Raw genomic sequence first — 144,179 nt, forward strand, 5'->3', positions numbered from 1 at the left:
TTTGTGGCAAACGAGCGTCTCCAGGTTTGAGCTGCGGGCTCATTAACTCTAATCTCAACAGCTCAGTCCTAACTTGGCCCAAAGCGTAATATTTGCATGACACTTGTTATTACTTTATAAATATCTGTGTTTCCTACCTCACTGTAAACCTTATTTAGCAGAGATCACATCTCTTGCTTACTATTAACAGCATTTAGCAGAATGTCTGGCACATAGTAAGTGCTCAACACACAGGAAGGGAGGGGAGAAGACAAACTCAGTGTTAGGGGCTGAATTGTATCCTCCCAAAATTCGTATGTTGAATTCATAACCCCCAATACCTCAGGATGTGACTTTGGAGATAGGGTCTTTAAAGAGGTAATTAAATTGAAATGAGATCATTAAGGTGGGCCCTGATCCAATATGACTGGTGTCTTTATAAGTAAGCAGAGATTAGCACACAGCACAGAGGGGAGCACCGCATGAGTAAGAAGGCGGCCATCCTAGAAGCCCAGGAGAGAGACCTCAAAAGAAACTGACACTGCGGTCACCTTGATCTTAGATTGGTAGCCTTCAGAACTGTGAGAAAATAAATTTTTGTTGTTTAAGCCACCCAGTCTGTGGTACTTTGTTTATGGTAACTTCAGCAAACTAATACAGCTGACTATGCAGGATGAATAGCTTTATTTTTAAGTAAGCTTATTTTAAATAAATCACCTTTCTGAAAACATTAGCATTTCAACATTTTCTCTCTAAGGAGGTGGACATACCTAAGTGACAGAGAAGTAAAGTACAATTGTCAAACAAAGTGGTTCTCTACCAGGGACATTCGACAGTGTCTGGAGACACTTCTGGTTGTCACATCTGGGGAAGGACGGCCGTGTTGCTGGCATCTCGTGGGCAGAGGCCAGGGATTCTGCTAAACATCCTACAGTGCACAGCACAGGCCCCTCACCCCTAAACAAAGCATTATCCAGCCCAAAACATTATTAAGAGTTGAGGATGACAAACCAATGACAGATGCACTTCTTAGAGGAAATGGAAAGATCTGGGTTTCTCTTTCCATTTGCAGTATTTTGCAGTTTACACAATTGAGGATGAAAAGATATCTATAAAATTTATTTAAATTTTACTTCCAGGCCAAATAATTGTGAACTTGGGCTTTGGAGTTAGAGAGACCCGGTTCAAATTCAGCTCTGCAGCAACTTATTACTATATGATCTTGGACAAGTTATTTAACCTATTTATAAGGCTCAGTTTTTTTCATCTTTAAATAGGGTGTGGGAATAGAACTTACCATTTGGGGTTGTCGTGGGAATTAAATTGATATAATGCATTCAAGTGTTCAGTAATTGTGCCTAGCACGTGGCAAGTAATCAGATTCCAAATATTTGAAGTTTAAATATTTAAAAATCAAAAGTGTCTGTCAATTACTCAATATAAAACACCAAAGGAGAAAAAAAACCAGGCTTCATTTCTCTGTTACAGGATGGCTCCCAAACATGACTGATCATCAGAATCATTTGGAAGGAGGTGAGTCATGGGGACATCTGGGGGAAATGTGTTCTAGGCAGAGGGAACAGCAAGGACAAAGACCCTGAGTGGGAGCATGCTTGGCATATTCAAGAAACAGCAAGAAGGCCCATGTGGCTAGAAGGCAGTGAGCTAGGGGAGCTTGGGGAGATGAGATCAGAGAGGTAGGGAGACCAGATCACTTGTTATAATCCTTAGTAGGTTTTGAACAGATCATTTTTGCTTCTGTGTTAAGAAGAGACTGTAGAGGGGCAAGGGGGGAAACAGACACCATGCAGGAGGCTACCCGAAATAGTCCAAGCAAAAGACAGTGGTGGCTCCGACTAGGGTACAAAGTTTCTTTATGGGATGATGAGAATGTTCTAAAATTAGATCATGATAATAGTCACACAACTCTGTAAATATACTAAAAAACTTTAAATGGGGAAACTTTATGGTATGTAAATTGTATCTCAATAAAGCTGTTTAAAAAAAAGAAATGGGAAAATGGGTCTGTCCAAGGAAAAAACAAAGTAATTGACAAACAATACTGAGAGCTTAGCTGAGATTGGATAACATAAATCTGCAGTGGTATCCTTTTGCATAATTGTATGGTTTCTTCCAAAATAGTTACTGCTCAGTGGACGCAGTATAAAGGCAAGGATGTAAGGAAATTCAGGGTGTTTCTGAGATAGAAGTTCAGGTGATCAACCAAGAAGAGAGGCCTCAGAAGAACACAAGCCGGCCAGCACCTTGATCTTGGACTTTCAGACTCCAGAACAGTGAGAAAATAAGTTTCTGTTTTTTAAGCCACCCAGGCTGTGGTATTTTGCTGTGGTGGTCCTAACAGACTAATGCACCATCATAATATAAAACTACTAAAAATGTCAACTGTGAAGAAAAGGGCTAACCGCAGGCCTACAACCCATTCCCTCTCTACCAGGAATCAAGACCTCAATCAAATTTTCATTTTATTTCATTTTATTTATTTTGGCTGTGCCACGCAGCTTGCGGGGATCTTAGTTCCCTGACCAGGGATCAAAAACGGGTCCCCTGCAGTGGAAGCTTGGAGTCCTAACCACTGGACCTCCAGGGAATTCCCCTAATTTCCATTTTAAAAGTGCTAATAATATTTACTAGCGGAAAGAAAACGAAAACTTCTTCTCTCTCAAAAGCTTGTAGCAAGACGCACTTGGTCTATAGAGATGGCTTATTGTAAAACCTGGAAGTTATGGATTTATGAGGCATGGTTGGCTGGAGAATGGGGCTCATCATTTAAATTGTGTAATTAATGAGGTATAAAAAGAGGACGTTGCAAAACCAAATGACTCCCTTTGTTTATACAATGTCTCCGAAAACACTGCCCAGAAGGAAACTGTCCTTTAATTTTGAATTCAAAATGCACCGTAATGAGGGAGAAAAAGGGCATTGTGAAGCTAAGTCTGGTAATGTTGGACTTCTCCAAGAAAAGACTGTTTCACCTGTGCCTAGTGATCACCCTGTATCCTTTAAATCATTAATCAAATTTGGTATTGGCTAAGATCTATGACTGATATGAGTCTGATTTGACAAACTCTTTAGGTTAACCAAGACTTTGCATAGAAAAATTATTTTGCACTTCTTATTAACTCAGAAACATTCCTGTTTTAAGTTCTATCAATCCAATTTGATAAATGTATACTTTAGATAGAATAATTTGATAATATGAAGGATTAACAGTCATATAATTGAAATAATCTCATAAAGGGACATACATGAATTTATTTGAAACTTTATTATATAAATTTTCATTTCTTTTAAAGATTACAAAACCTGTTCTGTGACAGGAATACAAGCAATATTGTTCCAGGATTATTCATGGATACATCTGAAGGAGCTTTGATTATACATTAATAGTATGATTTGAAAACTTCCCAGATTAGACTCTTAAGTAAAACAATTTAAAGTATTCAGTGATATTTAATCCTTTACAAGCATTTCATAATTATGGCAGCAGGGCCAAGCATCTGATGCGATTTAACCACCAATAAAAGGTACAATACATATGAACTCATGATATGGTGCCTTGGGCTTCTGGCATGCCTTACTAGAGAGAAACTAGTATAAAGTAAAATCATATATAATAGTAGAAAAATATTTGTGATTTTTTTCTTTTTTAAAAACTGTTTAAGTAGATACCCATCCCTTTCCCACCCATGGCCAAAAATGCAAAATAATTACATCCCTTAGGTGTATACCTTCCCTTTTGCTTAGGGTAAGAGTTAAGATAAACATAATACAGGTATATAATTTTAAGAGTTAAAAACTCATCACTCATAATCATTAAGGATGCTAAGGAATGGCAATACCTTGAAGCTTTCTTTAAAAATTAAAAAACAAAGCCTTAGATGGTAAACTACACTTAGAGAAACGCAAACCAAAACCTTTATCCTTATGCCCTTGCTTTGTATTTAAAAGTTCTGTTTTAAGTACTTGTTTGAAAAACTCAGTATACAGTTCACTCAGTACTACAGTGATAATAGGAGTAAAGATTTTCACTTCCATTAGATATTGAACTAATCTACTTAGAGAGGACTATTATAGCGACTCTCTTCTCACATACGTTTACATACATTGTACTCAAATGATATGTGCTCTAAAGAGGTTTTCTTGAGGTTTGCACCTCTGAACTTAGTCTCTAAATTTTCCTTTCCACTAATCTCTATTCAATGTCATATACTTTGCTAGTTGCTCTGGGAGAAGTCATGGACATTTAAACAGCTTATCATGCACTTCAAGGTTATATGGCAAAATAATGAGGAAAGTGCCTTAAGAGGTAGGAAGTAGGCTCTCATCCCAACCCTTGGTATGCCCTGGTATGAACAGTTAAAAGACTGGAATCAAAGTGGTAAATGTGAGACTGATAGTAATACAAGGCTTAAGAAAATTAAGTCGACTTAGTTACTAGAATTCTTTGAAAACATTCAGTCACATTGGAACCAGTTACAAGTCACTCGATCACACAGAATACAGCAGTGTCAAAAATACATAAAGCGCACTGTAGATACAAATTCTTCTTGGCCATCCATATTTAGTTATTATCATTCTGTAGATTCTTCACTAGAAAAAGTGGTTAAGCGTGGCTCTGCAGAATACCACACTCCCAAGAAAGCGAGTTTCATTCCTTCATTAACTGGTCTCCACCAATGGTCACTTGGGGAGACCAGCAAAATGTAAGCAATCTGGAGGTGAAAAGAGGACTATTTTCATTAATTGAAATAAAAATGTTGAGTTAAGTCAACTTATCTGTGAATTAAATAAGGCTCAAAGTATACATCCAGTTTGTTAGTCACGTGGAGTTGGATCTTTCGGAGGGACAGAACTCTAGGACTGGATTGAAACCTCCTGGTTTAAGCACCAAGGTCAGCCATGGAACCCATCATATTTGTTAGTCACAGAAAGCAGACCTTTTCTGACCAGTTACATTCCTGAGATATCTGTCCTAATGCCTTCATAAATCTCAAATGCTGGATACCACCGTAAGAGAGAATTCTCTCAATAGTAAAGCAGCCTGAAAAATTTTAGCTCATTTATAAAGGCCAGGAAGTAGAGAAAATCAAAGCCATGTTGAAATGTGTATTGCTGACTTTCATGGTGATGCACATCTATACCAAGCCCCCAAATCTTGAATGCTTTTCTGCTCTCACCTGAGGCTGGACGTACCCCAGCCTCTTTCTTACCCAACCCATGCTGCCCATTCATGAAACCTTTCCTGGGCTGAGGGTACAGGGCACAGCTAACAGGCTAGCCCCACCTCCCATGATGTCCCCTGGTCCCAACAGCAACCAGTTCTTAAAAATAGATGGGAAATGGTTGGCCTGAACCTGCTCTTTGCAGCCCAGTGTGTGTGAAATGTAGAATCTCTACTGCATACACACCACACCCTCTCCAGATACTCACTAAGTGACTTTTCCCACACGTCAGTCTCCAGCCTCACAGCATCTTGATTCTGTGCCCTGTCAAAATTATTATATTTTTGGACTTTTGGGGTTGCTTGTGAATAAATGAATCCATATCAAATCTGTTAAAGTGAAGGGTCTATTGTACTTAGAAAGAAGACATATCTGTAAATTAGGAGCTGAAATGACTTACTTATACGACAGGTTAAAAGGACAAAAAACTTACCTTAATTTAGCATCATCACTTGAAAGGGAAGCTAGAAAACACATGGTAGTGTAATCCATATTTTCCAGTATATGCTTGGTAATGTTAAGTCTACCATTCTGGATATTATTTTGGATTATAAGCTAAGAGGAGGTTTGTAAAAGTGGCCTGATAGTTTAGTTCCTTCTTTCATATTGAAATATCTTTCAGATTGAAATAAAACCTCCTGGGAGAAGCCCTGGTAACCAGCAGCACTAACTGGGAAATCGCCTCACTACCACAACTATAGGGGCCAGGAGGAACTGGACTTGGAGAAATTAATGAAAAGGTTATCCCAGCACAAGCGTTACATTTAGAGCACATTGTTGGCCCAGTTTGTCTGCTCTGTCAAAGGCAATAGGAACACCAGAATCACAGATGAAATAAATTATACTCATGAACTGCTTTTTAGGCAGAAAGCCTTCAGTTTTGTGAACATGTAACTTGCTTTTCTCCAATAAAACTGGCAGCTGTACTAGGCAAAGAAGGCATTCATATACCAGTAGAGGACTGCCCCAAGAAATATATAGTTTTTGAACAGCTCAGTTTGTGGTCGAGTGATAATACGAGGGGAAGGCAGCACGGTGTTATGAGGGAAAAAAACTGAAAGGGAAGTTAAGGATTCTAGTCTTTGCTTTGGGTCTCAGGTTCTTTACCTGCAATATGAGAAAGTTGGACTAGATAATTTAAAAGCATTTACACATTTACGTCTGGTTCTAAAAGACGATGATGGGCAATACACCTAAGCACTTATGGAATAGTGTTAGTGTCAAAAATCTGAAAAATGTTATCTTTTTTCTGCCTAGAGTTACATTAACATTTTAAAAGTGACAAGAATTTGGGATGACCATAGATGGTTGGGAACACTTAATAGAGGAGAAAGAAAAACAAAGCTTTCTTTCCAGGCACTGGAAGCAGCTGTTAATAATTAGCATCCATATACTCAAGAATATTTAAAAACTTTCTCCATCTAGATCTTCTGAAATCCCTCCTCCTATACATTTTTTATTTAGAAGATAAACTTATATTTGCTTTCTATGCAATAATCATTTTGTGTCACTTGGGCAAAAGGCATGATAGATTTTCTCTTTTCCTTTAATTGCACAGAGGAGAAATTAAGGAATAACAAGTGGCTTCCAAGATATTTAGATAAACCATGCTTTCTTGGCTTTGCACTCTCAGGGGAAGATTTAAAGCTTCTGGCAGGAAAAAAGATTTCTGATGTAAATGGCTTAGTACATGACTAGGAAAGATCTGTTCAGGCACAATCTTGATGAGATAAGTTAAATCACCTTTTCCTTGCTCATATGTTTTTCATATTACATACTGATGTATGCTAGGTAGCTTGGCAAAGATACAGGTAATAATGGATGCAGAAGTTTCTTTAATGATATTGTGGAAACTAACAAATTAGATGTAGATAATGAATACTCTAACCTAAGCAGATCCAGTGACCATTATGAAAACTGATCATTTCTGAAGTTAAAGAAAGCATTATATGAAACTAAGACAACACTGTAAATCAACTATACTCCAATAAAAATTTAAAAAAAAGAAAAGAAAGCATTATATGGCTATAAATCATCAGGAGGAATTCAGAAAACACTCAATGCCGAACATTCACTTAGCCTACCTCAGCTATGATTGTTTGATCAAGAATGTTTTATTCCCTAGAATAAGAACGTTTAAATCCAATTTCATAGAGAGGCCTGTGGCCTTTATTACATTCAAATTAGTGTTTAATATAGAGCATCTTAATGGGATAGAATTCATTATGATTTATTTTCCCCCAAAAAGCATACTTTTCCTGCAGGTATACAAGAACAGGTATCCTGTTATTCATATGCTAAATTCTGCAATTTGATCTATTTAAACATGAAATATTCAATGGGACTTCAATGACCTGTTGCTAAATTTTCCTTCGCCAATCTCTTCACCATGCCTCTTAAAGGCCTTTGATGTATATTGGGAAAAATCCCAAATTTATGTCAACTACTAAGAATGGATACTATTTAAGATTAAAAGTGCAAGGACTACTTCCTTAATTAAGGAAAAAAGACCCTAAGGAGTTGCAAAGTATATGGACTAACTTCACAGGTGTACTCTTGATGTCATACCACACACATATGATAACTTTCTTTACCATAACAGCTCTCTAGGTTAGCCTGACAGAGCACCTCACTTTAAGAAACAAACGAACGAACCAGTGAAACAGACATGGGGAGAGATATGTACATTTTGGAAGTATTACATTCAACGGCTGTTCTACAATCTGGCCATTTTTAGGGCTGTCTAACAATACTGTTAATCCAGGTGAACTATTTAACCAGATTTAATAGTCAATTGATTAATAATAGATTCCAAGTTAAACAAGGCATGTATACATTAAAGAAAGCAGTACAGAAATGTACTGTATATGAACTGTTTACAAAAACATACAAAATGTTGGATGGCACAAGGGATACAGTGCTAATATAAACGGATTGTTTAAGCTAAGTGCTTAACATAAACTGTCCATCCCTATAACTAACAAAGAATATTTAAGGGACATGAAATATTTTCTATAAAAATAATGCTATGTGGTGTAGAGTACTTTATTCAGTGTATTTTTAGGTGGTATTCATATGTTCATTATTCTTCTTGTTGATTCAGTGAATATATCCTCATCATGTTTCCATTTGCAATTCATCCGAAGCTCCAGGAAAATCTAACTTGCTAACAATCATCTAAAGCGAGAAGAGACGGAAGCGGGAGCAGCAGCAGGAGCAGCAGCATTGTGGGTACCAGCTGGGACAGTGTGTGCTTGCAGGTGTCTCTCAGGTGTGTGCTACCTGTCGCCAGAACTTGTGCTATCAGCTTACACCATGGTACCAAATATCTCACTGAGGTCACTTCACAGGGCTGTAGAGGTGATTTTTTTAATACCTCTCCGCTGAGCAAGAGTAGAGCGGCCTACTGGTTCCAAAACTGGTGACTGATTACGGTTTAAAGCAGAGTATGTAGCTGCCATGGCACCCTGAAAACAGGAAAGAAAGGTCACAAATAATGACAATGGGTAGTCACCTGTACACAGAATATGAAATGATTTTTTCCCAGATATTTTCTTCATATGCAAATTTATATAGATTTTGTTAGGCTCATAATGAAAATAACCACACAGGTCAAATCCTCTGCTTTAACTAAAACTGAAGAGGCCAATGTGGGAGGTTGAAATTATCGATGAGAGAGGACAGGGGTGGGCTCATAACAAGCAGTCCTTACTTTTCTCAGGACTATTAAATTTGTTTTTCCTTTGCAATCCTTTACCATGAGAGTCAGCAAGGCATGCTGTTTTAGAATTTGTATTTTGCCACTGCTGACAACCTCAAGGAGTCTGCTTTGGGTTGTGCGTAAGAAAGACAAGTACAAAGAAAAGTTAGGCAATCCATAAAGTTTATCTGATTGATAAATTCAGAAGTCGTTCCTGAACTGGTTTTATTATGCTATTTTGGCATGCCTTGACCTTTTCTTTTCTAAATCACCCACTATAAGAGAATCCCACGCAAGAACTGGATGCAGGTTGAGAGGCAAAGTGAAAGGGCAAGGTGCTGTGGTACGGAGAGGGCGTCTCATAGTCTCTCCTGGAGGACACGTGGCACACAGTGCCCAAATGGTCCGCTCACCTTGACTAGATGCGGTGCGTCCTGTCTGTTTAGTTGGTATTGCGGCAGTTGGTCCCAGTGGACGATCCAAGGATGTCTGAGCACAAGGGCAGCAGTCAGTCTCTGATGAGGGTCCACATGAAGCATCTTTGACACCAGGTCCTATAATGGGAAAAAGAATAATAAAATAAACTTAAACCTTTGTTTTTCTATAGCACCTGATACTGTTGAGTATTCTGCCTTGGCTTCTATGACACTATTTTTTCCCACTAGCAGACCTTTGGGTGCAAAGCAATTTGGTCAATATGACAATTTGTTTTAAAAAAAAAAAAAAGCAGGGGCTTCCCTGGTGGCGCAGTGGTTGAGAATCTGCCTGCCAATGCAGGGGACACGGGTTCGAGCCCTGGTCTGGGAAGATCCCACATGCCGCGGAGCAACTGGGCCCGTGAGCCACAATTACTGAGCCTGCGCGTCTGGAGCCTGTGCTCCGCAACAAGAGAGGCCGCGATGGTGAGAGGCCCGCGCACCGCGATGAAGAGTGGTCCCCACTTGCCGCAACTAGAGAAAGCCCTCGCACAGAAACGAAGACTCAACACAGTCATAAATAAATAAATAAATAAATAAATAAAAGACCGTGAATTTCTAAAAAAAAAAAAAAGAAAAGCAAAAACTTAGGTCTTCGTTTTCTCCTCCCTGAGTAACAGTAATTTTGGTGTATTACAAAGGGTAAATTTACCACATTTTATGTATCTTTAAGGACTTTGGCTCTTTTTCCCCTCAGATATTCTGAGTTTTCTACATTTTTGTGGGTTTATTTCTAAGTAATTTTCAGCTACTTAAGACTTTTTTGTGCTATTGGTAATGCTGAAAAGCAGTACATAACTGTCCAAAATAACAGGAATTAACTGGAGGGCTCTAAATGCTCCCCTCAAAGATTACAGAGTTATTTTTATTTTTTTTCTACTTCCCAATTTTGTGGGTATTCACCGTATTACATTATACTTGTAATCACAGGTCTTAACTGGACAAATTAGCAAAAGTTATTAGTAATCACATGGCATTCATAAGATAGGCTACGAGTTGGATGCAATTTTTTGTGCTCTATTTGTATCTCATCCCCACCTGCCTTGCACTCAAAAAAGCATAATAACATGCAAGTGAATGAGAACCAAATTACAAAAATTATAGAGATAACCTCGACTTGCTTTAACTTACTAAAAAAAAAGCAGGCAGTGTGTAAACTCTGATACTTTCTACGGTAACATTACTTGATATGCCTGACAACCGATCGTGACAAAGTTTGTGGTGGACTCCAATGGATAAGAACTACTACTTCACAGAGTGACCTTGAAAAAGGAAAATCTGATCACTACAATGCTTAGTATTTTTCAACAGTTCCCCAATACTTAGAGTAAACCCCAAATCTTGAGCATGATCGACAAAGCCTTCCATAATTGGGGTTCATCGGCTACCCTCTCATGTGTACCCTGTACTAGTCATACCAAACTCCTTGAACTGCCCTGGAGGCATTCTGCCATTCCCATGCCATCAGGACCACGCATGGGCTGATCCCTCAGCCTGGGATGGACTACATCCTTCTGCTTCCCAAAGCTGCCTGGCGAATCCCTTCATTGCTTTTGGAAAGCTTTCCCTGAAATCTTTCTGATCAAGCATCATCTGTGAACTTCTTTAGCATAGAAAACAGAGCCTTGTAACAGCACATGTGACACTGTACTGTATATTTTTGGCTATCTCCCAACTAGACTGTGAGCTCTCTGAGATCAGGAATTCAATCTGAGTCACATTTTTATCCCTGGAGCCTTCACTTACTAAGCGCATTGTAGGTGCTCAATACATGAATTAAAAAGTAAACAAGTACCCAGAAAAATGAATTATCTGGTTTAAAAAATTTTATTGTTAAACAAGGGGAAAGGCTAACATATCATTTTAAATACAGTTACAAAACTAAATATTATCTACACAGACATTAAGCTGGTCAACTGAGGCTTCATCTCTATGCCAAAAGTATCTATAAAAATTTCTGACATACCCTATTTACTAATGCAATCACCTCAACTCAAGCATCCACCTCTAAGAAAAATGAGCAAGCACTTTTTACCAATATGTATCTTCCTCATCTCCTCTATGTTTTACTTATTTTGAAATGAAAAACTTTGCTCTTCTTTTTAAAAAATTTTCTCTAAATAAAGTGAAACTAGAGCAGAGTTAGAAAGCAAATCAGCGTTATTCAGGGGATGGCAGGTCTTCCAGCGAGAAAGGCTTTCCAAATAGATGTCAAGCAGACATATAAAACTAAATTACTGTCTACTGTGAGAAAGATTGACCCCTTTCTTCATAATATGGACCAAAAATAGAACATGGTGTAGTTATTCCAGGGAACAAGGGCTTTGGAATCAGCTATTTATTTTGGAGCATCCACATGTGCCTGGTGTATAACTGAGGATAAGTTCACACTAAAATTCTGGGCCTTGGTTTCCTACTGTGAAATGGTGATACTACCACCTATGTTACAGGGTTGTTAACAGGACTAAATGGGATAATTTAGGTAAAGTGCAGTGTGAGGCACAGAGGAGACACACAAATCATGAAGACCACCACCATTATTATTCATCATGTTCATCAGTAAAAAGTAGCTTGAGATATATAGATAATAAAGCCAAACCAATATATTCTGGGAAAGAAACAAAATTAGTGGTCAATTTTTGAGTTCGAGTTATTTGGTAACATCATTTCAATACAACTTTATAAACAGGTTTCTAACTGATATTATTTTTTCTCACTAGAGATTATGAAAAATTATCTTCTCAAAAGCTTTTAATAGGAAGCCATACTTACCTTTGCTGTGTCTGAAACAGAATTCCAGTAGCCACCACTGAGTGAGAATTTTCCACTTCCTATCCGTGCCAGTATTTCCTCTGGTGTATCATCAGGGCCATTTGCAAATGGAGTGTAACTAATTTATAATAGAATTAAAATGCTAATGAATAAAACTTCTTTTTTGGTTGGTAATTTTTATATTTATTTGCAGTATCCAAAAGTACTCTAAGTAGTTCATTTAATGTAATACTTTATTAAAACCTACTAAAGTAAAAAAATATCAATAACATGAAGCTTCATAAAGCACCAGGTCAAGATATAAGTTATGAAATATTAATTTAGATTTAAGATACAATAATATAAATGAGATATGACACATTATAGAATAAAAAATTTAAAACAGTATATGTTTATGACATAACTAGACCACAAAAAAGATATGGAAAAAAATCAACTTATGACCTCAAGACAGTAATAATAGTACACTATAGAAAACAGTAATGATACAGCTATAAATGTGAGAGAGAGAGAGAGAGAGAGAGAGAGAGAGAGAGAGATAGGATTGTATTATTAAACAAGATGAGAAAATATGGAAAGATATTACAACATAGAGATTAAAAAAATAAACCTAGATAATTTAAACAAAATATTGATAAATAAATGCTTACAACATATGGTACATACTCACCCAGTGAGCATTGTATAGAGGAGGACACCAAGACTCCATATATCACAAGCAGCATCATAGCCTTGTCGTTTTAAAACCTAGAAAAAGTAAAAATTAGTATTAACACATTGCTGTTTATTATATAGATTTGGATAGGCTGTGAACTGAATTATATCTCCTAAATCAATGCATACAAGAAAAACAGAACATGATTAACAAGGCAATACAGTAATCCTATTCTAGAACCTTCTACTACTAATAATTCATATATATAAATTTAAATTTTTTTTGGCATTTTAAATCTTTTTTTAAAATTAATTTATTTTATTTATTTTATTTTTGGCTGCATTGGGTCTTCGTTGCTGCAAGCAGGCTTTTCTCTGGTTGCAGCGAGTGGGGGCTACTCTTTGTTGAGGTGTGCAGACTTCTCATTGTGGTGGTTTCTCTTGTTGGGAGCACGGGCTCTAGGCGCACGGGCTTCAGTAGCTGTGGCACACGGGCTCAGTAGTTGTGGCTCGTGGGCTCTAGAGCTCAGGCTCAGCAGTTGTGGCGCACAGGCTTAGTTGCTCCGCGGCATGTGGGATCTTCCCGGACCAGGGCTCAAACCCGTGTCCCCTGCATTGGCAGGCGAATTCCTAGCCACTGTGCCACCAGGGAAGCCCCCGGCATTTTAAAGCTTATAACTTTCTTTCTTTCTTGGTGAACTAACAACTGCTTGGGACTCTGGCCATGGACCTATGTCAGACACGTTCATAGGTGAGAATTGTATAAACTTAAATTTTGATATTCAAATTAACTTACTGAATGCTGCTGTGGCACACAGTGGACCATAAAAATAAATTGAAGGTAAATTTCTTATTTAAATGTATTTATATTTTGTATGGGGCTGCAGAAACGATTAACATAAAACAATTAAGAAAACATATAACTAAGTATAAATGGTATAGTGCAAAACTGTTCTTTTATATATATATAATTTGATTTACTCAAGCATTTAATAATCACCGACTATTATCAGGCATAAACTGTGACAAATACATTGTGACCACCTAGAGGGGTGGGACAGGGAGGGTGGGAGGGAGACGCAAGAGGGAGGAGATATGGGGATATATGTATATGTATAGCTGATTCACTTTGTTATACAGCAGAAGCTAACACACCATTGTAAAGCAATTATACTCCAATAAAGAAAAAAAAAACTGTGACAAATACAAAACAACTGTTTTCCTTAAGAAAATCAGAATCTGGCAAAGGAAATAAACATATACGTAGTTAACAATTCAACATGATAAGTATTCTAACAAAACTATATGTCTAAAGGATATGAGTACAAAGATGAGGAAGCAATTCATTCTTGATATGGGGAGAGAGGGAAAGCTAGGAGGCAGCCTGCTTGTATTGGGCCTATAAGTAAGAATTCAGGAGGCAAAGTGAAGAGGTGGAGGAGGGCGGAGGACACTCAAAGGGCAGAGGCAAGAGAGCAGAGCCTGCTTAGCGCCAGGCAAGTTCAGTGTGGCCAGATTTCCAGACAGGGGATACTAGAGAGACTGAAGGGCTTTTTTTTTTTTTTTGCTGCCCCGTGCAGCATGTGGGATCCTAGTTCCCCGACCAGGGATCGAACCCACGCCCCCTGCATTGGAAGCGCGGACTGCTAACCACTGGACCGCCAGGGAAGTCCCTGAGGGGCTTTTTTAAAGGCTTTTAAAATTATTTATTTATTTGGCCGCACCACACGGCTTGCGGGATCTTAGTTCCCCGACTAGGGATCAAACCTGGGCCCCAGCAGTGAAAGCGCTGAGTCCTAACCACTGGACCGCTAGGGAATTCCCTGAAGAGCTTTTTATAAAAAACTTGTTAAGTAATCTAGATTTTTTCCCCTGCAGGCAATCAGATGTTATTGAAGCATTAAAGAGGAAAATAAAATAAGTGGATGTGTATACCAGAAAGATAACTCAAGGCATAGAGGAAATGCTGGCAAGAAGAGAGAATGGAGACAGGCCACCTCATAGGAGGCAATTTGTAGCAAACTAAGTGAAAGGCTGTGAGGATCTGTACTAAGGCAGGACATAAAGGGGAAAAGACACAAAGATAAAATGGGAAGGACTTAGTAAAGATTGGATGTATAGGGCTTCCCTGGTGGCGCAGTGGTTAAGAATCCGCCTGCCAACGCAGGGGACACAGGTTCGAGCCCTGGTCCGGGAAGATCCCACATGCCGCAGAGCAACTAAGCCCATGTGCCACAACTACTGAGCCTGCGCTCTAGAGCCCGCGAGCCACAACTACTGAGCCCGTGTGCCACAACTACTAAGCCTGCGCTCTAGAGCCCATGCTCCGCAACAAGAAGAGCCACCGCAATGAGAAGCTCGCGCACCGCAACGAAGCGTAGCCCCCGCTCTCCGCAACTAGAGAAAGCCCACGCACAGCAACAAAGGCCCAATGCAGCCAAAAATAAGTAAATAAAATAAATTTTTTAAAAAAGAAAAGCATTAAAAAAATATATCTTACTGTATGTTATATGGCAAAATAAAATTAAAAAAAAAAAGATTGGATGTATGGGGTAAGGGAAAAGGGGTCTAAAATATTTAGGAATCAGAGTGGAAAGGATTTGGCAACAGACTGAATGTGGAGAAATAACAGAGAAGGAAGATTTCAGGAGGACTTTAAAGTTTTAACCCAGATGACTAAACGGTAAAGAGGAGACAAAGAGTTAAGAGGTCAGTCTAAGGACAGTTTGATCACTGAAGATTTCCTGAAGGAGAATTTAGAGGCAGGGTCTAAAGCAAAAAACATTCCAAAAAAAAAAAACATTCCAATGTGCCAAGGCATAAAAGCTACATGGTGATTTCAAGAAGCAGACTGCTTATATGAAGCAGGAAACAATCATGAGGAAAAATTAGATGGCTGGATTAGGGGGCCACGCTTGGACACCAATGTGTGTCAGAGGCTGTGGATATGTGGACAAAGAAGGAAAAAATCTGTCCCTCATCAGTTCTAGTATCTCTGGGAGAACAGACTCAAATAATCTTTAAAAAATATTTTTCTATCTAAAAAGTAACAAAATTACAAAAAGTTTGGAAAACAGAGGGGGGAATCCAACTATCTTAACATTATCAACTATTACAATTTTTGTGAAATATCTAGCACATGGTAAAAGCACAGACTTTGCAGCCAGGTTGCTTGGGCTCAGATCTAGATCTGACCGCAGGCAAATGACATCACCCCCTCACTGTGCACCTGGTTTCCTATAAAATGCAAATAAAAGTACTCACCTCACATAAGTTATAATGAGAATGAATTATTATATATAAATCATATCTCTGAGGATGAAATCCGTTAATATATGTGCCTGGCACATAAGCCCTATATTAGGATTAACTATTGTAGTTACAATTTTTTACACAGTGATAATCAAAAGGCAAGAAATTCTGAGGGCAAAGCAGTGGATTTTACAGTTGCTACAGTGGGGAACTGCAATTTCTTAGGAAAAGAAGCAACCTGATCAAAGCAGTGCTTGAAGAAGACTTCAGCAGCTTTGTAGCTTCTTTGTGGACTGATCACAGAATGACAAAAGGAAGCAACGTGCACCTAGGCTGCGGCAGTCATCTGGGGGTGTGGTGAGGGAAGCAGGGGCTAGGATGGCAGTTCTGTGAACAGAAGAGCCCCGAACCGGTTGCAGGGGATAACAGAGGTGGTAACTGGTTATACAGCTAAAGACAAGAAGAGCCCATGATGTTTTAGCCTTAGAAATACAAGGAAGATGGTGACCAAACCAGGAAATTCGAAGGGTGTTAGGAAAGGGGAAGAATAAGCTAGTTTCCATTTAACTCCATGCACTGACAAGCATGAAAGTGTCAGCGATAGTAGTTAGCTACAGATGTGTGATTATGCAGCAAGACAGAAGTCAGAGCAGGAAAAGCATTATAGGTAGTACTGGATTGATGACAGGGTGAACTACCAACAGAAGAAAAAGGGCTGACATTTTATTCTAATTATTTGCTCAGTAACTCTTCAATTAAACAACTATTAACTATTCTATATTAAACACAGTAAATGAGTTTTCAAATATACTGAAATATTGCAAGCAAACTCTTTCACAATTACCTCTGGTGCAACAAAATTTGCAGTATAACAAGGAGTCATGAGAAGACCATTTTCTGCTCTTAGCTGTTTGGCAAAGCCAAAATCACAAATTCGAATAGATTCTGGATTGCCAGATTCATCCACATAAAGAATGTTGCTAGGTTTCAAGTCTCTGTGAACCACCTAATTGAAATACAAATTAAAGAGGTGCATTAACAATACATTTCCATTATGGAAAATTATTTATTCACAAACTGTCAAGCAATGCACTTAACAAGATGATGGGTACCAACCTTTACACTATCCCAACGTTATAAAATGCTGACAGTGTAATATAACTGCAACACAGAACTGGGGCAAGGAGAGGAGGAAGAAAGAACAGTACTTACCTTCCCCCTCTTTGTCCAATTAAGTAAGCGGATTAAGGAAAAATGCAAATAGCAGTAATATCTGTCTCCAGGTTATTCATCGTTCAACAAATATTTATGGAATGTGTATCATGTACCAGGGTATTATACAAGGAGCTGCAGATACTTTGGTGAACAAGACCTGTAAGATCCTTGCCTTTATATGCTAGGAACTTAGTAGTAAGGGAGGCAGAGAATAAATAGGTGAGAGATGGGGCATAACTCGGGCGGGTCAGGAAGGGTCTCTAGAGGAGGTAACAACTGATCCAAGATCTGAAGAACAGAATGAACAAGCCAGAAGAGTGGGGGTAGTCATTCTAAGTAGAGGGAATGGCATGTACAATGGATGAACACAACAAACATGTACAGACAGGCTCAATGAAACAGGCATGGGTTTTAGGAGTAAAAAGAAAAAAAACTCCCAGATTTACGTAAGTACTGCCTACTTGATATCCAAGTAACAATGTCACAAACACAAAAAGGTACCATTCCTTTAGAGTTTGTATTACTTTCCCCCTTTAATCACCTACTTGAATACTTCTTTTATCATAAGCCTCTCTGACACTCCTTATCAGACTTATATGTTTCCTCCATCACCAAATTCTGAGTCTATGTTCTAATCAATAACCTCAGTTTTAGGTCCTAACATCCGGAACACTACTTCTCCAGACCATTTTAATAACTAATTGCTGCTGAGGCACTGAGAAAAGAACATAGAAGAGTTAGATGACTGCAAACTCACAAATTCTTCAGTGAAAACTGAGTTCTACCAATTTCCAGTCCCAGTACTAGGCAAATCTTGAGCAGCTACAAGTCAAGAAGCTCTAGAATTAAATTAACACATTTCATTTGTTAGCTTCTAGGGGCAAAGAAAACGAGAATAACGTATTGAAAATAAACTCCTTAAGAAGAGATCTCTTATTCTTTTCTTGCTTCCCATTCCTCTTCATTCCTCTGCTGTTCTCCTTTCCTCCCTCCCCTCATCTCTCCTTTGTTCCCCTTCTCTCCCAGGCTTCTCTTCTTTTAAAAATATGATTTTTTTTTGCCATTTACTAAAAATCTATATGCAGGAAGAAAGGAGGAGAGCATCCACCATCCAGAAACCAGGTGGCTATTTGGCCTCATCCGTTTGAAGGATTTCCTTTTATAAGTGAATACAACCCATGACTCTCTGGTTCACTTCTAAACTCGAAATGGGCCCAGTTCTCAAAAGTACACAGTGGCCTAGCAAAAACGGTGCTACGTCTTCCAGGTCACAAAATCTCACTCACTTCTTGGGAAGCATAAAAATTTAATGTTTATAAACAAGCTAAAATTTCAAAGTAGAACTTCAAGCTCATGACATGTACACACTGCTATATTTAAAATGGATAACCAACAAGGACCTACTATATAACACAGGGAACTCTGCTCAATATTATGTAACAACCTAAATGGGAAAAAAATTTGAAAAAGAACAGATACATTTATATGTATAACTGAATCACTTTGCTGTACACCTGAAACTCTCACAACATTGTTAATCAACTATACTCCAATATAAAATAAAAAGTTAAAAAATTAAATTAAATTAAATTAAAAAAAGAAAGAAACAAAAAAGAATTTCAAGCTCAATGGGAGAAGTCTACATAGAGGAAGAACAGTAGGATAATTAAGCTAATATATTTTTCATTACATGCATAAATTAGCTTCTACCTTTGTAATTTCAGCTCAAACATTAAGAAAGAAAAGGTAAGAAAAAGGGTATTTGGTATTTTATACCAAATTTTATAAGATATTATATATATATGTGTGTGTGTGTATATATGTAAAACGTTAAAAAGACTTACCCCTTGTGCGTGAAGATATTCAACAGTTTTGGTTATAGTAAACAGGACAGCACTGGCCTCTCGTTCAGAGAAAAATTTCTGTCTAAGAATTTTATCCAGCAATTCACCCCCTTTCATAAGTTCTGTCACTACATACACATATTTTCCATCATCATATACCTGTAACATTTAACAGCAAAATGTAAAAAATTATGTGAATCTTTACATGTGCTCAGCACACAGTTTGGCATAGTAAAGAGAAATTAAAACTCACTTTATATTCAAGGAAAATTTTACTTATCACAACCAATGAAGGATATAAAATTTGCAAACAATTTTATACACATAAAGATATTAAAATAGGAATTGATGAGGCTGAATGTCAGAAAAATAACCTTTAATTTCCTTCCGTGAACCTTAACTCATGGCAATCAAAATAAGTATGGGTATGGTATCCGAAGGGGCACTGAACTTCTGCTCTTAGGGTGTGTTCCTCTTGATCTTTCTACCTACTAATGATGAGAGGGACTGGTAGAAAGACATGCTGCTGTGATTTTCCTGGAACTTCTGTATTTATACATACAGTACAAAGAATTATTCTGGTTTTGATTAAATCGAAAGACAAGCTGTGGCAAGAATTAAGTAGGAAGATTAAATAGCAAAGAGAAATTCCATTCAACCATGCAGAAGCATACCAATTTACTCCTAATGTAGAAAAAGAAAGCTCACTGTAATTTTGGATTTGTACTCTAGGCAATCCCGAACTGAAATAACCCTCTCCTTAAACTTCAGGCCCTTTTATTCCCCTCTTCTCATAGAGTTACTGCACACCTTTGCTTAGCTCCCTAAGAGGTACCATGTATTAGGGCCCCAAATATGGAGAAAACAAGGTACCTGCCCTCAAAGTTTTTATTCTAGTAGGGAGAAACAGACATAGAAATACGAGTTTACAAAAACGTTGGAGATGCTGTAACAAAAGTGGGGATAATTTTAGAGACTTTGGAATTTGAAATGAAGGAAGGAGCAAAGATGTAAAAAATAGCAACAGCTTAGGGAGTTCCCTAGGCAAGGCTGAGAGAAAGTGTTTTCTACATTCCCTTTTTAATTTACTTGGTTGGATTCTTGGAGGTTATATTAATTAAAGAGTCACTTAAGTGAAACATTTAATGGGACTAAGTTAACATTCTCCTCTAACAATGAACAGTGATAAATTATTCTGAGGAAATTAGAGTTTCAGTTAGGAAGGAGAAGGGAGGATAAACGTTGGAATTCACAGAACCTCAGAGGTGAAAGGTACCTTAGGAGTCCTCTGGCTTAGCTGGCCACATGCCACTTCTGGTCTACAATACCCAGACACGGCCTTTGAGCCTATGTGAGCACCACGAGCAAGAGAGGACTTAATGCTGCCTGAGGAGTTCGCACCCTTTGCCAACACCTCTGTTATGATGAAAGCTGTAACTAGCAGGGAAAGGAAACCTCACTTGTCTGGGGGGTGGTGATGGGCAGGGCAGGATTCCTGAAGGAAGTAATGCCTTAGCTAAGTCTTAGATGTGTGGTAGTTAGCCAGGCAAAAAAGGGCAATGGCATTCTCAACTGAGTGAATCATAAATTCAAAGACAGAGCAGCAGAAGAAAACGAGGCATGTTAAAAAAATTTGTACATACTTGAGCATGGCTGGAGCATAGGGTGTGTGAGGAAGTGTGAAAACTACTACAGACAGAGGAATGCAGGGACCAGAGGTGATGGGGAAGATGAACTGTAGGCAGGGAAGTAACACGGTTAGATATAAGGGACAGCTCTCTCTGGCAGTACTGTGGAAGACAGTTTGGGGAGCCTATGGAGCCTGAGACTAGTCAATCCTGAACATAATTAATACCCAAGTGTTCCAGTAAATACTGATATTAAAAGCAATAATGTAATACTTTTCTTCTTAAAGGCAGAAAAATTAACTATATAAACATTTTTCTCTATAACTGGAATTATGCTATATATGTTGGCCTCTAATTTATTTATTTTTTTACTCACTGTATCGAATTCTTTGTCTACCACATGATATTTGAAAACATTCCAAATATGAGTTAGACAACTGAGTCAAATGATCTACGTTAAAGAATCTACTTACATCCTTTAGAGTAATAATGTTTGGATGTTGTCCATAACGAAGAAGAATTTCAATTTCTTCTGTAGGGTCTCTCTTGCTTTTATCAATAATCTAAAAGGCAAATATTTATCATAAAATCTCATGAACTATACAGTATAAACGTTAAGTATTTACAGCTACAGACTTAGGTGTTATTTTGTGTAAACACTGTATTTATAAGCCATTTATCAACCATTTTTATTCAAGTATCTGGCCAGACTGTCTAATCAAAATTTGAAAGCCAGTCTTGATATAGATGGCAAGGCTGTAAAGTAAACTCTATGCCATGAGTCACATTCAAACCAGGTCTGTCTAGTTTAAGTTTTTAGCAAGTTTAGGATTTAATAAAAACTCAAAAGCCTCAAGAAAAGGTACCAAGAACACAGTTAACATATCTTTCTTCCAGCCTTCAATGTCTTACACCTTTGGGAACTCAGTTAACTTAAAAAAAAAAAAAAAAAAAAAAGATTTATTTATTTGTTTATTTTTGGCTGTGTTGGATCTTCGTTTTTGTGCAAGGGCTTTCTCTAGCTGCGGCAAGCGGGGGCCACTCTTCATCGCGGTGCATGGGCCTCTCACTATCGCGGCCTCTCTTGTTGGGAGCACAGGCTCCAGACGCGCAGGCTCAGTAGTTGTGGCTCACGGTCCCAGCTGCTCCGCGGCACGTGGGATCTTCCCAGGCCAGGGCTCGAACCCGTGTCCCCTGCATTGGCAGGCAGATTCTCAACCACTGCGCCACTAGGGAAGCCCCCTCAGTTAACTTCTAACCCGTATCAATACAGATAATTAAGAGCAAGATGTATTTATAATACCACCATTAGCATTTGTTTACTGAATTTACTTTCTTTAATAAAATGCTTCAATGGAATATCCCATCAGTTGTAAGCTACTTATAAAAATTAATAGTTAAGTAGAACAAATTTTATTTTTGAAGCTAGGCAGAAAGCTAAGCAGAATACCATACCTAGAATTCTACTTGGCTAGAATGAAGTTTAATTATTACAATAAAGCCCTTTAAAATACTAATTTAGCTTTCCAACTCTTTTATGTCAGCTGCTTCTTAAAAATACTTCTCTTAACGTTTTAATCTGTTAAAGTAACATTATATTTTTAAAAAGGCAACAAGGACTTCCCTGGTGGCACAGTGGTTAAGAATCCGCCTGCCAGTGCAGGGGACATGGGTTCGATCCCTGGTCCGGGAAGATCCCACATGCCGCGGAGCAACTAAGCCCGTGCGCCACAACTACTGAGACTGCACGCCACAACTACTGAAGCCCGCATGCTCTAGGGCCAGTGTGCCGCAACTGCTGAAGCCCGCACGCCTAGAGCCCATGCTCCGCAACAAGAGAAGCCACCGCATTGAGAAGCCCACACACTGCAACGAAGAGTAGCCCCCGCTCGCTGCAACTAGAGAAAGCCTGTGCAGCAATGAAGACCCAATGCAGCCAAAAAAAAAAAAACTGGAAAAAAAAAAAAAGAAAGAAAAGGCAACAAGTTTTGCTTTCATTTCATCCAAAAGGTAGTCTGAAATAAATTTTGTGACCTTCATACTTTCAGTTTTAAAACAGCTTAGTAATTATGTATGCAATAAATACCCAAACGCTTTAGCATCCTAGGAAAGAGCTTGCAACTCTCAATATGAGCCAAATCTGCTATCTGAAATGGATTTAGTTGTGAAAACAGTTCTTTATTTGGAGAACAGGGAAGTCAAACATACAGGCGTCCACTGTGATCAACTGCAAATGGTAGTGTAGAATCAGGCAAATGGATGATTAAGAGGAAAGGTACATGGAATAGACATGCTGACTCAAGGGAGATGATTTGGGGCTAGTCTTTTGAAAACCAGAACACATTGGGAGGTTTTATTTTATTTTTTAAATTTATTATTTACTTATTTTTTGGCCGCACCACGTGGCTTGTGGGATCTTAGTTCCTGGACCAGGGATTGAACCCGTGCTCCCTGCAGTGGAAGCGCAGAGTCCTAACCACTGGACCACCAGGGAATTGGGGAGGTTTTATTTTTGGCAACATTCTCTCTGATCTGCTAATCTTGAGCCCAGCTTACATTATATCCATAACTCTGCTTGTGAATCTTAGATATGTAGTAATTTCAGTAGAATCAAGTGCTGGGATTGGTTTTAGGGATCTAATTTAAGTCACAAGAATCCACATATAGCTGGAAGATGTTCTCAAGGTTGTGGTATACTGCTCCTGGTTTCTATAATTTGAAGGGGGCCTCAGGACATTTCTGCTTTTTTCTGATGTGTTTATGGAGGCAAGATACATTCTTAAATTGCCTACCAAGTACATTATTCACATTCTCTCCTTTCATGTGTGCAAGTTGAAAATTTCTATGTACCCCAGATTTCATTGAGTAGAAGAGCAAATTAAAATGTATTTCTATGGTTCATCCTTATAACTGACAGAATGCCTTACAGACACTGACGACTTTTTAAAACAATTACATCCAAGTTTAAAATAGCAGCAACAATTTTTGTGTGTGTCCTCCCAGATATTTGCTATGCATAAAGCACATTTATTTTTATTTTTACACAGTAAAATCATACTAGATCTAGATAAATGGACAGATCGGTGGAAGAATAGAAGTAATAATAAGTAATGCCACTCTCCCCACTAACTAAACACGAGCTACCCATAGTTACAGACTAGTTCTAAGGCTCAAGTTAAGTTGAAAGCTTTAGACATTACTTGAATTGCTTGTGATGGGAGAGCAGAGGCATCCATCTCAAGAGGTGAAAAGGCAGAAACTTGAATATAGTATTTGTTCACTTAAAACTAAAGGTTTGGACTCGAACTTTATCATAGAGGTATGTGCCTTGGTTTTTGGCTTAGAAAATCCTTACTGTCTTAGGATGCTTGACGAACTTAAAACAGCTAATGATAATATATTTTATGACAGTGGTTCTTATTCTTTCATTGGTTCACAGATCCTTTTAAATGTGAAGGACGGTATGAACATTTTTGCCATAAAAATGTAAACATACAAAATTTGGCATATAATTCCAAGGAACTCCCTGACATCTTGACCATAAACGGGGGACTTCTGAGAGTAAACGGGGTGCTATTAAAACCAGGTCAGGTGTAAAGTGGTATTGCCCTCCACAAACTGGATGTATGCTGCCTTACCTTTTGAGCTCATAGGAGGATCTATGGTTCCAGATTAAGATCCCTGAAGATCACTAGCCAGACATTTAAATTACCTTACCTTTTTATAACAAAAGGCACACTTACCAAAGAAGAGTGTAATTTTTAACTGGTACCAGCATGCAAGAATAAGAACTGTTAGAGGTGCATTTTAAATCTAAAAACACTTACCTTCACTGCAAACTCCATGTTTGTGGCTTTATGTATACATCTCTTGCAAACGGAGTAGGAGCCAACCCCAATATCTTCTTTTACTTCATATCCATCAGTAAACTGAATACTGTTCCTGTGTAACTGCTACAAACACAATTATAAATTGATGAAGAGCTCTGTAATGACTTTGGTACATTACATAATAGGGAAACATGTTACTCAGCATGCACTGTTGGCCTTAACTATAAATATAAATGAATTTAGTAAAAATAAAAATGAATCTTTCTGCATATATTCTTCTACAACTGTGCATTTCTGAAGTGTCTATGATACAATGCACAGCAAGAAATATGCCTTTTTAAAAAGCTTATGTTAAAAAGAAAAAACTGAATATGTACAATAAGAAACACAGAGCTACGTGATAAGGGGCCGACAGCCTTGCCAGTGGTTATGCCCCATTCTACTCCCCAAATGGCTATAGGTCTTTGAAATACCTTTGCAAACGGGGAGACATTTGAAACCTCTGGTATAGAAGAAAAGATTAGGAGGATTCAGAATTAGAACATCTGGATTCTTCTCTCCGATGCACCACATAGAAATCATAAACATACATTCTATAGAATTCATCACATGCTTGTCATAGTAAAAGGGACAGACTATTTCAACATGAACTTTGTTCAAAAAGCAGTGCTTAAATTGGTTTTCTAGAAAGTGGAAAGCAAGATAACTGACTTGTGAAAAGAACTTTAGCGCAAAAGCAACTTAATCATCAAGCAAATTCAAGCACTAAGTATACCCTAAAAACAATTCAATGCTTCAAAAGATATATCTAGTTCCCTCTATGATTAAGAAGATGAATTAAATTTATCTTTCCATGATACTACGATGGGAAGACATAAATCTAATGGTTTGTACTATTTGTGTTCCTCTAATAACATTTAATTTAGCAGTGCAGTCGCCTGCTACAAACACACACACTCAGAAACCTGCTTCTGTAGCTCCTTTTTCTCCCACTCTGATCAACAGATGGGATAAGGAGGGAGGTACCCTAAGGCAGTACCCATAACCATTTCTTCCTAATGACAATGGGGCTCCAAAAGAACAAGGACACAAAACTTGGAAAACTTAAAATTTAAGTTTATTTTTATTTCTTATATATTTCTATGGCAGAGGTTGGCAAACTATGGCCTGTGGGCCAAATCTGGTTCACTACCAGTTTTTTCTAAATAAAGTTTTATTGGCACATGTTCATTCATTTACATACATATCATTTACATACAATCTATGACTGCTTTTGTGCTACAACGGCAGAGTTGAGTAGTCGCAACAGAGATCCATATAGCCTACGAAGCCTCAAATATTTATTATCTGGTCCTTATAGAAGAAGTCTGCTGACCCCTGTTCTAAAGTATCAGTGAACTAGGAGACCTCAGCTCACCATAGCTGATCTAACAGAGACAGAGGATGAAACAAGTTAGGCCCAATAAACATTCTGAGGCACAGGAGACAAGAGAGACAACAAGATGGTGATATTTATCTCAACTCTCTTAGAATTCTACTTTCAAGTCAGATAGGTATCCAGGATTCTGGCGCATGCAACCTTTTCAAAGGTATATGAAAGGAGTTTCTAAGAGTAATGTCAATGATATAAAATGTATTTTAAGCTGCTCACTTAAGGTCAGCAGATCAAATCTAACATAATTATCCACACAATGAACTGTACCTTACAACATTTCAAATTTAAGATTACTTAGACATTCACTCACCTGAACAATTGAATGCACACCAACTGTCTGCATAGCTTGGCTTTCATCATCTGAGGTAATAGCAACAAAACTAAACCCCCGAAAAAGCTGATGTGCATTAGCACTAGGTGGAATGCCAGGTGAATCTGAAAAGAATAATAAATTACTAAGAAAGTAATTGCTTTGAAAGGTAATTAAGGGAAGAACTGTCTACATTATGACCGTTCTCACTTATTCTGGAATTCTACTTCTAAGGTATCCAGTGTTTCCAGGATAACTAAGTAAGGCACTGTATCAGATCTGTCCTGATGGCTTATTGCCATCAAAACTCTAACATCCTAGTCCCTCAGAGCTCAGAAAATTGCTAATTCATTCGAAGAATATACTAAATTAATGAATTACTGGGTTAATATTATTCTAAATTAGCACTGTCCCAAAGAATCTCCTGCAGTGATGGAAATTTTCTTTATCTGTGCTGCCCAATACAGTAGCCCCTAGCCACATGTAGCTGCTGAGAATTCGAGATGTGGTTAGTGTGACTGAGAAACAAAATTTTTAATTTTAATTAATTTAAATTTAAATAGCCACATATGGCTACTGCCTACCACATTGGACAGTGTAGCCCTAAATAATAACCTAACAATGCTATGGCTCCTGGTTAGGGGGAGATACAAGGTTGATCTGCAGATAATTTAGGAGAAAGGAATTTAGTCCAGTGGTCTCAATACATAATGTCAGAATCTAGAAATCAAAACTGAAGATAAAATTATTATACATATAAAAGATCAAATTTATATATATATGTAAAGTATTATATATATATATATACTAGGACAATCATGGTACGTAGTCCTTAAAATATGTTTTATGACATGACATGTATTGTTATTAAAATTATTTATGTGGAATCTAGTGGCATTAACAAAAACAGAAAAATACTTTCACAATATAGTTAATGCTCACTATAAAAAGAAATAATAAAAGTATAATAAATGTGTTATTCATAAATATAAACACATAATTAGGCATACTAACATTTATAAACATACTATAAAGGCTAAAGGCGAGCAAAAAACAGGTAAATCTACTTAAACATCAACTCCACATAAAGTTCTCTTTTAATATCAGCTTGATATTCTCAGCAATATATATTGTTTAGTGAATTCTACATCAATGTGACAGTATTATACTGAAGACTTCTGCTAAGAGAACCTATCTGGGCAGAATATAATATAGAACTGCTCTATTCTAAGATTTTTCCTCTATCAGGACAAATTGTATTGAGAAAGCAAAGTAAAACATTACCATATATCATCAGTTCTATGCATATCACTGTCTATACCTTTGATAAAATTCTGTTCATGTGTTAATCCAAATTTCTAAGGCTGCCTTATAAAAATAAACACCCGTCAATGCTTAATATAGATCGTTAGACTTTTGGCTGTAAAGCTTTATAGCAAGGTTTGAATGATACACTCTATGGGAAATACACGCAAGTACATTTTCTATTTATTTGCTTGTCAATGATAAACCTGGGATCTGATACACCTAAATGAGAGAATATTAGGGTGCAAAACACACCGTTATGTATAATACACACACTAATGAATGAAATACAACTTACCATTTCAAAGATCACTTCTCTATAATAGTCACTGTTTGTGCAATTTTAGGATAAAGCCTGATACAGGATATGAATCATTTTGAAGTTATCACACCTCACATAAAGTTTAAGTTATGTTTGGGATTTGAACTTTATAAGTACTTCCAGAATACCATATAAAATTAGAATTTTAAAGGGCACTATTTATGCTGTAGTATTTCATGTGAACATAGCTACAGGTAAATAAATGCACAACCAAATAATTTTTTCACACAAATTGTATCAAAGTTTAAGGCACAACATAATTTGCTAAAAGATTTAACAAGGACCTTAACTTCTATAAAATGCCATAAAGGATTTACTAATGATCTAGTTATTGCAGCAGGGGTAGTGTATGAAGGGAAGAAATGAGGACAGTATATAGAGTTATACTAGATAAGATTTTCTGATTGAACAAGAAAAAAATATATATTGTCTTATATTTGGTTTTCACGTTTTCTCCTTACCTTTGGGAGTTTTTGCAGTAAACTCAGGATCAAAATAGAAAGTATCTTCAGGCCTGCCAGTTGCAGGTTTAAAAGGTGGATGAATTTCTCTTCTATACAGTTTCTGGAGGAAAAAAAAGAGACTTAGACATGTGTTAATTATAAAAAAAAATTTCAAGCAAGTTTTCATTCTATACTTACATTCCAGTCTATTGTTGAGAAAAATGAATGTCTTTTAATTTCTTCAACTCCATCTGGTCCTGCGCCTATCAAAAATTGGCTAGTTTTGATTAAATGGTAATTTTATTTCAAGGATAAATATATATATTGTTTATTCAGTCTTCACTTTTAACATTTGTCCTACTATTTCATAATCCCACAACAAACACAAATATCCATCTCCCCCCTAGAAAACAAACACCAACAAACACACAAAAGAAACAAATTAATTAAAAATTTTACCTAATCTGTTTGCAGGATTTCGTTTGAAAAGCATTCGTAAAAGACTCTGGGCTTCAGGACTCAAAAACTGTGGCATCCCAAGTTTGGCTCTAAATAATAAATCCATATAATATTTTTATGTTTTGGAGGTATCTGTATTTTATTTTTAAAATAAACTTTTCATTTTAAGATAATTATAGATTCAAAATCAGAAATAATACAGAGAGAGCCTACGTACCCTTTACCCAGTTTCCCCCAGTGGTAGCATCTTACAAAACTATAGTGTGGGGCTTCCCTGGTGGCGCAGTGGTTGAGAATCCGCCTGCCAATGCAGGGGACATGGGTTCGAGCCCTGGTCCGGGAAGATCCCACATGCCGCGGAGCAACTAAGCCCGTGCGCCACAACTACTGAGCCCGCGTGCCGCAACTACTGAAGCCCGCGTGCCTAGAGCCCATGCTCTGCAACAAGAGAAGCCACCGCAATGAGAAGCCCGTGCACCGCAACGAAGAGTAGCCTCCGCTCGCCACAGCTAGAGGAAGCCCGTGCGCAGCAACGAAGACCCAACGCAGCCAAAAATAAATAAATTAAACAAATACATTTATTTAAAAAAAATAAATAAAACAAAAATGTGTGGCCCAGGATAAAGCCTTAATTCCCCAGAATGGCCCTGGGGAAACTTCACAGCTATTCCCAAAAAAAAAAAACAAAAAAACTATAGTGTGATATCACAACCAGGATACTGACATTGATACAATCCACTGATCTCATTCAGATATCTCCAATTTTCATTGCACTTATTTGTGTGTGTGTTTAGTTCTATGCCATCTTTTAAATTGAAGTATAGTTGATTTACAGTATTACATTAGTTTCAGGTGTACAGCATAGTGATTCAGTATTTTTGCAGATTATATTCCATTTTAGGTTATTATAAGACAACGGCCATAATTCCCTGTGTTATATTGTATATCCTTGTTGCTTATTGATTTTATACATAGTGGTTTGTATCTGTTAATCCCATGCCCCTAATTTGTCCCTCCCCCCCTTCCATCTCCCCTTCGGTAACCATTAGTTTGTCCTCTATATCTGTGAATGCTTCTGTTTTGCATATACATTCATTTGTATTATTCTTTGATTCCACATGTAAATGATATCATACAGTGTTTGTCTTTCTCTGTCTCACTTATCTCACTTAGCAAAATGCCCTCAAGGTCCATCCACATTGCTGTAAATGGCAGAATTTCATTCTGTTTTATGGCTGAGTAATATTCCATTGTGTGTGTGTGTGTGTGTGTGTGTGTATGCCAAATCTCCTTAATCCAATCATCTGTTAATGGGCACTTGGGTTGCTTCCATGTGCTGGCTATTGTAAATTGTGCTGCTATGAACACTGGGGTGCATATATCTTTCTGAATTAGTGTTTTCCCACCAACAGTGTACAAGGGTTCCCCTTTCTCCACATACTCTCCAACATGTGTGCTTTTTTTTTTTTTTTTTTGGCCACACCGCGCAGCTTGCGGGATCTTAGTTCCCTGACCAGGGATTGAACCCGGGCCCTCGCAGTGAAAGCACGGAGCCCTAACCACTGGACCGCCAGGGAATTCCCATCCAACATGTGTTATTTGTAGACTTTTTTTTTTAACATCTTTATTGGAATATAATTGCTTTACAATGTTGTGTTAGTTTCTGCTGTATAACAAAGTAAAAATATGGAATGCTTCACGAATTTGTGTGTCATCCTTGCGCAGGGGCCATGCTAATCTTCTCTGTATCATTCCAATTTTAGTATATGCGCTGCCAAAGCGACCACTATTTGTAGACTTTTTGATGATAGCCATCCTGACAGCTGTGAGGTGAAGTTCTATGCCATTTTATTACATTTCTAAGTTCCTGTATCCACCACCACAGTAAAGGTACTGAACAGTTCAACACCACCAGAATCCCTCAAGTGGCTCCTTTATAACCACACCCACCTCCCTCCCTCCCCAATTCCTAACCTCTGGTGACCACTAATCTATTCTCCATTTCTATAATTTTGTCATTTTAAGAATGCCATGTAAATGGAACCACACAGTATGTAACTTTTTTCACGCAGCATAATTCCCTTGAGATTCATCCAAGTTGTTGTATTAATAGTTCATTCCATTTATTTATTTATCTATCTATCTATCTATAATATCTATATTATTTATTTGGTTGCACCAGGTCTTAATTGCAGCACGTGGGCTCCTTAGTTGCTGCTCCAGGGCTCCTTAGTTGCAGCAGGTGGGGTCCTTAGTTGTGGCTCACGGGCTCCTTAGTTGTGGCTCGCCGGCTCCTTAGTTGCAGCACATGAACTCTTAGTTGCGGCATGCATGTGAGATCTAGTTGCCTGACCAGGGACTGAACCCGGGCCCCCTGCATTGGGAGCGTGGAGTCCTATCCACTGCACCACCAGGGAAGTCCCAATAGTTCATTCATGTTTATTGCTAAGTAGTATTCCATGACAAGGATATTCCACAGATTATCTATTTATCTGTTGAGGGACATTTGGATTGTGTCCAGTTTAGGGCTATTACGAATAAAACTGCTACGAACACTTGGGTCTAGGTTTTTGTGTGAACACAGAATGTTAGCCCCAAATCTTCTAATGAACTTTTTCATTTTTCAGAATTTTGTGAAAAGCACTACTGTAAAAGTAAGATCATCTGAGTCTTAGTTCTGGGTCTGTTACTAAGAACTTTGTGACCTTGGGAAAGCCAATCCCCTTGAGCCTGTTACCAGTTCTTCATGAGCAAGGGGATTGGATGTTAGATTAATGGCTGCCAAACTGTAGACTTGGAACCCTTTCTCAACAGGAATTTAAGAAATCCAACATTTAAAACATTTAAAAGAACATGTGCTTCATACACCTATTTTTTTCCTCCCGTTCCCTTTAATAGCCCTGCAGGGAAGAGGAGCTGGTGGGAAAGGGGTCTGTGGAACATCTAAGATGTCTGTGGCACACAGTCTGAAAACCACTGGCCTGGATGAGCTTGAAGGTCTGTTTCAGCTCTAATATATAATTTTACTCTTTTTCTCAACCTACAAATTAAGGAAACCAATGATCCTGTAAGTATGAAAATAATAACAGAGCTGGAGAAAATGGCTAGCAGAGAAATTTCTATTTCAGAAATAGATCCATTTATTATTCAGTGAGTTGTTATTGAAGCTACTATGTGCTAGACACTGCTTAGCGCTGAGGATACAGAGATAAAGACAGCCCCCCCACAATCAGTGGGGAAGACAGATATAGATAACGCTAGTACATTAAGAGACAAATTCAGAAGGACACATGTAAAGAGTGCTAAGGGAACAGTAGGGGATATCTATTTTAACATGGGAGATTGTAAAAGGCCTTAAATGCAATTTAAAGGTTGAGAATCTATTCGTTTGGCCAGTGTCCCCCAATATTTTACTAAATAATATTAATTTCTCTAGACACTTAGCAACAACAAAAAAATGTTTCATGATCCAGTGAGTTTGCGGAATGCTATCTATTATACCCCTTGTTAGAGACATAAAATAAAATACATTGCATATAAAAGGCTGATAAATTTAAAGTAATGAAATCAGTATTTTTCTAAACATTTGTTTTTAGCACCTCTTCTTCAGAGAATACCTATTAACATCTTATAGAATTAGCGTTCTGTTAAACAACAGAAACGAGGTGAAACACTGCCGTATTTGGTAACAGGAATATAGCAGAGGTCTTTAAACAGTGGACTAACGGACCAGATTTATTTTCAAGAAGGGAACTCCAAGGGAAGTATAGAATGATCTGGAGTGGGAAGCGGTGGTAGGCAATGGGCAATCTACTTAGAAGCTTGGCCCTATAGTATGGGTAGGAGATCTGAGAACTGTAAGCAGTGCAATGCAGAGGAAAGGCCGGGACAGTGAAATATTTTTGAGAGTGAATCTGGTGAATACCTTTGTATGCAAGAGAGGAAGAAATCAAGAATGATTTCTAGGTTTCTGGCTTAGGAAATAGGGTACATGGAAATGCTGCTAATTGGGAATACAAGAAGAGGAAACAGAACAGCGAACAAAGATAAATTTAGTTTAAAATGTTAAGTCATGCATGTCATATGTTTTGGGAGAAACATGCAGGTGAGTAAATGGAAATAAAGGTCTGGTGCCTGGTAAATTAAGGTAAGAAAGAGTGATTTGGGAGTAATTAAAATGTTCAATAGTTATTGGAAAGACTGATGTCAGTCAGGAAGATGAGTCCAGGTGGGGAGAAAAGCATATCAGAGATGGAACACTGGGTAACAAGAACATTTAAAAGGTGGTCAGAAAAAGAACAATTTGGGCATTAAAAATAATGAATGCAATTGGCTGAATCACACTGATTATTAAATCCCATTACTTCGTTATAGTGAAAAAGGAAAAAGAAAAAGTCAAAACTAACATAAAAACCCAACTCATTGGACATCACCCCCACTGGGGCTCATCTTGTTTGAGCCTTATTTCAAGGTAACTAAATAGCCCTAGTTGATGAGGAAAAGTTCATTGTTTTGGAAAATACCAGCTAATAAGTGAAGGAATAACAGTAATAGAAAATACACAATTTAAAATCCTTAATAAAATAACTGTTTCAAGTAATGATTATCAGTGGATGAAACTATTAGATGAAAGCCTGACAGGGAACTTTACAATGGAGGGATCAGCTGTAACCATGGGAATTCATCACTTAAAGTGGGGCAACATGGTGTTGTAAGCCTCCTGATGTGATGCGATAGGGTGCAAAAGCACGAGCTATGAAATAATGTTGCCAAAAAAGTTTAACCAAAAACAGGATAAAGTAACAAGTGAAAAAATATCACAAGGAGAATAAAAAAACTTCACACTCCTGGGAAAAGACTAATTATTACGTAACCATGGTAAGAGAGGCACCAGAACCATTCAATTGATCAAAGACAACTTGCCTAGGTGAACAGAGTTTTTTGTTTTTTGTTCTTGCAAACCAACGAATCAGTAACTGCTCTTCATCTGTGAAAATTAGCCAAATAAGAATGAACTGACGCCAATAACCACACCTGAGTGCCAAGAGTCCCACCCAAGTAACCACACTTACAGATGATGTCAATTCATTTTAGGCCCTGAAAACCTGCCAATTCTTGAACTCCACCCTTCCCCAAAACCCTATATAAGAACAGTGGTCTACTCTGCTTGGAGAGATTCTACTGGACCAGCACCGCTTTCCCTACTATAGTAAGCAATACAATCATCTTTATGCTTTTTGTTTCAGATATTAAGAAGTGGTCTCATCTTTTAACAAGATAAATTCAGAAAGTGAAATTCTATAAAAGTGACATGGTTTCTACAAATAAATGGCAGGGGAACAACAGGGATACACTGTTCTAGATGAACAGAAGCTGAAGAAATACAACCAAAGGATATGTGCAGACTTGATTTGGGATACAGTTTTGGAGAAAACCTGAAAAATCTGGTTAAGGATTGGTATTAGATGACTATTACCAGTTTACATAAGAAAATATCCATACTTTTGAGCAAGGCAAACTGCAGTAGGTGAGAAATGACATGTCTGGAATGCTTAAACTATTTCAGTAAAGAAGAAAAAAAGAAAGGAGGAATAGACAAAGCAAACGTGGCAAAATCTTGATGACTGTTGAATGTGGGTGATTGGTATACGTATGTTCACTGTATTATTCTATTTTTGCGAATTTACCCTTGAAATTTTTCATAATTAAAAAGAGAAAAGCAGGCAGAGAAGGAATGGTCAAGCAAAAGAGACCAAAAGAGGAATGGTTAGAGAGGTGGGAGAAGCAGATGAAAGTAGGAAAAACGAAGGGGGGAGGGGGTGGCCAGCAGTGTCAAATACTCCTCAGAGAGACCCTCCTTAACTGTCTCATCTAAAATGATTCCTGCCCCTGCCCTTCCCTCACACTTCAAGAGTACCCTGGTTTATTATCCCCACTGCTCCTATTACTACGGGAAATTATTATATTTATTTGTTTAAATATTAATTCCTTGTCTCCCCCACTAGAATGCAAGCTCAGTGACACCACAGAAGATCTTGTCAGTCTTGTTCACATTGCATCCTAAGTACATACAGAAAGACCTCAATCATCTGTTGAATGAATTGCGTGAACAAATCATACAAACAGTCACCTTTCTAACAATCTGCCACTAGTTTAAGCAACCAGGAAATTACTGATGACCATAGTGAGAGAAGTTTCAATGGAGCGGTAGAAATGAACGACAAACAGGCTATGGGATAAAAGCAGCCAAAAAAAAGTAACAGAAAGCACAGACCACTCTTTAAAGACGCTTTGTGTTGAAAGAATGCAGGAAGATGCTGCAGGAACTTGAAAGAAGGGCCAAGTCAAAGAAATGGTTTGTTTTTCTCAACACTAAAGTGTGTGTATTAGCTGAAAGGAAGGGGCCAGAGTAGATGGAGTGATGAAGGTTCAGTGAACATTCATTTGTATAGCAAATATTTTTCAATGTTTTTTATTGTGAAGAATAACATAAAGTGCAAAAAACAAAACCAAACCTCCCAAACCCAAAACCAAAGTACACAGCTCCATGATTGACCACAAAGTGAACAGTCATCTGGCCAAGAAATATAACATTGCCAGAACTCCTCATCCAATGTAACTACTTTCCTTATTTTGCCGCAGGCTTCTGCCATCTAAATAGGGACCCTAAAAACTATGCTTTAGTTTGTCTGCTTTTAAAACTTTATAAATAGGATCATCTATGTAGTATTCATTCTTTTGTGTCTGAATTGCTTTTGCTCAACAATCTTGTGAGATTTACCCCAGTCATTGTATGTAACTGTGGTTTGTTCATTTTCTTTCCTGTATAGCACACTACACCCACGGGCAAAAGGCTTCAGCCTATTTTTGTATGGCTTTTGAGCTACAAACGGTTTTTACATTTTAAAAGTGTTAGAAGCAAATAATAAACAATACAAATATGTGACAGAGACTGTGTGTGGCCTACAAAATCTAAAATATTTATAGTCAACCCCTGCTGTATTCCACTGTATGAATATACCACAATTTATTAGTCCATTCTTCTGTTAACAATCTAGTTTCTACCTTTTGGCTACTATAAGTAATGCTGCTATAAATATCTGGGCACTTGTTTCTTGATGTGCAAGTACCTTGATGCATAAAAACTGGGTGCATGCCTAGGAATAGGATTACTGGATGAGGTTATACATGTATTTGACTTTAGAAGAAATGCCAAAAACTGCTTTCCAAAGTGGTTATACGAGTATTTACATTCCTTCCAGCTATGTATGAAAGTTGCCACTGCTCCACAGCCCGTCAGCACTTTGTATTGTCAGTCTTTGTACCCTTAGCTACTCTGGTGGGTATGTAGTTGTAGCTCGCTGTGGTTTTAATTTGCATTTTCTGATTAATGAGGGCAAGCATCTTTTAATAAGCTTATTGGCCATAGGATATCCTCTTTTGTGAAGTCCCTACGTCTCCTCATGTTTCTACTGGGCTGTCTTTTTCTTATTGACTGACTGGAGTCCTTGACATATTCTGGAAACAAGTCCTTTGCTGGTTATATGTTATAAATTTCTTCTCTTTTTCAATGGAATATTTTGATGAGAAGTTATTAATTTTAATGTAGTAATAATTTATCAATCTTTTCCTTTATGGCTCATGCTTTTTGTGTTGAAAGACTACTTTTTCTACACCAAGTTCATGAAGATTCTTCCTATATTCTCTTCTAGAATCTTTCTTCCCTTTTCCCATATATATGTAAAACAAAAAATATGTATATATATATTTGTAATATACTTGGAAATGATTTGTGTATGGTGTGAGGTAGGAGTTGTTTTATCTTTTTCTGTATGAATACCATTTTTTCCAGCATGATTTATTAAAAAAGGCTGCGATTTCCCTACTGCTCTGCAATTTCCAATGGTTGTAAACCGAGTGTCCATATATGTATAGGTCTGCTACTGGCCTCTCTAGTCCATTGCACAAGTCTATTTTCTATACTTGTTTTAATGCCATATTGTCCTAATTATAGTTATAGCAAGGTTTGATACTTGGTAAAGCAAGTCCTCCTATCTTGATATTCTTCAAGAGTGTTTTAGCTATTCTTGGTCCTTTGTATTATCATATAAGAATCAGTTTATTAAGTTCCACACAAAAAAATTGTTAGGATTTAAATATGATTTGCATTGAAACTAGTTATGCTGTCCAATATGGTAGCCACTAGCCACATACAGCCACTGAGCACTTGAAATGTGGCTAGCCCAAACTGTAAGTGTAAAACCTGCAGTGAGTTTCAAATAAAATGTATCATATCTCGATCATTTTTTAATGCTGATCACATGTTGAAGTGATAATATCTTGGATATACTGGGTTAAATAAAATATATTACAATTAATTTTAGCTGTTTCTTTTTACTTTTTTAATGTTGCTACTAGAAAATTTAAAATTATGTATGGGGTTCACATTATATTTTTTTATTAGATAACACACATCCTTTATAACACTTGGGTCTGTCATAATGTGAATATGGTACAAACTTCCAAGTTACTTCGGTCTTTTAAAATTTCCTAACATTTTCTAAGTTCTCTGCATAGAGTTCTTACATAACTTCTGCTAGATTTATCCCTAGGTTTGATTTTTTTTATACTATTGTAAACAGTATCTTTAAAAAAATTCCATTTTCTGTTGCTAGTATACAGACATGAAATAGATTTTATTTACTGACCCTTTATCCAGCAACTTTGCCAAGCTCTCATTAATTCCAATGATTTATATGAAGATCTGGATTTTCTACGGACACAATCATGTTAACTAAATAATGACAATTTTTTTTGGCCGTGCCGTGGGGCTTGCGGGATCTTAGTTCCCTCACCAAGGATCGAACCCAGGCCCCTGGCAGTGGGAGCGTGGAGTCCTAACCACTGGACCACCAGAGAATTCCCAATAATGACAATTTTATTTCTTCTTTTTAAACCTTAAACTGCACTTCTTTTGGATGCCTTACTGTACTTGCTAGTACCTTCAGGACAATGTAAACAGAAGTAGAATAATGGGCATCTTTTTCATATTCCAAATCTCAAAGGTAAAGCTTTCAATAGTAACATGAAGATAATTACGAGTATTCTAGATCTATGGGGTTTGCTCGTATTTAAACCACATAATATTGATGTCATAATATCAATGAATTTCTTAGTTATTTCTTATACTATAGCTAACACTCTAAAAATCTCATTTTTTAGTTTGAAGCATTTATTTTTAAATCTCATCAAAACACATCCACTAGGGAGTACTTACTTAAGAATCATAGTCATTGTTTCTTTTCGATCTTTTCCCTGGAAAGGTAGTGTACCAGTGAGCATCTCAAACTATAAAAAGGCAAAATAATCAGAGGTATTAGTCAGTAGGTATAAAATCTCAAGGCTAGAAGATAAAAAGCATCATCTTAATTACAACCACATCTTCTAAAATTGCTATATAATAAAACAAGTGATTTATATTTCTACTATATTCACTAGTGAACTTCAAAAAAAAAAAAAAAACACCCCAAACCTTACCATTAACACACCGAAAGACCACCAGTCCGCACTCTGAGTATGACCTCGACGATTAACTACTTCTGGAGCCATGTATTCCACAGTTCCACAAAAAGAATACGCTTTCTTTTCATGGTCAATAGACTCTTTACTTAGGCCAAAATCTGCCAAAATAAATATCAAGTTCATAAATATCCTACGATAATTTGCACACGTGAAGTTTAAACTTTGAGTTCCAAAGTTTACATTAATAGTTCCAATATTTACATTAATTATTTAAAAATTCTAATTCAAGTTTTTAACACAATGTATTACTTAATATTTATACCATGATCAACCTTAAAGGAAATTAATTATATAGAGTAGGAGAGACTATTTTAATAAAATGAGGATTTTTACCTGTTAACTTGATGTGACCTTCTTCATCAAGAAGTATGCTGAAAGAAAACAAAGTTAGAAAATCTTTTCAAACCATTAAAGAGAGATTTTTTGAAGCTAAAACTGAAATTACTTTGTTAAGTATCAGATCATCACATTCATTCCAAAATATTGCTTTAGACTCTGAATAAAAAGGCGAAGGTAAAGGAGGAGAAAAATTATTTTTTTTGGACACACAAATATAATGAATCCCAAAGGCAAAGCCTTATAACTTGTATTAATGAGCCAGGGACACTTGAACACTATGAGGAAAGGAACCAAAACCTATATTCTAAGTTGCTCTTAGTGCCTTTCTGCAGAGGTGGCCTAACTAAACTCCCTAGTGCTTGCACAATAGACAGAGGTCTGGATAGTTAAGTCAAAAGTGTTAGAGCTGTCATTTTAAAGGCATCTGACTCAATCATTCTTTACTAGCTTTTTTTCTTTTTCTTTTCTTTTTTCTTTTTGGCTGTGCTGCGCAGCTTGCGGGATCTTAGTTCCCCAACCAGGGACTGAACCCAGACCCCGGCAGTGAAAGCGACGAGTCCTAACCACTGGACAGCCAGGGAATTCCCTCCTAGCTTTTTTTCTGACACAACTTACACAATCCTCTTCTCCTCAACACACCTTCCTCATACTCCTTGTTCTTCTTTGACCCATCACTACATTGTATATATTATCCAGTGTTTTCTCTCTTTTTCAGTAAACTGAGAGCTCCTTGAGACTTTGACCTTGTACATCTTGTAGCTCACTGTTTGGCAGAGCACAGATAAATAAGAAATGTATATTGCATGAATGGGGCCAGTCTACAAAGGGCCGATAGAGCATTCCAAAGAGTTTGGATTTCTTCTTAAGGGCAATGAAGATCATAAAAGGTTTACAGGCATGGAAGGTAAAGATAATCAGATCTGCAATTTTAGAAAACAATTTAGAAGGAAAAATAAAGAATATTTAGTGTGCTCTTAGGTATGAGTTATGATAAAGAACAACAACTGGAGAAGACACTCAAGTTTCTGGCTTTAGCAGATACTTGAGTGGAGAGTAAGGTCGTTAATTAAGGAGCTATAGAAAGGGGTAAGTACTAAGCTGTTAAGCCAGTTACTGCATTTCTGGATGGGTATTTTAGTATACTGACTTGAAAGGTCAAGTAATAAGGTCAACTATTTCACTCATATTCAAAACTATTCCATAGTATAGGCATTTCCTTACTTTTAAAACATTTAATTACTTTTAATTCCTTACTTTTATTTCCTTACTTTTAATTCTTTTAATTAACTAAAAAAATGTGCAAGCCAAATTTTGTTATAATAAAATTTTACTATGTCAAAAATACTACTAACCTTCCTATATCATCAGTTCAACTATGATTACAATAATGTTTACCAGTGAGGGTAATTCAGTAGGGACACAGTGTTCAAGTCTCTTTCAGTACAAGGGACTTGTTATGAAAAAAATACTGATCTTGATTATGCTTGACTAGAAAGCAGACCAACACATTTAGGGACTATAAAGGGAATTGTTAGGTATGGTGGGAATCATCCTCCCTTCTGTCTAATCAATACCTGGAAGACAGTTCTAAAAACAAAACAAAACAAACCTCAAATCATTCTTGGTAATTTTGAAAAAATTAAAAAAGAAAACATGGCTACAAGGGCATTACTTATACTTCCGATAGCAAGTGCATTCTAAGATAACCATGCCCGTCCTTTATCTTTGAAAGAAAAAGTCAACTGTATTACTCTCAATAAGCAAAGTTCCCTTTCAATTATTAATAATTATTTTTAGCCATATTTATTATAACAGAGTTCTAGTTTAAAAGAATCTGGAAAACCCCTTATAGTGCATAAAACAATTGGTCTAAAAATTTAAATTTCTCCTAAGCTCTACATGATGATATCAGTTGGATCATTTAACAATTAAATGTTGTTTCAGTTTAACAGTGTAGTCTAGACATTTACGTGAAAAATCTCACTATAAGCAATCTTACCCACATTAGATCTTATTTGATCTTTGAGACAGGATCCATGCTTTATATATAATTTTATAACCAACATTAATACAATGGTCTACAATAAATACATTCAATTAAATGATATAAAACACAAACACATTTTTATTATGAATGTTTAATCTTATGTTCACAGTAATTTTTTTCTTCTAAAGACTATATGCTTGAATATTCATTCTCACCAGGAATTATATTTTATGTTGTGATAGTTAGAAATTGGGAAAATGATGAGAAAAACTCAGTCATTATCTGGGGAATAAAATCAGAACCATATGAAACTTATCCGAAAACAAAATACCTGAAAAACAAATGTAAAATATGAAAGTATAACAATTTCTAAATGACCACTTAACAGGATTCCAAAGGAGTATTTCCTTTGTTTCCTATTGTAATATATAATTTAAATTTTGCATGTAACATTTTAATGTAAGTAATATCCAAATCCTTGATAAAGATGATAGTTACACAACTCTGTGAATATACTAAAAACCATCGACTTGTATACTTTATTTTTAATAGCTGGATATTTAATAATTTATAATATAGGTCCAAAGATCAGGACACAAAAATTTATGTACAGTATTTATTTAATAAAGTTTAAAACAAATGAAACCTATATTGTTTAAGAATGCATACTTAGGTGGTAGAACTATTTTTTTTAATTAAAAAAAATTTTTTTTAGTATAATTAAAGGTTACTTTCCATTTACAGTTCTTCCCAAATATTGGCTATATTCCCCGTGTTGTACAATACATCCTTGAGCTTATCTTACATCCAATACTTTGTACCTTACCGCTTCCCTACCTCTATATTCCCGCCCCACCCCCCAGCAGCCACTAATTTTGTTCTTTTTTATGGCTGAGAAATATTCCATTGTATATTTATAACACATCTTTATCCATTCATCTGTTGGTGGACAGCTGGGTTGCTTTCATATCTTGGCAACTGTAAATAATGCTGCTATGAACATTGGGGTATGTGGACTATATCTCAAAAAAGCTATTTTTAAAAATTCTTGATAGAACAAGGCTCTTGTTTATATCCTTAAAAAAGGAGAAAAGAAAACCTTTCTTTCTCAAAGTGGTAGATAGTAAACACCAACAAATTAAAACACAGAAGTGTGTACAATTTAAATAATATTAGCTTCTTGATAACCACTACTATAAAAGTAAAGGGAAATTTGCTTAACTCTCATTAAGAATTTGAAATCATGTGGAGAAGAAAATTGTCAATAAATGGTATTTGGAGGAAACAATTAGCTCCATGCCATCCCTCACACCAAGAAATTTCTAGATGGAGTTAAAAGTAAAAAAAAAGAAACCATAAAATTAGAAGAAAAAAATCTTATCATGAGAATTGAAAAAGCCCCTCTAAGAATAAAAGTCACAGAAGAAATCACAAAAGAAAAGATTGGTAGATCTGAGAAAAAAATACTTGTGTAGGTTAAAATAACACGAAATTAAAAGACAGGGTGGCGCAGTGGTTAAGAATCCGCCTGCCAACGCAGGGGACATGGGTTCAATCCCTGGTCCAGGAAGATCCCACAGGCCGCGAAGCAACTAAGTCTGTGTGCCACAACTACTGAGCCTGCACTGTAGAGCCTGTGAGCCACAACTACTGAGCCCGAGTGCCACAACTACTGAAGCCCACACGCCTAGAGCCTGTGCTCCACAACAAAGACAAGCCACTGCAATGAGAAGCCCGCACACCGCAACGAAGAGTAGCCCCCACTTGCCACAACTAGGGAAAGCCTGCGTGCAGCAACAAAGACCCAACACAGTGATACATACATACATAAAAAAATAAATAATAAAATTAAAAGATAAACTAGAAAAGTGTATTTGCAGCATATGTCAAACGGTTAAATTCTTAATTTGTATAGAAAGGTCTCTTACAAGTCAATGGGAAAAAAACAACACTCCAAAAGAAAAATGAGCAAAGGCCATGAACAGAAAAATCACACAAAAATACAACTGCCAATAAACCTATGACCATAGATTTCCACTTCATTAAAAATCAAAGAATGCAAATGAAAACAAGGTAACGTTAACAGATATTTTGATTAAAAGATATTTAAAAGTATGAGAACATAAAGGGTTAGCAGAAATGTGAAGCATAGGCATTCTAATCCAATGTTTGTGGTAGTTCTATGAAATAATATTATTTTGTATTACCCCCTAAATAATTATATTATACTGTATTCAACTTAGCAGCATGATTCCTTACTTTTCTGGTTTTAAGTCTCTATAGATTATTCCCAGGCTATGTAGATGGTCTAAAGCAAGCGCAAGTTCAGCCAAGTAGAATTTGACATCTTCTTCTGTGAACATGACCTAAAATAAAATAATAATTTTTCTGTCTTTACTTTCTTTTTGCATTTGTTATTTTTATTTAAAGTTCCATCCTACAGTTTAAATATCAAAAAACTATAAATATGCTAATTACACAATTCACTTATGAAAGGAATTTGCAAAAATGACTGAATCAGTCAACTAATGACTTACTAAATGCTAAATATGCACTGTGGGGAAAATAATTTTACATTTTGTTAAGTAACAACTATATTCAGATTGTGCCATTGTTGCTCCATCACAGTAACGTCTTAGAAATGAAAAATGATCTTTACAATGCAGGCTGAATTTCCACTACTGATTGTTTAAGGATATCTTGTTGTTATATTATTGCTTCTGAATAAACTATAACTAAAAGAAGCAGGACAAAAGACAGTTTATCAATTTAAAATCTACTTTCCGAATAAATTCAGAAGTTAGGAAAAAAACTCTTTTTGGCTCTGATTCGTCAATATAAGAATCTTGTGCCGCTTGACAAAATACGACAAGCATAATATTGAAATATAACAAAGCTTTAGTTGAAAAAGGATGCGTATAAATAGATTTAAAACAGAGATTAATTATATACCTCTTTGGATAAGCGTGTAAACAAATCTCCTCCCCTGAGAAAGTCCAATATAAGATACAACTTCCCTTCAGTTTGAAAAGCTGAATGAAGAAACGAAAATTTCCATTTAATTCATAGTTTAATTTGGGGGGCTTACATTAGGTCAACTCATTCACAAATGAATACTATTTTAGCAAATTAATGACTACATCATAGATCTAAACTGATTTTTATTTAGAAGTTAACCAATGATTCCTCTTAGTTTCCACGTAGAAATGTTAAATGCAGTGTTTCTTATTATGGAACCACTAAAACATTTGTTAGATTTTATTCAGGCAACAGTCTCTCAGGAATACAATAGTTCTAGAACATGGGGTCAATAAGAAAAATTCCCAACAGAAAGACTTACTTAACCATGAAACAAAACACAAAATACCATGTCACTTAACTACAAAAAAAGGTGGATTGGTTAGCTTTAATTACACAGAATAAGAACATCAGGACGTCGATATTAGGGCTCTTTCTTGCTTGTAAGTTAGGCTAACACATATAGACTATAAAATACTGGTACATTATTATTAATTATTATAATTTTAAAATGATTATTATTACCTGTTCCTATGGCTATCACTCAGAAACTATAATGTTTAAAAGAAACACGAAGCTAAATGCAATAAAAGCTTCTAAAATTTATCTAAGAAGTAACGGTTTAATTTCCATGACTTTACTATATGTATCTACTAGACACATACAAATATACACAAATAAATATTTATATACATTAGTATATCTGAATGCACTCAGGGAGTGGGAGAATGAGGTAAAGGGATGAGATGGGAGGTTGTTCATAACTTACCATAATGCAACTTGACAATAAAAGGATGGTTAACTTCTACCAAGATATCACGCTCCATTTTTGTCCGAACACGGTCTCGAACTATAAAATATTACACATATGGCTATACTGTAATAGCTTCCAGAGACAATCTTTAAAACAAAATCTCTTTGGTGACTATTTTAAATAAAATTTTGCTTATATGTATAAAAGTGTGAATTCACATATAAATAAAATTATTTATATGTATAAATAAAACTATTCATTACTCTTGAATTTTCAAAATTAATAACTATTTTTTACTAAATTATGCTACCAGAAGAAATTGTATATATTTATAAAATCTGTGCTTTACATTAAAAAAAATACAGGGAACATATCAGATGTTGGCTTTAACATCAGATTTCCAAGTATTTTGGTCAAAGTTATGAAAAATAGCCAAAAAAGGAGCAACTTTTAAAAACAAGGCATTCCAATGAAATGGTAAAACACACACAAAAAATGAAATAGGTTTTAACACTTCTCCCTACCAACCTTATCAACTCAATTCAACAAACATTCATTAAGCATCTAAAATATGGGGCAGACATGGCGAAGGATAGATATACCCCAAAAGGTGTATTTTGAGGGAGGCAGGAGAGGAGAGATACTGAGAGGAAGTACTGTGGTGCAGCTGAAAGAGCAAAGGCTTTTTGGAGTTAGAAACACCTGGATTTGGATCTGTGTCATCTTGAGCAAGTTACTTATTTAAACTCTCTGTGCCTCTATTACACCTCTCATCTATGAAATGGGGATAACACCACTGTATCTTTGGGGGCTATGTGACCATTTGAGATAAGGTTTGTACATCGAGAGCCTGGTATATAAGAGATATTCAATTAAACAGTAGTTATAGCACCATGAATATGATAAAGGGATAAAATGATGTATTGCCACCAATAAGTAGTACAAGAATTCAGAAAAGGGAAAGATCAGTTTTACTTGTATAGGAAGGCTAGAGCAAAGAGGTGGGGTTAGGGACTTTTAGAGTGGAATTTATACGGGCAAGAAGGACTGGACCGAGAGAAGAAAAGTCCAGGTATCGAGTACCAGTGCAAGCAAGGACATGGAGGCATGCATGATGAGCAAGAAGGAACCTAATCAGTGTGGAAACTGGGGGGGTGGGGGTGGGGTGGGGATGGGAGTGGGGGTGGGAGGGGTGGTGAAGTAGGGAGGATCCAGATTCCTGACAATTTGGAATGCCAGGATGAATTTACATTTGACCCAGTAGGCAAAGATCTCTTTTACCAACCAAATATTTCCTGAGCAAACTCTACATGCCAGGCACTGTGAGATACAAATAAAATAATCTTCAAGAAGCTAATAATCTGGTGGGAATGACAGACAAGTAAACTGATGATTAATCATCTGATAAGTACTCTCTTGGTAGCTCAATGGATTTAAGAGGTGAAAATGATCATTCATTCAAGTTTTTTTTTCTGTTGCATAATAAGGATAAATCACACAGAACTTCTATTTTTCAGGCCAGAGAGACTGAATGGTTCTGCCACAGATTAAACAGAAAGAATGGAAAGAGAGTCTTTTTTGGCAGTGGGGGCGGGGACAGAATGATGAGTCTTCTTGTCAATTTAAGGTGACCACTGATACCTAAAACTCAGAACTAAGCCCTCTGGGAAAAATAAACAAATAAACTTAAAAAAATCCTACGTTTCCCATTCTACCAGTTTTCCACTCCAACTGGGAGATTTTGGTGCCAGTGACTGAAAATAGGCAAAACAGGAAAAGGAATCAATTGCTCTTGATATCAACACAGCTCTGTCTTTTTATTGACTTGTTTTGTGGATGTATCAAATTCAGGATCAATCTCTGATTTCGTTATCTTGTCCTATCACTACCACTCCGGTGCCTTATGTCCAACAGGCCCTTTCTATTATTTGTGTGAATGAGGTTCATCACACAATTGTCAGGCCTGCTGACAATTCTAGTCTAGTCTAGCCCAAAACTGCCCTTTTTTCCATCGCTACCCATACAATCTTGGATTATGTTCCCATTACCTTAAAGCTAGATTCCAAATTTCTACCTCTTTCAATAATTATACAAAGCTTATTTAATAAGCAGCAAAAATATCCATCAGTATATTTACTGTATATCCCTCTTCTATTATTGTACCACTATGAAAAGAACAATTACTTGGGAGTCAAGAGCTATAGTTTAGTGGCCATGCTAATAACTAGATGAGTTACCTTGGTCAAATCCTTTCGTTGCTCAGGGGCTTCCTGCTTCCTTCTCTATAAAATGAGAGGCTAGAACCAGATGCTTTTCTTTCTATTATGATTATCTTGTGAGATAGTTTCCTTACATGCAACACTGATGAGACCTTGTTTAGTTCAAAACGAACAGTAAGATTCACTCACTAAAGAATTCCTTCCTGGGCTTCCCTGGTGGCACAGTGGTTGAGAGTCTGCCTGCCAATGCAGGGGACACGGGTTCGAGCCCTGGTCTGGGAGGATCCCACATGCCGCGGAGCAACTGGGCCCGTGAGCCACAACTACTGAGCCTGCGCGTCTGGAGCCTGTGCTCCGCAACAAGAGAGGCCGCGATAGTGAGAGGCCCGCGCACCGTGATGAAGAGTGGCCCCCGCCTGCCACAACTAGAGAAAGCCCTCGCACAGAAATGAAGACCCAACACAGCAATAAATAAATAAATAAATAAATAAACAAAGTAAACAATGCGTTTAAAAAAAAAAACATTAAAAAAAAAATTCCTTCCTTCTGTCTGAGATAGGACTGTGTAATAGTTCTAATCTGGTTTCTTTTATGTATATAAAGACCTAGTGACAAATATAAATCATCCTACAATCAGGAATTTTGATTAGGATATTAGTGGTTCAGAAGAAGGCATGTTTTACGTTGGTTAAACTCTAAACCCCTGAAATAGAATTTGTTAACACTGACTCATGTTGACAAAGCAACTACATTCCGCCGAAATAATTTTTATTACATACTAGTTATTACATTTTAAATTCTACTTGACTTGAACATGAGAGTGAATAAGAAGAAATGCTGTTTATGTTTCTAGAATTATGTATTAAGAAAATGCTTTAAGCAATAGTTTACAAAACCTTTTAGGCCCACAGACTACTTTATTAGGACAAAAGTCCCCATAAACTCAACTTAACACTTTTGACTTCTTTTTGACCCCATTTATTATATTAATAGAAACTTTAAACTGGAAAGAGACTTCTGGTTAAACATGGATGTTTTACTTTCTACTTTCTTCTAAAACCCTATTGAAATTACAATAATGGAAAAATTAGGCATAAACTCACAAGGACAAAAAAGAGAAGCAGTAGCAGAAGGTGACTAAGTGGTAACTCACACAGCAGATCAGAGAAAGCTAAAATCTAAGCTTAAAGAAAGGAGGCCAATGAGAAATAAGCAAATTCTTGCCATAGAACCCATTCTAATCAGCTTTTTGGTACCACACTTTTTTTTTTCTTTAAAAAAAATTTTATTTTATTGAAGTATAGTTGATTTACAATGTTGTGTTAATTTCGGCTGTACAGCAAAGTGATTCACTTATATATATATACACACACACACACACACATATATATATATATATATATATATATATATATATATATATATATATATGAATATAGGTACCTCACTCTTAAATGAGGAAAAGATAGCAAAGAATTCCCAGGAATTTAAGGAAAGACTCTAAACATGAAAAATAGCTATCAAAATAAATAGAAAAATATAGACCTTATGTAGATCCTGATTCAAACAAATTGCAAAAAGAAAAATGAATTATAACAATAGGGACAACTGGAAACTTGAGCACTGATCAGATATCTGTATATTAATTTTTCAGGTATAATCATAGAATTGTATTATTTCTTTTAAGAGTCTTTATCTTTTAGAGATACATACTAAAATATTTATGGAAGAAATTATACAATATCTGGGATTTGCTTCAAAATATCAAAAGAGGGGAAGGGAGAGAACACAGATAAAAAAAGATTGATTATGAGTTGATAAATGTTGAAGGAAAAAGAAGGGTATACGGGGCTTCTCTATATTTTCTGTTTCTTTCTGTAGATGTTTGACACTTTCCATAATAAAAAGTTTTAAAAAATGGAATAATTAGAGAACAAGGAAAATCTAGGAAATTAAAAATAATGGTAGAAACAAGAAGTTAATAGAAGGGTTGGAAGATAGATGATAAAATTTCCTAGGAAACAGGAAAAAAAGACAAAAATGGAAAATAGGATGGAAAAAAAATTAAAATTAAGCAACGACCCAGGAGGTTCAAAATATCCAAAGAGTAGCAGTTATAAAATGGAGAAGAAATGACAAAATACTTCCCCAGAACTGAAGAAATGAGTTTCTAGATTGAATGAGACCACCCCATATCTGGTATGATGAATTTTAAAAATCCACACTAAAGAAATACCATTATACAAATTTCAGAACAACAGGGATAAAGAGTAGCTTGATTCTAAAGACTTCTAAGGAGGAAAAGCAGCTTATACACAAAGGACTGGGAACCATAACAGTAATAAATTTCATAACTGCAACACAGGAAACTGGAAGACAATGGAAACAATGCCTTCAAATATCTGAGGGAAAATTATTTCTGATCTAGAATTTTACGTCCAGTCAAATTATAAATTAAGTGAGGGGCAGAATAAAGGCATTTTCAGACATGTAAAGTTACAAAAAATTTACCATCCATCCAGCCTTTCTAAAGTAGCTACTAGAAGATGTGTTTCACCAAAACTAGAAAGTAAACTGAGAAAAAGGTAGGTACAGAATTTAGGAAAGGAGATCTAATACAGCAAAGATGTGAAGGATATGTGACTTCAGTACAGGAACAATCTGTATAAAGCATTATGAAAACATTACTAGGAGGACATGAAAAGGGAAACTGTGTGTGAGAGAACTAAATCCTAATCTTCCATGGTAGGAAGTCAAAAGATTATGTCTCCAAATGAAAACAATCAAAGAATTACAATATAAAAATACTGAATGTGGAGGTAAAAGGCAGAAGCAGCAGCTAAAGAGATGGAAGTCACTGTCTCTGGGGGCCAAGAACTGGGATAGGGAGAAGGGTAGGAAAAGCACTGCTATTTTATAAGACTCTATACACATATTACTTTGATAAAAATAAAAATAAAATTTAAGAACACACCAGCAGTCTATAATTCCAATATGTCAAGTAGCTTCACTTTTCTATGGTCTCTTATATCGCTAACATCTATATAATTTTACATACTTGTGGTAGCCAAATTCGTTATAATGTTCACTTACAAATTTTTATTACATTCATTTTTGTGATTATATTTGAAATATTTCATTTAAATAATACTCTATTAAGTGGTATACCATACTTTTCTAAACATTCAATAGTTATAAGATTTCTAAATTCTCGATATTGTAAATAATGTTGCAATGAAAATTTTCAAGTGCACAAAATCCTTCTTCGAGATTATTTCCTTAGGTTACTTTAGCAGCAATAATGGCTCATTGTACTTATTGCAAAACCGCTTTCTAACTTATGTTGCCATTATATGAAATAACTCATTATTTTATATGCATTTATCAGAAAACTGGAACATTTTCCCAAATGTTATTTATTTTATCCCCTTGCATAAAATGTATTCTAAAACCCTTTAGGTGGAGGTTGTAAAGTTATTTCTTAGGAACTCCTAACTCAATCATTCCTTTTACAGTTATTAGTTGGAATTCCATTGTAAGGAAGAGCTTTCCCTTGTTCTCCATTAATTTATGGATTAACTCATGGATTCTTTATTCAGTGGGTTGTAATCGATCACTGTCATTATTTATTGCAATGTTTAAACTGTCCTAGATTTGGCCAGTAGGAGCCTTTTAATAAATTCCTTATATATTAATATTTTGTAATATTTGAGGTAAATAATTTCCTGATTTCCTATTTATACCATTTTTCATTGTATAAAAGGCCAAAATTTTTTGTACTGTCAATTTGTTTGTAATTTGTGCTTTGCTCAATATCTCTTCACAAGTTTCCTAGGATGTGTTAAGTTGTAAAATTCAGTTAGATTGTTTATTATGGTATATGGTTTAAGAGAAGACTCTAGTTTTTTTGCAGGTTGTTCATGAGTATTTCAAACAAAATTTATAAAATCAGTATTTAATTTCCCATTGTTCTAGACACCTGCTTTGTCGTACAGCACAGCACTTACTCAATATTTTTGTAACAAATACATGAAACTTTAATATATAATACTTTTGTACTGTTTTGTTCCACTGGTTTATATGCCTGTATTATTTTCCCCCAAAACACAATGAATTATTACTGCTTTTAATAAGCCTTAAACCTGATAAAACTTGTTCCTTTCTCATTCTTCTTTTTTAGAATACTCTTTGAGGCGTATGTTTTCAAGTGAAATTTTCAATATTTCAAGGAAAATGCAACAGGAATCTTGAGGATATGGAGCTAACTGGATGACTAGAGGAATACTAAGAGTCTTAACAACCTTCTCTAAAAGGAACTGGGCATGTATTTCCTTTCCCAATATCTTTTAGGTTCCTCAGAGTTCATAGTTTCCTTTACATATACTATGCACAACACAAATCCTGTTATATACATGAAAAAAACTACTTTTGTTGCTTTTGTAAATGAACTCTCTTAAATAAGTTCCATCTATGCAGCTTTATAACATGGAATTCATGAGTATAAAATTATAAAAGTAGTGATGTAGAGTAGGGCACTGAGGATATAATTTAATTTCCTGGCCCTAGCAAGAATCAAGTAAGTAGTATGCCAGGGGGTGGAGACTGGATAGGAAAGAAAATACATTCAGGAAGGGAGCAAGAGAACAGAAGCAAAGGATGGTGTTTATAGAGGGAGGTGAAATTTCTTGAAACGATGATAATATCCAGTACGAGTTACTAATTGGGAAAAATAACATCAGAAATAATAAGTGATCATCACAGATATTCCTTCCAGAATATTTTAAAACCTTTAGAAAATACAGGTAAGTTGAAGAGGAAAAAAAGAGATGTCAGGAATCAACACACAAAATAATTAGAGGTTATGTGGTAAAATAACTGATACTACTTTAAAAAAGGAAGATCTAAGTATTTAAAAATCTATGTACAATTTTTTCTAAGTGACTGTTTACCTATAAGAGCCAAATCTGACATTAGATTTTTCAAAATCAGAGGCTTAGAATAAAAACTTATTTGGAGACCAGAAGTCAAAATGATAAAGTCCTTAGAATAAAAGCTATTTTGCATCATAAATCAGTAAGTTTTCAAAACATTAAAATAATAATATGAACTGGAAGATGCATCAAACCTAGTTTTAAAATTCTAAACTTCTACTTGCCTAAAGCCCAAGAAGAATTTATAATACTTCTTTTAAGGCATGGCAACTCCCATTCTCACTAGTCATATGATTCCTAGCCTCGTAGGAAAAATCCACTAAAAGAAAGTCTAAATTTAAAGACAGTAACGGGAACAGATTCTGAATTTAAGTGACTGGCCTAGGAGTCACATGAGACCTATTCAGATTTTTCAGTTTGTTCATACTACGCGAACACTACAAATAACAGTAGCACTTACCTTTCAATGTGGCCTTCTTCAATACTTTCATGGCGTAAAGCTGTCTAGCATCAGAGCCTGAGATTTTTTTGACTAAGAAAACCTGTATTTAAATAAGAGAAAATAAGTCTTACAAAGTATCAGAAACTAAACTATTGCTCAAATAAGACCCCCTACTGTAATATAGCTTATTATTAGAAAGATTCTGATACATTAACTATTCTCCTTAAAATATTACCAATTATAAATACAGTGAGTTGTAAACACTGGTTATAACTTTGGGTGTCAATATAAGTGAATACATTTTTTGTTGTTGTTTGCCAATTCCCAAAGACCATGTAACATGTAAGACAGAAACAAAAATCTTTAAATCATGAAGCAATTAGAGAAAAGTCTAACATGTTTAAAGTATAACACAGGTGGTGATTGCTCTGCTTCTAACAAAACAAAAATTGTGATTCCATAAAAATTGTTATACAGAAGTTCCCCTTGACCACAATTTTCTGTTGATTCAATTCTGTTGACGAATAGTCTTTTCTATGTATGAAAACTCCACAATTTCTCATTGCTGGGCAGAACAATTTATTTTTATTTTTTAATTGAAGTATAGATGATTTACAATGTTGTGTTAGTTTCTGGTGTACAGCAAAGTGATTCAGTTATATATATAAATATATATATATTCTTTTTCATTATGGTTTATTACAGGATTTTGAATATAGTTCCCTATACAGTAGGACCTTGTTGTTTATCTATTTTATATACAGCAGTTTGTATCTGCTAATCCCAAACTCCTAATCTATCCCTCCTTCATCCTCTTTCCCCTTTCGTAACCACAAGTCTGTTCTCTACATCTGTGAGTCTGTTTTTGTTTTGTAGATATGTTGATTTGTGTCATATTTTAGATTCCACATACAAGTGATATCATAAGGTATTTGTCTTTGTCTTTCTGACTTCACTCAGTGTGACAATCTCTAGGTCCATCCATGTTGCTGCAAATGGCGTTATTTTATTCTTTTTTATGGCTGAGTAGTATTCCATTGTATATATGCACCACACCTTCTTTATCCATTCATCTCTTAATGGACATTTAGGTTGCTTCCATGTCTTGGCTATTGTAAATAGTGCTATGAACACTGGGGTGCATGTATCTTTTCGAATTAGAGTTTTCTCCAGATATATGCCCAGGAGTGAGATTGCTGGGTCATATGGTAGTTCTATTTTTAATTTTTTAAGGAACTGCCATACTGTTCTCCATAGTGGCTGTATCAGTTTACATTCCCACCAACAGTGCAGGAGGGTTCCCTTTTCTCCACACCCTCTCCAGCATTTGTTATTTGTAGGCTTTTTAATGATGGCCATTCTGACTGGTGAGAGGTGATACCTCATTGTAGTTTTGATTTGGGCAAAACAATTTAAAACACATATACTGAAGAAGTTTACTCACAACTATTTAATGTAAATTAAGTCAGAACCCTGCCTCCCCATCTTTCAAAAATCAAATATACACATATACCTAAATATTAAGAATACAATTCCCAGGGGAATTCCCTGGCGTTCCAGTGGTAGGACGCTGCTGCACTTCCACTGCAGGAGGGGTGTGGGTTCGATCCCTGGTTGGGGAACTAAGACCCCGCAGGCCGTGTGGTGTGGCCAAAAAAAAAAAAAAAAAAAAAAAGCAAGCAATCCCCAGGTATGTTACTGAGTATCTTGATTTTCCAAATATTTTTGGCTCTTTTCAAAATATAGTGTGGGATTTATGCAAAATGAATAAAGTCTGCTCTAAATAACTCACGGTCATGCTATAACTTGTCTAATACAATACAAAACTATCAATAAATCCCCTCTACTCATTTTGACCATTAGTTTCATGATCTTTTCCAGCAAACCTTTACACAGACTTGCTAAATTGACCTGAATTTCCACTTTTTTTGTCCTACCCATTCTTTCCTAGCAGTGCTATTGAGCTGCCACAGATGGTAAGAAGAGACTCTATTACAATCAAGAATTAACTCTAGGGTCAGCTCTCTATTACCTGCACTAGCACACTAGGCTATTAGCACAAAATAAAAAAATGATTCATTCAACTGATTCTAGGGCAAGGCAGAGTTCCTCACTTCGAGAAATTGTGCCAAAGACAATGGTCAATGACCTCAAGTCCAGTGAAAAGTGCCACAATGTGCACAGAAACCCTGATGCAGGGTGTGTTTCTCTCCCTAAATCACCCCCATTGTCCCCCTTCACCGTGGCCCACGGTGAAACTTCCTTTTAGCCAGTTAGCAGTGAGCCAACCTAGGGAGCGAAAAGTGTATTCTCAATCAGGGTTGTTCCTAAGATGGAATGATGTTTAAAAATTAAAGGCAATCAGAGATTATGAATATTTTTGAACTGAAATAAATTCTAACTAGGTGGGGATAATTAGGATTTATCTGATATTTATTATTCATTCTTAAGATCCCTAATCAAGCTTCTTCGTACTATTCTACAAGAAAAATTCTCCTCATGGGTTCAAACTTTCTTCACCCTACTTTGAAAGCACCCTCTTGATACTTTTCAGCACATCTTAGCTTTTGCAAAGGACCTTCACAAGCATTTGTAACGCATCATCATGATAATTTTGGGAGGCAGGCCTACTAAGCAATGCCTATTTTATAGCTAGGGCTTTGAGATGTTAAATAATTAACTTAGTGTCACAGTGGAGGTATTGGGATAAGAATCGGGCCAGCCACCCAGTTCTGTGCTTCTGCTCAGGGCACTCAATCTGTTGCCTCTGGCTGGTCACCAGTCATGTGCAGCAGGAGCAGCAGCAGTCCCAGATGCCATCAGGTCTTCCCCCACCAGCATTTCTGACTTTTCGAATCCCCCATGAAGCTATTCTAGGCTGTGACAGGTCATCCCTGTTTCCTTGGCTGAGACTGGCTTCTGAGGATGAGTAAGAAAGGAGACGCCCTATTTTTAACGTTTGCTATTTATAGTAAGGTATTTAAGTTACTTTTAAAGAAATAAAGGGAGAAGCATGCTAACTCCTGGAAACTTCAATATTATGTTCCCTGAAAATATAATGTGTAGAAATAAATCCATCTATTTTGGTTTATCCATAATAAATTGCATGATAATACAATCTCATAGCAGATATTATGTGCTTGGCCTTATATCATTTAATTCTTACTACTACCCTATGAGGGCAGGACTATTATTTACTCATTAATTCTTTCCAGAACTATATGTTAGGTACCGTGCTATTGGTTCCATGCTGAGACATGGTTCAAGGCATACATGGCCCCTACACTCATGGAACATACAGTCTAGTGGGGGAGATGGCCAATAAACAAATAATTACACAAACAAAAAGCTGCAATTGTGGTTAGTGCTGTGAAGATGAGGTATGTAATTTCTGAGAGGGTAAAAATAGACGAATATGACCTAGGTCAGGATGGCTGGGAAGACTTCTTTGAGATCCTAAGCTTGAGAGGAGCCAACCAGAGGAGGAAGGGATGGGGGTGGGGCAGTGTTTTTCAGGCAGAGGGAACAGCATGTGCAAAAGGCTTTTGCTTACGGATTAAAAAAGAAGGCCAATGTGGCCAGAACACAGGCAGTGAAAAGTATATAAAGTGATGTTGATGAGGTAGCTAGGGGGCAGACTGAGGGGCTCCTCAGCCATCTTAAGGATTTGTCTTTCTCCTAAAAGCAAAGGGAGGCCTCTAAAGGGTTAAGCGGATGGAGTATAAGACTAGCTCTTGTTGGCTGTCATGTATTGATAAATAATGGCTTGAGGCAAGAATAAATTTGGGAAGCCCAAGGTAGGAGCCTCCTTCAATAGGCCAGGGAGAAATGGTGGTGGCACAGACGGGAGAAGTGGCAGGGAGAAGGAGAGAACAGGCACGATTTGAGAAATCTTCACTAAATCAAGAGAACTTGTGAATGGATCAGATTGGTGGGGGTGGGGGGAGAGCGAAGGGCGGGGACTAGAAGGATATGTCAAGAATGCCTCTCAAGTTTCTGGCTTGCTTAACCGGAAGTCATTCATAGTGATAGAGAAAAATGAAATAGAGGTTTGGGGGTTAGGGGAAAATCATGAGTTTGGTCTTAGATACGTTGAGTTTAAACTGACTTTGGGGCATGCAAAGAGAAAAAAATAAGTAGCTGTACATACAGTTCAGAGCTTAGAGTCACAATCTAGATTGGAGATATAAATCTGTTACATCAGCTGTATGTGGGTTTTATTAAGATAGTGGGCATAAAGAAATTAATTAGTAGGGAGTATAGAGTGAGAAGGGAGCCTAGAATGGAACCTTGAGAACTTCAATACCTAATGACTGCCTAGAAGAGGAAAATGGGGCCCCAAGAGGTTAAGTAACTTGCTCAAGTGCTCATAGCAATTAAGTAGGAAGAAAAACCAAAACTAGAATCCACGTCTGGCTGACCTAGAGCTCAAACTTGCAACCATTATCTTCTTTTGGCTACTTTATCTATATCTGGATTAAAAATATCACTTTGGGCTTGAAAGAGGTTAACAGCTGTAACAGATTACCTATGTTAGCCAAGAATTGCTAAATAATCCCATTAAAATACACAAGAGAGCAAAACTGGTGTTGTTTTGAAGCTTGCAAAGCATATCTTCAAATGCTTCCTCACAGAGAGGTGGCAAGGAAGCACTGCACTGTGAAAGCTGAATGCAATCTCAGAACGTTCCTCTTGCTGAGAAATGGACTAGATAGATCAAGTAGTAGTGATTATAATGCTGTACTTCTCAAAATGGAGTACAGGAAGCACTCCTGAGGTATGCAGCAGGGGGACAAGGAATACTTGAAAAATGATAAAGATGTTGCAATTTTAGTTGGTGGATTTGGGAAATAGTTGAGAAATATTTTTGGATATTAAAAACAGACACAGATATCATTGAACAGAATGCAGCCTTTGAGTTCATTTTAAAGACAAGCTATAAGTCCCCCAAATTTCGTACGTGTAGTGGTAACCCCCCACCCTATTTCCTTGGGAGGACCTATTCGCTTTCTGCTGGTATTAGGGGTACTCTGGAGGAAAAGATTGAGATGCACTGTTATAATGTACTGTAAGATCACCTTCCGATTCTACATGAAGACTCAAAAAGAGGCCAGTGTATCATGGGAACATTTTGTGATTTTTTAATCATTCAAGAAGTGCAATCAGGGAGGTCATACAGTCTTGAAGATAAAATGAATATGTAGTGAACACTGCCAAGTTATGAAAGTTCCCATTGTACTTCTGAATGACTTTATTCACTTTGTCAGACTTATTGATAGTGAGAATTGTAAAAACACAGGAAATACCGCATTGTAGGAACATCAGTAGTATTTCATAAAATATTTCTGTTCCCCATTTGTATGAAATATACATGAATTCCAAAAAGCAACTTTTTAAAAAGCACATATTCATGACTTACCTTTCCAAATGATCCCTGCCCTAATACTTTTAAAAGTTCAAATTGGGAAGGATCTGCCTTTTCATGTCCTTCCTTTACATGATGTGTGATTGCAATTTCTTTGATACTGCCTTCTTCCTGTTGATGCAAATATAAGGGGATAAAACAGAGTTAGAGCTACTTCCTCTGGCTATAAATCAAACAATGTAAATTTATTGTATCATATTAGAAATCCTCAAATTAACATACACAAACCACCTTTACTGACCCACCAAGTAAAAAGAGAACACATGCCAAGCAAATATACTTTCAAGTTAAATGTCAGAGAAAGAATAATACCAGCCAACCACATAGGCCAGTTTAACATCTACATAACATTAGTTCTGAATATTTTCAAGTTTTCACTCTTCCTACTGGAGATAATCAGAATGATTAGTTTCATGGGGTGAGGGCAGAGGGTGCAAAGAAGTCTGAAAACAGATCAGAGTAATCTGGTGTGCTCTGATATGTGATTGTATTAGGTAGAACCAACACTATACACAACAAAACCTGATTACTGGGGAGAGGGGTTGAAAAATATTCCAGGGTCAACGTGGAGATTTCTATCCTCAGCAAGGCCGTTTGAATTAGCCTGCTGAAGTTTACTGTGTTTGAAATATCTAAGTTACTTTCTGTTTCTAGGACTACCTGAGATCTGAGATGGGAGAGAGGAATAACTCTAAAACACAAAATCAAAAAAGATTTAACATTTGGATGGAGGATTAGACAGAAAAAAAATGTTCAGCATGATGGAACAGTAGAAGGTCTTAGAGTTAAGAGAAGGATACTTAAAGAAGGTGGATGCTTTACTATACCTGAGAGAAGGTGTCAGAAGAGAAAGGTTGAAAATACATGTAAGTATACATAGAATTTCAATTACTTAATTACCCTGAGATCAGCAGATTAAGTACACCTTATTTATTCAATAATCAAGACATGTACTTTATCAGCCCAAAACTACAACAATAAAACAAAACCCAACAAAACAAGAAACATAAGCCTGTCAAAGACTATCTTCTCTTTTTTTTTTGCCTATAATGTTTTTTCTAGTGCATACGTACTATTAGTAGAATCTAAATGTGTTATACAAACATAAATAATTCATTATTTTTATTACCATTGTATTCCATATAAATGCTGAACTCAACATTCTCTGAGACACTCACAGAAGGCTGGCAATATAAGGAATTACAAAGAATTCTCAAAAGATATACCAAGGATATCCTAATGTGGTAGCTTTTGAAAATGAGTAGTAAAAGGAAAAAAAGCTCCTATAAGAGGACAAAAAAGAAATCCAGGCCCACCAATTTACTCTGTAAGACAGAAGCTGTAGTTGGTAGCATGTTCTACTACTAAGGCAGCTTAATCATTTTGGACTTTCTTGGAACTCTGGCAACAATAATAAAACAATCCCCTAATATGGTTTAGTCTTTTATTTTGTAATTCCATATGTATTATCTCATTTAATTCTCACAACGATCCTGTGCAATAGGCATTAGGGTAGAATCAAACATTAGCTCACTCCTTCCTGGGCACCCCTTCTCTCCAAATGAGACCAATGTGTACAAGGGCTTGAGAGTGATAGCTGTTCCTAGGCGCATTAGGAAAGAAAGGAAGCAAATTACCAAATTCTTTAAAAAAAAAATAAAATAAAAAACTTTCAAAGAACAATGTATATGTGGGATTGATTAAGTAAGAAAGATTTAGATTAAAATCCAGCAAATATTTATTAAACACCTAACATGTATCAAGCCCGGGTTAGGTGTTTTTTCACCTTTTCTATTAATGCTCCATGCAAACCTTTTGACTACATATCAGTATTAGAGAGGGCTGATGATAACACAGAGTATACCCCAAAGCAAGCAAAAACATTTCAGAACTCTCTACAGACCCCCCCATTCACCATTAGAAATTTTAAAGGTAAAATAGTCTGAATATTCTACAGTCTGAAGTTTAAAGAGATCAAGTAAAGATCACAAGCTAGTAGCTGGCAGATTTAGGGCCCAATTCCAGGTTTTCTGACTTCTAACAACTTCTAAAACAAGGATCTTAGCTTTACACCACATTGAGACTGTCACAGGCTCTTGGTGGTTCCCCATCCAAGATCAATGACAGGAACATACAGACTTATTCCCCTGGTCTTTGTAACTGGTCTGTATCTCTTAGGTCAGTTAGCTAAACTGATTAGTGAAGTGGTCTCTGAACTTTTGGTAGTACACCATTATTAATTAAAAAAAGATAGCATATACCCAATATTTGTATACTTATTGGCTTATATATACTTTTTGTATTACTAAATTATATATATTATACATGGAAATGAAACTATAAAGAAGTTCTCCTCTTTCTTTTCTGTACCCTAAAGTGCTGTCTCATCAAACTGTGAAGACTAATGGATAACAGACTTGAACTCATGAGGCTAAGTTCATGGGTTGGATTCCAGCATGTGCCAGTGTGCCTCCTGTGGGAAAAAACGAACTGTTCAAGAGCCTAACTGAAATCTAACGGCTATTTATGCCCTTATATCATGACGCTGTGAAGAACTATACCCTGTAATGTTCTATATATTTTACCACTTCTCTTTCTTGGGTTAAGTGGGATGTAATTTATTAGGCTGCAACATTATTTCATCTTATATTTCATAGCAAATACCTACTACAATTGTCTGTCACAAATAAAGATGCAACACAGGCAAGGAAGGACTACTGAATTATAACCGTTCTGCATTTTGTCACAGGCATACAGCATCAAGCCTTACTCTCACAGTGTGAGCTACAATCAGGCCATGGATCTCAAAATAAACAGCAGTTACTATTCAAGAAAGATTTCATCTTTGATGACTATCCTTCCTTTCATGTCAAAAAATTACTAAAAAATGTAGAGTCTCCCTTTGATCCCTTCATTCAGTAAACACACTTAAGCACCTATTATGTATCAAGCATGGTGCTGGGAATACCTTTCATTCTATTTCCAGTAACATCATCCTGCTGTAATCCTTCATTACCTTTCCTGTAGGAAACTGAAACTAGCTTGGTCACTCCTAATGCCCCTTTCTGCCACCGCCACTCCAATCCATCCTCCTGACAAATTCATTTTCTGAAAGTAGACAGCTCCAGTTACATGACCAGACTGCTCAAAAACTCCTCCAAGTTTTTCCAAATTAAATGCACTGCTTTACCTTGGCATTGGAGGCCTTCTACAATATGGCCTCAACCTGCTTTTCTGGTATTATTTCCCAACATTCCCTTACACGTAGCCTTCTGTCAACTTGGGTTATTTCCTGTTCCCTAAATTTTTTGTTTTTAAAATCAAAGTAATACATGCACATGGGTAACAAATCAAATAGTGGTAGAATAGCTTATGGTGAAAAGCAAGTCTCTCCTCACCCCCATACCTAAGCTTTAAAAAAAATTTAATTCTTTCTGCACTTACTTTGATCATTTCTTAGTTTATTAACTTTAAGACAATACCTATTGATTTAAAAATAAGATGAGGGACTTACTTATATTATGCCCCTTCCATCCATCACCTTCCTCCCCACTGTTTGATAATTATATTAATTTCACAGAAACCTCTTGTTTTTTCTATAAGTTTTAGACAGAATCCTAACTCTTCACTTTGTAAAAGGAGGGTAATAGTGCCCATACATTCTTTCCCTCAAACTTCCCCCCACCTGCTAATAGCTTATTTTTATTAATATTTAAGGTTATTAATATTAAGAAAATTAACATTCTCTCCTGTAACCACAACCAAATCCTTCATGCTCTCCCTACAGCTTGATTCTAAAAGCTGAAAGCCTATATAAGCAGCAGCATTTTCATGACAATATATTGCTCAAACGCAGGCTAGGAAGTATATTAAATTTCCTTTCATATGGGCCCCTAACAGTGACTTCTGGGACAATCCAAGGGGACTTTAAATCTTAGATTTTTTACCATACTTTCCATTCTTCTGAGAGCTCTCTCTTACCCTCCCATTAGGATGGGTTGTTCTCTAGGCCTTGCTGCGTAGATATTATCTCGGGATATATCTTCAGTGCTTTCCTGGTTGAATCCACTATTTTCAGTTTCCCATGTCTCTCTCTTTCTTAGACTACTCCCTTGTAACTTCCTAAGAAAGGTGATGTGGAAGAAAACTTTCTGGATCTTGCACATCTGAAAATGTCTCTATTTTGTCTTCACATTTGTATAATTTGGCTTGCTACCAAATTCTAGAATAAAAATAATCTTGCTCAAGAATGTTGGCGCCATTCGTCCACTGTCTTCTAGCAGTCAGCACTGCTGATGAGCTGGATGATGCTAGCCTGATATACACTTTTTGGTACGTGACCTGGTTTTTCTTTCTGGAAGCTTTAAGAATTTTCTGTCCTTGTATTTCTTAAATTCCACACTAAGTGAGATAAATATGGTCTCCTTTCCTTCAGAATGCTAGATGCTTGGTTAACCTTTATAATCTAAAGACGTGAATTCTTTACCTCTGGGGGAATTCTGACATTTCTTTGATAATTTCCTTCCAGCCACTCTTCAGGGTTTCTCTTTTTGCAACAACTCTATTAGCTGGATAGTGTATGTCTGGAATTTAATTTTCATCTTTTTTCCTCCTATTTTCTGTCTCTTTTCTGAGAGACGTCCTTGACTTTATTTTCCCACCCCCATACTGAATTTTTTATCCTGGCAAATCTTATTTTAAAATAAATCTTCAAGTGCTTCTTTTCTCAATATTTCTTTCTTTTTTTAAATAGCACCTTCCTCCACTCCCTACCTCTTCCTCCCCAAAATGGATGCAATCATTCCAAACCTCCTTGAGGATAGTAACTAGACTTTTAAAAATCTTTTTTCTAAATTGGGATGCAGAGGATACAAAAAATGTTCTCGGAGGTGGAGAGAAAAGATCAATGCCTATGGCCCAAGTTGCAAAAACTTGCAAAAACTATCCCCAACACATTTTTCTGCTCCTTCCCAGTTGAAATTTTTACTAATCATATCAGCAAACCATTTTCTATCTACTTTTATGTATATGTGAAGTCACAGTAGCATAATAGGCACAATATCCTTGATTGGTATCTTGATCCCCAAATTGTGCTTTATGTCACCAGTCTTTCCAAGTTATGGGACCATGAATATTTTAGAAATGAATTTGAGGTTCAATTAGGACATAATACTAATGCTTGGGCAATCTTGGACAACAGATAGGAAAGCAACAATGTGCTCTTCTAGCTCATACCTGGAATCCAATGAGATGGATGCAGAGAGGGATATCGAATTTCTGAAGACATTGATAACCAAGGACAGATTAATATTTGCATGTGACAAACCTACCTTAGGTCACTAAATCACCTGTTACTGAAATAAATCTGTCACATTACAACACAGAACTACAGTTTGATAGTTTGTAAAGTTGTGTTTTTGCCTGTAAGTACACAGTGAAGCAACTGTAATTTTATGGAAAAAGAATTTTATCAATGAAGTAGAGCAGAGATGTAAGTTATATCCATTATAATTACTCTGTGAGGCTCACATTTTTACATTTTCTGGCACAACTGTACTTTAACTGATACATGGATACCTGCCCAGTCATTACCACAAAAACTTACTTTGTGTATTTTAAAAAGTTATAAAAAATTCCATATTTTTATTTTTACAAAGTCTACGTTTATTTGCTAGATAAAGGTCTACCTGTAGGCAAAATTGTGAGGCTGCCAGCTGGTCTACATCACAACCCTGTATCCGTCATCTACACTCCCAGCACTTTCAGACATTTGGTACTCACAGTTGCCAAACTCAGAGGTGTTCAATACTCTCAAGCTATGAATGGGAATTCATTCGTTCATCCATTTAAACATATATTTATTGAACACCTAATACATGCCAGGCACTCTTCTAGCTGTCTGAGATATACAATAAATGAAACAGACCAAAATCTTTGCTGTTTTGGGGAGAGACCTAATAATAATAATAGTAATATGGCTCTTGTACTTTTGCTTCTTCCTGACTGCCTGGTCCTGATGGAAGTGTTTCTGATCTATGACATATTCTCTTAGGCTCTTTCCTCTTTGTTAGAAGGCAATTCAGATTATGGGCCAGGTACTTGCACTAGGTATTAGCAAAACTGCGATACAGAAGAGTATCTGCTCTCTAGGAATTTACCTAGGGTTTCAAAGATGTACTATTGGGTAAATACTTGTTGAGATATGACCCTGATAGATAAAACAAGGTCAGTTCAGTTAAAAAAAAATCTATGGGACTTCCCTGGTGGTGCAGTGGTTAAGAATCCGCCTGCCAATGCAGGGGACACGGGTTCAATCCCTGCTCCGGGAAGATACCACATGCCACGGAGCAACTAAGCCCATGCACCACAACTACTGAGCCTGCGCTCTAGACCCCGCAAGCCACAACTACTGAGCCCGCGTGCCACAACTACTGAAGCCCGCGCACCTAGAGCCCATGCTCCGCAACAAAAGAAGCCACCGCAATGAGAAGCCCGTACACCGCAACGAAGAGTAGCCCCCACTCGCCGCAACTACAGAAAGCCCGCGTGCAGCAACGAAGACCCAACACAGCCAAAAATTAAAAAACAAAAAAAACAAAAAAACAACTATAATTTTAGGAATTTGTAAGGAGTATCATTTTAGACATCACAGAACAATGGCAGAAGAAAATTCATGGACAGGTGGATCTGTCGTTGTTCCTCCAGTCACAGAGAAAGCCACCTCATTTGTTTCCCAGGACCAACAAAAGGTCGATAGGTTCCATCTTAAATGGTCTTTGAGGTTCACCCCTTACTGGGAAAAAATTAACTCAATGTTTCCTTTTCAAGTTGAAAGGGAAAAAATAAAATTTTGTTCTTAAAATGTTTTTAAAAAGGATTAAAGAAAAGGAACTGAAACAGACACTGCTTACCAGAGTTATATAAAACCTAATACTGTAACATGCAAATATCAAGAAAACAAACTGGGTGACATTAATTGATTTTAAAGAATGATTCAACATTTGGCATTATGCCCTGCCTTGTATACATAATTTCCTTTTTCCTCCCCTCCCTTGAGTCAGGAAGTGTGTTCTTAAGGCATTTGTATTTTTTAAATTGTTTTTAATGTCAGAAAATATTGTTGAAGCTCAAAATAAAATATTTAAATATTCCTTAGTAAAAGCCAATAAATAAGTATTTTCTACTCATGGATATGTAACCATCTTTTGGCCTATCATAAAAAAAAAAGACCTGACAAATGAAATTATAAGATTTTATTTACCTCTTAAATATAATCCAAAAGTAAAGTAAATAAAGCATCGCTTTCTATATAGATAATTATAGTTCAATAATATACTTTTTAATTTTAAAAAGATATGTTAATTTTTTTTGATGATCAAGATACATAAAAATTATTTGGCTGTGACACATAATTAGTCTTGTTATTCAAGCTGTGGTGAGAAACCACATTTTAATTTATTCTAGATTACAATTTGACCAAATCCAATTTACTTGATTTGCTAATGAATAATACGTTCAGAATTTTTCATTTAGCCAAATTCTTTAAGAGAGTATTCTAGGCCAGCTTCTTCTTTTTTTTTTTTTCTAGGCCAGCTTCTTGAATCTATGTTTGAGAAAACAGCTTTGCTGGTTCTCCATACTAATATTTTCAATAACTGCTGGAAAGAGCACTGAGTTTTCTCCCAATTGGGAATCCCGATCAACAAATTTAATTCCCTTTAAAGAGCAACAGGATAGCACAATTCTCATGGCAAAATATCAAGTAGATTTTGGCAGGATTTTAGATTAAATACAATGCAAATTATCATTCACTAAGCACATTTTAACAAAGTTACGCTTTGAAAACTGTGCCTACTGTAAGATAAAATTACTTGCTTAAAGCTAAATATAATTGATTAAAAACTTCAAATTTTTAAAAGAACCAATTTCAACAAAAATCAGTTTTTAAGTTCTTGACTGTTTAATATAACACATTCTCCTACTCATCAAAATGTTGCTTACATTATTATTACATAGTAATCTCCTAAATATTAGTAAGTTCACAATTTTGTTCACGCCTAGTTCAATACTGAGAGTTACAGTCATCTGTTTTATTATACAAAATTACAAACACTAACAAGATTAAAAATTACTTTAGCACTAAAAAGGCAATGTAAAATAAGTTTACAAAATACACAGAGTTGAAATAGATAATATAAATAGCTGGCTTACTTTTAGTAGATAGAAATATTATTCTTTAAATGTTCTATAAGAACTGGTTTTGAATTTTGAAAAGCTTCTTAAAAGAACATATAAAGTGAAATAATTGTTTAATTAGTATAATTATACTTAGCTCTAATCGAAACATTTTAGTCTTTAAAGAAGTTGAACAAAGCTTACCTGTATAGAGCGAACACGAAAAGACAGAAATTTAAACATGGCTATGAAACCATGATGGTGATAAAGAATTTCTAACGGTAAAACTTAAGTTAGAAAGGGAAGGCCAAGCCCCTGCAAAGTTTTCCCCTACCAGCTGTTCCGGCAATTAGAAAATTTCCTGTCAGGCGGGTCCTGAAATGCTAGAGAAAGAGGCATGACAATTTTCCTGTGGTAAAAGAAAGGAGAAACGTAATGGCGAGGGCACTAATGTAGCTGATAGGTAGAGAGGCCAGAACAGGAAACCAAAACAGATTTGCTGATAGCAAAATCCTGTTGAAATGTTCGTACTCCTGGTTCCCAGAAATCCAGACAATTTTCACAACCCGTGAAACGAACATTATTTTATTTCAGAATCCTGAGATATGCTGGTATTTCTTAACTATACGACACTTTAAAAGCAACTGAAACTAGTCAGCACAATTAAAATAACAAGTCATCAATTCACATGTGAAATTTTACCCTTCGTAATGTTTATACACACACTCCAAAGGGCAGTTTCAAGACTATTTTAAGGTTATATATAGACATGTCATGGGTGTTCCCTGTCAATGAGGAAGAGTTTCCGAACTACGGGAAGAAAATGACCACATTCAAGAAGCTTTTTGATTGTGATGTAAGGACAAATTCTTCCTGTCTTCAATGAAAGTGAATTGCATTTAAATTCACATTGGTTATAAACATCAATTATCAACCAGGTTAAAGACATCAAAGCCCACAAGTAAAACTCACATTCCTAGCTGATAAAATCTAAATTAAAAAAAGTCCACTCCCTGGGCTATTAGTGAGCAAAAGGAACATTTACTGAAGAAGTCAACCTGGAAAAGAAGGAGGGGTCAAGCTACCAGACAATCCCTTACTCCATTTCATCCTCTAATAGCTTCCAGAAGTTATTCTAAGGTATTTTTGCTTTGGGAAATATTTTTGAAAGTATGCCAATATTCAGAACATGATCACTGAGATAGCGGCATTTAAACAAAACCAAAGGACAGAAGCATCGAGAGCTGTGGGAAAACACTTTATTTAACGTACACAATCTATGTGGAACCAATAAAAACCTCAAATGTTAATCTACATACCCTATACGAATTTAATAAAATCACTGAATTTTCAAAACCTGAAGAGCCTCTAAAAATCACCAAGCTTGCTCCAAGCTTGAAGAACTATGATCAAGGCAGGCACGTATTTGATGACAGAGCTATCTATCATGGGAGCTCAGTGCTGCTGTCCTGTATTGAGCAAACATTAGAGGGTCCATTAGGTGCTACAGGTACCATGTGAAAGGCCAGGGCTCTTCCTGCTAGATCAAATTTTTATGGCAATGTTCTATAAATGACCTAATGCAAGTTGAAGAATAAAAAAAAAACCTGCTTGGGACGTCCCTGGTGGCGCAGTGGTTAAGAATCCACCTGCCAATGCAGGGGACACGGGTTCGAGCCCTGGTCCGGGAAGATCCCACATGCCGTGGAGCAACTAAGCCCGTGCGCCACAACTACTGAGCCTGCGCTCTAGAGCCTGTGAGCCACAAATGCTGAGCCGACGTGCCACAACTACGGAAGCCCGTGCGCCTACAGCCCGTGCTCCGCAACAAGAGAAGCCACCGCAATGAGAAGCCCGCACACCGCAAGGAAGAGTAGCTCCCGCTCGCCGCAACTAGAGAAAGCCTGCACACAGCTACGAAAACCCAATGCAGCCAATAAATAAATAAACAAACAAACAAATAAATAAATTTATTCAAAAAAAAAGACTGTCAAGAAGAGGCAAACATCATGGTTACTACAGAACCAATTAAGGGGTACAAAATAAAACAGGAGTGTCTCTGTACAGAGTAGTCATCAATTTTACTCAAGTAATACTTAAGAACAGAAGCAACCAAATAACCTTTTTTGAATTTGAAGGATTAGTCTAAATTGGCTTTAATGACTAGTGATGCTCAGGTTAACAATTCACATTTTACTGTGAGTTATGCTTTTTAATATTACCCCTAAAAAATGAAGCAATATTTCAGATACCAAAATCTGAACTAAGTCTCCCTCAGATGAAATGATACCTTAATTAAAACAGCATGGTACTGCTGTATAAAAGATAAGCAGAGTGACAGAAAAGAATGTGACACTTTACATCTGAGGGAGATGTTAGGATATTTGGCTACCTGTTTAGCAAATGCAAGCCATAAAGGAAAACACTGATATAGGTTTGATTATAAAATTCAAAAACTCCTCTACGTCAAAAAGCACCATAAACAAAGTTAAAAGACTAGCTCACATGATTAGAATCCCTTATATACAAGATATCACTGAGCAACTGCTTTACTTGGGTGTCAGCTATCTCCGAACCAGAACGAACCCGTATCTCATTATAAGCAGTTGAAACACTGAAAAATGCCTCAGTGTTCCTTTTGTGTGTGCTCAAATATCCATACCATGTCTAAGTATCAGAGGTATCCCAGGAGTCTTGTCAGGCTTAGAAATATTTTGGCAGTAAACCCCAGTGTCTATGAGAAATGTTTGGATGTTTTGTCAATTTTGTATGAGTACAGAAGGGATATTGCTTATGGCATTTATTAGTATTTAAGCACAACCCACTGTCCCTATCAGATTAAGCTTCAGAACAGGCAAACAGCACATAGGAGGAACTCAAATAATGGCTGCCCAATTAAGTATCATATACTGAAATCTGAAATGGACACTACTTGTGTGGTTGTGCACATGAAACCAGATATTATTGTTGATATTTTCCTGCCTCTAACCTTTTTCCTGCCTCTAACTTTTAACTATCTTTAAATTTCTCTTATTAAATTTTCAGCTAGTTTTTCATTTTTGTCTTATTGGTTTTATCATTTGCCTTACTATTTGAAAAGTAATTTTATTATAAAAACTATGCATGTCCAGTATAGAAAACTTAAATAATAAAGATAAACAAAAAGGAGAAAAACAAAAGAGGGAAAAAATCCACTATGTTGGTGCTTTCTAGTCTTTTTCTGTATATACACACATATACACATGGACCATAGCACACATATTATCACTTTTTTCTCTGTAGAGGGCCAGAAAGTAAATGTTTTTGACTTTGCAGGCCATGTTGGTCTCTGTCAACACTGCCACTGCAGCGTGAAGAGGAATGGGTGAGGTTGTGTTCCAATAAAACTTCATTTACAAAAATATGGGGCAGGTCTCAGGTACAGTTTGCTGATCCCTACTTTCTATTATTAAATCATCCTCAATGCATTATTAATGACTGCAGAGCATTCTACTATACTAATCCCCTATTGTTGGGTATTTGATCTTCTATATCACTGGGATGTCCCCATCTTTTGTGCACATTCACAATTTATTAGAAATAATTTCTGGAAGTGGCACTGTATTTCTAGAGGTAGAGTATGCAGCATTTTAATGTTTCTTGATCCTAACGTATTTGCCAAGTTGTCCTCCGGGAAGAACCTAAAAAATAATGAGAGAACCACACCAAGACCTCAGGCAGGGGTAAACTACAGCCAGGCAGGGCCAGTCAAGGGCTAAATCTGGTCATGCCCATGTCTATTTACATAAGAGCTCCTGCTGGTTTTTTCCCTACATAATGGCTACAGCTGACTTGAGTAGCTGCCACAGAGCCTAAAATATTTACTACCCAGCCCTTTATAAACAAAGTTTGCTGACTCATGGTCTTGAGTCCTCCAACAGAATGAGCAGCAAATGCAAAAGCCCTGAGATTAGGAATCGGCTTAATGAATTCAAAGCACAAAGGAAAGACCTTGGTGGCTAGAATGTGGTGAACACCGAGGAAAGAGAAGGAAATGGGGAAGTAGGTTCAGGCCACATTAAGCAGGGCCTTACAGACTATCAAGAAGTTTGGATTTGGATTTGATTTCAAGTGTAATGGGAAGCTAACCTTCCTCATTTTAGGCAGCGGCATCAATACCAATCTCCCAAACCTGTAAGTCCTTTCGGGCTTTTTCCTTTCTAATCTAACTTCCTTCCCTTCATATTTAATCCATCAATAAATTCTACTGATTTTATCTCTGAAATAAATCTCAAATCTGTCTATTTCTATTTTCTCTGACACTGTCAGTACAAACCATTATCATCTAGTGCCATCTAACTGGTTTTCCTCCTTCCAAATTTTTCCTGTGCAATCCTTTCTCTTCACGGCAGCCAGAATAATTTTAAAACAGAAATCAGGCTTGGTCGTACCCCTACCTCACATTCTTCAATGGCTTCCCATCCCAGAATAAAACTCAAATTTCTCATAGTCTATGGAACATAAAGCAAACACTAATAAATGCTACCTTGATCCTGACTTGGGAATATATTCAGTAAATCATTCAAATATGATATCAATATTTGGTTTTAGACATATTTTAATCATTAATATCAGACTACTTCCTCTTCACTAAAAGAAGAATGAATATTCAATATTATAAAATGTCTTTTTATTATCTATTAATATAAACTTAGTTTCTCTCCTTTGACCTACTGATTTGATAGATCAATAGATGTCCTAATATGCTTGTATTCCTAGGAAAATTCCATAGTTTTAATATGTCTGTATTTGATTTGTAAATTTTTAAAAGGATTTTTGTATCTGTATTCATAAAGTGGCACAGTTTCCTTTTCTGTGTTAACTTTCATTTTCAGGGCTATGCTAACTTTATAAAACGGACTAGAAGGCGATACAATTTTTTCCTATGCTTTAGGATAATCTATTTCTTGAAAGTTTCCAAGATTTCTCCTACTGGGGCCTGGGGCCTGGCACTGTAGTGGTGGGGGACGAGGGGATGTTTGTGGCGGTACGTGTTCTTTAATAACTTAAATTTCTCCCTTGCTATTGGTAAAGTCATAGTTTTTCTATTCCTTCCTAAATGATATCGTTTAGATTTTCTTAGAAAACCACATATTTCAGCAAGACTTACATATCAGTATAGAGATATATTTAGTATACTGTTATTTATTTATTTATTTATTTATTTATGGCTGTGTTGGGTCTTCGTTTCTGTGTGAGGGCTTTCTCTAGTTGCGGCAAGTGGGGACCACTCTTCATCGCGGTGCGCAGGCCTCTCACTATCGTGGCCTCTCCCGTTGCGGAGCACAGGCTCCAGACACGCAGGCTCAGCAATTGTGGCTCACGGGCTTAGTTGCTCTGCGGCATGTGGGATCTTCCCAGACCAGGGATGGAACCCGTGTCCCCTGCATTGGCAGGCAGACTCTCAACCACTGCGTCACCAGGGAAGCCCAACTATTATGTTTTTTAAATCAAATTTAAGGAAAATTTCTAGCGTATCTAAAAGTAGACTGAATAGTATAACAAACCCTCATGAACCCACCACTCAACTATAACAATTATCAACTCATGGCCAATCTTGCTTCATATACTCACTTCCCCCCACTCTCATAATTACTTTGAAGCAAATCCTAGACATTATATCATTTCATCTGTAAATATTTCAGTTATTATGATATTTTAATCTCCTTCCTATCTGTGGTTATATACTGTTTTGCTTTCCTAATGTTGTGCATTTGCTTTTTTTATTTTTCCTGTTTTCTAGTTCACTGATTTTGGAATTTAAATTTAAATCCTTTCTCTTGCTATTTATGGGTTTACTTTGTAGTTCTTTTTCTAGCTTCTTTCACTGAATCCTTAGTTCCTTTATTTGAATTCTCATTTATTAATAAATTTTTCTTTCAAGTATAATTCTGACAATATCATATAAGATACTACTATATGCTAAGAACCATGCTTTACATGAAATTACTTCAGTTAATTCTCACCACAATGAGATTAAGTAAATACTATTATCCACACTACAGATGAAGAAACTAAGGCTTAGAAAGAAGTTAAGGAACCTGCTGCCCAAGTTCCCACAGTTTGGAAGTGGGAATGGCTGTGACGCTGGTGGGAGCATAGACAGGCAATTCTATCTGGGGAAGGAGCATGTATATGTATGGCCAGTGGCTGACTTAGGTCAGAAGCCAGGAGGTGTTAAACCTTTTGATAAGACCCTGAAGGAAGACAGCTCAATAGAGGGTCCATAGCAGAGTTTCTGAACACTTTTTCTACACCATACGTTATATTTGTCTGGCGAAACCCAAACCTTGGTCAAACCCAATTATCAACCATCTTCATGACTCCATGATGGCTGAACCCTGCTGGAGAAAAATAAACTGCTATAATAAAAACTTAAAATTAACATGTTCTTAACCAATTCCTTCAGATACAGTTTTTTTGTATGAATCAATTTTTCAGACACTAAAGGGTTTAATATCTAAGGATTTCCACTTAAGTACAGGAGAATTATTCTGTAGCACACATCCATCAGTAGATAATGTTATAAAGTGCTATGGTTCTAAGGTTTTAAATCAGAGATGGGAAATAAGTTTTATGATCATCAACCTGAAACAAATGGTAGTGGCTTCCTAGAGCGCTGAGAGGGGTTGCTTCTAAGGCCCTGTGTCAATGGAAAGCACGCTATATTCCACTCACAATATCTCCCCTGAGCATGACGAGAGGGCGAGGGGGCAGCACCGCCGATGTCCCAGCTGGAATCTTGCAGTAAGCAGCAATACACCCTAGGTGGTATTGCTGGTCACCCTATTCACACATTTTTTTTCCTGCTTAGCCTGGAGTTCTTTTTTTTTTTTTTAAATAATTTTTTTTCCTCTCTTTCTATTTATTTATTTATTTTTGGCTGCGTTGGGTCTTCGTTGCTGCATGCAGGCTTTTTCTAGTTGCAGCGAGCGGGGGCTACTCTTTGTTGCAGTGTGCGGGCTTCTCATTGTGGTGGCTTCTCTTGTTGAGGAGCACGGGCTCTAGGCACGCAGGTTTCAGTAGTTGTGGCACGCGGGCTTCAGTAGTTGTGGCTCACGGGCTCTAGAGTGCAGGCTCAGTAGTTGTGGCGCACGGGCTTAGTTGCTCCATGGCATGTGGGATCTTCCCGGCCCAGGGCTCGAACCCGTGTCCCCTGCACTGGCAGGTGGATTCTTAACCACTGTGCCACCAGGGAAGCCCTGGAGTTCTTTTTACTTAGTCATTTTTGTCTAAAATGGTTAAATTAAGAGACTCATTTAAGTACAGGAGTTACAACTTTCAATACACCAGTATTTCAGGTTGACTCAATAAACTATTCATACTTCAAGAGAACTTAGATGAATTTTCTTTCTTTCCAATTATGGTTTAGATCAGTCAAATGGAAAAAATGGGTACTGTGATAAGTAGACTAGAGCAGAGGAGAAGCAAATTTGGATCACAGGGATCATATGAGTTAGGCAAGCCACGATTTTTTTTAAAAAGGGGGTATTTTTTTTTAAAAGCTCTCAGGGGTGGAGAAAAGGGACACTAGAAATAAAAAATAGCCCTGAAAGAGGGCCAAAAATGTAGTAAAGGAAAACTTACATGCTTGGAAATTTTGCCTATTATACACACACTCTATTTAATGCCACCATGCAGTGCTAATTATAATGCTATTTAATCTCGGAAATATTTTCCTAAGTGGTATATACTTAAATCTACTAGAGCATATCTTCCCCATGCTCTAAGTGCTAAAATATACTTTCAGCTAATGAGAGTTAGAAAAACAGACAATACTCTACATAATTAGTCAGTAAGTGTCATTAGTGTATCACTCCACAAATGTTCCCTGCCAATGAGCAAGCACTCTACTGTACTTTCCTGTTTTGAGTGGGTTCTTCGCTGTCTATTGTCTACTCCTCTAGGATTTCTCGTTTTCTTTTTTAAATTTATTTATTAATTTTACTTATTCTTGGCTGCCTTGGGTCTTTGCTGCTGCACACGGGCTTTCTCTAGTTGTGGCGAGCGGGGGATACTCTTCGTTGCAGTGAGCGGGCTTCTCGTTGCGGTAGCTTCTCTTGTTGTGGAGCACAGCCTCTAGGTGCGCGGGCTTCAGTAGTTGGAGCTCACAGGCTCAGTAGTTGCAGCACACAGGCCCTAGAGCATGCGGGCTTCAGGAGTTGCAGTGCGTGGGCTCAGTAGTTGCAGCACGTGGGCTCTAGAGCGCAGGCTCAGTAGTTGTGGCGCACGGGCTTAGTTGCTCTGCGGCATGTGGGATCTTCCCAGACCAGGGATTGAACCCACGTCCCCTGCATTGGCAGGCGGATTCTCAACCAGTGCGCTACCAGGGAAGTCCAGGGCTTCTCTTTCTGTAGTTTATTTTGTGTTTAACCCGTGATGACTGCAAGAGTTATGCAAGTGTGTGCTGGACTCACAGCTATGAGTATCATTTTGGATGTTCAAATGCAAGTTTTAAGGGAGCTTGAGGGAACCTTGAAAGAAATGGAGGAAACCAGCAGACAACAGGGAACTGGTGAAATTCCCTGGATATTGTGAAGGCTGTCATACAAATCACTGCTGCCTTAGGGTTACTATATGAACAGTAGCTACGGCATGCGTAGCAGTTGGAAGAAACTACTGCTAAAGGCCCATCAGGAGATTTGAAAAGAATGGGGCACTGCTGGTGTACTCCTGCCTGTGACCTTTATAGGGGTGCTGCTCTTTAACTTGGCATCCAAGGTCATCTACGAGCTATCTCCATTTTATCTTTTTAAACCGCTACTACTTTTAACAAGCTTTCTCCAATTCCTTGTTTTTTAATTAATTAATTAATTAATTTTTTTTTTTGGCCGCATTGGGTCTTTGTTGCTGCGTGCGGCCCTCTCTAGTTTGCGGCGAGCAGGGTCTACTCTTCATCACGTTGCGCGGGCTTCTCATTGCAGTGGCTTCTCTTGTTGCGGAGCTCAGGCTCTAGGCGAGTGGGCTTCAGTAGTTGTGGCTCGCGGGCTCTAGAGCACAGGCTCAGTAGTTGTGGCGCACGGGCTTAGTTGCTCCGCGGCATGTGGGATCTTCCCGGACCAGGGCTTGAACCCGTGTCCCCTGCATTGGCAGGCGGATTCTTAACCACTGTGCCACCAGGGAAGCCCAAGTTTTCTCCAATTCTTGACAACTGGATGTGACTCTGATACAAGAGCTACAAAGACTGCATTGATAAATATAGTGTTTAGGACTGTAGTAATATAATATTCACAAAGTTAATGTTATGAGTGATTAATGTATGCATGGTCATTAGAAATAAACAGTAAGAGGAACAGAAGGGTCAAAGGACCAAATTAAGAGAAAGTCAATTCACAGTTTTGTCCGAGGCCAGGCCTACTGTCAGCCAGAAAATTACTGGATACCACCCTAGTTCCTAAGAGGAACTAGGTGAATAGTCTGAGAGAGGAAGATCAGCATCTGGGAGGAAGAGGACAGGAAAATTAACACTTACTGGGCTCTTCCTTTGTGCTAGGTACTTATTTATGTCCTTTAATTCTCAAGCCTCAGAAGAACCTTTGCCTGCTACTGTAAGAACCATGAAGAGAATTATTTCCCCACTAAGCAAGAAACTGCTTTAATGATTCTTGGATGATTATGGAGACCTAAACAGCCCAGACTCCCTATTTCCTCTGCATGGATCATCAGAGCATGGAGTCCTCTGGCCAGCTGAGAAAGGATAGAAAATTCTGGAGTCCAGGAAGGTATCTTGGCTTGAGGCGCTATACAGCACCCTACCTTCTGCTATGAAGGCAGTCTCTCTCCCAGCCCTACCGGAATAACGGATAAAAATAATCAAGTCTCTCCAGCAGGGAAGGGAGAAAACAAAATACACTGGCTGGAGCAAGTTAACTGGTGAGAAATTCAACTAATTATACATAAATATGAATTAACACGCAAACATTCCTGGGGAGGGAGATGGTGGAAGGTGATGACTAACTGTTATATTCTGGTATGGATCAATTTAATTAGATAAATTTCGTATACTTCACGAGTGGAAGAAATAAAAATTTTACTTCAGGTGCATAAAGACAAGAAAGGATTGCGCTTTCAGAAAGCCAGAAGAAAGGAAAACAGCATTAAATTCTAGAAGATGAAAGAAAAGCAGATCTAGGATATAGGAAGGAGGCAGATGGGAGGGCAAAGAACAAAGGGAAGAGAGGAAGAGATGAGGTGTGAAAAAGGGAGAAAAATCCAGACAGAATGAAATGGCTCTACCACAACTAGAAACCAGGAGACATGTTCAAGAGAAATCACAGGGTCAGCTCCATATGTCAAGAAGGTCTGAGTGAAGATTAAAGGGTCAAGTAACGATGCAAGGCTTATATAACAAAAAAGTTGCAGTACCCAGTGTTCTCGATACCCTTTCAGCTCTATTCATTGTTCCCTCTGGTATTTATATGATAGCTAATAACCTTATACTATTTTCTCCTGACTCAACAATTTCAGATATTACCTTTAGACATCCTATTATAGTTGACTTAACACTCATACCACACATTTTAGTTAAATCAATATTGAGTCTTTACAAATATTATGACTATGTAAACACTGTTCACTGCTTGAAGTAATATACTCCAGTTACATTTCTTGTGTACAATGTTTCTATTTTTGTTAAATTTATAGTTGCTTTGTTTTAAAACTTGCTTTCTTTTCCTTGCACCTATCTCAAATTCTTCTCACTCTGACTCTCAAGTGGATTTTCAATACTCAAACCTACTGGACAATTCATAACTTCTTTTTTTTTCCCTGAAGACAGCCCTCCTGGAATCATCTGTCTGCTTCAATCTGGACTGAGTACTCTCTAAGCCTACTGAATGAACTAGTCTTCTGAAGCATCCTTTATTCATCATAATGGGAAGGAACTTTCTTCACTGTGCTTGTAAATGTTGGGTCTTTTGTTTCCTGAATCTCATGTCTTTCCTTTAGTTAATAACCTTCTACTGTTGGCAGAAGAAGGTATTCTTCTTCCAAAGAATAGGTACATGTCTGAAAATACCTTCGTTGAAAATCATTTTCACTAAGCATTTCAAAGGCACTGCTCCTTGACTTTTAACTTTCAATGTTGAAATGTCGTATATTATTCTTATACCCAGGTCTTTATTTTATAAATTTCTTTATTTTTTATTTTTGGCTGTGTTGGGTTTTCGTTGCTGTGCTTGGGCTCTCTAGTTGCGGCGAGCGGGGTCTACTCTTTGTTGCGGTGCGCGGGCTTCTCATTGTGGTGGCTTCTCTTGTGGCGGAGCATGGGCTCTAGGCACGCGGGCTTCAGTAGTTGTGGCACAAGGGCTCAGTAGTTGCGGCGCGCGGGCTCTACAGCGCAGGCTCAGTAGCTGGGGCGCACGGGCTTAGTTGCTCCGTGGCATGTGGTATCTTCCCGGACCAGGGATCGAACCTGTGTGCCCTGCATTGGCAGGTGGATTCTTAACCACTGCGCCACCAGGGAAGTCCCCCAGGCCTTTATATATGGTATAAAAAAAATTTCTAAATGTTTGTCTTAGTGTGTTTGGGCTGCTAGAACAGAATACCATAGACTGAGTTGCTTATAACAAACAGAAATTTATTTCTCACAATTCTATAGCCTGGGAAGTACAAGTCCAAGTTGCCAGCAGATTTGGTGTCTGGCGAGGATCTGTTTCCTTGTTCATAGATAGCCGTCTTCTTGCTGTGTCTTCACAGGGCAGAAGGGGTGAGGGAGCTCTCTGGGGTCCATTTTATAAGGGCACTAATCCCATTTATGAGGGCTCTGCCCTTCTGACCTAACCACCTCCCAAAGGCCCCACTTTTAAACTTCATCACATTGGGGGTTGGGCTTCAACATACAAATTTTGAGGGAACACATCCAGCCCACAGCAAAACTTTTAGGATCTTCTCTTTATCCCTGGTGTTTTGATATTTCATAATAACAATCCTTCTTGAGTAGGGTGGTTCCTCTTCTTTTTATTTTATTTTATTTTTTTGGTTATTATTAACAGGCTTTCAGTAGGCTGCTTTAATCCGGAGACTTGTGGTCCTCATGTTGGGGGAAAAAAATTTTTTTTTTTGGTATTTTAGTATTCTACCTAATCTAAGAGCACAATTAGCACTGTACCATTAAGAAAGAGAAAGTGCTCCCAATTAAAATGTGTCACACCTTCGATTATAACAAACATTCTGATTTCAGAGATATTAAGATGTTGGGGGGGGAAACATGTATCTTATGGTATCTCTTTCCTAATTTCTTCCCCTCCATTTCCCCATTGTCTTTTTCTGGAATTCCTATTATGTAAATGTTAAATTGCTTCTCTTTCTTTTTCTCTCTTACTTTCTATTTGTCTTGTTCTATTTTGGGGGAAGTTTCCTCAATTTTAGCTTCTAAATATTCTACTAAAATATAAAATATTACTATCACATTTTTAAGTTCTAAGAGTTTCTTCTTTTTCTGTTTTCTAAAAAGTAGCATTCTGGGCTTCCCTGGTGGCACAGAGGTTAAGAATCTGCCTGCCAATGCAGGGGATACGGGTTCGGGCTCTGGTCCGGGAAGATCCCATATGCTGCAGAGCAACTAAGCCCGTGCACCACAACTACTGAGCCTGCACTCTAAAGCCTGTGAGCCACAACTACTGAGTCCGCGTGCCACAACTACTGAAGCCTGCACGCCTAGGGCCCGTGCTCCGCAACAAGAGAAGCCACCGCAATGAGAAGCCCACGCACCACAACAAAGAGTAGCCCCTGCTTGCCGCAATTAGAGAAAGCCCGCGCGCAGCAACGAAGACCCAATGCAGCCAAAAATAAATAAATAAATAAGAGTAGACTTAAAAAATAGCATTCTACTCTTGTTTTAGGAAATCAATTTCACCTCTTAGCACTCAAAGGATATTAATTTATTTTTTCTTTTTCCTGCATTGTCCGTTTCCCCCAAGATCTTATTCTTTCATGTTGGAATCCTTTCTCAAGTGTCTGGTGATATTTGGCTTTTAACTCATTTTTAAGAGTGAGGCACTATGAAGTGGACCAGATGTTGTGGAGCTTGTCAACTGGTAGGCTTTCCTGTAGGTTAAATGGCCAAGTAGCCAGCCTTTACATTGAAGAGCTCCCAAATGTCAGTATCTGAAGGTCTTTTATCAGGGATCATTCAGTTTCTTCAGGAAAGACGACTCCACTCTCCTGTCTGGAGGATATGGTCCTGGTTGGTGAAACGGGGAGGGGAAGGGGATCATTTCACCATTGAGGAGTAGGCTTTCACTTGATCTCCCTGTTTCCAGCCCCGTGTCTCACCCCACTTCCTACTATACCTGGGGTTCCCCATGTATGGAGCCTCTCTGGTTCATTTTTCTCTATAAAATACTTTCTGTCTCTTCCAGGGGTAGAAGAGGGGTTAGAGTAACGGCTTTTCATATCGACATTCAACCAATCTCTATTTTCAGCCTGTGCCATACCTCCACTTTCCACAATACTTGGTGACCTCATTCTTGAGCTCTTCTGGGGCTTTGGGGCCCTAAATAAGGCTTGCTTCTTGATGATATACTCCTCACCAGCACTTAGGTCCTATAACTTCATCTTGTTATGACTCTTTTATCTGCTTTTCATATTTATATATTGTGGTTCAAATAACAGAAGTCTTCTAATTTCAAAGACCGTGTTTCCGTTTCTTATTGTCCTTGTTGTTTTGGGTGGTAATTTCCCAGAGGAGAAGAGGACAAAAACAGCTTTATTTTGCCATTTTAAAACTGCAAGTTTCCCTTATGTGTTTCTGTGTCTCTAACAAGTTAGCAGAGTTCTTGGCACCAAATAGACAGACATTCATTAACTACTTCGTTAATGAATGATTAGATGTAGTCAGAGTACAGACTAAGCTGCTCTAACAAAAAAATCCCAAAATGCAAAGTCTCGAGCAAGGTAAGTGCCTATTTTTCTCTCTTGGAGCATTCCATAGGCACGAGGCTAGGTTAGAGTGAAGAGGTGTCGCTAGATCCTTAGGTCACTAAGGATCCAGGTTTATTCTCTCTTGTTATTCTCTATCTGCCCTATAGTCTTGTTGAGGCCAAAACTGGCTAATCATCACACTCTGCATTCTAGCCCATAGAAAAGGGGTCAATCAGCCTACAAGAAAGCCTACCAGTCGACGACCTCCATACATACAGTTAGCATCTCACAGTTTCTATGGGTCAGGAATCTGGGCCAACAAACATGTGAGCTTGGAAGCAGATCCTTCTCCAGTCAAGGTTCAGATGAGACTCTAGCCCTGGCAAACTCCTTGACTGTAGTCTGTGAGAGACTCTGAACCAAAGAAAGCCGTGCCCAGATTCCTGGCCCACAGAACCTGTGAGATAATAAATGTATGTTGTTTTAAGCTACTAAGCTTGGGGTAATTTGTTATGCATAAAATAACTACTGCGACATCTCAACTTTCACTATTTAAATGATGAGTAATTGACAAAAACTTTTAACTGTACATTAGAGGCAAATACAATTTAAAAGTATAAGGCTAATACATATTTGACAATCTTTTGGATTTAATACCATTAAAGAAATATTAAATATTAGGTTTTTATCTTATACTCAATTCCTATAATGTGGAATGATCTCAACAACTTTACCCACATTGCTGGTAGTATCTTAGTCCTGCACCTTTTCAACCTACCTCTAGAATGCAGTTCACTTCCAGATGTAAATGTTGCTAATGCTGTGAGTACTCAGAGGGAAAGTATGAACCATGTATGTAGAATACCACAATGGAAAATTATTTGATTTTAGACTTCAGAGAATAAAAAATTTAGAGGTTTTCCTTCCAAAGGAATTGTTGCATAAAGAAAAAAGGTGGCTGATGGCAAAAAAAATCAATATTAATACTTACTGATTGTTTTTACATTTGCTTAAATGCTAATAAATATATACCATAGACCAATGAAGTAAAATGACCCAAATGGTTTGGGAGATGCAGAAATGTAGACCAAATCTGAAGGCAGCCTCGGGCACTAGGCCCCATGCTAGCCAAGACTTAATTCACATGTTCCTTTAATTAACAAGCACTGATGGAATACCTACTGGGTACTGGGAGCCAGATACATGGATGTAAAACAAGGAGTAAGTCAGACATGGTCACTGCCTCATGTAGCTCACAGTTTAGTAGGAAATACAGACAAGTAAATAAGCAATGGAATCTAGTGTGGTGTTGTCACGTAGGGTACACATAGGCTGCTAGGGCAGCACAAAGGAAAAATACTCAATTCAAGGTGGAAATGAAAGTGGTAGCTGTGTCAGGAAGACACCTCAGTTGAAGTGACAGCAAAACTTGGACCTAAAGGATGATCAGGACTTCACTGGAGGGGAGTGGTAATGGAAAAGAATTCTGGGAGAGGGACTATCACCTATGAAGGCTCAGGAGTAAAAGAGAACCCGAAACATACGAGTGATTGGACTTTCAGTAGAGGGTGGAAGTGTGCAAAGGTTTCATTACGCAGGGTTTGTTAGGTCACATTGCAGAGTTTGGACTTTATTTAAAGGAAGCATAAAACGTATGAAGGGTTTTGAGAAGAAGAGTACAATGATCTCACTCTTCCATAACTGATGTTAAAAAGCACATAGAAACATCTAATTTTTTTTTACATACTAGCAATAACTAGATGGAAGACACAGCAGATAAGAATTCCCACTTACAATAGAACAAAAACTATTAAATGTCTATGAATTATCTTAATAAGAAATGTACAAAACCATATTAAGAAACCATAAAATTTTGATAAAGGATATAAAAGAATATCAGAATAAATGAATGTTCTTGGAAGTGAAGACCCAATATTTATTAAAATAATTTTCCTCATGTTAATTTATAAATTTAATGCTATTTGGATAAAAGTCTCAATAAAATTTTCGGGAGTGTTTGATAAACTGATTCTAAAGTTCATCTAGTAGATGTATAAGACTACAACTTTGAAAGGTAAAAAAGATAGGAAGGCTTGTCTTGCCACATATAAAAAACATATAATAAAAGTACAGTAATTGAAAAGGTATGTAAGGTCAAAACATTCAGGGATGTGGTGGGTTGAACTGTGTCCTCCAAAAAGGTATGTTCAAGTTCTAATCCCCGGTACCCGTGAATGTGATCTTATTTGAAAATAGGGTCTTTGCAGGTGTGATAAGGTTAAGATGAAGTCATACTGGAATAAGGTGGGCCCTAATCCAATGACTGGTGTCCTTATAAGAAGAGGGAAATTTGGACACAGACCCACAGGGAGAATGCCATGTGACAATGGAGGTAGAGATTGGAGTGATGTGTCTACAAGCCAAGGAATGCCAAGGACTGCCAGCAGACAACAGAAGCTGGAACAGGCAAGGAAGGATCCTCCCCCAGAACTTTCAGAGAGAACATGGATCTGTCGACACCTTGATTTCAAACTTCTAGTCTTACAAACTGAGAGAATAAATTTCTGTTATTTAAGCCACCCAGTTGTGGTATTTTGTTAGGGCAGTCCTAGGAAACTAATACTAGGAGTATATGGCTATTTTACATCTGGTAAAAGAGGGATCTCAAATGAGTGGGAATGAATGGGTTTTATTTATTCAATAAGTAGAGATTAGGACAACAGGCTATCCATTTGGAAAGAAAAGTTATATTTCTGCATCATAACAGGTACTAAAATTCCAAGTAGACCACAAATCTAAATGCAAAAAACAAAACCATAAAAGTGGTAGATAAAAATGTGAGAGGATATTTTTATAAACTTGATTCAGGGAAGGATTTTCTAACTAAAACATGAAACCCAGAAGCCAGAGCTGACCATTTAAAAATGAAAACTTCTGTACACATACAATGAAAGACAACATAATCAATGTTAAAAAAAGTAGGGGGAAAATATTTGCAAGATATATTATAGACATGGAGTTAACATCCAGAATATATACAGAGATCATACAGACCATAATGAGACAGTAAGTAACCCAAAAGAAAATTGGGCAAATACAAAGGCCAATAATGCACGGACACTTCACTAATAATCACATGAGATGCAAACTGAAAAGAGAAAGTATGATTTACTTAGTGTGGCTCAAATTAAAAATAATTTCTGATAATATCTAGTGTTGAATAGGGTATGGTCAAACAAACACTCACATATAGTGAAGTTTTTACAACTTTTTGGTTTGGATGGCAATCTGGCAATGCTTATTGAGATTTAAATGTTCATATCCTTTGTTCCAGCACATCCTTTTCTAAGACTATGTCCTACTGAAACACAAGTTCACAAAAATAAATAGGGGAAAATTACATTAAGTACAGGACATGCACAAAACAGAATACTATGCAACCATTTAAAATGAGGCAGATCTACATGTATTGTCATAAAAAGATGTTCAAGACATATTAAGTGAAAACAGCAAGTGGCAGAGTATATATATTTTGTAAATATCAATAATAATTGTCTTATATACAGAACAAAATGATGATAGTAACTGAGCTGCTAACAATGGTTTTCTTGCAAGAGGAGACAATTTATTAATTCATTTATTTAATATTTAATGAGTGCCTATTACGTGCCAGGCACTGGTCTAGGTGCTGGGGATTCAGGACTGAACCAAAAACACAAGATGAGGAAACGGTGAACAATCATTTTCAACGTTAAATATCTCCAAAAAATAATGACCTTTATATTTATTTCACTAATAAATCTATGGTTAGTTTGCTTTTTTTTTTAAGCTTTTTTTTTAAAATGAAAAACCTTCAACAATGTAAAGTAGTTTGTCTTGTCTTTCTCTTAAAATCAGTCTCATCAAACAGTTTTTTAAAATGTCACTGGCACGTTCAAGAATGTATTTTGGTAAAATTAATGCGAAAGCATCAACAAGTTTCTAACACTGTAAAATCATTACTTTGCTCAGTTTAAAAATAAGAATACTTAAATTTTATGGTATCTGATTTATCCATATCCCTTATGATACAATATTTTACTTACAGTTTGTGGATTAATCTCCTCCTCTCCCATAGGTTCATCCATAATTTGCTGTCCATTCTGTGAAAAGTATAGCAAGTAGAAAGTTACCAAAACAGATCTCAGATCAGTTTAAGTCAAATGAAGACAGATAAAACCGTATAGGAATATTTTCACCCCTAAAGGGTTCTAATGAAGTACAGAACCACCATTTAAGTATGCAGTTGCCAATTTGCAACAGGTTGTGCTTCAAAGATTAATGTGTAAATTGATTATTTAAAACTATAAAAATATTTTTTCCATGGAAATGATATAATAAATGATGGTTACCTTTCCAGGTAAGCCCTTGAGTTTAATAGTTAAATGCACTACAGTGGTCTTATTTAAACCTCACCAAACATTGTTTACAATACATTCTGTGTCAAAACACATTCTAAATCCCAACTCCATTGATAATCAGGGCAAATGATTGATTATTTGGGGGAAAATTAAGCTAGGTCTCTACATCAAAGAGATTCCAGATGGATTAAACGTTTAAACGTCAAAAAGTAAAATTATACAAGTATTAGAAGAAAATATAGGTGAGTACTACTTATGAGGTAAGGAGGCAGAAATCATAAAGGAAAAAAAAATGACATTTGAATCCATAAAAGTTTAAAACGTCTTCTGCCGGACATCAAAAAGATAAAGACAAATTGATTACAAAAAAAATAAAAGCAACATATGACAAAGGGTTGGTATCCTCAATACATAAAGAACTTCATTTTACAAACCTGTAAGAAAAAACAATGAACCTCAACAGAAATGAGCAATAAGGGAAAAAAAGAGTTCAGCCTTAATACTAATCAAAGAAATGCATTTAACCAAAAGATACCTTTGCCTTTCAAATTGCTAACAATTTACAGAAAAAATAACACCCAGTGCTAAAACGGATATGGGGAAAAGAGCACTCCTGATAGACTGCTGGAGAAAGTGTAAATCAGCACAACCCTTCAAGAAGGCAATCTAAGTCTGTATTTAAAAAACAAAAAGAGACACATAAAACTTTGAAATGTCCCATCATTTCAACTTAAAAAAAAAAAAGGACAAGTGTGCAAAGATGTACATATAAGAATGCTCACCATAACTTTTTCCAAAAAGAACTCCAAATTGGAAACCTAAATTCCTAACAATAGAGAACTAGTTAAATATATCATGGTACATCCATATAATGGAATACTATGCAGTCACTAAAAATGATGATAAAGATGTAAATTTATTGACATGGAAAGACAGTCACATGTAATAAGTGAAAAAAGCAGTTTACAAAACAATATGAATTGTAATGATCCCATTTTAAATAAATATATACATGTTTTAATGTATATATTTGTATGGGAAAAACTCTGGAAGGATATACACCAAAATGTTAACAGTGGCTATCTCTGAGTGGTAGAATTTTAGACAATTTAAATTGTTTGTTTTGCTTATTTGGATTTTCTAATGTGTCTACAATGTCTATGATGAATACGTATTATTTGTGTAATTAAAAACAAAACAAAACAAAACCAAAAGTCAGGTATACGTAATGTCTTCTCTAGTCCCCTCACTGGGAAAAGGAGTAAATGCCCCTGACCACTTGTTAATTCAGCAAATGTACAAGGATCTAAGCTAACCATCTTTGGAGAATTATCAACTGGAAAATAAAAGGTAGCCCACCCATTACCTCACACTGCACAGGAGACAGCTGCTCTGAAGTTGAACTCCTCTCTCTACTCTCCCTATCTCTATTTATTCACCCAACCATACATCCATCCATTTCATTTCATTCATGCTATGTTCTAGGCACCAAGCTGGAGATGAAAGGTTAATGAAACATGCCCCTATCCTAAAGATCCATCTTACAGGAGCTCACAGGTCTACTGACCCTTAAAAAGGGCAACTTTCATTTTCAAACACTCAGAGTACGTTCCTAGGTTAGGGAATGCCCACACAATATTACAAAGCACAGAAATGGTGCCAAAATGCAGAAAAGGGGGAGGCAGGTATAAAATCTTTATTTTCCAAAGACACTTTCAGAGGCTATGTATTGCCCACTTCTTTGGTAAGGACTCAAATAACTCCAGGATACATCCTCCTCTTAAAAGCCACAACCATTTATTCAACTGAACACTGATCGTTTTTATCCAAACATTCCAGACAAACCTTAAACTAGCTCTTAAGATCATTGGTTTTGGAGTCAGACACCTAGATTCAAATTTCTGCTCTTACACTAATTATGAAGCCTTGAACAAGTTATTTAAACTATCTAAGCTCTACTTTCTTCATATGGAAAGTGGAGATTGAAAAGTCTTATCTTCAGAGAGTTGTGAAGACTAAATGAGATAATGACATAAGACCTGTCACATAGTAAACAATCAAAGTTAGCTGTTTTAATTATAGCCAAAATTCAATCACTCCCTCTGTGGCCCAGCAATCTGCTACTTCTCCTGCACTTGCTCTTAGTAAATGGTATCATCATTAATCTAGTAGACCAAAGTAGATTTTCTCATTAATTATACACAGTGTTCTCTTCCGATTGACACAGATCTACTCAATGGCTCCCCATTATTTGGCTTTTAGAACCCTTGGTTTAACTTGAGCTACATTTATATTTTCCATGGGAATATAATTTGAGAATCATCTGCTCCTTGTAATTTTCAATGCAAAGTAAGAATCACAGCTTATAACTTACTTTTTGGTGTGGTAAAAACAGCACTAAAATCAGAATTGGTAGACCAGGGGTAGAGTCCTAGGTCTGCCACTTAAAAGCTTTATGATTTGGGGCAATTCAGACTTTCTCCTAACCTATTACTTACTTGATCTGTTCAAAATGGGGATATTTGCCCTGTCTACTCAAAGGGTTGTTGTTAAGCTCAAAACTGAGATAACTCCTAAGGAAATACATTATAAACTGTAAGAAGCTGTGCCAACGCAAATTACTATTATTAAGGTAAGGTAGCTTCATGAGGATAAAATAATACTGCATAAAGACCTTTTGATCTTAGAATCAAAAAAAGTTTAGAATCGGTAAGGGACCTTGAAAGTTTTCTGTTCCAAATATACAAATATACTCATATCATATGCTTAAGTTCTTTCTATCCCATTCTGACCTATATTTGAACACTATTGGGACAAGAAAGAAGTATCTCACCAGGCAGCTTACTATACTGTCTCAGAAAAAGCACTGGCTGCTCGATAATGCTCTTCTTCATACAGTAACTTTCTTCAAATGCAAATTCCTTTTAAGAGGATTACTAATACATGATGACTAACTTGCCTGTACTCTATCTACAAAGTCACAGAAGTAAATCTACAGCTATGACTATAAACTACCCCAAGTCTGTTCTTTTCTAGATAACTCGAGGTCCTTCAAACACTCCTTTTAGAAGATGAGACCACTTTCTTTTCTGAGCATGCATCCAATTCATCTGAAAGGGTAGTAAAGAGAATTGTGTGCAATTAACATTGCAACCTTGATATGACCAATGCAGAGTAAAGTAAAGGGCATATCACCTCCCTTGTCCTACATAATAAACTTATATTAATGCAGTTCACATATGCATTATTTTTGGAATGTCCACAACACATTGCTCGGTCATACTATTTTGTTTTTCCTGTTTTCTGTCTGTTACATTCTTGTTTTCTTCACTTACACTGCAACTAAGCCCTCTATCCTCTATTCTGTACTTAGTCTCATGAATAAAGCCTTACTTTAAATTTTTGATTCATCTTTTTCCAGTTCTGATTCATTGCTACAACCTCTATAGATTAGACTCCAAATCTGCCAATCAGCTACTTCACTATTTTCAGCTTCATGTAATCCATAAATTGTACAACGTATTTTCTTTTCTGAACTTTTCACCCAGCTAACTAACAGCGATATACTAACAAAACAATCTAAGAAAAAAGTTAAGTGAAACATGATCTAAAGGTATTTTATGCTCTACTTTTTGCAAAAACATCTACTTCCTTTCTGAGTTTACCAAAGGTTTAAAATTTTGAACAATTTAATTTTTAAAGCAGGAAAATATAAAAGCTAATGTTATCCTACATACCAGTGAAGCTTTACCAAAACCAACCCAAAAAAGCACCTTTATTTCAACAAACCTTTTCTATCACTTTGCCAAAACAAGGATTCAAATGCTATCTAATAGAAATGAGTATAAAGTTACCTATGCAGCTAAGAATTTTCACTTTTGAAAAACGACTCTCGACTTCACTAGAGATTAGGTTACATGGACCACCAGTCTGACTCAATATTGTAATACTTATAGTTCCAAAAGTTCAAGGAATAATACCAATTAAACAAGAAAATGTATTTCTCTAATTTTAAGAAACACATAGAAAAAAACATGTGGTCTGAATCTGGCTAGTACCAGGTTTAAACCCCAGTTCTGTCACTTACTACTGCAGTTACCTGACCTTGGGTAAGTTACTTAACATTTTGAGCCTCAGTTTCTTCATTTGTAAGATGCATATAATATCTAATTCACAGGGATGCTGTAATTAAAAGGACCCACCAAGGGACAGTAGATGCTCAGTAAATGCTACATCCTGTCCCCTCTTTGGCCTCAATTGTGTAATATTTACATTTCTACAGTTAGCTTCCAAAGTGCAATGCAATAAAGAAGTACAAGAGAGTGTTGAGATACCTGTTTCACCACTTACTACAGCCAATTTCCTGCCAAGCAGGGTGGAAGAGATCATTCATATGTGTGATATATTTTTATACAATGTGGCTAAAGAGTGAGTACAAATGAAAAAGAATAGTTTAAACGTGAGGCAAATGTATTTATCCTCTCTCATCCCACCATAATGCCTTCCAGCCAAAAAATCGCAGATCTTGGCAGACTGTACATATGCAAATATTATGTGAAATACTAGAAAAGGTTAGGAAATGCTAATCAAGCTTTACTCTGGTAGTCTGAAATGTGTAAAAGTCAAAAAATTAGAATAACGTACAATATGGGCCTCATCAGAACAAATCAGAAAAAGGAGACTGTTAGCTTGAGTTTCAGCAGGTATTGTTTTCAACATTAACTTCTAATGTTGTGGTATAAAATTATCACTTAAGATAATTTTCCTGCTCTTAAGGGGATAAACAATTCAAGTCAGTAATTCTGAACGAAGGTTTCAGGACTTCTAGAATATCCCAAAGTATTTTAAGGAAAATTTTGCAATGTTAAAAATAAGAGTATTTTTCTAAATAAAAAAAATTTTATTTTAAGCAACCCTATTAAACAGATTGTTTTGCTGTAATGGCATGTTACAACCACGCACATTTCCAGGCTGTTTGGCTGTTTGATACCTCTGAAAAAATGCACTGAGTCCAGCAGGAGATTGTCTTGTATAAGTCCACTAGGACTAAAAAAGTGATCTGTGATTCAAAAATGCTACCTTGAACTTAGTAGGACATATCATCTACTGACATCCTACTACCTGGAAATGAAATGTATATACGAACACTGGGAGAAAAGAATTCCTCACAGAGAACAGCCTAAAGTAACAGGAAGGGAGGAGGAAAAGAATGGGGCCAGAGCCCTAGTGTACTAATTTGGAGACCCAGGTTGTAGATATGAGCAAGAATCATGCCTTTTTTTTTTTTTTTTTTAACTGTCCTCAAGTTTCCACAAGTGTATCTGCCTTCCGAACTCCCTGATATCAGCAGTGGTTTTCCTGTCCAAAGTGTATGCCATAGGACTTCCGTGAAGGTGCTGAGGATGAGGCATGAGAAACCTCTCTAAAACTTCAGTTAAGATACCATCAAATTGTTCAGAATCCAAAGAATCTTCTATGCAATCACATTGAAACAATAAGAAACAAGCATTTTATATTCTTAATAAGGAATGTATATAATCCTTACCAATGTGACAGGATTAAGAATCAGCTCCTCATTTATCCTAAGGAAATATCAGAGATGTGCATAAAGACTTATGTACAGTGATATTCATCATACTCATTATACTGAAAAATAGAAAACAATCTAAATGACCAACAGGGGACTGGTTAAATAAATCATAATACATCTATTCATATGTAGGAATACTATGCAATGGTTAAAATCAGGGCCTCAAAGAAAAATTAATGATGCAAAAATATGATTGCAATATATTAAGTTAAAAAGGATACAAAACTAAATAGTATGATCCCAATTTTGCATACCCCCCTCCCAACATGTGTGCATGTAACTGGCAAAACATATATAAAATCTTATCAGTAGTTACCTGGGTCATAGGATTTTCTTCTTTGTACTGTATTTTCAAAATTATAGGCATTTATTATATATTATTTTATAAAGAGAAAAACAATCAATGTAATTAGAAAAATCCATTTATTTCTAGTTAAGGTGCCCTTACATGTGCTTTGCTATTCCTCTAGCAACTAAAGGTCTGCTAGTACTCAAGACTATTCTATTTTCTAGACTAGGGTAGGAATGACCACTGGTTATATTTACATTATTAAGTTTTAGAGGAAACTTTCAGAAGCTTTTTTTTTTTCCTCTCTGATGGTTTCCTGTGGTTGTGGCCTCAGAAAAGAGATACGTTTTTAGGCCTGAATCCATCTCATTTTTTTGGAGTGTACCCCTAAGGGGAATTCTGCTTATGAAACAAGAGTATGTTGAGATAAGAATTAAGAAACGAAAACACGGTAGCCAAAATTAAATCTGCATTGTGAATAGCAAGTATTGGAACTGACACTGCAGAAAACAGAATCCATGCCAAGGAGGACAAACTTGAGTAAATGAAAAAAAAAATGAAAGAAAAGATTAAAAAACGATGGAGGACAGACGTAGAAATAATCTATGAATAACAGATGCTCCTAAAGAAAAAAACCCAGCAGTTTAATCAATCAAAAGTATAAGAAAACTTTCCAGTTCCGGAAAAAAATACCTGAGACTGGAGACTGAGAAGGTTCAACAGAGATCATCAACACCAAGACATGTCCTGGCAAATGTTTTTAAATTTCAAGGATAAAGATATAATCCTACAAGCATACAAGCAGAAAAAAATAGGTTATTTTCAAAGAAACTAAAATCAGATTGACCTCAGATTTCTCCTCTGCAACAATAAAATGCCAGAAGACAATGAAGTAATGACTTACAGAGAGTTAAAAGGGAAAAGTTATGATCTAAGAATTTTATACCTTGTCCTACTTTTTCATGTACAAAGATCACAGGGAATTCTTCTTAGTTCTCCAAAGTCTTATAAAATTTCACCATCCTGGTAGTACCTTTTTTCATAAACTGTTCAAAGGTATGTCTTAGACCATTGAAAGAGAATCAAAATAAGAACTCAAGAATACTGAGGTAGGAAAGAATTGGTGAAGTATATTGATACCAACTTAATATCTAGAAATCACTGAATAAAATAATTAACCCCAATAGAGGAGAAAGGGTCAATAATGAAGAATAAATAACTGATATAAGTATACAAACAATATAAACCTTTAGAAAGTTAAAGGTAAGATTTGTAACCTCAGGATAAATTAATGTGGACTCAAATTAAAAGAGGCAGTGGAAGAAGGGAGAAACTAAGATTCTAAATTCTCTGTCTTTCCTAAAAAGATATTTTAAAACCACTACTTTTAGTAACTACCTAATAAATATAAATTTTGGAATGCTTTGAAAAAGCATACAACAACCGAGAATTATACTTATTTATTGCAGTCCAAATCAGTGGAGAATATAATAACTGGCAAAGACTGTGAATAGTACTTTATGCAGGCATCACATTCAACCCTAAGCACGGAGGTAGGTATAATCACCCCTATTTTACAGATGAGGAAACCAAGGCTCAGCAAAGTTAATTTGTGAATGGCAGAAGCAAGATTCAAAGCCAAGTCTTTCCAGCTCCATAATTCTTTCTTCAATATTTCATAACCTCTTCAAACAAACGAATCCATAAGGCAGAAGAGAAAAAACAAACCATAAGGAAAAGAATAAAATACTTAAAATAAGATGACAGAACTAATTCCAAAAGTAATAATGTAAGAAATGTAAAGTATCTAATTAAAACAAAGTGTCTTACTGGATATTGGATACTATTACAGAATTATTGTTTTTATAAGTGATGATGGTATGTTCGATGTTTTAAAGTCTTTATCTTTTAAGAAATATAAATGTAAATATTTATGTCTGAATTGATGTATCTAGGAGTAGCTTCAAAATAATCCACTGGAGCCAGGGAGGGGAAGAGAGAAAGTAGTGTGTGTGATGGGGAGTACAGATGAAACAAGACTGGCCATGAGTTGATAATCTTTGAGGCTGGGCTATGGAAATATGGTGGTTCATTATACTATTCTCTCTACTCTGGTATGTGTTTGAAATGCTTGATAATAAAAATTTTAATAGTCTTAGGTTATATTTTTAAGAAGCTTAAAAAATCCACACCAGTATTTACTGCTTTAAAGAGAAAGCCAAGCAAAAACAGATAAGAATAGAAAAGCATAAAGAAAAAGAAGAAAGCAAGTGTATGTATTATTAAGGCCAAAAGTAAAATGTGAAGCAAAAACCTTACGCTGATTAAATAAAAAGGTGATTTGATTTGGACTAAAAATATAATTAGTACTTAATACATACAGTAATAATAATTGCTATCATTTACTGAGCAATTACTGCACACCAGGCAACTACATCTTTGATGCTTCTAAGAACTCTGTGAGGCATTATCACTAATTTACAAATGAGGACATTAAGCCAAGGTGGGTATGTCAATCTTTTAAAGCACTGTATCCTCAGCCCCTAGCAAAATGCCTGGCTGGCATACAGTAAGTGCTCAATAAATATTTGTTGAATAAATGAAAAAGTCTAATATCCTGACTAAAGCAAATAAGTAGAGCTTAAATTCAAACCTAAATCTGATTCTAAAACCCCTACTCTTAATCACATTTAAATCTTTTCATAATATACATAGTAAGAATGAAGATGTTTATTTCCTTCTGTGTATGTTTCTGTTTGTCAGATTTTCTACAATCAGCCTGTGTTACTTTTTTCAAACAAGTCATTAAAAATAATATATGCAAAATAGTACTGAACACTTAATCACCGACTAACCTAACCACAAAACACAAAAGGAGATGTTCTGGGGACTAAAACATGAAATAAGTGGACACAAGTGGAAGGGGAAATTTTAGCACACTAACATCAACTAGCATAATGAATAAAACAGGACAAAGCACTTGATGTAACTTACATTAGAATAGGTAGATATTGAATTTTAGAATGTAAAAAGAATATGGGTTCAAGTTATCTATGAAAAGTTATAAAAGACTGACCATATGTTCTAGGTCATGAAGTAAATCCAAAATTCTTAAAAACAGGAACTGTACAGATATTTTCTGATTATGATAAAAAACTGAATAAGGAAATAAATCACTCATTCAGAAATCAATATTATTCTAAATGACTACTGGCTCAAGGAAATAAATAATAACAGCTATCATTTATGCAATGCTTATTTTGTTCAAAGTACAGTGTTGGCTATGTTGCATATATTCTCTCATTTAATCCCAATTAATCATTAATAAACCATGAGGGATGTTATTATATAGAGAAGAAAAAACTTAGGTTGAGAATTAGTAACTTGTCCAAGATCACAGAGGTATTAAGTTTGCGGATAAGACAACTGGACCCAGGTCTGAAATCCAAAGCTCACACTACTACACAGAAATGATGTCATATTACTGTTAGAATTCAAGTATAGGCATCTAGCTGTGCTCATTTTTCTCTATTTATAAAATAAAATTTTGTAATAAAAAGTGAAGGAAACTACAACTTTCCTTAACACATGTTCTGAAAATGTCTGTTTGTTAAATACACTACACTAAGAAGGTAATGGTTCGTTTTTCTAACGTATCATTGATCCGACATAATATTTCAAATTGCATAATCTCCTAAAAGAGACTCCTTTGAATATATTCATATTCTCGAGAGGGCAATTAAAAAGGAAGAAACCAGAAAATCAGTTAAAGTAGGGAATATAAGGTAAACGTGATTGCCACTAAATTTATTTCTAAAAAGTCACTATTTTCTGGTACTTATCTGCAATCCATAAGAGTTCAATGGAATCTTAGCCAGCACGGATTTGAATCCACCACTAACTGTGGGCAAGCCCTTAAAGCCTCTCTGATTTGTGGTTCCTTCATGCATAAAATATGTGGATATCTAAGGGCTCTTCCAGCTTGAAAATGTTATAATCCTGTGACTTTAAGGATTAAAAGTATTTAAAATTTTGTGGAGTTTTTACACCTGAGGAAATTACTAATTCTGTATTTAAAGCTGTTTTGTACGTTATTTCTAACTCTAATTCCTTCTTTCTTTTCTCCACCTAAAAATACAGTTTTATCTATATCCTTCAGTGGTACCTTTGTATTCAAGTGTAAACAAGGATAATACCAAAGAATGGATTGTAACAAATGCTGTCACCTGAAAGAGAAGTACTAACAAAGAGAAAATAAATGAAACATTGTTTTTCTGTGCAGATTAAGGAACCTAAAGCAATTTTATAATTTCCACAATCCAATCTTACTAGTCTTATTTTACTAGTAAAGTGTCAACTTATTTTTTAAGCTCCTCTGTGTACTCCCAGTGCTATTTCTGCCTTCCTAACACCTTCAAACCCCACCTCTTAGTACCACATGGAGTTGGCAGTGTTTCCCAAACCTGTGTGATGATCAGAATCACCTAAGATTCCTGTTAATAATACACTACCTGGCCTTACCTCAAACTGAAACTGAATCAGAAGTTCCAGAAGCCCCATGGCTCGGTATTTCATTTTTTAAACAGGCACCTTAGATGACTCCTGTGATTAGTTAAGTCTGGGAAATCACAGTGTAGAGAAAAGATCATGGGCTTTGGAGCCTGACACACCAAGTTTCAGAACCTGGCTTTGCCCTTTATTATAGGTGTGACTTTGGGCAAGCTACTTAACATGAGTCTCAGTTTTCTAATCTACAAGATTTGAATACCAGTTATGCCGGAGGTTGTAATAAAGTTTAGTACGCTTAGCCATGCTGGGTGCCCAGTAAGTGTTAGCTTCTCCTTCCTCCTGCTCATCTTGCCAGAGGAATTGACAACTGCAAATACTTGAGAGTATTCTGATGAGTCCCTTACCCTAATGGATCCACTTCCATTTCTAGGGCTAAAAATCTGAGTACTAGATAATTCATTAATGCATTACTTGGTTTGGCTAATTTAAGTCTTAGGAAAAAGTCTAATAATTTCTTCTGGTTTCCAGAGGCTTAGTGAAGTCCTTCTATCTAAAACAGATACACCATGATGCTGAGCTTCAAAGCCCAAGCTTTATTTGCTATGTGACTGTGGCAAAATTACCTGAACCTCTGTTTCCTCATCGGCAAAACAAGTGGTGCTTAAATGTTTGATGAACTGAACCCAACATGTGTTACTGATAACATAACTGTTAACTAAAGGTCACTTTAATTAAACTTACACACAGTCTTACAAACATTCTTATGAACAAAACGACAGCAATAATAGCTTGCCAGTAAGTGAAACGAGACAGAATAGGACTTGCTCAAATACACAATAAAAAAGAGCTTAACAGCCAAGCAATATCAACTGTACCTTAACACAAAGTGTATTAGACAAGTTTGGAACTGAACTTACTTAGGAAAAAACTATCCAAATTACTCACTCATTAAATATATATACATATATATATTTAAAAGTACCATAGGTATAAACACAACCAGGCAGCAAGGTTTATTTTTGGAAAAATGAGAAATATAGTTTATAATTACAGCTCCATAATGAATTCTAGCTGTATATGTATTAAGCATAAACACTATTAATAAGAGCATTCTACTAAAAATTGATAGTATTAACTGTCCAGATAAGCTACAAAATAAAAGAAACCTAAAGAAATTAGAAAAAAACTAAAAATCTGGGAACATTCATTCAAGACAGAGGAAAAGCTACCCTCAATTTTTAAAAAATAAACAAGAAAATAACAAACCTCAAATCCTACTGAAAGTAATTTAAAGAACCATAGCTTTTCTCACAACTTATTTATTCTTTAATACAACTTTTTTCTTTCATTTAGTTCCTGCCCTTTGCTTATGTTTATTTCCAGACATTTAATATTTTTACTGCTATTTTGAATGAGATCTTTTTTCCCATTATCATTTCTAACAAGGAAAACTATTAATTTTTAAATATATATTCTGTTTAATACCACCTTATTAGACCATCACTAGTTTTCACAAACCTTTTTAGTGGTTTCCTTAGATTACCTAAGTAGATGATTATATCATCTATGAATAGTTATCTTTCATCCTTTTTTTGAATACTTTTTGATTTTCTTGTCTAACTTCACTAGCAAACTCTTCTAGAATGTAAAAGAGAGGTGAAAACAGCAGGCACAGTTTTAATGAGATTGCCCATAGTATGTCTCCATCAAGCATGATGCTGGCTACTGGTCTGAGACTATTTTTTAATAATGTTAAGGACACACCCTTTTATTCCTATTTTACTGTTTTTAATTGAGAATAGACACTGAATTTTATCTAATGCTTTCTCAACTTTTCCCCTAACTTTTAAATTAGAAATGATTATATATTCACAGGAAGTTGCAAAAATAATAGAGAGGTCCCATATACCTTTAACCCAGTGGTTACATCTTACACAACTTCCTGTCAAGACCAGGAAATTTATACTGGTACAATGCCCAGACCTTACTCAGATATCACTGGTTTTACAGGTTCTCGCGTGTGTGTGCGCGTGCGTGCTCATTGTTACACATTTTATCACATGTATAGGCTCCTGTATCTACCACCAGAGTAAAGATACCAGTTCTTCGCCATCAGGATCCTGCGTGTTGCCCCTTTACATCCACCTCTCTCCCACCCTTCTTCCTAACCCTGGCAATCACTAATCTAGTCTCCAATTTTGTCATTTCAAGAATGTTATATAAATGGAATCATATGGTATGTAACTTTTTTCCACTCAGCACGAATTCCCTGAAGATTCGTCCAAGTTGTTGTGTGTACAATAATTCATTCCTTTTAGTTTAGTAGTATTCCAGTATTCCATGGGGTGAACATACCACAGCTTGTTTAACTAGTCACCTGTTGAAGGACATTTGGTGTCTAACTTTTGGATATTACAAATAAAGCTGCTATGAACATTTGTGAACAGACTTCTGTGTGGACATACATTTTCATTTCTCTGGGATAAATGCCCAGGAGTGCAACTGCTGGGTTACATAATAAGTGTATGCTTAGTTTTTAAAGAGATGACCAAACTATTTTCCAGAAAGGCTGTATCATTTCACTTTCCCATCAGCAATGTATGAAAGATCCAGTTTGTCCACATCCTCACCAACACTAGGTACTGTCACTATTTTTCATTTTGGGTATCCTAAAAGGCATGTAGAGATATCTCATTGTGGTTTTAATTTTCATTTCTCTGATAGCTAACCATGTTGACGTCTTCTCATATGCTTATTTGCTATCCATATATCCCCTTTAATGCAATGTCTGTTTATCTCTTTTGTCCAGTTTCTAACTGGACTATTTGCCTTTGTTACTGTTAAGTTTTGAGAGTTCTTTATATATATTCTAGATACAAGTCCTGTCTCAGATATAGGTGTGCAAATACTTTCACCCAACCTGTGGCTTGTCTTTTCATCCCCTTAACAGGTTCTTTTTCATAGAGCAAACATTTTGAATTTTGATCAAGTCCAATTTATTATTTTTTTCTTTTATGGATTGTGCTTTTGGTGTCTAGTCTATGAACCCTTCACTCAGCCCACAGTCCCGAAGATTTTCTCTTGTATCTAAGTTCTAAATGTTTTAGAGTTTCCACGATCCATTTTGGATTAATTTTTGTATAAGGTGTGAGGTTTAGGTTGAGGTTCACTGTTTTACCTATGGGTGTGTAATTGCTCCAAGCACCACTGTTGAAAAGGCTATCTATCTTTCCTTCATTGAATTGCATTTGCACCTTTGAAAAAAATCAGTTGGCCGTACTTGTTTGGGTCTATTTCTGGGTTCTCCATTCTGTTCCACTGATCTATGTATTTATCCCTTCACCAATACCACAGAATTTTGATTACTGAAACTACTTAGTAAGTCTAAAAGTTGGGTAAAGTGATTCCTCCCACTTTATTTTTATCCTGTTTTGGATACTTTAGTTCCTCTACCTTTGCATATAACTTTTAGAATACGGTTGTGTTAAACCTATAGAAGAATTTGGGGAGGACTGACATCTTTACTATGTTGTGTCTTCTAATGTATGAACATGGTAGACCTCTCCATTTATTTAGACCTTTGATTTCATTTAACAACATTTTTTAGTTTTCAGCACACAAGCCCTACACATGTTTTGTTAGATTTATACCAAAGAATTTTTTTAAAGCAATTACAAATGGCACTATGTTTTTCATTTTGGTTTCCACACATTCATTGCTAGTATATAGAAACGCTATTTTTGTATGCTGATCTTGTATCTTACAACTTTGCTGAACTCACTTATCAGTTCTAGATTTACGTAGATTCCTTGGGATTTTCATTGGAGACCTCATGTCACTTGCAAATAGAGACATTTTTATTTCTTCCTTTCCAATCTGTATGTCTTTAATCATGTGTTTTGCACACTATTAATATTTTTCTTCAACTTTAATATGGTGGACTACATCAATTGATTTTTTGAATACTGAACCAGTCTTACACCCCTGGAATACAACCCACTTGGTCATGCTGTATACTTCTTTTTATATGTTGCTGGATTTGTTTTGCTAATATTTTGTTGAGGATTCTGTGTCTATGTTCTTAAGGGATACTGATCTGGAGTTTTCTTTTCTGTACTGTCTTTAGGTTTTGGTATCAGGATGATACTGGCCTCAAAAAATGAGTAGTGATATGCTTCCTCTTCTATTTTCTGGAACAGAATGTGTAGAATTCATGTTATTCTTGATGTTCCAGATCCTTCTTTTATCATTTCCTTTCTGCTTGAAGAACTACCTGTAGTCATTCCTTCACGGTCTGTTACACATTCTCTTAGCTTCCCTTCACCAGAGACTGCTTTGATTGCACCTTCACGCTAGAAGGATATTTTCACTGGGTATAGAATTCTGGGTTGCCAGATCTTTTCTTTCAGCACTTAAAAAACAGTGTGCTATTTCCTTCTGGCTTCCATGGTTTCTAGTGTGGGATCTACTGTCATTTGACTTATTATTCCCCTATAGGTAATAGTTCAGTTCTAACTGCTTTTAAGATTCTTTGTCTTTTAGTTTGATTTAGAAACAAATTTTAACTGTGGTAAAATACACCTAACATGAAATTTACCATCTTAACTGTTTTTTAGTATAAAGTTCAGTATGTTAAGTATATTCACATTGTTGTGCAACCAATCTCCAGAATTTTTCATCTTGCAAAATTAAAATTCTATACCCATTTAACAATTTCACATTTCCAAAGGTTTGATTTTGAGGTGTCTAGGTGTGGATTACTTTAGTTTAGCTTATTTGGAGTTCAATCAGCTTCTTGAATCTGTAGGTTTACATCTTTTGCCAAACTGGGGAAATGTCAGGCATTATTTCTTCAAGTCCACCTTTTTTCTCTGCTTCTCAAACTGTGGTGACATGAATATTAAATCTTCTGTTAATGTTCCCAGGCCCCTGAGACACTCTTCATTTATTTTTCAGTTTATTTTTACTCTGCTATTCAGATTGAGTAATTTCTATTGCTCTATCTTCAATGTTATTGATTCTTTCCAGTCACCTCCATTTTTTTTTTTTTTTTTTGGCTGCACCACATGTGGGATCTTAGTTCCCTGACCAGGGATCGGACCCGCACCCCTTGCAGTGGAAGCACAGAGTCTTAACCACTGGACTGCCAGGGAAGTCCCTCCATTCTTCTATTGAGCCCATGTAGTAAGTTTATTTCAGTTATTGCATTTTTTGGTTCTAAAGTGTCCATTTTCTGCTTTATTTCTTTTCTGAGACTAATTTTTCATTTGTTTCAAATGTGTTTGTGGTTGCTCACTGAAGTATTTTTACGATGGCTGTTTTAAAATCCTTGTCAGACAATTCCAATATCTGAAGCATCTCCGTGCTGGTATCTGGTGCCTTTTTTCTCATTCATGATGCAATTTTCTTGGTTCTTAGTATAAGTGAACTTCAGCTGTATAATGGACATTTTGGAGATTTTAAGACTCTGGATCCTATTTAATCTTTTTTGGCAGGCAGTCTACCGGTTGAGGTGTAGTGTGAGGGCAGGGTGAGTGTGTATGTTCAGCTTCCTGCTGGGCTCCGCCAACACCACCCTGGCAAAAGTGGAGCAATGACTCACACTACTTTTTTGCAGATGGGTGGGATGGAAGTTCAGCTTCACTCTTGTTCCCAGTGAAAGTGGGGCACCAACCCATACCACCTCATCGCCTCTGAGTAGGGGTGCAAGCTCAGCTCCCTGACAGACCCCACTGACAATAGGGAGAGGGGAAGTGGAGGGCTGACTCACACTGCTTCATTGCTGCAGGGTAGAGTGGAGTTCAGCAGAGTTCAGCGGAGTTCAAGGTAGACTTCAGCTCCCTGAAAGGCCCAGCTGACAACAGGAGAGGGGAGAGGGAGAAGCGGGGTGCCAATCAGCCCCGCCATCCACCACTCTGTTCCACCTTGTAGATGCCAGATGGGGGTGGCATCTGGGCCCTACTGCATCAGCGGAGGGGGGAAGCAGCGTCGACCAGGCCACCTCCAACCATCTTGTTCTGCCTTGTTGATGCTGGGTGAGGGTGGACCTCACCGACACAGGGCGGGGGGAGGCTTAGTGGGGACTAGTCCTGCCTCACACCACCTTGTTATGTCTCATTGCTTCCAGGCTGGAGTGGAGGTTCAATTGGCTGCTGGACCTCACTGACACTACCCTAGTGAGAACACCACCTCCTTCTGTAGGAAGTGGGACAGGGGTGGTGGTGAGGGAATATCAGGTCCCTGCACAACCTGCCAAAGCCACCGAGCAGGGGGAATCAAAGTGCTGTTTGTTTTTGCTAGGCGGCGAAGGGGAGAAGGGGAGAAGGGGAGATTAGGTCCCTGATCTGCCCAGCCAACACCAATGGGTGGAGGAATCCAAGCGCTGCCACTTGCTTCCTAGAAGTAGGGTGGGGTTTTTCTGTTGGTGTTTGGCTACAGTAGGGTGGGTACTGCCAAAAGGGTTTACTGTTGTTAGCCCACCCTTTCTTTAGTCACCTGGCTAAAGAGAACAGGCTTTTCTTGGAACCCTTTTTGTCTGCGCCTGTTGGTGGTTCCAGGTTGGAGGCTTTTACAACACCCTGTCCAGGATATATGGGAGGCAATAAGAACACCCAGGGAACTCACTATTTGTGTCATTCCTTTAATCCCAAAGTCTGTAGGCAGTCTGCTTTCTAATTTCCACCTTTCAGAGTGTTCCTGTACTTGTTTGTTGTGATGTCTTAGGTGTTTTAGTTGTAAAGGAAGACCTAGGAGGAAAAGGACTCCACCATCTTGGCAGAACCAGAAGTCTCCGCCAAGTGATTAATTTTTATGTTGAAAGTAACATTTTCTGTGTGTGTGTGTGTGTGTGTGTGTGTGTGTGTTAAAAGAAACTTTATTGGGTGTTTGGGGTAATGACATTTATTTTCTAGGTTTCCACATTATGGTTAAAAATGCACTGTGGAAAACTGCTATAACATCATAGATCAGAACTTTCCCCTAAAGTTCCAATTATGTTTCTATCATTCCTGGCTAATTTAGCTTGCTTCATGTTATTCAACTGCCTGTCCACCTCAGTACTTTCACACTATAATATTCCAAAGGAAAGAATTCTATCTCATTCATTATCACCTAGTACTATACCACACAAATTCAGAACAGCCAGGGGGAAAAGATCACTTTAAAACTCATTTTGAGCTCCTCTTTTTAATAATCCAAGGCAAATCTTACTTTTAACTTGCCTGTGACATTTCTCTCTTTAAGTAACCCCCCTTACTGCTATCAACATCCACTGTGATAGTTATTCTTCTTGAATTATACCAAGAGCCAGCAGGAACTTGAAGGAAAGAAGGCCAACAGGGGTTTTGCTTTGCATTTTCACTTCTTTAAATGAAACACCTGTATATCTCACTTTAAGAGATGGATCCTTGAAAATTCATTTATTTGTTGACTTATAATTAATTTCAGAGATTCTAGACTTTTTGTTTTGACTGACCTTCAATTAATTCCTGTACTCTTGCTTTAAATAAGAAACTATACAATAGTATAACAAGACTGAGGAGACTGTTAGGAAAAATATCACTGCCTCAATTTTTGCTTTCTTTGTATAATTTTTTTTATAATTAATCTTTTAACTCTTTGTTGTGTTCCTCTAGAAACTCTGCTCTGGCTGGGAGAAGGTGTGGCCCAGGTGAAGTAGGGCTCTATTCACCCAACTGGAAAGCCATTGTTCTAGAAAAAGCTTTTTATTTATCACATCTAAAAATAAAGGAAATCTTTTAAAAGTACAAACTGAAACTAAGTTTTCTGAGAACTATGTATATAACATGACACAGATAAGGATCTTCTATATCAGCATTAGAGCGAAACTCCATTTAAGTCCCTAAATCAGCAGCAAAATAAGCACGAGAACTATGGATTCAAGCAGACAATAAGCACATTAAAACATCCTTCACATTCCCAGTCATTAGAGAAATGTAAATCAAAACCACAATGAGATACCACTTTCAAACACACTAGGGTGGTTATAATGAAAAAAACAATAACAAGTGTTGGTGAGGATGTGGAGAAACTGAAACCCTCATGCATTGCTGGTGTGAATGTAAAATGATACAAACAAGTTGGAAAACAATTTGGCAGTTCTTCAAAATATTAAATATAGACTTACCATATGACACAGCAATTCCACTCCTAGGCAAACACCCAAGAGAACTGAAAACATGTTCACATAAAAACTTGTATACAAATGTTCATAGCAGCATTATTTATAATTGCCAAAAAATGGAAACAATCCAAATGTCCACCAACAGATAAGTGGATAAACAAAACCGCTATAACCACACAACAGATTACTCAGCCATAAAAATGAAGCATTGACACATGCTACAACATTGATGAACCCTGAAAACATTATGTTAAGTGAATGATGTCGACACAAAGGCCACATATCATATGATTCCATTAACATGAAATGTCCAGAATAGGCTAATCTACAGAGACAGAAATTAGATTATTAGTTGCCAGGGGCTGGGGGAAGGAGGGAATAGGGAGTAACTGCTAATGAGTATGGGATTTTGAGGGTCATGAAAATGTTCTGGCATTAGATAGTGGTGATGGTTGCACAACTTTGTGAATATACTAAAGACCACTGAATTGTATACTTTACAAGGGTACAATTTTGTGGTATATAAATCATATCTCAATTTTTAAAAAGATTAACTAGGGCTATTTAACCTAAGAATTAAAAAACCCAAAGCGGGAAAAAAAGTCATCAATGATCAACGTTTAAATTTCCTTTTCTTTTACTGTAGCAAGGTAATTGGCAACTTTTTCAGGTTGTGCCAGATCCTGTTTTCTGGCACTCTGAGGGAAAGTCAAATAGATTTTTCTGAAAAGAAGATGCAAATATAAAGAGGTAATGATTTAATAAGCTGCAATTAAAAAACAGAGCAGTTACTCAAGCACACACCTAGGGGCTTCTGTATGGAGAGGTGTTAAGTTACATCTGGGCAAACCCCCTTTTTCAAGTACAGTAGTTTTTGTTTCAAATTCTCACTTGTAAGATAGTTGTTTAGAAATCTCAAAAAAATTTCCCATACGATGTCACATACGATGCTGTTTCTCAGGCCAGCTCACAAAAGCTTATTTTACCCATGCTGTATTTGGAGAGTAATATCAATTTTGCTTTTCTAAGTCTCCCTATACGTTCCCATGAAAACATCTGCTCAATACAAACCACCTGGGCCCTTTCGCCCTTAGGAGGAGATGTCAAATAGACGGAGTCACTCACCTCTATGCTGTTTTCAACCAGAGCAGGACAGTCTAGTGGAAAATCAGTGGGATTGCAATCTGCGAGACTTGGTGTTTGAACCCTGCCTCCTCCACTTAATAGCTGTGCAACCATGAACAAGTTACTTAACCTCTCTAGGCTTCAGTTTCCTCACCTGTAAGTTGAGGTTAATTACATCTACCTCATTCAAGTAGATATACACAAAGCGTCTAGTCAGAGAGAGCATTCAGTATATGTTAATCTCCAAGATGAACCAATCTACTTTCCCAGTATTAATTAGCACAGTATAGTGAACAAAATGCACCATTTCTGATAGCTAAATTTCCCCAATGCTTCGATGTTATCACTTGAATGAGAAATGTCATTGCAAAGTTAGTAAAGTTGTAGAAAGTGCAGAATGGTTATTTGAGGGGCATGTACCACTTAGGAGGGCTTATCAAAATCTTCAGGGTAGAAGAGAGACAAGACGAAGCTGACTAAACATAATTTGAAAAAGCATATTAAATATATTTTTCATTTAGAAAAAGCTTTAGCCTATTAATTTCAAACTACAAGTAATAAAAGGTAGAGGTGAAAAACACTGGTGTAGAAAAAAAGGGTTCAGTATGTGCTAATTCTATAATCTAGAACTGTGCTGTTCAATGTGGTAGCCAACAGCCACAGATGACTAATAAAATTTAAATTAATTAAAGTTAATTTAAAAATTCAGTTTCTCAGCCATACTGGCCACATTTCAAGTGCTCAGTAGCCACACATGTGGCTGGCTAGTGGCTACTGAATGGTACCCATCTAGAAGCTGGGTTTTTTTTAAGTGAATCTTTCCTATTATTTTATATTCTTTTCAGGTAGACTCCTCTGCTCCTAAACGTGAAGAAGTGAAATAACATCCTGGGTAACTGAGGTTTTTAGTGGAGATTCTACAAGATTTCTGGAGTAAAGATTTCTCCCAAAACACTGCACTTGAGGTGCACTTCAATCTATTAATGTCAAAATGAACTTTTGTTTCAGGCTATCATTTGCCATCTGCTTCTAACACATATCAAATGACTGAACCAAGTTTCCTATAACAAGCTTTGTGGGCCAAAGGATTAGAGGCAAGCTCACAGAAATCTAGATGACCAGGTCAGACATGAAGATGAGACCATCATCGTATGTAAGATTATAAAAATCAATTAACATGGTGGATAAAGCAATTAATTTTTAAGGTATGTAAGAAACCATGGATAGAGTATCAGTTAAGATGAGCAAATCTGATTTAAGTTATGCTACTGCTGTAATTCTATTTATACTAATAGAGGGGAAGACTGATACGAAGTATAAAAGCGCTTTTGGATTTACACATAAGTGTAGGGTTATCTAATATTCAGGAAACTAGCACTATTTCATGAAAAAGCAAAACAAAACACAAAAATACCCTCCAAAAGACAATGTGGAGAGCTGACTCCAGGTGGGGCAGTAGGCTAGCTTCCTGATCTTTAGTTCGTTCACATTCCTTTCTAGCTGACACCTTCAAGAGAAGAAGGTAAATATTCAGAGTAGGTAATGCCAGTAATTGAGCTATTCTGTTATGGTATGCTGAAGCATAAAATCACTGTTTGTTAGTAGGTAATACGCCCCTCAAATACCCCTGACTCCAGAGGTATGTGTATATGATGGGCAGAGATCAGAAAAAGGGTGAGGAAGTCATTTTACATTATTGGTAAGCTGTAAGTGTAAATTTTTTTTTAAAGATGAAGTAACAATGTTCCCAAGTTAAAAACAGCTGCAACAAAATATCATTAACCCTAGCTGTTTTCTAGTAACTTCAAGTTTGAAGCAATTAATTAAAAAAGAATGGGAGAAGTAGACAGATTGACAGCAGCATAAAATAGCAAATGATAAGAGTTTTTAAAAACTATGAATATTAAAAATAAATTACAGAGTAAGTCCATGAGGGGGCCGTTTAGTAGGGGCAATTAGCTTGATATTAAGGTAGAATATGACCATTACCTTTCAAAACACTGAATTTTAAAAGTTTAAATTATTTAAAACTTTTATTTAAACTACTGCATTTAAATTTTTAGTCCACTATTAAGATGGAAAATTGTTACACAAATTAATTTAGAAAGACTCCAATTCAAAATGAAACAAAAACTCTTGACAGTTACAGAAAAAAAGCTTTGATACAGTCAATTAAACATAACAGCTTGTTTCCAGGCAATACTGGATCATGTTACTGTAGTTATCAGACTTTCCAAAACTGTGTTCTGCAAAGCACTTGTGTCCTTTGAGACTTCAATAGATGGTTCATGAAAAAGGGGTGCTGACATCAAGTCTCAAATGCTGTGAGCTATTTCCTTTTTGCAGATTCATCATGTACATCATCATCTTAAAAGTCCTAAGATGTTATGCAGTAAAGACATTGGTCAGATCTCATTTAATTCCACAATCCCCAAATTTATTTGATTATGTCACGCTCCTTTGGTTTTTCTGGAGGGAGAAGATGGTTGTTGGGGCACAGACACATTTTGAAAATTTTCAGAGACTTCTCAGTTGAAAATACCATGTGTACTATTGAAAGTTCCTTAAGTACCAGTATCACATAACAGAACAAAATCCAAAGGATTGTATTTCTAGACAGGAAAAGCCAGTCACTCATGGCATATTCAAATAAGCAAAATAAATGTGTTTATAGTAATGGGGAGGGAAGTATGCCATATTAATTTCTGTCCCTAAAAAAATGAAATTAACAGAACTGATCCTAAAATATAAAAAGGTGTGCACATTTTGTTTTGGTACTTTTTAGAAAGTAAGTTAAAATTCTACCTATTGGTGCTATATATTGACTTTATTTCTTCAGAGACACACTTCCTTCAAGAGGTTGACATATAGGGTATATCATATTTCAACAATTATAAGACACCATCGTGTGTGAGATATACTATTATCTTATATATCACTAAGGGAAAAAAGCCACTGCTGATTAAACAACGACATGCCGTGGACTGTGAGAGGGCTTCCAATTTGAGCAACGTTGAAATATGAACATGCTTTCTTTTCTTCCTTCTTCCACACATATTCTTCAAAATGTTTTTTATGTGTTTCCCCCCTCTAAAGACAATATTGAAGAGGGGAACAATATAAAAAAGGATAAGATTCAAGAGATTTCTGTTCACCTTACCCTTACAGTTATATTCAGATATTATAAAGGCTCTCTTTAAACAGATCAATCAAACAAACCATTTTTAATTGTTCTGTTTGATTCTGGAAAAATTACCCTAGAGGAGAAACAGAGAACTTCCTAAGACAGTGCTGTTTGAGAGATGATTCATTATAATTATTATTTATTAAACACAAACCATGTACTGACCCAAGTGCTTTACATATATTATCATTCAATTCTCACCACAACCCCATGAGGTAGATATTATTTTCATGCCTATTTTACAGATTAGGACGTTGAAGCGTAGAGACATTAAATAACTTGCATAAGATTACAAAGATATTAAGTGGCAGAGACAGGGCTCAAACCCAGGTCTTCATGGCTCCAAAGTTTATGTTCTTTAACACTTTGCCATACATCCAAATTATCCCACAAAGTAGAATAAGTAAAATTGAAATATTTAATTGCTAGTAACTAATGTATTTGCTTAAAATAGCCAAATGTATTAAATGATAGTTATGTTCTATATAGATACATTTTATCCTGTTTTATACAAAGAATATAGTATATTTGTATTTGTTTTGTTAACTTGACACATTTTACTTAACAATTAAAATTTACAGTTGTTTTATCTTTGCTTCTATGCTATTTGGTATTAAATTGAAAAACCAGAGTATCTGAGATTTGATAACTGTTCCAGATTAACGAAAGACACAGGAAACTGTATCAACTCCTAAAGATGGGGGGGGGGGGCGCGATAAATTTAATGCCAAGTATTAAAATGCAACTGCTTGTTTTTTCTTTCTATTACATGAAATGGGGAACGGGATGTGTAAAATATACATCTGCTCGATTGTATTCCAATGCTTTAAAACTTGTCATCCACCAAAACACATAAACAACTGAGCACTATCACACTCATGCATTACCAAGAGACCACCAAGATGTCACTGTTGTACACTGTAATCTGAACCACTGGGTCTAAAGCATCCAGTCTGCACTGGACAAACTGGGCCACTTGACGTCATCCATCATTCACAGCCTGGAAGATCATATGTCCCTGAACATGGAACTCTAGAGCAAATCTTGTCAATGATCACAATGGTATAAATTTTTTAGTGGATGATAAATTAAAAAAAAATCTTTAGAACAACTCTTCTGCAATTCAGACTTCTGATAAATGATCTGCTATATTTTTGATCATTCTATAATTTACTGAATGTCATGTCCTTGGTCAAGAGTGCACATCCCAATTATGCCACTCTTCTTATATAAAAATAAGATATACTCATTGTGATTTCCAGAAACATACTAATGAAAAGGCAAAGTCTGCCTATACTTGTTTCTTTAATTGGATAAGTTTCTCTCTTTATCTTGAAATTTAAATGTATCAAAGAAGTATCTCATTTTGGATTAACCCCATCAGTATAGGATCAAGCTGCCAAAATAATGCAAACCTTCCTAAATTCTAGTTTAACAAAAACTGATATTATAATCACTGAAAACAACAAAGTGTTCAATAATGTGTCACAGTTACTCGACAGTTGACATGTAACAATACCTGTCCTCTCCTCAGATCTTCACTTGGGGGAAAGAAAAAAACCTGAAAGGTGGTAAAAATGAAACAGGAAAAGGAAAAGAAACTTAATAAAACATTTTTTTTCAAAATCAAAGATCACACTTTAATAGAATGTTTTTCCCTACAGATGAAACATAAGAAACCTAATATTGATACAGTGGAAATATTACAGAATCCAATAAAATCTTTGAGGTTAAAAATGGTTGCACACCCACTGAAGATGGTTTCCAAAACAAGGGTCTCGTTTTCTATAAATAAAATATTTATACAGTTAATATTTTTCAATGCGCTATGGAACTTGTCATCTAAAGGAATTCGAGGTAGCTATTTTTATATAACACATTTCTATAAAGCAAAAAGAACCTCCTTAATTTTATTATTTTTGAAAATTGTTCATATTTACGTTTACTATAATTTATCTTTACTAAAAATGAGAAAAAGGTGTCACTTTATTTAGGTCAGGTTTATGATCCAGTAAATGTCCCTAACAGCAGTGGCAAGAGTTTGTAGAAAAGAATAGCCACAATCCCTTGATATCCATCTCCTAAACAGTCAAATATTCAAAAACACACTAGCGTCTTTAACTCATTAAAGAGTTCTGAATTCACCTGGACTATTTAGGAAGCTACTTTGTTTTTAATCTTGTACCAACTTTGACTTTGCTTACATAGTACTTCCTTTATTATTCTAAATTTGCTTCTTTAAACATGTGGCATAGTTCTAGCCTATCATGTTCTGACCCATGTTTGAGTTCAACCACAAGGGTTTTTTTGTTTTGAGCACCATGAGACCCGTGTGAGGTCAAGAAGACATGTAAAGGAATGAAGAAACTGCCTGTACTTTTAGTGAGGTACTCAGTTCTTTTAAGATTGCTCATATTTCAATGTAAGATTAAAATGCTAAGAACAGAGATAAAATTGATAATTACCCTATTCCTGACCTTCATAATTAATTCATCAGTCATCTAGGGGGCCTATACTATGTATGCGCCAGGCACTGCGTTAAGAGCTGAGGATACAGAGAAAAAAAAGAAGTCTCAGCTTTGAAGAATTCACAGTCTCCTAGGGAAGAGACCATAAATGCAAATTTCTATAGAGATCAACCCTGAAATCTTTTAGCCTGAAGAGAAACAATCTGGTGTTTTTACTCAAATGACTATTTTTTAAAAATAGTAAAATACAACTATTCACTGATAAGAACTTACTGGGGAGGAGATGGCATAATGCTAAGCATAATATTAAGTCCAATATCAGACTTCCGAATGAAAATTTTCAACCTTTTCCTGACTGGCTTCAGTATTTCCAAATTTGCATCAGAAGTAATTTACTTGAAAGAGCTGAACAACCAAAGGCAATAAATATCTAAAGGCAATTTGTTAAAATCTAATTTTAATAAATCTAGGCAACACTGGCTCTGATTGACATACCTTATGCCAGAGTATCAAGAAAATTACTTGAAAATGGCAAATTGTGGGAACCTATCTTCCAGGTTCTGGAAACCATGACAGTAACTGAAATAACTAGGCTTTAACAAATGAGACATCTTATAATACCATAATTGTTTTTGAAAAATACTTGGCCTCTAACTACCGGTTTACTTATTTATACTCTGATTTTTTTCCACAAAAGATTTGAAACAGCTACCCTGGCATAAAGCAAAGCACATGAATTATATCCACCTGGCTCTGAATTATGGCTCCACCATTTACTACTTATAATCTTTGTGCCCTTAACTTTTGAGATCAGTTTCTTAATCTGTAACAATGGGGACCATAATCCTACTCTGTTGGGTCATAGGAAGGATAAAATGAAATAGCACGAGCACAGTAAGCACAGTATCTGGCATATAGTAAGTGCTAAATAAACATTAGCTTTGTGCTTTCTTTATCCAATTGTATGCTACATAGAAAAAGGATCAGGTGGAATTTTAAATGACTTTTTTTTTTACACACTGATGCGTGCCAAGCAGAAATGTGGACTGATTACGAGTTGCAAATGTTAACGTTTGCATCTAAAAATCAGGCTCAAAGCAAATTCAATTTCTTTCCACAAGGTCGGCACTCTGAGGACACATTTTAGCTATATTACTTAATATAACCTTTTAGCTATATTACTTAATGCAAAAATTTTTCTGAAGGAAAAAAATGAATGGAAAGAGCCCGGGGAGCACTACGTTTCATACTATCCAATTCCAAAGATGATTAAACATTCTAAATTTGATTTTCTTACCAAAAATTCACAGTATTAGACTGGCTAACAATTTTAAATGAAATTCTCGTAGATTTCCTTTAAAAGTCTTTTTTTCAGGAAACATCTATTAATGTGTTTTCAAAGAGCAGCGTTTCGTTTAGGTTTTAAAAATATGATCCAAGTCGCAAAATACTAAGCACCAACCGTAAGCACTATTACAATTCTGCTTGCGATAAAGAGAGAGCAAGTAAACATTTTATAAAGCAGCGGAGGTGACTAGGGAAAAAGTGCAAAGTGATCTGAACTGATCTCCGTCCGCCTCCCCCTCTATTCTACCCGAGAATGCAAGTGTCCCGCATCTCAGATCAAACTGAGCCTCGGTCTTACTGACGTAACCAGTAACCCTATCCACCTCTCACACTGCGGAGGCCGGCAGGGCAGCGGCTGCCGCCAAGTACACCACTCATCAGAGCCTGCCCCATTCCACCCCCGCGCTTCAGTCATGCTTTCCAGAAATGGGGTCACTCACTCAGTAACTATTACACACACGCAGCCTATCATCCTGTAATCCCCCAAAGTCCGCTGTGGGAAATAGAAGACAGCAAAAAGTCAAGAAGGAAGAATCACAGACGCGCCACCATCAGGAACTGATTTTCCGCTCCGGAGAGGAGCGCTGATGCCCTGGAATGGGTCTTGTCTGGATTATTTTCGCAGACCCCGAGTTGGTTCTGGGACAGGGGCGGCTGCGAAGAGCCGGGGGAATTCTGTTTAACCCTGTTTAGGTATAGTGTTTGGGTTTGGGTCACTCGGGTGGGTATCTCAGGGACGGTCACCAGATCGCGGACAAGGAAAACCAGAAACCCCTTTACTGCGGCCGCTGATCTCCTTGAATAACACCCTCTCACCTCCATGGACAGGAAACTCAAGTTAAACTCGCAGGGACGGGGTCCTCGAGATCAGGGACCTCAGAAACGGGGCGGGGGGGGGGATGGAGAACCTTAGGCTTCCACTCTCTCCTTTACAGCAGCAGAAACCGCTGCGGCAGATGCGGGGGGGGGCAAAAATCCTTGGCTGTCCCGCACCCCTTACCCGAAACCCTCACAGGTCGCCACCCCTGCCCTGGGCCGTTCCTGCCCCCGCGCGCCCGGCTCCCCGGGGCAACCCTCTCCCCCGGCCGGACTCGAGAGTCCCCTCTCCCCAGCGAACGCAATCCACACCCCTCCCGCATCCCCCAAAGTCACCGGGGTCCAGGGAAGCCCCCGACCAGGCAGGGCCAAACTTCCCAACTCCTCGCCAGCCCCCGCTCCGCCTCCCGCTCCCCCCACGCAAAGTTGATGAAAATCGGCTTCTTGCAGAGCCCCGGCGCCCACTCCAAACCCCACGCGCCACCACACCACAGCCCCCCCCAGCGAGGGAAGGGAGGGGAGAGTGCGGGTGGGAGGAACAGAAGGGCAAACAGATCAACCCCAACTATCCAAACCGGCATCCCGAACCGAGGGGAGACGCGAGCGGCAGAGGAAGGGGCCGAGTGGTCGGCTCCCGGGTGGGGAGCGAACTGGCGGGGGCGCGGGGAGGGGGCGCGCCGGCCCCGGCCGCCGGGCTGCACTCACCTCAGCGCTGTCGGACGGGCTCTCCACAGCCATCTTCTGCCACGGGTCCGCCAGCTGCGCCAGCGGCATCTTCCCCCCCGGCCCGCCGCCTTCACCGCCTCCTCCCTCCCCGCCCGCCCCGCGGCCGGCCCCGCTCCGTCGCCGCCCGAGCCACACGGCAGCAGTGGCGGCAGCAGCTGCAGCAGTAGCGGCGGCTGCCCGGGAGAGGGCTCGGCGCCGACACCGACCCTCGAACGCCGCGCGCCCGGCTGGAGACGCCCGCGCGCCGAGCGAGAGCCTCGCGCCGCTGCCGGGCACCGGGTCTCGCCCCTTTCTTCCTCTCCTCCTTCCGCCGCCGGGACTACAGCTCCGCCCCCCCGCCGGTTCCCGCGCCCGCTCCCAGCAGAACAGCAGCCCCCGCGCGCTCCCCTACTTCCGCTCACAACATGGCGCCTAAGCGATACCTGTCTCTCAGAGCGAGGCTCGGCCGCCGCCGCCGCCACCGCCGCGCGCACCCGGGGGCGGGGCCTGGGAAGACACGCCCCTGGCCGCGGCGCTCCGCTAGTCCCTCCTTCCTCGCCCCAGCCTCTGCTTCTGGGCCTCGCCTTCTTTCTGGAAGGGCGAGCGGGAGAGATCTGGGGGCGTCGGCGGGAGGTGGGGGAAAGAGGGAAAAGGGAGGAGGTGCGAAAGGCTGGGAGTTTCTAAGTGCCGCGAGTCCGAGCAGGTTGAAGGCTCCTCGGGGATGCAGAGGAGTGGTCCCCGCCCAGCTGGGGAGAGAGATGGGCGAGGCGCAGGGGGCGCAGTACAGTGCCGAGGACCCGGGGAGGGGGCGTCGGGTGTCTTTTCGGCGCGATTCTTCCATGGGTGCACGTGGGCGCGCCGAGTCTATGGGCACATCCCGTAGTAGCCCAGGACCCGCCCTCTCCCAGGGTCACACGATGGGCATTCACCTGCCCCTCCACCCCCCACGACGGAGACACGGAAGGGTATGTGTCCCGGAGCCGCCTGGGGGTTCGGCTCTCGGTTTGAGTCAAGGCTCTCCAAATTGACGCTCTTGTGTTATATTTTTAATATTTGGAATTAGTTTGTCTTGCATGAGTCGACCCCCCGCCCCAAGTCCGCAGAGCCCTCGGGCTTCAGGCCCGACCCTCCAAGCGCGCCCCCTCCCCGGCTCTCCGCTGCCTAAATCCCTCACGAAGGAGAAAACAAGGAGGTTCTTTAAGGCTGCCCCTCTCGGCAGAGGTTGGGGAATTATTTATAAATATCTTGTTGGCAGGAGCCCGGGGTTCCTGCTCTTCTGTTGACTTTAAATAAAAGATTAGATTAAAAATCAGGCTGGCGGTGGGTGGAGGAGGGGGGAGAGGGAGGGCTTCTAACTCCTCCCGCCCGAGATAGGGAAGCCCTAGGTTAAGGAAACCCAACCCCCAGAAGGCAACGGAGGGCCGAGGACGGAGAGAACTTGAGGAGAGAAGCCTGGGCGTCTGGAGTGGGTTGGGGGGAGGGGGCGGAGGGTTCGACCCCCTGTTCCCCGCGCCAGGTGCCGCGGCGAGCTCAGTGCGTCCGGGCAGAATTGTGTAAAAGTCCCCAGGCTGAGTGGAAAGCTACCGCAGCCATCGGCTAACCGCCCTACAAGGAGAAGAAAAAAAGTAAAGGGAAATCTCCAGGCCGGCCAGTGCCTCCATCCCCTCAGGCCTCGGCCCAGGCGTCCCGGTCCTCCCACGCCGGGCGCCCACAGCGCGACCCCCGCTGCGCTCCTGGTGCACGCCTTTTAACAGCTTCCTTTCATCCTCGCGGGACCCGCACACCTGGAGAGCCCTGGCCTTCCTCCCTAACGCAGGTGTGAGGATGAGATTAGAGCCCCACACCTAGCCGGCCAGGTCTGCGCGGGCGGTGCAAGGTTTCTCTCTGGGCCGAGAGAGGCAGGTGTTAGGCTCTCTCTGCTGCCTTCGCCTGCGCGCCCCTGGGCACAGGCTCGAGGCCCGGGCTGGAGCCTCGCGGCCACCTGAAGAGGCTCCATCTGTTCAGGGAGCCTGAGGAGGCGGCCGGAAATACTCGCTGCGCGCCCTCTCCCGCAGCCTTGGACTCAGGGGGACAGCTCAGGGTTGAGCAACATCTGGGCAGGCTCAGCGTGGTCTGTTGGGTGGGGGTGGGGAGGACTGAGCTCGTGATTTTGTCACCTCCCCCAACATGCTGATTCAAGTGCTGCAAATCCAATCTGGACCCAAAACTCAGCTAATTTGGCAGCCACCGTCTCTGTAACTCCTGACGGTAAAACCAGCTTGCAGAAGTTTGAAGATAAGGAGTTGTGTATTATTTTTCATTTATGTACAAAGTGTCTAATTTATCTTTCATTTATATTGCAAAGCCACGTTACCATGCCTTACAGCGAAAAGAAGTTGGTCAATTTGGTTAGTTTAAGGTAAATTAGCCCCCCAACGGTGATCAATTATTCCAATTAACATTCTTTCTTTAGTAAAAACATACATAGTTGAAAAGAGTTACTGTGTCTAACACTGTCCAGCGCTAAATACGCCGCTCAAAGGGTGAACTTACCTTTTAAAAATAAATCAAACTGTATACTGAAAAGTTGATTTCGGTATCAATTTTTATTCATTTCCTTTTACCTTGAGAACTAGAGGAATAACTTTTAAAACAGCGAATTGATCTGTAAAAGTAGTGTGAACAGTGGTCACATTGCAGGAGTTAAGCATTAAATGAACTTAATAATGGGCTAAAGTACCACTAGCACAGCTGTCTCGCACATAGGATCAACTTGTTAAGTATGTGAATTGATTTGGGAAAACACTATCCTCCTTCCTTTTGCCCAAAAAGAAAAGAAAGCAAATTTTTTTCCTTTTGGTTAACAATAAACTTTTTTCGTTTTTTCATTTATTAAATCCAAGAGTGGTGCAACCACTCACTCTGGCTGGGAGAATTTGGGAAAATCAAATGAGGCTGGGGGATTTTTCTTGCAGGTGGCAACAAAAAGAGTTATTTGAACATAGAAGGTGATATTGCCCTGAGCAGGATTACTCCCCCCCCCCCGCCCCCCGTTTAAGAAAGGAAAACTCTTAGGTATTCAAAGAATAGCTGCCTCTAGAGAGCACCTGTGCAGGGTAATATGGGAGCCACTAGCCACATCGTGGCTCTTGAGCACTTAAAATAAGGTTGGCTGGTCGCTACCGAGATGTGCTGTAAGTGTAAAGTTCACACCAGATTTCAAAGACTTAGTACCAAAAAAAGAATGTAAAGTATCTCATTAATAATTTTATAATGACTATGAGTTGAAATATTTTCAATATATTGAGTTAAATAAAATATCTTGTTAAAATTAATTTCCTGTTTCTTTTCACTTTTTTTTTAATGTGGCTACTATAAAATGTATACTTACATACGTGGCTTACTTGTCAAGATTGGCATTATAGTTCTACAGGACAGTGCTGCGTTAGAACTTTCCTTTAACATTGAGCCTTTTATATATTCCTACAAGTCCTGTAATGTTAAGTGATATCCTCACATTCCACTGTCTTTTTGGGCTCCTCTGTGCAAAATCAGCAGAAAGGGCGGATTCAGTTACCTACTGACTCTATACCCCTCCCCCCAACACACACACACATAAATCTCTCAGTCAGAACCAAAATATTGGAAAGTTATTACTTGAAACTACAGCAAAGGGAAACAGCAAACCTCAGTCGAAAATCTGGACTAGATTTCCAAGAAATGATTCCTGCTGTATGACAGGACAACCAGATTTAACCTCCTCTGTCCCCAACAATTTCCTGCTATAATTATAACCTTTGTATACAAATTTAAATGGGCATTTACTTAACAAAATAACATTTGTTCAAAAAATGGAGTTACATCAGTCTGGAAAAGTTACAAGGTGACTAAACTATGGCTCATGGCACAATCTCTACCTTATATACATCCAATACTCACAGCTATAGGTTTGTCCCTATAGAAAACAAAGTGTAATCATCAGTGCCCCTCTGAAACAAGTGTTTTCCCTCTACATTATCTGAAGCATTTTTACTTTTCATACAAAAAAGAAAAAGTAATCACTAGAGACTATTTAACTATTTCTTTCCAGTGAGAAAGAAAGATAAAACTTAGGCTCAAATTTTATCTTGCATAAGACAATAATTAAACAAGATATGTGGTGACATTTTTTCGTGTGTATGAATTTCATCTTTTCTTTGAAATTTCCCAAGTAAAACTTATTAAGAATATCTTCCTGAATGACACACATCTTAAGAGACAACAAATACTTTTACACCTATTCGAACATTTTTTTTGCGAGAATTCAAATTTTGGAAAATGTAAGATCTTCTCCAGATTCTCCTGCAGATACAAAGTTCAATGATTCTGGAGTTGCATGTGATGAGAGATGCTAATAAAATCTGTAAGGAACTAAGGGGAAGACAATCTATGATACAAATACTTGAAACGTTTAACATTCTTCAGGGTAAGGCGGTATGGGATCACGATAAGAGCAGAGCTAGGCCTATGTCCAAACTCCAGTTTCCTTTACGTCTCTAAGCTTCAACTCAAAGGCCTAAAGCAGGGTCTGGTACATAATAGTTGCTCAGTAGATACTGGCAAAATAAGCTTTGTTTTCCTCATCTGAAAATAGGATAGGGACTTCCTTGGTGGTGCAGTGGTTAAGAATCCGCCTGCCAATGCAGGGGACACGGGTTCGATCCCTGGTCCGGGAAGATCCCACATGCTGTGGAGCAACTAAGCCCGTGCGCCACAACTACTAAGCCTGCGCTCTAGAGCCCGCGAGCCACAACCACTGAGCCCACGTGCCACAACTACTGAAGCCAGCGCACCTAGAGCCCATGCTCCACAACAAGAGAAGCCACTGCAACGAGGAGCCCGTGCACCCCAACGAAGCGTAGCCCCCACTCGCCGCAACTAGAGAAAGCCCGCGCACAGCAACGAAGACCCAACGCAGCCAAAAATAATAAAATGTAAAACTAAATTTAAAAAAGGAAAATATGATAATAACACCCACCTTGTAGAACTTTGAGGAAGATTAAATGGAAATAATGTCTGGGAAGCATAAAGCACAGTGCTTGCCACATAGAAAGAGCACTCAATAAATGGAGCTATTGTTATGAGCTTCAGAAAGGGAGTATTCCTGCATACATAATGCAGTTCAAATACTTCACTCCTAAAAGTTATTTCTTTCCATTTGTTGTATGAGCATTTCATTATGGTATAATCTATTTCTTTAGGGCACTCTTGTATCACACACACACAAAAATGATACTGTGAGTAACTTCCTGTGGAATTCAAATAAAAGAGCATGTAGGGTAACGTACTGTTCTGTTTTTCAAGCCACATATGTTGAAATGCAAATGATTACAGGTCAGTTGCCTCATAGGCTATGATCAAAACTTTGTTTACGTAATGCTCAAAGGAAACTAACTAATGTATGATTCAAAGTTAACATTACCTGACTCATACTTATGTAGGGAGGACTTGAAGAACAGGGAAGTATGGAGGAAAGGTCTGTGTCAGACATGCTTTAATGTTTTCTTTTATTGGTTTCCAAAATGTTTAATCCTTAGAGGTGTCAGTTTGTTTCAGAGTTGTTAGAAGGGAAAGAATTATGGGGCTTTGAGACTTGACAAGGAACTGAGAAGCCATTCTTGGAGCTTTAATAAGCTACTGTTTTCCTTCAGCTTTCATTCTACTAGAACAGAAAAGACCCACTAAATGTTCTTGTTTATAAACACTAATTCATAAGAGGGAGATAATACATTAAAATTTCATTTTCAAACTGATATTAAAAACGACTGCTTTTAACATTAACCAAAAATCGCAGTATAAAGTACTCCTTCAGAGGATAAACATTCCCATTTTATAACTATCAATTTAGTCTGGTTGGTTAGAGCAGTGGTTCTCAAATTTTTTTTCAGTCCACAAACCATTTTGAAACAAAAACCCAAGAACCACCAGTTCCTACTCACCACTATGGAAAAAAAACAAAAAACAAAAAACAAAAACCCAAACTTTATGGAACTGTTGCTTTAGAACGTGGCTGTTATTGTGGTTACGTTTCTTATTTTTAAAGTTTATATTTGTGCTTTTGAATGTAGATTTGTGTCTGCAGCTAGAAAAGATTCTTCAAAAAATATGCTAACTTTTTTAGTGACTTGCATTTAAGATCAGTCTATGACCAGACCTCAACTGGGGAAGTGACTTTGGGGAAAGCTATGGCATCAAATGGAACTTGATTCCTTGACCACCGAATGAACCTCAGATCTCTATGTTTGGGAAATCTGAAGCTTTAATCCCAAAGATGTGTGAAAAATTATGTGAATCAGGTCTGGTGCTGGAAAAACTGGTTGTGGATAATAATGCCATATTTGTAAATGAAGTACATTTTCATCAAACAACACTTCACTTATGATTTCAGTAGCTTGTCTTCAAGTCATGTTCCTGGTGACTAGTAAATAAAATAAATACTTTGGGGAGGTATAAACATTAAGGAATTCCTTTATTTTAAAAAATCAAATTTAAATAACTTACAATTGCCTACTAAATAAGGAATGAATTCTATAGATTACACAAAATTTAAAGAAACCCCACCGAATGAAACTATATGCAAATGTTGAGTGTATGCGTAAGCCAATTAATAAACCAATTAGAAGCTGCATTGGCAGTTTTGGACACTTTACCATCTTATCTAATGATGGTGATGTTGACAATAATAGACATTTATTTCGTACATACTATGTGTCAGGCACTATTATAAGTGTTTCATGTATATTAACCTTTTTTTTTTTTTTTTTTTGGCCATGCCACGTGGCACGTGGGATCTTAGTTCCCAGACCAGGGATTGAACCCGTGTCCCCTGCATTGGAAGCGCGGAGTTTTAACCACTGGATCGCCAGGGAAGTCCTATAGTAACCTCTTTAATCATCATTGCAATCCTAAAAATACTAAATACATATTAATAGTAGCTAACAGCTATTGAGTACTTAAAAACTGTTAAATGGTTTGCATACATTATCTTGTTTCTTTCTAACAATAGGTATTTGTTAGCAAAAGTGTTTTATTGTGATAAAGAATGAATGTTTTTCACTATAATTAATTCCTTCAAAAAATTCAGGAAAATACCTGGGGAAAATGTACCATAAGATATAGTCAAATAAGTACTTAAAGCATCCTTATTAAATATATCTGCATGTCATGTTGCTTTCTTATTCTTTATTTCACCTTGGTGGAGACAGCAAGATTCTGTGAATATCATTTTGAAAAAAAGAAAATAAGTTTTAGTTTCTCCAAAGAGCAATGTAAGGCTTTTGAAAGGATGCTAAAGGAGATAATTTTCAAATGAAAACTTTCCCTTCCATAGTTCATCATGAGTCTTTAGACCACTGTTTCAGGCTGAATTCTGCCCACCCTACCTCCCACTCCCACAATGATATGTTGAAGTCCTAACACCCAGTACCTCAGAGAGTGACCTTATTTGGAAACGAGGTCATTGCAGATATAATCAGTTAAGATAAGGTCATACTTGAGTAGAGTGTGCCCCTAATCCAATGTGACTGTTCACCTTATAAGAAGAAGGCCATGTAAAGGCAGAGGATTGGAATAATGCATCAACAAGCCAAAGGTTGCTGGCAAACCATCAGAATCTAGGAAGGGGCAAGGATTCTCCCACAGGTTTCAGATGGAACATGGCCCTGCTGCCACTTTCATTTTGGACTCCTAGCCCCTAGAATTGTGAGCAATAACTTTCTGTTGTTTTGAGCTACCCAGTTTGTCGTGCTTCATATGGCAGTCCTAGCAAACTGATACAACACAGAGACGATTTTCGCTTATACACTTGCATAGCATTTTTACTTCTGAAAACACTGCATCTTCTACTAAGGAATTTCTAAAATAGTAGGTGCATCTCTGTAAGTAATAGGGCAAAAAATAATGATAGAGAAGAATTTGAAATATGTTTTAAAATGGACTAGGAATAGAATTTAGAATTTAATTTCTTCAGGTTAAACACTTACTGCTAACAAAAATAATCCCTGATTCTTATTTATAGATCTCTGGAATCCAGGCGATTCTATATGAGCAATCCCCCCCCCCGACAAGTATAGTATGCACTCACTGTTATTTATTAAACTGAAGTGAAAAAAAAATGCTGTAGCATCCTAAATCTGTCCTTCTGTCTGGGAGGTCTGTATTTGAGCCATATAGTTTTTCATTTAGAAAGTAACTTGCCTCTACTTCTCTTCCTGTATTTCTCAAGGTAGTTTTTGGCATTATCATCTACTTAGTTCACCAGATTAGAAATCAAGGGTTTATCCTTTCATCCTCCCACACTTCCTCTCGCCTCCATCCCCTACGTTATTTGACAGCTAGATTTTGTTGATTCTCCTTTCTAATCTATCTGGATTCTGTCAAACTCTCCTATTCCACCACCCCAGAGTTTGCCATATCCGGCCTGTATTATGACAGCTCCCTTTAGAACCTTGCAGACTTTCACCAGTTCTCCACACTATGGCCGACAGTTGCTTCCTAAAATGAAAATCCCATCTTATTTATCCCCTGCTTAAAACCCACAGCGGCTTTCCTTACCTCAGGATAAAATCCCAGCACCTTTGCATAGATGCAAGACACCTGCCTTTTCCTCCAGTCATTAATGACAATTAAAGAGAAATAATTAAGGATTTATCCTGCCTTTTCTTGTATAAACAGTATTTCAGGCCAACCATGTAATATTAGTTGATGAAAGTTCTTTACAGAATTATTATATCAAAGGAATGATAGACTTAGAAAAGTGCCATTTTGAAAACCATAATGAAGGAGCTGATTCAGGCAAAAATTGTAAATGAATGAAGCCATTAGATGAAAGGTGGATGGAGAACTTGAAATTGGAAGGATCAGGCTATCACCACCTGAACACAATGACCAATCTTAGCATCAAAAAAGATGGCACAACCAAGCACTGTAAGCCTCCTCTGTCAGGCAATAGGAAGCATGTAAGACCACCTATGAAGTATTCTTTCCAAAAACCTGAAATGGAATTCAATTAAGCCTCTAGAGCTGTGCTGTCCAATATGGTAGCCACTTGTCACATGTGGCCATTTAAATTTAAATTAAATATGATAAACTTTTAAAATTCAGTTGTTTAAGTCCCACTAACCACGTTTCAAGTGTCAATTTTCACATGTGGTTAGTGGCTATGGTATCGGTACACATTATAGAACATTTCCACTGTGGCAGAGAGTTCTATTGAACAGTACTGCTCCGGAGCTAACTTCTGTCTTTGGGAAAAAGGGGGTTAGAGAAAGAAATTAAACGACACCAGAAGCAAACAAGTAGACAAATATAAAGAATGTGATATATTCTGCAAGTTTTGTTGATTCAGTTTCTACAATAAATCAATGGAATGAATAAAAAGGGGGAGGGAGTGATGCTTTATACTGAAAGAGACAACCAAATGTAATGTGTGGACCTTGTCTGGATCCCGATTTGAACAAACCAACTGTAAATATATTTTTGAGATAATCATGAAAATGTGATTATGGATGGAATTTGGTGGTTTTAAAATTTTACTGAACTTTGGTATCCCATTCAGCTCTTGAAATGCCCACTTCCCTGACTTTAACATCTTCAGCAGCTTCAAGTGAGAAGAAGGACTCCAGGTCTGGCCACAAGACATCCTGAGTGTAATGAGTGAGGAAGCGGGGCGCAAGGCAGAAGCAGGCAAATGTGAACATCTGGAATGGCAGAAGGGTTGTCTCTTCTCTGACAGCAAAAGGACAGCCCACAGCAAACAAATCCCTGAGTGCAACAGAACTTTAGAACTACTCTAAGTTTGGAGCACTCTCCTAGGGATGTCTGCTGTCTGGGAGCCAGGCAGGGCAGTGGTTCTGAGAAGGATTGGAGGCAGACTGTGTTATTAATGGGGAATAATCAATTTGATGTGAAACCAAGAGACCAGAATTGAGGTCCAGGATCAGGAGATAGGGCTGGTATGAATGAGAAAAGAAGGTGAGTCTGGGGTTGGAACTTCCACCATGCTATTCTAAGCCGGGATAACTGGAAAAATCATGCGAACTCCAGAATCCTGGAGACAAGAGGGTCAGATGAGCAGACTGGTCTCCTCTTTCCTCCACTGAGGAAAGGCTAAATTCTACAACGCTTTACCTGACAGTGGTCCTTATAAACAGAAGAGTAGAGAACCATTTTCAAACCCCACTTGCTAGATTGGTTTCCGTTAGTTCTGGACTGGGCAAAATTGGTTTTCTTTGGTTCTCTTTTTCCTTCTCTCCCCAAAATATGGGTTGTGTCCGAGGTCCTATCTTCTACAAAGTATTTTAATTGTGATAACAAACAAAATTTACTATCTTATCCATTTTACAGTGTATAGTTCAGTAGTGTTATGTATATTCACATTATTATGCAACCAACAGATCTCCAGAACTTTTTCATCTTGCAAAACTGAAACTCTGGACCTGTTAAACAACTACTCCCAATCCCCCCTCTCCTCTATGGCCACTGCCATTCTACTTTCTGCTTCTGGGAATTTCACTACTTTAGATCCTCATATAAGTGGAATCATATAGTTATGTCTTTTTTTGTGACTGGTTTATTTCACTTAGCATAATGTCCTCAAGGTTCATCCATATGTAGCATGTGTAAATTTCCTTCCTTTTTAAGGCCAAATAATATTCCACTGCATGTATATACAACAATTTGTTTATCCATTCTTCTGTCAACGGACACTTAGGGCTGTTTCCACTTCTTGGCTACTGTGAATAATGCTACTATGCACATGGGTGTGCAAATCCAAAGTTCTTTGATGACGCGGTAGATTGCAAAATGGCCATAAATTATTCCCTTTTTTTGTATCCATGCCCCTTTGTGATGTGACTTTGCGGTTTCTCCCATCAAAGTGCAGAGTTTATTTTCCTATTACTTGAATCTGGAACAGCCTGATGACTAGCTTTGGCCAATAGCATGAGATGGAAGCAATGTGGTACTGGTTCCAAGTCTGAGCCTTAAGAGGTTTTACACACATCTGTTTGCTCTCTTGGAACCCATGTGAACAAGCCTAGGTTAGACTATTAGAGGATGAGAGAGCATATGGAGCAGAGATGAGCCATCTCAGATGAGGCCTGAAACATGTACATTCTATATAATGGATATGTAGCAATTATGGAGTCATACAGTTTGAATGGTGAGTTTTATCAAAATCCATTTCGACATAATTCCAACAACTGTCAGCAAAGTTGACTTGGCAGCTGTACTGGCAGATACTGAGTGAGCCCACAAGAGAGCAATATAAATGTCCAGCTGAACCCAGACCAAATTGCTAGCCTGCAGAACTATGAGCTAGATAAACAGTTGTTGTCTTAAGCATTTTTGATTGGCTATGCAGCAATAGATAACTAATAAATATTACTTCTCCTTCAACTATATTCATTCCTCCTTGGAGATCTAATCCAATTTTATAGGGACTTCAGTGATCACTTCCATACTGAATGACTCCAACTCACTCTCCCCAGCTTTGACTCTGATCTTTTGCACAGCTCTACCTTGAATTTGGAACTCCATATTGGATACTCCATCTGGATATCAAGTTAACACTCCAAACTGAATATTTCAAAACCTGGGTTTGTCATCCAATATTCAAGCCTTATATCCTCTATTGATGTTTCTATTTCTGTTGGTGGTACTACCATTCTTTCAGTCAACCATACTTGAAACCTCAGTGCCATCTCTGATTCCTCTCACTTCTTCCCTTAGTCAGACGATAGTTTTCAGTTATTTTTTGCCATATTTCCTCACTTTATATCTATAGAACTACGCACTCATCAAAACTTCCTCACTGTTCTCACATCTCTGGCCTCTGCACCCTCCAATTAATCTCATACAGTGATTTTAGATTCATGCTTCTAAGATACAGAGTGATGAGTTCACTTCTCAGGTTTATTCATTACCAGCATATTTTCCTTATGTCTACTGATTTTAACATCTGGGTCATCTCCACTGATTCTCTCCACTGATCGTTTTTTTTTTCTCTTGAGTATGGATCATGTTTTCCTATTTCTTCCTATGTCGAATAATTTGGGATTGTATCCTGGATACTGTAAATGACATGTTTTAGAGATTCTGGATTCTGTTCTGTTCTTCCAAAGGATCTTCTGGTTTGTTTTTGCAGGCAGTTAACTTGGCTGAGCTCAAATTCCAAACTGTCTCCCCCATGGTGGGCAGCAGCTGAAATCAAAGTTCAGTTTTGTTTTGTTTTGTTTTTTAAAACCTTACCTGGGCTTCTTGGAGTCTGCCCTGTACTTGTGTACTTCCAAGATCACCCAGAGATTTAGGCAAAGTTTAAATACAGAACTTAAATTACTCCCTTTCTGTCTTTCTCCATTCACAGATTCCTCCCCCCACCCCTCCCCACTCCAAACTGTCCAAACTGTTCTTCAATCCAATAAGAATGCAGGTTTAGCCGCCCTCCTTGGTGAAGACTGAGACTTGCCTTCAGGCAAAAAGCTGTAAAATGAATACGGGAAACTCACAAAGAGTTGATGTTGTCCTTCAAGTGTTGACCCCTACCCCCCAATACCTTCCTTTTTGTTTGCTTTCCAGTGTCTTCAGGTAAGATTAAAAAAAAAATCTTGTCCAGCATTTAGAGTTGCTATCTAGAGAAGGGTGGTCACAAAGGAGCTACTCTCACATTATCAGGAGCAGAATCATTCCACAGATTTAAAGTCTTCCATGATTCTCCACTGAAATCTGTGGACCAAATCTAGGACTTGGTATCTATTATAGGTTCTCCTTAAATGGATCACCCGTGCTTCCCCACTCCTGCTAAGCACTTTCCTGTCTCTGAGCTTTTGTTCACTTTGTTCCTTCCTGTTAAATGCCCTTCTCATCTCTGCCTATCAAAATGTTATCCATCTTTAAAGTGCCCCAGGACTTGGTCCTAGGTCTCTGTTCTACTCGATCAACACTTTCTCCCTATTGATCTTATCTAGGTCCTTGGCTTTAAATACCATCTATATGCTAATGATTCACAAATCTATAGCCTCAGCCCTTATGCCTCCACTGAGCTCCAGATTTGTGTGTGTAACTGTCTACTCGATATTTCCACTTGAATGTCCAACGGGCATCTCAGACTTAACATGGTCAAATTAGAATTCTTGTTTATCTTCCTCCTCAGCCCCATTCCCTCTGCAGGCCTTCTCAATAAATGTCAACACTATTCATAAGCCAAAAGTCTAGGAATCATCTCTAATTCCTCTAGTCCCCTGCAATCCATCAGGAAATCTTTTGGCTCTATCTTCACAGTAGATCTTGAATCTATCCACTTCTCTCTAGCCCTCTGGCTACCACTGAAATTTAAGACAACATGATCTCTCACCTGGACTCTTCCAGTTGCCTCCTGAGAGGTGTTCCTGCGCCTACTCTTATCTCCTTACAATCCCTTTTCCACCTTACAGCCACAGTGAACTTTTACAAATGCAAACCAGATCATGTTACCCTCTTGCTCAACCATTTAATGCCTTCCCAAAGCACTTAAAGTCCAAAATCCTTCCTATGGCCTACATGGTCTTACGCAATTTGAACCCTATCTACCCCTTTGACTTCATCCCCTATCACTCTCCCCGTTTCTCATTACACTCTGCCTCCATTGGCCCTATTCTTATATCTTGATTTCACCACTCTCAAATCTTTATTTACTCATTGTCTGTCTTCCCTGTTGGATTGTACCTTCTGTGAGGGCTGGGACTTTTCCAATAAAATTTTTTTGGAAGAAGGAATGAATTCAGCATCAATGCACTTTCTCCACAAAGCCTTTCCTGTACCTCTCTGATGGCAATATACTCTCACTCTCCTTGAATTTTATGTCCACATCTCTTTTAGCATTTACCACCTCCTGTCTCATGTTGTGGTCATTTGTGTATGTGTTCTATTGTCCCAAATTAACTATGATATCAGAACGGGCAGAATCCCTGCCTGATTCATCTGAATATTCCCCACATGGCCTACTATGAGGCTTTGCACAGAGTGATGTTGATAAATGTTGAGCAAAATGAATAAATAACCATGTCAATATTTATTTCTATTGAAGGGGAGTATCATTAACACTAAAAACAGTGCCAACAGCTGTCTTTGGTTAGGCTACTGCTAAATTCCTTTGGAATTAACAAAACATATTTCACTAACATCTATTTTATGAAATGTTTTAAGTGGTTTGTAATGTTTTAGCACTTAATTAGAAATGGTGGAAACTACTGAAGTATTCTGACTGAGATACATTTGAACAAAACTGCCTGAAATGTTCATGCAACCAATATATCTAAATGTTCTAAAAACATACCAATGAGTCATGACTAATTCAGCCAGCAGAATTTCGTGGGTACATTCTATATAATGGATAGGTAGCAATTCTAGAGTCATGCTCATAAAGTTTGAATGGTGAGTTTTATCAAAATCCATTTCAACATAATTCCAGTCCCTGAAATGGAAAAGTTTTCACTTTAATTATACAAATCTCAGACCTGAACCTTAAATAGACTGCTTTTTATGATCTCATCTTTCTCCTTGGCTCCATTTTACCTATTCTTTCTAGTTTCCCAGCCCTTGCTGCTGAACTATGCTTTTCCCTGGTACTATTTCAAGCTTCTACTCAGCATCTAAACTCATTCACAAAGCTCATTAATGTCATAACAGCTTCACCTCAGAGAGAAATACTTTTTAATGTATTTTTTCATCTCATAGAATGATTCACAAGTTTTACTGCTATAGTTTGCTCGTCATTTTTAGCTCTTTTTACTTGCTTTATTAACTTTTTGTACAGTAAGACCAATGTTTTCGATTGTGGATTATTTATTTGGGGGGGGGTGACTGTTTCCTTATTTCCACTTTCTCGACTTTTGTATTCTGCATGTATTCTGTTGTATTTTGCTCAGGTTCAACAAAGAAGAGTTTTAATAAATTGACAAGAGAAATTGAAGCAAAGCCAACATGGAAAAATATATGACTGAAAACTATGTGACCAAGGTAAATGAAATGTAAAGTTAAGATGCTGCTAATCTTGAACCGCAAAAGACATTGCTCATAAATGACACTGTGGAACAAAGTATTAAATAATTCAAGACCACTGATGTCATTGTTATCCACACAAAAACATTGTGCAGATGATGAATAATCTTTTCTCTTTTCAAGTTATTTCGTGTAAGAGATTTTCCGTATTCTACTCATCTTTTTATCCCAGTGGTTAAGCTTTTAGAGTAATGCACAAAAGTCTAGGTAACATGGAGTGAAGCCAAAGTATTGCTCTTTTGTATTTATACCAGGGGAGGCTTATCAGTTAGGATGTTTTTTTACTGCAAAGAGCTGAAGACCTAACTAAAAGAAGCCTAAGGAATAAGGAAATTTGTTATTTTATATAAGGAGAGAACTAAGGGTAGACTGACTGCAAGGTTAATTAATTCAGTGACTGACAATGCTATTAAAAGCCCAGGCTCTTTCCATATTTTTGCTCTGCCATTCTTAGAGAGTTGGTTTGCTCCTCAGGCTTGTCCCATCGTGGCTGCAAGACGTCCACAACAGTTCCAGCTGTCATACGGAGACAACAGAAATTTATGTTCTCATAGTTCTGTTGGCTAGAAGTCCAAAATCAGTTGTTGGCAGGGTTGGTTCCTTCTGAAGGTTCTGAGGAAGAATCTATTTCGTGCTTTTCTCCTAGCTTTTGCTGGTTGCCAGCAATCCTTGGCGTTCCTTGGCTTACAGATGCATCCCTCCAATATATGCTTCTGTCTTAACATGGAGTTCTCACTTGTGTGTCTGTGTGTCCTCAAATGGCCTTCTTATACGGACACCAGTTATTGGATTTATGGCCTTCCTAATCCAGTATGACCTCATCTTAACTAATTACGTCTGCAAAGACCCTATTTCCAAGTAAAGTCACATTCTGAGGGTCTGGATGGACAGGAATTTTGGGACACCATTCAATCCAGTACAGTGGTTAAATGCTTTCTTAGACCCATATGACCCTTGACAACTTAACGGGAAAGAAAGAATTTTTCTAAGGGAAAGTCAGAGTAGCCTGTCTGAAGGCAAGTGATATGAAGAACATTATAATGAACTTCTTTCATTATTAAAAAATTACACTTCCATACGTAAGTGTTTAACACATTCCTGTACATACAACTCTGTTAAACCTGCTATTTTATTTTTGAAGGGCTCCTTTTCTATTCTCTGAATACTTTATAGGTATTGAGCAACTCTCTGTATAATGTCCATCCATATACATGTGTACATGTGTGAGACTACATGAATACTGTAGGTAGCAGACAGCTTGCTTTGCAGTGAATGATTAATGACAAATATATATTTGATGAGGTTTCAAAGAAATTATATTAAAAGAAAGAAAAACAGAAACAGAAAATCAGCAAACCCTGATTTGATAATATTTAACAATACAATTTCCCCAAGTATGTCCAATCAGTTGTAAAGTTCTTGATGCAATCTTCCCCAAGTCTTCTTCCCTCCATAAATATAAACTCAAGGAAACCCATTCTTAAATATCTCTGGTACTGTTATTGCTCTACCCTTAGATATTAAGATGAACACAGATTTTAACATGCTGGACTCTCAGGGTAAAAACTGGCCAGTAATTTATTACGGTTCCGTGGAAAATTGGTGAACTCAGACCACTTCCCAGCATTGCTAGAAGGGGCAGGAAAGAAGATAGGTGAGTAAGGAACTAGTTAATGTCATAGAAAACTCCTTTTTGGCCTTTGTGACAAATATGGATAATATCATGTTCTTCCCCTGTCCAGAGAGTCTTAGAGGAGTTGGTGGATAAATTGCCACAAATATAAAAGCACCCTGTTCTCTTATGCAACCGTCATCACACTTATAATTACATATTTATGATCTTCCCCATTCTAATGTAAAGCCCATGAGACCAGGGACTAAGCCTGTCTTATTTTTGTGTCCCCAGAGCCTGGCACAGTGGCTGGCAAAGAGAAACAATGAAATATTTGTTGAAGTGAATTGAAATAGAAAAGGTCTTAACTCCTTATGGGTATGGATAACTTTACTACTAAATATTGAATGAGATTTCCTGGTACCCGCTGACTGTTTAGATGATGTATGGGGCTGACACTGCAAGGTATTCCCAAGTAACCATTCTTCCCATCTTTAGTTGGAAACATGGCCATCCAAAATGAAGACTATACTTGCTGGTTTCCCTTGCAACTCGGCGTGGCCAGAGGGATATTAGAAGAAATGATGTGTGGCAGTTTCCAAGAATCTTCCTTAAAAGATGGCCAGTGTATGATCTTTGCTTCTTATCTTATTTTCCCTTTCTTTATCTTGCTGCCTAAAGCACAGGTATGGAGCTCTAGCCACTATTTTAGACCACGCCCTAGAGTTATATGGAGCTTGGGTTCTTGAGGACTTTGTGAAGCAGGGCTGCTGTAGCAGCCCTGGATTGATTACTTCTTCTTTTTTTAAAATGTATTTATTTATTTATATTTTTGGCTGCGTTGGGTCTTTGTTGCTGTGCGCGGGCTTTTCTCTAGTTGTGGCGAGCGGGGGCTACTCTTCGTTGCGGTGCGTGGGCTTCTCATTGGGTGGCTTCTCTTGTTGCGGAGCACGGCCTCTAGGCGTGCGGGCTTCAGTAGTTGTGGCACTTGGGCTCAGTAGTTGTGGCTCGCGGGCTCTAGAGCACAGGCTCAGTCGTTGTGGCGCACGGGCTTAGCTGCTCCACGGCATGTGGGATCTTCCCGGACCAGGGCTCGAACCCATGTCCCCTGAATTGGCAGGCGGATTCTTAACCACTGCGCCACCAGGGAAGCCCTTGGATTGATTACTTCTTAATTTTTATGTGAGAGAGAAAAAAATTTTAACCTTGTTTAAACCACAGGTATTTTGAGTCTTTGTTATTTGCTAGATAATATAATATAAGGTAATCCTTCACAACTGGTGTACTCATATACAATATGATCTACCCTAACTTGAAAATCTTTAGACATAATTTTAGGATGATACAGAAAAAATAACCTACTTATTTTATCAAGTCCGTATGCCACATTTATCAATAAGACATACTTTTTTGTGGACGGTATTATAAAAGCTGAACAAGGAGGTCATGATGCAGTTTCCAGAAATTATTACCTTACAAACAAGCTCAGGTTATATGAGAAATCATTAACTATAAAATATATAAAGAGTAATCAAGAACAGAGGCATGGACTTCTCTAGCTGAGTTCTGGTTATCTGTCTGAAATAGTTCATGCCTCATTTCCTACTAGTATAAATCTTTCAACTGTCATTGTCAGGCATTAATCAAAGATCACACACATACCGATAATTCTTCTTTAACCAAAGACATGATTGGTGCCTCCAATTACAGTAAACTTAATAATAATATATAACTAGAAAAACAGTCAAACATTGCCAAGAGATTGACTATGGAATCTGTCTGTCTGGCATGATAAAGTTGTTTGATTCTTATAGTTTAGAATTTGTGGGAATTTCATTTTATTTACCTTGTGCAATCCTTAAGAAAGTTTAAGTAATAATGTAGTATAGAAATATTGAGGGGAGCACATATATCTTCATCTGCCCTGGTGTGGGAGAATGCTAAAGGACATAAGTTGCACTAGGGTAGTAGTTCATCAACATTTTGAGGTCAGGATCCCTTGAGAATTTGATGAAATTTATGGATCTATCCCAAGAAAATACCTATATTCAAGGTGGCAGATATACATTGGAATTATCTCCTTAGCACCTTTCTTCTGGAAATTGCCTTTCCATCTACTTGGTTATCATAGGAGCCCCAATGCTGGTACAACATAAGCTCATCCCTGGCTGCATCTTATTGGTCAATGGATGATCACGTGACCCAAATCAAGCCAATCAGAGTCTGAGCCCAGGACTTTTTAGAACAGGAAAGGAGAAAGAGGGCCAGTCTCTCTTCAGATACCTGAAAAAGTAAAATGTAAAGCTCTGAAGTAGTTATTAGCCATGTTTTCCAACACATAGAGAAAGTCAGTTTGCAGCAAAGGAGAAGAATAAAGCCAATGAGCAGAGAGAAGTATGACAGAATTCACCAAATGTATATTTTATTTTAGTAATTTCTAAGGCACAGCCAAATCACATTGCTGACTTTGAATTCTGTGAGAAATCTTTATCCTAACTTCCTCTTTCTGCTTGAACAACTTTAGTTTGAGTATTTTTAACCTGCAATAGAGAGAGTACTATCTAGGACACACAGGTACACGTGAAACTGTTCCTTCAATATCAGGGCATTAACCAGGGCTTAAGGACTCTGCGCATTAGTGTAATTACTCGTGATCAAATGGATTTTGCTAATTAGACATGAATCAGCTATTAAATGAAGTAAATTCAACATGTCTCATATTTACAATAGTCTGATTAGTCTGATAGCAGGTTATGTTATCGTATATATGTATGAAACAAAACTTTGTTTCATTAGCAGTATCCTACAATTCACCTTTCCCCTATTTCATACTTCTCCATCCATATTTATCAAGATTTTAAAAACGTTTTAGGTGCTTTTAACATTAGCGTATTGATTTTCCTTTTGAATATAAAATGAGAGAGAAAAGAAACAATAGCATGCCACTTTATTTCCTCCTGCTCTAGGAAGCAATCAGGTCCCAGCAAACTATAAAATAAAATTTAGAGGAGTCCGTTTTGTGAACCAGAATGAAAATTTTATTAATTTAGAGAGAGGTGTAGACTTTTCTAGTGACTTGAACCACAGAGTCTTTTCTCCAAGGTACTCCCTTCCTGGTATAGCTAGAAACTATCTTATTTATCAGCAGGCCATACTGATGAGGATGGAATTACAGAGAAGAAATCAAATGATAAGAGATAGACTATCCAGGCTTTGCTATATCCTAATGAACTACTCTTCTCAAAAACAGAATAGTAGTCTATGGGAAAGTTCTAGACATCCTTCTCATTGCATTGAAAAGATTTTTTCTTGTCATCTATTCTGCTGGATGGATCCCAGCTATCTTCTTGAATTTTATTAATTTTCATCAAAGACATTGCCTTCTCTCTGATTTTTGACTGATTCACTGTTCATGTAGTTCCTGGATTTCACCTTTACCTTCTGGGTCTGGAACTCTTTATTACTCGCCAGGTCCAGCAGGTTTGACCAGGAGAAGGTCCACAGAAAGCTAAATATTGAATGCAACTCCAATTCCCATAATAAGAATTTAATGAAACTAAAAGAAAAATATGGAATGACTTATGCAAATTCTAGGGTCACAGCCTGAGAATAAGCTTGTAACCTAATTCTGAAAGGAGAGACTAAGCTCTTGGAGGATGGAATAATTCTCTCCAGCCAAGTCTGTTCCCATTTCATTTACACGAGGTCTCCCCTTTTATAAATAGGTAGATGTGAGAGAGTTTCCACACTAGGAGATACTGCCTTTTATTATGTTTGCAATAGAGTAGGAGCTACACATAGTAGTTCATCAAAGAGATTCTGTCAAAATCTGGAGGCCCCCATATTTTCTGCTTTAAAATATTCATGCTTCCTTTCTTACTATCCTCTTGCTTGCATAAATGCCATTGTGTTTCCAAAAGAGAGCATTTATAGGCTTTAGAAATGTACATGGGTTGTGACATTTGTAGCCAGGGTCTGACATTTAGATGGGCTCATATTCAAAACATGTCTCTCAAAATTAGCATAGGAGCCAAGGAAATATAGTCAGAGAAAAGTGACGATACACACACTTCAGGGTTTTACTTCAGGCATTAAGCAGGAATTGAACTGATTGAAATAAAAGATGTCTGCAACAGGGTTCTTGTGAGTAAACCATCTTAGAAGTAGATCTTTCAGCCCCAGTCAAGCCTTCGGATGACTGCAGCCCTGGCTGATATCTTGAGTGCAATCTCAAGAGAAACCAGGAGCTAGAACCTCCCAGCTAAATGACTGACAAATCCCTGGCCAACAGAGACTGAGATAATAAATGTTTATTGTTGCTTTAAATTGCTAATTTTGAGGTAATTTGTTATATAGCAACAGAAATTGATTCAGCCTATAAGGTACATAATCTTGCCCAAGGCTACTTCTCTGACTGCATCTTGTACCACTGTTCCCATTGCCCACTGCCTCTAGCCATGGTGATCTTTTTAGTATTTATTGACTCATTAAGCATGTCCCCTCCTTGGAGTCTGTACTCTTACTGTTTCTTCTACCTGGAGTGCTATTTCCCCAGCTTTCTACATAATTCACTGCTTCAATTCACTCATGTACAAATAAGAAGATATATTTTAAAAATCAATAGTTTTTCCTCTTTTCTAGCAATAAGTACCTGGAACAGGAAATTGAAAAAATCTATTCCATTCATAATATTGAAAAAAACCCACATGAGATTCATAACAGAAAGCTAATAAGAAAGGTTCAGAACTACCATGAAAAGGCTAATAAATTCAAATTGAAGGCCATAAAACAAGATCTGACCAAACGGAAAGACACTTTAAATCTTGTAGGAGACAAGATAAAAAACTCGATTTTCTCCAATTAATATATTAATTCAATTAATTCTAGTTAGAATGCCAGTAGGTGAATTTTTGTAAGTTTTTTTTAACTGAATAAAATATCCTTTTTCTCTTGGGTGGAAGAATAAATGCCTGAATGTCTGAGAAGAGTCAAGGCATTTTTTTTTTTTGAAATATCAATACAAAGGGCAACATTTTGCCAGATGAGCGAACATGTTATAAGGCCCAATCAATACGGTAATTGAATAAGAATAAACAAATATTTCAATGGAAAAAAACAGTCCATAAAAAATTCCAACACACGTAAGAATTTAGTAATGACGAGTAATTGTGGGAGAGAATGGAGAGTTGTGGGAGACAACAGAGAATTGTACGAGAAACATGGAATTATGTGAGAGGGAATTTTGATGACTGAGAATTATGAGAGAGGGAATTGTGGGAGAGACAAGGAATTGTGGGAGAATTGTGGGAGTAAGAAAAACTGTGACAGATGTAAGGAATTTTGGAAGAGACAAAGAATTGTGGGAGAAACCAAAGAATCATGGGAGAAAATGGAAAAATGGAGGAAAGACAGGGATTTGTGGTAGAGAATGGGGAATTATAGGACAGAATGGGGAAATGTGGAAGAGATAGAATTCTGGAAGTAAATGGAAAAATGTGGGAGGAATAGGGAATTGTGGGAGAGAATGGAGAATTGTGGGAGACATAAGGAATTGTGGGCAAAACCAGAGAATCCCAGGGGAAGATAGAGAAACATGGAAGAGACAGGAAATTGTGGGAGAGAGTGAAGAATATTGGGAGATACAAGGAATTGTGGGAGAGACAAGAAATTGTGGGAGAAATCAGAGAATTTAGGCAGAAACTAAAGAATTTGGGGAGAGACAAGAAATGTGGGAGAGAACGGAGAATTTTAAGAAGAGAAGGGTGACATGTGGGAGAAGGATGGACTATTTAATACATGGGGTAGGCATAACTGGCCTGTGCATCTAGAAGAAAATAAAGCGAGACCTTATACATTGTACACACAAATAAATTTAAGATGTATTAAACACTTAAGTGATAAAAATAAAATAATAAACATCTTGTTAGAAAGTCTAGGAAAGTACACATAGCAAGTGGTTTTCTTAACCAAAACTGAGCTCAGGTATATTTGACTTTATAAAATTGTAAAAATGTCCTTAACTTTAATGGACTAACAGTATATTTGGAAAAACATTAGCAACATCAGACAGACATAATGATAAATTTAATAAAAAGAACTTTTAAATTCAGTGTAAGAATGGGTAAAAGATTTAAAGAGGCAATTATTTCAAAACATTCTTGAAAATAATAAACCTAAGTTCTTGAAGGAACACACATTTTTTATTGAACGATTGAAGAACATTTAAAAAGTCTAGGGACTTCCCTGGTGGCGCAGTGGTTAAGAATCCACCTGCCAATGCAGGGGACACGGGTTCGATCCCTGGTCCGGTAAGATCCCACATGCCGTGGAGCAGCTCAGCCCATGTGCCACACAACTACTGAGCCTGCGCTCTAGAGCCCACGAGCCACAACTACTGAGACCGCATGCCATAACTATTGAAGCCCACGTGCCTAGAGCCCTTGCTCCGCAGTGAAGAGTAGCCCACACTCACCGCAGCTAGAGAAAGCCTGCACACAGCAACGAAGACCCAACGCAGCTAAAAATAAATAAGTTAATTAATTTTAAAAAAATAAATAGAAAGTCTAGATCAGCTAACACTTTAGATGCTTCAACAAGGTTTTTTTGTAGAATAGCCAATTTGAAGATAAGTATCCAAAACACTTGCAGTTATAGGTCCTAAGCTTTCTGCATTTCTATTTTATACATATAATTTCTCTGCCTATAGAAAAAGAGGCCAAAGTGCAGATCCAGATGATCAACATCAGATGAAAAGATACTCTTAGCAAAGGGAAATGCAAGTTAAGGTAACAATGAGACATTGCCCAAGGAACAGGTACAAAATTTTAAAGTATCTATAACTCTTATTGCTGGTTGGATTCAGGGGAAAGGGCACTCTCATTCACTGCTGGATGAAATTTGACCTGCTACAGCTTTTTGCAAGATAATCTGGCAGCATCTATCAAGACTAAAAATGTCCAAGCCATTTGATCTAGTCATCCCTTTTCAGGGTATCCAGCTCTTAGGAATTAAGAGCAATAATTGTGAATACACACACACACACACACACACACACACACACACACACTGCTTGTACTGGCAGAAGATTATCAAAGAAAATGCCCATCAATAAGGAATGGTTGAATAAATTATGGTATACCCACCCAATGGAATATTGTGCAATCAGTCATTTTAAAAATGAATGAGAGGTATACCATTTTACTTGGAAATTTTCAAATGGTGTTTTTGAATGAGAAAAGCAAGATGCAGAAAAGCAGTATAATATAAATCCTTCTTTCTAAAACAATGACCAAAAAAACCCCTTAAATGCTGTATGTGCAGGTGTGTGTGTGTGTGTGTGTGTGTGTGTGTGTGTGTGTGTGTGTGTGCGTAAAATATGAGCTCGGAGAAAATATGTATGGATAGAGACTAAGTTGCTATCACAGATTACTTGAAAGGGGGATATAGGCCGGGGAGGCAGGCAAGAAATGGGGAGAGGGAAGCCAAGTTGAATGGGAAAAGAAGAAGAAAAGACTGCACCAAAAATCCAAATGTGTATGATATGATCAGATTTATGCATTTTTGTAAAATTATATTTGTGAGTAGAAACATAAAAAAGCAAATTTTTTCAATGTGAATACTGGATTTAAAAAAAAAAGTAAGTGTTCTGAGCTCAGGGCATTATTTGAAAACATCTTTATAAGGTGAATTCTTGCCATGAAATTCTTTTCATTTTTGTCCTTTCCTTTTCCTCTTTCACTACAAGCTGAAGGCCAGAAAAAAGCGGTAATGCAAAAGTTCTAATTGAGTTCTGGTTCTCATAAATTTTCTCTAAGGAAAGAGAATTATATTTGCCAGTGTGTCCTGAAATTTTCCACAGAGATGCCCTTTAGCAGAGGACAATAAATTCATACTTTGCATTTTGCTCTTTAATATTTGCATGCTTGTGATAATATAAAAATATTGAAATTACTTAGTCAAATTATTGAATGTCCTGTTTGATATCAGTTAGGGTCTTGCCTGGAAACAGATGGCACATTCAAACTGGGTAACTGAAGAGGGTGTGACAGAGGGACTATTTACCAAAGCATTGGTGGGGAAACCAGGAAGTGATAGTGCATCACCCTGCAAGTAGTAATATTGAGAAGCTGTTACTACCTCTAGGTCTGGAGAAGCAAGGGGAGAGAGTGGCTGTGGGGACTCAGCTGTACGTAGTGGGCTGTCTGACAGTAGCCAGCCTTCAGCAGAGGGATGGAGCCGACCTGTGGAGATCCTGTGGAGACAGAGCTGAGGGAATCGATACCCTCTAATCTTCTGTTGATGCTCCCCGTTCTTCAAGCTCAATCAGAAACCAAAAGACAAGAGAGCCCATTGATGCAGTCTATATAGGTCAGCCTCTAGGAGCACAGAATTGGGTAGAGAGGGATAGAGTGGATCTGAAGGGGCAAAGATTTCATCACTCTTTTCCACAACCAATTTCTTCAGATAATTTGATGGTTGGTAAAGACGAATCATAATATTTAATCTATGGCTTCAATTATCCCATGAACTTGGCCTTATACTTATGGGTATCCATCAGTATATTTGAACAGCTTAGCATGAAGCCATATGATACCGTCATGTGACTTAGATGCCACTCAACACACAGAAGAGAAGCTCCTGAGTTTAAGACTCAAGACAAGTAAGCTCTGGTAGGAGTTGGGAAGGAGAAAAGGGAAAGAAAAATTTTAGTTTTCTCAAGGAGGAAGGAAAAGCTTGGGGCGTAGGGCAAGAGGTTCAGAAGATGTATCTCACTAATATAACTATTTTGCCTAAAGTTGGTTATGTTCAGATGTATGTATGTAGACCAAAGATTATAAGTCTAGGAGTTAGAATACCTGGGTTCTGGATCCCTGCTACTCCCTATTTCTGGCACTTTGGGTAAATCATTTATTCTCTCTGAGCCTGCTTCATTCTCCATGTAAGTAGAGGGTAGGACTAAAGATTGAAGCTTCCATTCAGTTCTACAATGTGTGATACTATTATTTCACCCAAACAGACACCTTAAGATGACTTGATAAAAACCTTAAAGCTGAGCTGGAAAAAAAGTTCAGAACATTCAGAACAAGAGTCTAATTAAAATTATGATTTCAAGCAACTTCTAATTTTCCCCTTAGGATACCTCACCATAGAATTCAGCAGGCCGCTAAGATACAATAAGCCTCCCTATTCAATGAACACTAAGTTCAAAGCATTATATCCTTAGGGAACACTTTCATTAGGTAATGACAATAGAGTACTTTAGCAAGAGGCAGTCAAAAGCAGGGGATAATGTGGTTTTACTGTATTATAGCTGAAAACCATTGAATAATCCCCATCCTACTTCTTGTAGTATCACATAGAAATCTTAAAAGAAAAACACTAGTAAGAATGAAAAAAATACAAAGATGGAACCATGTACACGATGGTCAATTGCACCCCTTCCTATTTAGCAGAGGGAGTGACTATCTCAAGGTCACCCCTAAGTTATATGAATGGGTGTAAAAACTGTAATAATATTGCAGTGGTATGCTGAGGCAGTGGCAATGGAATTCGCAGTTTGACTTTTTCTTTCTTTCTTATTTTCTTATGCATTAAATGTTCTTGGAGCATTTTTATAAATCCGTTCTCTCTCTCTCATAACTGGAGGAAAAAACTAGTATCTACAAAGATTTTTTGGTGATGGTACTTGCTACCCAGAGTGTCTCTTAATTTTAGAGCAACATTGATTTAGATCTACTAGATCAATTCATACCAACAATAAAAAAGGAGAGAGTCCCCCCCAAATAGGGGAGAAGTAGAAGCAACTTATACTTTATGAAGATATGAACATGAATAACTTTATTTTAGAGATACAAAGCCCTGAGAGTAGGCAATAATATCTAGAATCCTAGAAAGCCAGTATTCTATGACAGTTATTCAGTGCTCCACGGAGGAAGATGTTCTGTGATAGAATATGGCATAGCCTGTTAGTCAATGTTATATGGGGGATTAAGAAAGGTTAGGACCTGTGATTTGGTCCATCTGCTGGGGGCAGGGCAGCAGGTGTTGGGAAAAGAGAAATCGAGTTTAGCAGATAAAGTACAACATCCAAAGGGAGTGGTAAAATCATGTTGTAATTTCAGGCAAGCAACCAGCACTAGGAGTTTGAGGAGAGAAACCTGGGAGTTCTAATGAATAGGCTGAATGCATTTAGAAGGAATCTGGGGAGGAGAGAAATGGATGAATCCAGGTAGACAGGCAGTTAAGGTAAACAGGTAGCAGGGCCACCTGCTGGAGTTTAGGAACAGGATTGTATTGGTTTGCTAGGGCTACCATAACAAAGCACCACAGACTGGGTGGCTTAAACAACAGAAACTTATTGTCTCACAGCTCTGGAGTCTAGAAGTCCACAGTCAAGGTGTTGGCAGAGTTCCTTCTGAGGGCTACGGGGGAAAGGGTCTGTTCCAGGCCTCTGTCCGGGGCTTGTAGATGGATGTCATCTCCCTGTGTTTCTTTACATTATTTTCCCTGTATGCATGTCTCTGTGTCCAAATTTCTCCTTTTCATAAGGACACCAGTCATATTGGATTAGGGCCTTCCCCAATGACCTCATTTTAATTTGATTATCTCTGTAAAGACCCTATGTCCCAAATAAGGTCACATTCTGAGGTACCAAGGGTCAGGACCTCAACATGATTTTGATGGGGGGGAGGGGACACAATTTAACCCATAACAAAGACTGAAAACCATAAGATGAAGCCCTAGTGCTAGAAGGGATGGGGGATTACCAAGATAGCAATTCAGACACAGTCCAAGACAGAACTTGGATGTTAAAGTGGGGGCACATGGTAGGCAGAGTCTTGGAAATGAGACAATTGTCAGAACTGGAGTCTGGGGCCAAGCCTGATGGATTCTCAGGTACCTGAATTGAGGTACAAGAACTACTGAAGGACGGGATAGGATTGGCTGTCCAAGCCTGCATGCAGTCAAGAGGAGGTCTCAACTTCTGGGAGAGGGAGGCCAGCAAAAATTGAGGTTCCATGGGGCTCCAGGAAGAACTGGGAAATTCCATGGGAAATGGAAAATCAAAGTGGAAGGCATTGACTTTTTATACTCCCTAGTGAGGCCTGTGTAGAGATGTTTTGCCAAGACTACTTGTTCCCCCTCCTTGCCCCAGTGGGTGTAGTCAGAACCTGATTATCTCTGCTCCTGATTTCCTCAAAACTGGAGTGCGTTAACCCTAGGTTCTCAAAGGCATGTTGTGGACAGGTACTTGAAGCCACAGGATAAATAGGGTTCATATTCCTAGAGCATCACTTTAACTTGGAGATTATAATGGAATCAGATGCAAAGTTAGTGTGAATTTCTATAATAAATTATGAGATGAGAGAAATTTCATGCTTGCAGAGTACAGGGGACTATTTGGGTCACACCCATGTCTCCTTGACACTCATCGTTCCTGTACAAGCCAATTGGTGTCTTATGTTACTACAAACACTTGCGACTCTGCCTGCGGGCTTTCTCTTGGTCAGAGTAGCAGTTAACAAACCTGGGATCCATCCTAAGCCAATGATGAATGGGAGTTGAAATTTCAATACCTCTGCTTCCTTGACTTTGGGTGGGGGCGGGAAGGGAAACTTTGATTTATGTTCTGTACTGTTTCCCAAAGGTCCCCTGTGGGACTGAGCCCTCGGCCCACAGAGGTAACCTGCTCATTAGTGTACCCTGGATTGGCTTCCTTCCCTTTTTAGCACACTTCCCCCACTCTCCCATTGGTGCTTCTTGGGTTTACTTCCCAAATAACCACTCAAATCCTAGTCTCCAGGTCTGCTTCTGGGGCCACCTGCCCAAGATGCTGAATCTGGTTTGAACCAAGTCCCCAGACTCTAGGGTGGGTAGGGTGATGGTGAAGTTTTAAGAGTTTATATCCATCTGCCTTTAAAGGAACTTTGCTGGTAAATTAAGAAATACTGGCTTAAGAGACAATCGTATTGCACTTGAAACTGTTAAACCAGGGGTCCTCAACCTTTTTTCTTCCCCCAACTCATCTGTGAGGTCCCACATATTATCTTCAACAACTCAGGTGAACTCTGACAAAAACACTTTAGGTTGTTCTCCTTTCTTTACCCTCCAAACACAGAAACCTAAAAGTAGCAAGAACCCCAAAGCAACACACCAGCCCACACCGAACCCCAGGGCCCTAGAAACTCACCACGGATCATCGAGGACTTACCACCATGATTCCCCCAGAACTAGCTTTGTTCCCCTGAGTGTGATTTACCTTTTATTTGAAAGATATGTATATAAAAAAGTGCTAGTGGTTTTCTGTGTTGCTAGAAATGGTTCTTTTTTTTTTTGGCTCTTATTTAAAAATGAGAATTACAAAACAATCTCCCAGGACTCTTTATTGCTGCTTAATAAAACACACTTCGTAGCAGAGATGTCTCTTGACCTGAGCTCAAACAGTACAAACTGGTAAGTGGGAATTATTCCATTATCCTTCACCCTGCTCATGCTTTATTACTTAATAACACTGCTTTACACGGCTGTAAGTGAGATTACAGTGTCAGGCTAAAGAGGTGGCACATTCAGTTGCTGCTGCTGCTTCTGTGAATATCGCTCCATGATCTATGCACTTTTTATTTCAATCTTCCTTCACTATTTCTGTAAACAAATTTTGGTAGCATATAAAGGAATACAATAAATAAGTGAAACAATAAACAACCTGCTCTTGGAGTAAATTGAATGCTAGTAGAGGCATGTTTCTATCGATAACTTAAAATGTTTATAGTTTACATCATTCTTTATTAAAAAGCGCAGTGATATTAAACTGTACCAATTTAGTCTTCCTGCCTCTCAAAGGGGTCCTTAAGATAAACAAGCAGGTATGTTTGAAAAAAAATTTTAAATAATAGTAGTAGAATTGCTAAGAAAGACATATCCAAAGTGAACCTACTGGGATGCTGGAGTGGTTCCTATTTAATTTTCTATGTTTTTACTCATATTTCTACACAAGAATGGTGAATAATAATTAAGGTACTCCTAAGGAAACGAACATAATTATTGATTTGCAATGTTACTTATGGAGAAGCCACTAGCAAAATTCATTTATATCTAGGGTTTACTTTTGTCATGTTTATAAAGTAACCTCATGAAATTAATGCTATCATAAGTGGATTATTCACCTCACTTGTTTACTGAAACACTGATTTTTTTTTGGATGAACCTGAACTTGAAGGGAATGGTAGGGCCCTTTCCTCATTTTTCGTTAGGTTTAGAGAGTAATCCATCTTTAAAGATATTTCTCCCCCTCCTCCTGCAAGAATTGAGTCTCCGGGCTCTAAGCTTTCACTTTTGGCCTTGGAAAAGGAATATGTATATATTATGAGGTAATTTTAGTAATACATTAATTATTTATAATCTTTAAAATATAGTTGTCTTTTCATGAGGCTTTATAGTGATTTTCTCTTGGAACTTGATCCAGACTCTGGGATCATGCAAAAAAGCTCTCTGTATTCTGGGATTTAAAAAGAAGGCTGGTAAGACATTTGTAATAAGTAGGACGTATGTGACCTTAAAACTACAGGATTCTAATTGTCCTACTGTGACCACTTTGATTTGTTTAGGACATTTATTAAAGTTCAGAGAGATGCCTACTTCTAGGTGTCAATGGAACCAGTGCTGATTTGAAATTCAAAAGAAATTTGAATATTGTAATGACATCATACCCTCTCTTCAGTAAAATTGGCTTTCTCTCCTTCCTCCCTACCCTATCCTGACTTTTGATGGTAAAAACAGTATTATAACACCTAAGAGCATTAAGAAACAAAATTCCTAATACTACTATTATCATCTCTATTTGTTGCCTTCTACTCTTTGCCCATACACATTTATATTTTTAAACATAGTAGCAATCACAGTATATATACAGAATATCGTATTCTGCTTTTTTATTGCCAATTCTTTTTTGAAAAGAGAGCTGGAATTTCTATAAAGAGATTATAAAATAGGACTAAGGAAGCTACATCACTCTAGCAGAAAAAAAAAGGGAACATGTGTTGACTGCGTGAATTTCAAGCTTTTCAAAAGTGATGTAACATTTACCTTAGATTCTTTAACCATAGATTTGAACCCAACCATCTTGGGTTGGAAAAGGGTATGGAATGTAATTAAACTAAAATTTGTGAATGAAAGTAGAGCAGCATTTGCTTTCTGACAGATTGCTAATTAAATGCCACGGAAGACTTGCATATTTAATTTTAGCCATGTAAAGAATGTGCAATAGTTCGTAGGCAAGAGTTTGGGCCAGGAAAGAAACAACTATATTTTTAGATCATTTTGCTATCCTTGTTAATTTATTATCCTCTGATGTAGCTGAAGTGTAGAAATGGAAAAGTTCCTTGACTTGATCCAGAGTTAGGGTTTTGCCAGGCAAAAGGGCAAGATACTTGAGGATAATGGCAAAAGAATGGTTGAAGTGATGTGCCATGAGTTCTAGACAGAAGAAGGAAGGAGATGGAGACAGGGGAAGGCTGATAGATGAAAACAAAGTAGAAGATGTCAAGGGGCGGGAGGTCTCTGTAATAAGAACAGACGTAATGGTAAAAATAGAGCAAGAGAACTGGAAGAATGGAGGGTTGTGTTCAGCAGGTTTATTAAAACTGAAATAAATCTGAAATGCAAGTGAGTTGGCCTATTTAAAAGTTGTTTTGGTTTTGTTTTGGTTTTTGTGTTGTAAAATATCAGGGCTCGAATAGAGAATAAGGCATGGGAATTGAAATCCATTCATTAACTCACTCCTGCATTAATTCAACAAATACCTTGCTAAGACCCACCCTAGGTGCCAGGTGCTATTCTAGGGACTGTAAATATAGTAGTGAAGAAGGCAGAAAAAAATATTTTGATGGTTCGGAATTTATACTCTAATGGAGGAGCTAGGCACTTAGCAAATAAATAAGATACCAATTTGTAACAAGAAAAAGAAATTATAGCAAGGGTATAGAGTCATGAGGGCGGGGGAGCTATTTTAAACATGATGGTCAGAAAAGTGAAGCGGGGGGAATGCGAGGAAGAACACAAAGGAAATGAGGGAAGAAGCCAAGCAGATATCTGGGGAAGGGACGTTCCAGGCATAAGAACAGCAAGCGCGCAGGCCTGGAGAGGGGAAAAAGCTTGGCAGCCCTGTCCCTAACATTTGTGAAGCCCAGGGCAAGAGTGCAAATCGAGGCTCATGAAATTTGTGTCTAGACATTAAAAGTTATAAAACATATCCTATCATCCGAACTTGACCAATATACCTCCATATTGGCCAGGAAGGA

At 37.5% G+C, this 144,179-nt stretch overlaps 1 protein-coding gene and 1 non-coding gene across 4 annotated transcripts; both read right to left on the reverse strand.

Moving 5' to 3' along the window:
- Positions 1-3,246: 3,246 nt before the first annotated feature.
- RPS6KA3 (ribosomal protein S6 kinase A3) lies at positions 3,247-112,302 on the reverse strand. Of its 3 annotated transcripts, XM_068532401.1 has the most exons (24): positions 112,218-112,270; positions 90,614-90,707; positions 89,587-89,623; positions 83,727-83,783; positions 57,559-57,675; positions 52,158-52,239; positions 44,563-44,643; positions 43,728-43,807; positions 43,035-43,141; positions 38,783-38,820; positions 38,405-38,547; positions 38,145-38,215; positions 28,868-28,956; positions 28,607-28,671; positions 28,427-28,529; positions 26,339-26,463; positions 24,591-24,716; positions 21,237-21,326; positions 19,136-19,294; positions 16,921-17,082; positions 12,841-12,917; positions 12,171-12,288; positions 9,336-9,476; positions 3,247-8,689 (listed from the first exon to the last, which is right to left on the reverse strand). In XM_068532401.1, the coding sequence occupies exons 4-24, from the start codon at positions 83,766-83,768 to the stop codon at positions 8,567-8,569; spliced, it is 2,139 nt and encodes a 712-aa protein (XP_068388502.1). In that variant the 5' UTR covers positions 83,769-83,783; positions 89,587-89,623; positions 90,614-90,707; positions 112,218-112,270; the 3' UTR covers positions 3,247-8,566. The 3 variants fall into 3 exon arrangements, with proteins under 3 accessions (XP_068388502.1, XP_068388501.1, XP_068388503.1); XM_068532400.1 differs by lacking the exons at positions 89,587-89,623; positions 90,614-90,707 and having other exon boundaries at positions 112,218-112,302; XM_068532402.1 differs by lacking the exons at positions 90,614-90,707; positions 112,218-112,270 and having other exon boundaries at positions 89,587-89,687.
- On the reverse strand, positions 30,548-30,650 carry LOC137757553 (U6 spliceosomal RNA). Its single transcript, XR_011072393.1, has one exon. It is a non-coding gene; the product is annotated as a U6 spliceosomal RNA (small nuclear RNA).
- Positions 112,303-144,179: the final 31,877 nt, after the last annotated feature.

Source organism: Eschrichtius robustus, chromosome X, assembly GCF_028021215.1.
Source record: "Eschrichtius robustus isolate mEscRob2 chromosome X, mEscRob2.pri, whole genome shotgun sequence".
Classification (NCBI taxonomy): domain Eukaryota; kingdom Metazoa; phylum Chordata; class Mammalia; order Artiodactyla; family Eschrichtiidae; genus Eschrichtius; species Eschrichtius robustus.

Bases quoted from the DNA above. Each gene is read 5' to 3' on its own strand.
- RPS6KA3 (XM_068532400.1), bottom strand. From the start codon at position 112,286: ATGCCGCTGGCGCAGCTGGCGGACCCGTGGCAGAAGATGGCTGTGGAG. The intron at 43,142-43,727 runs GTATATAATTAA...ATTTTATTTTAG, and splicing joins TTACACGCTTATCCAAAGAG to GTCATGTTCACAGAAGAAGA. The intron at 38,821-43,034 runs GTAAGGAATCAT...GTTTTCTTTCAG, and splicing joins AGAGACTTAAAACCAGAAAA to CATACTTCTTGATGAAGAAG.